The sequence below is a fragment of the Hemiscyllium ocellatum genome, chromosome 15, assembly GCF_020745735.1.
Source record: "Hemiscyllium ocellatum isolate sHemOce1 chromosome 15, sHemOce1.pat.X.cur, whole genome shotgun sequence".
NCBI lineage: Eukaryota > Metazoa > Chordata > Chondrichthyes > Orectolobiformes > Hemiscylliidae > Hemiscyllium > Hemiscyllium ocellatum.
Genome location: NC_083415.1, coordinates 61,068,327 through 61,212,505, shown reverse-complemented (window position 1 = coordinate 61,212,505; position 144,179 = coordinate 61,068,327).

The window sequence follows — 144,179 nt, the reverse complement described above, 5'->3', positions numbered from 1 at the left end:
CTCTTTCTATCGGCACATATGAAGAGGAATAGGCCAATCAGTCCCTCACAACTATTCTACCATTCAATGAAATCATGGCTGATCTGTGATCTAACTCCATATATCTGCCCTTGGGCAAAATCCCTTAACACCTTTGTTTCACACAAAAAAACTGTCTCAGATTTAAAATGAACAGCTGATTTACTGTTGTTTATTGTAGAAAGTTCCAAACCTCTCCCACCCTTTGTGTGTCGAAGAACTTTCTAACATCTGCAGTACCATGCGGCACTGTGGCTCAGTGGTTAGCACTGCTGCCTCACAGTGCCAGGGATCTGGATTCTATTCCAGCTTCGGAAAACTGTTTGTGTGGAGTGTGCACATTCTCCCCGTGTCTTGCTCTGGTTTCCAATCCAAAGGTCTGCAGGTGAGGTGAATTGGCCATGGGAAATTGCCCATAGTGTTCAGGGATGTTTAGGTTAGGTGCATTAGTCAGGGTTAAATATAGGATAGGGGAATGGGTCTACTCTTTGGAGGGTCAGTGTGGAATTGTTGGGCCAAAGGGCCTGTTTCCACAGTGTAGGGATTCTAATTTGTCCTGAACAGTCCTGTCCTAATTCTCAGACCCTTAATTCGAGAATCCCCAACCAGTGAAAAGTTTACCTACCTTGTCTTTTCCTGTTCATATTTTGAAGATTTCAATCAGATTACCCCTTAGCCTTCTGAATTCTAGAGAAAACAGTTCTAATTTATATAATCTCTCTTCATTAATGTAACCCCTGAAATCCAGTTATCATTCTTGTAAACCTGTGTTGTGCCCTCTCCAAGGCCAATATATCCTTCCTAAGGTGTGGTGCCCAGATCTGCTCAAAGTAGGAGTCTGACAAGGGTTTTATTGCATTGCAGCCTAATGTCTACATCCTTATACCCCAGTTCCCCAGGTGGAAAGGCCTGCATTCCATTAGACATTTGGATTTTTTTTTTGCACCTGTGTGTGCGGCATTTTAAAACTTTATATATCTGAACCCCTGCGGCCTTCAGGACTCAATATCGTGTTCAATAATTGTAGGGCTGAAGACACCTTCTCCCATGTCCTTAACCCAAGCAGCACACGTTAGATTTTGTCATCCCAGGGACTGTTACCACACCAAACCCATTGTCAGCCACTGACAGTCCCCATTAGCAGCTATTCCTTCTCCCAGGCTGACCTTCACCCATTCCTTTGTCTGTCCAATTTTCTTCTCTCTCTCTCTCTCTCTCTCTGTGTTCCATCTCCAGGCATTGTTTAAATTCTACCTCTAAAGCACCCCATCTTCAGCATGTACTTTCTCCCAAACTCTTCCCAGCTTCAATTAGTTCTGTAGAAGGGTCACTGGAGCCAAAACGGTAACTCTGCTTCCATTCACAGATGCTGCTAGGCCTGTTCAGTTTCTCCAACACTTCCTGTTTTTTATTAAACTGGACTGGGTGTTGGTTATGTGATAAATGTTGACTAAATGTTCAGGGAGCTTCAAGCTACCAACATGAGAACCTTTATCCTAAATGGGTAATCTACCTGTTCAGCAATGTTATTACACAGCTCTTGAACAGGTGGGACTTGAACACAGGCCTCCTGGCTCAGAGGTAAGGATACTACCACTGCACCACAGCTAACTGAGCCAATACATATCGAGCAATTCATCTGAAATCAGACAGTTTCACCAGAATAGCACACCTTCAGTATTGCACTGCTTGTAAGACCAGAGAATGTGCTTCAACCGCCAAAGTAAAGGAGCAGTACCCACAACTTCGTGACTTAAGACAAGAAGCCAAGGCAGGGTGGCACGGTGGCTCAGTGGTTAGCACTGCTGCCTCACAGCACCAGGGACCTGGGTTCAATTCCATCCTCGGGCAACTGTTCGTGTGGAGTTTGTACATTCTCCCTGTGTCTGCCTGGGTTTCCTCTGGGTGCCCCGGTTTCTTCCCACAATCTAATGTGCAGATTATGTGAATTGGCCATGCTAAATTGCCACATAGGATGTGGAGGTTTGGTGCATTAGTCAGGGGTAAATGTAGAATAATTAAGAAGTGGATGAGGGTAAAGCAGTAGATGTTGTGTATATGGATTTTAGTAAGGCGTTCGATAAGGTTCCCCATGGTAGGCTAATGCTAAAACTTCGGAGGTATGGCATTGAGGATACATTAGAGGTTTGGATTAGGAATTGGCTGGCTGGAAGGAGACAGAGGGTAGTAGTTGATGGATTATGTTCATCTTGGAGCGCAGTTACTAGCGGTGTACCACAAGGATCTGTTTTGGGACCATTGCTTTTTGTTATCTTTATAAATGATCTAGAGGAAGGACTTGAAAGCTGGGTAAGCAAGTTTGCGGATGACACAAAAGTCGGTGGAGTTGTAGATAGTGAGGAAGGAAGTGGTAGGTTACAGCGGGATATAGATAAGTTGCAGAGCTGGGCGGAAATGTGGCAAATGGAATTCAATGTAGCTAAGTGCGAAGTCGTTCACTTTGGTAGGAATAACAAGATGATGGATTACTGGGCTAATGGTAGGCTACTTGGTAGTGTGGATGAGCAGAGGGATCTTGGTGTCTATGTACACAGATCTCTGAAAGTTGCCACCCAGGTAAATAGTGCTGTGAGGAAGGCATATGGTGTACTGGGCTTTATTGGCAGAGGAATTGAGTTCCGGAGTCCTGAGGTCATGTTGCAGTTGTATAAGACTCTGGTGAGGCCTCATCTGGAGTATTGTGTGCAGTTTTGGTCGCCATACTATAGGAAGGATGTGGAAGCTTTAGAACGAGTGCAGAGGAGGTTTACCAGGATGTTGCCTGGAATGGTAGGAAAATCTTATGAGGAAAGGCTGAGGCACTTGGGGCTGTTCTCATTGGAGAAGAGAAGGTTTAGGGGAGATCTGATAGAAGTGTATAAGATGATTAGGGGTTTAGATAGCGTAGATACTAAGAACCTTTTACCGCTAATGGAGTCAGGTGTTACTAGGGGACATAGCTTTAAATTAAGGGGTGGTAGGTATAGGACAGATGTTAGGGGTAGATTCTTCACACAGCGGGTTGTGAGTTCATGGAATGCCCTGCCCGTATCAGTGGTGAACTCTCCTTCTTTATGGTCATTTAAGCGGGCATTGGATAGGCATTTGGAAGTTATTGGGCTAGTATAGGTTAGGTAGGATTCGGTCGGCGCAACATCGAGGGCCGAAGGGCCTGTACTGCGCTGTATCCTTCTATGTTCTATGTTCTATGGGGAATGGGTCTGCGTGGGCTACTCTTCAGAGGGTCAGTATGGACTTGTTGGGCCGAAGAGGTCTATGATTCAATATGCTGTGGCTATTAGAGTTTGACAAAGAAGGAGAAAGTGAAATCTACAGGCTGAAAAATAACCTATGCACAAAGTGTGATAGAAGACAGAGGGTGGTGGTAAAGGGTTGTTTTTCAGACTGGAGGCCTGTGACCAGTGGAGTGTCATGAGGATTGGTGCTGGGTCCTCTACTTTTTGTCATTTACATAAATGATTTCGATGCGAGCATAAGAGGTACAGTTAGTAAGTTTGCAGATGACACCAAAATTGGAGGTGTAGTGGACAGCGAAGAAGGTTACTTCCGATTACAACAGGATCTTGACCAGATGGGCCAATGGGCTGAGAAATGGCATATGGAGTTTAATTTAGATAAATGCAAGGTGCTGCATTTTGGGAAAGCAAATCTTAGCAAGACTTATACACTTAATGGCAAGGTCCTAGGGAGTGTTGCTGGAGTGCAGGTTCATAGCTCCTTGAAAGTGGACTCACAGGTAGATAGGATAGTGAAAAAGGCATTTGGTATGCTTTCCTTTATTGGTCAGAGTATTGAGTACAGGAGTTGGGAGGTCATGTTGTGGCTGTACAGAACATTGGTTAGGCCACTGTTGGAATATTGCTTGCAATTCTGGTCTCCTTCCTATCGGAAAGATGTTGTGAAACTTGAAAGAGTTCAGAAAGGATTTACAAGGATGTTGCCAGGGTTGGAGGATCTGAGTTACATGGAGAGGCTGAACAGGCTGGGGCTGTTTTCCCTGGAGCATTGGAGGTTGAGGGGTGACCTTATAGAGGTTTATAAAATTATGAGGGGCATGGATAGGATAAATAGATAAAGTCTTTTCCCTGGGGTCGGGGAGTCCAGAACTAGAGGGCATAGGTTTAGGGTGAGAGGGGAAAGAAATAAAAGAGACCTAAGGGACAACTTTTTCACACAGAGGATGGTACGTGTAATGAATGAGCTGCCAGAGGATGTGGTGGAGGCTGGTACAATTTAAGAGGCATTTGGATGGGTATATGAATAGGAAGGGTTTGGAGAGATATGGGCCGGGTGCTGGCAGGTGGGACTAGATTGGGTTGGGATATCTCGTTGGCATGGACGGGTTGGACCGAAGGGTCTGTTTCCATGCTGTACATCTCTATGACTCTATGACTCTATGAGTATTATCAAGGGGATGGAACAGTGTGAGCTTTGCTGTGCAGATGCTTAGATCACTGACTCATGAGGCATCAGGCTGCTGTAATAACTGCTGGCTATTCTGACCAATAAACTCAGTGTGCCTCTGTTGGCTGACACTGGTCTTGAAACCAGTATTGTGGATTCGTCTTAGTGTTTCTCAAATTTGAGTGTAGGAAGAAACACTGAGAGACTGAATCACACTCACACCTTCTCCCTGGCCCCGAACTGCTCAACCGCCATTTCTCCCCACTGTTCTCCCCCATCCCATCCTCCTGGTACACTCAATCACTAAACCATAGGCAAGCCATGGTGTCATGATCAGAATTCCTGATGTTGAGGCTCAAAATGATTTGGATGTCAAAAGGCATGAAGAGGTTCGGAATGTTATATCCTCCTTCCAAAAAGCGACCTCCACAGTCATCAATGTCAGCCACCGCACGGGGAACTGAGATGCTCATTTATTAAAAATCTAAACATCAAGAACATCACCTTCCTCTGAGTCACAGGTGAGACCTTTCAAACCCTGCTCCTATGATCTAGGCTGACACAGCTATGTGGTGCTGAGGCAGTGCTGCACTGTCAGTGGTGCTGCCTTTTCTATGAGATATTATCGTATCTGCTCTCTCGGTAAAACACCACTTGATGCTATTTCGAAGAGGAGTTAGAGTGAGTGGCATTCCTTGGTTAACCAACATCATTAAAAATGAATAATCGATGAAGATTCAAAGAATCTTTGCAAATACATTAAGGTCAAAAGGGTAACTAGGGAGAGAATAGGGCCCCTCAAAGGTGGCCTTTGTGTAGAGCTGCAAGAGATGGGGGCAGACACTAAACAAGTATTTTGCTTCAGTATTTACTATTGGAAAAGAACATGGAAGATATAGAATGTAGGGACATAGATGGTGACATCTTGAAAAATGTCCATATTACAGAGGATGAAGTGCTGGATGTCTTGAAATGCATAAAAGTGGATAGATCCCTAGGACCCTCAAACACTGTGGGAAATGAGGGAAGTGATTGCTAGGCCTCTTACTCAGATATTTGTATCATCAATAGTAACAGTTGAGGTGCTGGAGACTGGAGGTTGGCAAACGTGGTGCCACTGTTTAAGAAAGGTGGTAAGGACAAGCCAGGGAACTACAGACCAGTGAACCTGATGTCAGTGGTGGGCAAGTTGTTGGAAGGAATCCTGAGGGACAGGATGTACATGTATTTGGAAAGGCAAGGACTGATTAGGGATCATTAACATGGCTTTATGCATGGGAAATCATATCTCACAAACTTGATTGAGCTTTTTGAGGCAACAAAGAGGATTGATGAGGGCAGAGAAGTAGACGTGATCTACATGGACTTCAGTAAGGCATTTGACAAGGTTTTCCATGGGAGATTGATTAGCAAGGTTAGATCTCATGGAATATAGGGAGAACTCGCTAGTTAGATACAGAACTGGCTCAAAGGTAGAAAACAAGAAGATGGTGGTGGTGGAGGGTTGATTTTCAGACTGGAGTCCTGTGACCAGTGGAATGCCACAAGGATCGGTCCGGGGTCTACTACTTTTCATCATTTATATAAATGATTTGGATATGAGCATAAGAGGTATAGTTAGTAAGTTTGCAGATGATACCAAAATTGGAGGTGTAGTGGACAGCGAAGAAGGTTACTTCCGATTACAACAGAACCTTGATCAGATGGGCCAATGGGCTGAGAAGTGGCAGATGGAGTTTAATTCAGATAAATGCGAGATGCTGCGTTTTGGGAAAGCAAATCTTAGCAGGACTTAAACACTTAATGGTAAGGTCCTAGGGAGTGTTGCTGAACAATGAGACCTTGAAGTGCAGATTCATAGTTCCTTGAAAGTGGAGTCACAGGTAGATAGGATAGTGAAGAAGGTGTTTGGTAAGCTATCCTTTATTGGTCAGAGTATTGAGTATATGAGTTGAGAGATCATGTTGTGACTGTACAGGACATTGATTAGGCCATTTTTGGAATATTGCGTGCAATTCTGGTCTCCTTCCTATTGGAAAGACGTTGTGAAACTTGAAAGGGTTCAGAAAAGATTTACAAGGATGTTGTCAGGGTTGGAGGATCTGAGCAATAGGGAGAAGCTGAACAGGCTGGGTCTGTTTTCCTGGAGCGTCAGAGGCTGAGGGGTGACCTTATAGAGGTTTACAAAATTATGAGGGGCATGGATAGGATAAATAGACAAAGTCTTTTCCCTGGGGTCGGGGAGTCCAGAACTAGAGGGCATAGGTTTAGGGTGAGAGGAGAAACATATAAAATGGACCTAAGGGGCAACTTTTTCACTCAGAGGGTGGTGTGTGTATGAAATGAGCTGCCAGAGGGAGTGGTGGAGGCTGGTACAATTACAATATTTAAAAGGCATCTGGATGAGTATATGAATAGGAAGGGTTTGGAGGGATATGGGCCAAGTGCTTGCAGGTGGGACTAGATTGGGTTGGGATATCTGGTCGGCATGGACGGGTTGGACCGAAGGGTCTGTTTCCATGCTGTACATCTCTATGACTCTATGACTCTAAGAATGTTGCCAGGGTTGGAACATTTGGGCTGTAGGTAGAGGCTGAACAGGGTGGGGCTGTTTTCTCTGGAACGTCGGAGGCTGAGGGGTTAACCTTATGGAGGTTATAAAACCATGAGGGGCATGGATAGGGTAAATAGATAAGGTCTTTTCCCTGGGATGGGTGAGTCCAGAATTAGAGGGCATAGGTTTAGGGTGAGTAGGGAAAGATATAAAAGAGACCTAAGGGGCAACCTTTTTCACCCAGAGGATGCTACGTGTATGGAATGAGCTGCCAGAGGATGTGGTGGAGGCTGGTACAATTGCAACATTTAAAAGGCATCTGGATGGGTATATGAATATGAAGGGTTTGGAGGGATATGGGCCAAGTGCTGGCAGGTGGGACTTGATTAATTTAGGATATCTGGTTGGCATGGACAAATTGGACTGAAGGGTCTGTTTCCATGCTGTATATCTCTATGACTCTAGGACTCTATCTTACTGGTGTTTGTGTGAGCTCACTGTGAGCAAATTGGTGTGTGTGTGTGTGTGTGTGTGTGTGTGTGTGTGTGTGTGTGTGTGTGTGTGTGTGTGTGTGTGTGTGTGTGTGTGTGTGTGTGTGTATGCGCGCATGTGCATGTGCCACTTTTTGACAGTCCCACTAACTTAAACTCCTTCCACATAATGTTGATTATCGTTCCGTTCAATATTTATCTAATTCCCTTTTGAAAGTTATTACTGAGCATACATCGACTAGCCTTTCAAACAGTGTGTTCAGATCGTAAAAAAACTCATCTCTCTTCCTGTACTTATGCCAATTACTTAAACATTTTTGCTACATTACAGCAGTGACTACACTTTAGAAGGTAATTAATGAGCTGTAAAGCGCTATGGGACATCCTCAGGCTGTGAAAGGTGGTGTATAAATGCAAGCTCTTTCCTTCTAACAGAATGGCCATTTATCTGAGTGCCATGCACTTGCTGTCTGTGCCAGACGTATCGGCACATATCAGGTAAAAGAAAACCACTTACTAACAGCTGGTGCTGTGAGGCTCATGTAAGTCTGGATGCCAACTGCTGTGTAGGCAGTTCTGCAATACTGTAACTGGACCAAATTTAATACCCACCAGCAATTGAGCTAAGTTGGCACACATTCATTCAGAATCCTAGGGCTAGTGTGCAGAGGGAAACAGAGGTTGGATTGAAACCAGAATCTGCTGAAATTCAATCAGTGCCTGCCAATGTAACTTCTGACCACATCCATGTATCCCATCTGCCAACCACACCATCCAAAATATTTGTTTAAACTGCTTGAGTGTGAACATACTTTCGTTCAACTTAAGTGCAAACACAGTGCGTGATTCATCCTCGCACAGCTTATAGGAGCATTCTCTTTTTAATTGATGTGATTTTGATCAGACTGCTCTAAATTTATGAAAGGGAAATCTTGTCTGACAAATCTGTTCGGGTGTTTTTTAAAGTTTAATTAATAGGGTGAATAAGGGAGAACCAAGTGAATGTGGTGCATTTAGATTTTCAACATGTATTTGATAAGGTGCCACACAAGAGATTATTATAGAGATATAATAGCTGAAATGTGTTGCTGGAAAAGCGCAGCAGGTCAGGCAGCATCCAAGGAACAGGAAATTCGACGTTTCGGGCATAAGCTCTTCATCAGGAAGGGCTTATGCCCGAAACGTTGAATTTCCTGTTCCTTGGATGCTGGCTGACCTGCTGCGCTTTTCCAGCAACACATTTTCAGCTCTGATCTCCAGCATCTGCAGACCTCACTTTCTCCTCCATAGATATATAATAATATAGGTTATTATTTTAATAACCTTAAAACTAATGTGTTAACATGGATTGAAGATTGGTTAATGAACAGAAAACGAAGATTAGGAATAAATGGATCATTTGCAGTTAGACATGTCATAGTTAGAAGGGTTTCTGTAAGGAGCGGTGTTGGGATCACAACTAAATACAATCTCTGTCAGCAACAAAGATGAGGGGACTGTGTGTAATGTATCCATGGTTTTCAGTATATAATACAAAGTTAGGCTGCAAAATGTTAAGTGAGTGGGCAAGGACATCACAGATCAATATAATGAGGAGAAGTATGAAGCTATCCACTTTACTAGAAAAATAGAAAAGCCAAATATCTTTTAAATGTTGAGAGACTGGGGAACGTTTGCTTTCAGAGGCACCTAACTGCCTTGTGCACAAATCATGAAACTCTAAGATGCAGATACACCAAGCAAATGGAAAGTTAAGCTTTATTACAAAGAGAATGGAATATTACAGTAAAGGAGAACTTTTGTGAGACCATTTCTGGAGTATGTGTCCAATCATAGTCTCTTTACTGCAGAGAAGATATACATGGCTGAGTTTTCAGATACTGCTGTGGGTCTGGAGTCACATGTCAGTCAGAACAGGTAAGGACGACAGATTCCATTCCTAAAGGAGTTAATGAACCAGATGGGGTTTCAGTTTAGAATGGTTTTATGGCCATCATTAGACCTTTAATTCCAGATTCGTTATTGAATTCAAATTCCACCATCTGTCATAGTGGGTCCCCAGAACATGACCTGGGTTTCTACATTAATAGTCCCATGAAATTAATCACAGGACATTTTAAAACATTTGCCATTATCAGTGGATGAATAATGAAGCAGTATGCCATGAGGAAGAGATGTCCCATGAGTTTGACACCTTTATATGCTGCTGGGCGATTTGTAATCTTCCCTTATTCTCCCACATCCATTAATCGTACTATCTGTTCACTTTATTTCCCCTAACACTGTCTCAGCTCTTAAATGTTCAGTTAAGGAGTTACTATATCTTTACATATTTACTGCTGATTTTCCTACTGGAGTGGAAGTAGTCCCCATGTTTCACAGAAATTTCTTAATAACTACAGTTTTCGAATCACTGGAAGCTGCATCAGACTGTGGCTTTAGTGTCCTTTCAGTAATGGGCAAAAATAAAACTTCACTCTAATCTCAAAAATTATGAATGACCAATGACGAGACTGGTCAGAGGGAATACTGGGAATGCCACAATGCCCTCTCCTCAACGGGAAGGCATTGTGGTATCAATATAGACTAAGTTGGCATAGAAATTTACAATGGTCTCTCATGCTTTGTTCTTGGAATGAAGACAACATTAATTGACGGGGAGGGGAACATTAATTATTGGTACTGTGTTGGTCCTGCCAAACACATAGAATACAGCTAAATCACCTGCAGACCAGTCCACAGTTGGTTGCTGGCTCCTTTCAACATTAATGACCAAGAGCTTAGATTTAAGGAAAGGGGTAAGTGGTGTAGAGAGTTTGTGAGGAAAATTGGTGGTGGGAGTCTGGAGCTCATTGCTTCTAAGAATGTTTGGGGCAGAAACTGTTGTGATATTTAAGAAGTGCACTTGTGATGCCGAAATACTTGTGGGTGAAGTGGGATTAGAATAGTTAGGGGGTTGTTATTGACTGATGCAGATTCAGTGGCCAACATGAAATAACTCCAGAGGACGGTATCCCATTACCATCTCCCCCTTTATTTACATATGATCAGTCCTTGACTATAGTACTGCCTCATTCAGGGTCAGGGAGCAGAGTGTCAGAATCTCTGAAACTCACCCTTTCTATTCATCACTGGTGGCCTGGTGGTATTGTCTCTGGATAGTTAATCCAGAAACCAAGGTTATGTCCTGGAGACCCGGGATCGAAACCTGCCACAGAAATGGTGGAATTTGAATTAAATAAAAATCTGGAACTAAAAGTTTAATGATTATTAATTGTCAGGGAAAACCTATGTGGTTCACTAACGTCCTTTAGGAGTCTGTCATCTTTACCTGGTCTGGCCTATGCGTGACTCCAGTCCCACAGCGATGTGGTTGACTCTCAACTGCCCTCTGGGCAATGAGCGAAGGGCATTAAAAAGCCAAGGCTCCCAGATTGGACCAGATTAACAGCCCCAATTAGGGAACTCATATTCTATGAGGTCCACCTGGCTGACCACATTGTAAGCTCTACAGAAAGGCCCTTGTCTGTGCAGTAGACCTCTACTTCTAACATCATCACCAGAAAAGTGTGAAACCAGAAAGTAAGATTAGATATATAGATTTTACACAATAAATGAGAACTGGATAGTTTTCACTCTAAATTGCAGGAATAATGGGGCAAAAGAGCAGGATAATTGGGATGAATGATCAACACAGACACAATGGGTTGAATGGCCTCCCTGTGTGCTGTACAATTGCGTGATCCAGAGAGTGGACGAAGGAATCAGATACTCTTAAGGTCTGTAATGTTTGTTCAGTTACAACATACACTTTAAGCTGCTTTAAAGGAAGGATTTTACATGAATTCTCTGTCTGGAAGCTGTTGAACATATTTTCCACCTTCACCTGCAGACAATTGACTCAGCATCAGACTAAATGATTTCTACAGCCAACTGGTTCTGGTTCAAACTCGTGAGCCATGATTAAGAGATGTTAAAAATAACAAAATGGTTCAAAATTTATATTTTAAAAGTTTGACGTAAGGAAATGTTTTAAACTTGGGATGTGCATTTCTATATGTTTATTTGAAAAGAAGTAAAATGTAGGAAAAGACACAGCTCACGTAAATAAAGCAATATGCTTCCTTATCTTTTCAAAAAAATGTCTTACTCGATAAAAAAAAGTAACATTGAGATCTAGACTAAAGGAGAGCAGCAACTGAACTAAGGAAATTTATGCTGTTGATCCAGAGAGTTGCTGGTAACTTCAGTGAGTGTGACAGATTGGTTACTAGTTAATGAATGGGAGTTCACATCCCACTGTGGCAGCTTGTGAGTGTTCGTTCAGTCAATCAAATAAATCTAGAATAAAAATCTAAGATGGCTTGTTGCAAATAAAGTAAAGCAACTAGTTCATTCCTGCCATTTTTACCACTCTGGTAGAAATATAACTCCAGACTGACTTAAACAGCCAAGCAGGCAACTCTGACACAGATGAACACACAGTTGGAATTAGGCAGGATGGGAACTCAATGTTGACCTGCTTACTCACTTTATTGTTCCTAGCTAGAACCTAGACATGGTGAAGAGATTCCAGCTCAGGTGAAAGCCTCCTCTGCACACTTGTTCCAAAATTGCATGCAAGTGTGGGCTACTTCACTAACTGAGGACTGAAGAATGATAGATGAAAATGTCTTGCTGGGAAAGTGCAGCAGGTCAGGCAGCATCCAAGGAGCAGGAGGATTGACGTTTCGGGCATGAGCCCTTCTTCAGATTCAGATTCAGCAAAACCAATGTAGTGTACAAAATCCCATGCAAGGACTGCACAAAACACTACTTAGGACAAACAGGAAGACAGCTAACGATCTGCATCCATGAACACCAACTAGCCACGAAACAACACGACCAGCTATCCTTAGTAGCCACACACGCAGATGACAAGCAACATGAATTCGACTGGGACAACACTACTATTATAGAACAAGCCAAACAGAGAACAGACAGGGAATTCCTAGAGGCATGGCACTCATCCACAGATTCTATCAACAAACACATCGACCTGGACCCAAGATACCAACCACTGCAGCGGACAGCTGGAACTGACAACCGGAAGCGGCAGAGACAAACCACTATAAATGCCGGAGGAAACATCACAGAAGGCTTCACAGGAGGCTCCCAAGCACTGAGGATGTCACCTAGATAGGGGACGAATCATTTGCAACAAAAATTCCCAGCTCGGCGAACAGAACCACAACATTGAGCGATAAGTGGTAGGTAACATTTATGCCAGATATGTACCAAGAAAAGAAGATGTACCATCTTGCTTTGTCATTCAATGGCATTGAGAAGTCCACCGTCAACGTTCTGCAGGGCATTGTCGTTGGCCAGAAACTTAAGGACAAACTACATAACTACTGTGGCTATTAGACTGGATTAAAGATGGTGGTGTTCTGTGTCACTGGGTCAAAACACTCTGAAACAGCATTGTAGGAGACCTAACATGAGTTGCAGTGGTTCAGAAAGATAGCTCTTCATCACCTACTCAAGATTATGGAGGGTTGGCAACAAATACTGGCCTTGTTGGCAGCACTCACATCCCTTGAATGGATCAAAGAATATGAGTGATGATTTATTGACTGATATTCAAAAGGCTGAACTTTCAGTAAAAAAGAAAGAAGTTGCATTTATATTCTGCCTTTCAATCACTCAGGATGTCGCAGTTAATGACCATGGAAATGTAGTTACTGTTTTGCTGTAAGAAACATGATCTGTGCACAGCCAAGTGTAAGTAGAGAAGAGATGACCAGATACCTTTTGAAGTTTTATTTCTTTCATGGATGTGGACATCAGAAGCACGGCCAACATTTGTTGCCCTTTCCGAATTTCCCTGGAACCGAGTGACTTGCTGGGCCATTTTGGAGGGCAGTTAAGAATCAATTACCTTGCTGTGTGGGTCTGAAGTCACATGTGTAGGCCAGACCAGGTAAGGATGGCAAATCGGTTTTCTCTTACATTGGTTTTTACAGCAACAGTTTCCTGACCACTGTTCCTGAACACTGTTATTAAGAATAAATTCACAGATGTTAATTGAATTTAAATGTGGGATTTGAAACCAGGCGAGGAATTAGCTTGGACCTCTGATCACTAATTCAGGGACATTCAGTGTGCCATGTCCTTCCTAAACCATTTCTAGATGTTTGGCCACACTCTCTATACTTACACATCATCCCTGAGATGTCAGTATCGGGGCAGCTTGTGGGCTGCTGGAGATAGCTTTGCTGTTGTTTCCCATGAGACCTTGATACTTGTCCTCAGACATGCAGGAGGGGTATCTGGGTGAACTGGGCATTTCTCTGCAAAGGTCATGGCAGAACCTACAAGAGAAGTGCTGGAGGCTGGTCCAATTACAACATTCAATAGGCAGCTAGATGGTACATGAACAGGAAGGGTTTGGAGGGATATGGGCCAACTGCTGGCAAAAGGGATAGAATATATTTGGGTTGGCCAGAATGAGTTGGACCGAAGGGACTGTTTCCGTGCTGTGCAATGTCTCCATAAAGAGGGATAAGGCCTTGCAATTGATGGTTAGAAGTGTTTAATAGATGATGGTTAATATATGAGTCGCTGTGGAATGAAGAATGCTTCTTATTTGGTTCGGGTGACAGAGATATTTCTGTATCACCACTGGAGCAGTCCCAATATTCTCCTGCCAGGGCCAGGGTTCTCTCCACATAGGGGGTGAGGACATGGATACCGGGCAGCTCTCAACCCTTTTGGGAACCCTCTGCCCATTACAGTCCGTCTTCTCCAGTAATGAGAGAATGTATTGGGAATGAGAGAGGCAACAGTAGGTGACATGGCTGGGTTGGTACAGGCGGGGGAAAGCTGGTGAGGTTTACCAGGGGCTGAAGGGGCAGCACATGCACAGGGTTATCAGTGTGGGAGGGTGGTGGGAATAGGGAGCATCACAGACATAGGGGTATCAGTGTGGGAGGGTGGTGGGGATAGGGAGCAGCACACACATGGGGGTATCAGTGTGGGCGGGTGGTGGGGCTGAGGGAGCAGCACATACACAGGGGGTACCAGTGTGGGAGGGTGGACGGGTTAGGGAGCAGTACACACACGGGGATATCAGTGTGGGAGGTTGGTGGGTTGAGGGAGCAGCACACAGAGGTATCAGTGTGGGCGGGTGGTGGGGCTGAGGGAGCAGCACACACACAGAGGGGTATCAGTGTGGGAGGGTGATGGGGCTGAGGGAGCAGCACATACACAGGGGGTATCAGTGTGGGAGGGTGGTGGGGTTAGAAAGCAGCCCACACACAGGGGGTATCAGTGTGGGAGGGTGGTGGGGTTAGAAAGCAGCCCACACACTGGGGTATCAGTGTGGTAGGGTGGTGGGGCTGAGGGAGCAGCAAACACACAGGGGGTACCAGTGTGGGAGGGTGGTGGGGATAGTGAGCAGCACACACACAGGGGTATCAGTGTGGGAGGGTGGTGGGGTTAGAAAGCAGCCCACACACAGGGGGTACCAGTGTGGGAGGGTGGTGGGGATAGTGAGCAGCACACACACAGGGGTATCAGTGTGGGAGGGTGGTGGGGTTAGAAAGCAGCCCACACACTGGGGTATCAGTGTGGGAGGGTGGTGGGGCTGAGGGAGCAGCACACACAGGGGGGTATCAGTGTGGGAGGGTGGTGGGGCTGAGGGAGCAGCACACACACAGGGGTATCAGTGTGGGAGGGTGGTGGGGCTGAGGGAGCAGCACACACGGGGGGTATCAGTGTGGGAGGGTGGTGGGGCTGAGGGAGCAGCACATACACGGGGGGTATCAGTGTGGGAGGATGGTGGGGATAGAAAGCAGTCCACACACTGGGGTATCAGTGTGGGAGGATGGTGGGGTTAAGGAGCAGCACACACACGAGGGTATCAGTGTGGGAGGGTGGTGGGGCTGAGGGAGCAGCACACATACGGGGGTATCAGTGTGGGAGGGTGGTGGGGCTGAGGGAGCAGCACACATACGGGGGTATCAGTGTGGGAGGGTGGTGGGGCTGAGGGAGCAGCACACATACGGGGGTATCAGTGTGGGAGGGTGGTGGGGCTGAGGGAGCAGCACACATACGGGGGTATCAGTGTGGGAGGGTGGTGGGGCTGAGGGAGCAGCACATACACAGGGGTATCAGTGTGGGAGGGTGGTGGGGTTAAGGAGCAGCACACACACAGAGGTATCAGTATGGGAGGGTGGTGGGGCTGAGGGAGCAGCACACATATGGGGGTATCAGTGTGGGAGGGTGGTTGGCATAGGGAGCAGGTAAAAAGAATGACTGCAGATGCTGGAAACCAGATTCTGGGTCAGTGGTGCTGGAAGAGCACAGCAGTTCAGGCAGCATCTGAGGAGCAGGGAAATCGACGTTTCAGGCAAAAGCCCTTCATCAGGAATAAAGGCAGTGAGCCTGAAGCGTGGAGAGATAAGCTAGAGGAGGGTGGGGGTGGGGAGAAAGTAGCATAGAGTACAATAGATGAGTGGGGGAGGGGATGAAGGTGATAGGTCAGGGAAGAGAGGGTGGAGTGGATAGGTGGAAAAGGAGATAGGCAGGTAGGACAGGTCCGGACAAGTCATGGGGACAGTGCTGAGTTGGAACTTTGGAACTAGGGTGAGGTGGGGGAAGGGGAAATGAGGAAACTGTTGAAGTCCACATTGATGCCCTGGGGTTGAAGTGTTCCGAGGCGGAAGATGAGGCCTTCTTCCTCCAGGCATCTGGTGGTGAGGGAGCGGCGGTGAAGGAGGCCCAGGACCTCCATGTCCTCGGCAGAGTGGGAGGGGGAGTTGAAATGTTGAGCCACGGGGCGGTGTGGTTGATTGGTGCGGGTGTCCCGGAGATGTTCCCTAAAGTGCTCTGCTAGAAGGCGCCCAGTCTCCCAAATGTAGAGGAGACCGCATCGGGAGCAACGGATACAATAAATGATATTAGTGGATGTGCAGGTAAAACTTTGATGGATGTGGAAGGCTCCTTTAGGGCCTTGGATAGAGGTGAAGGAGGAAGTGTGGGCACAGGTTTTACAGTTCCTGCGGTGGCAGGGGAAAGTGCCAGGATGGGAGGGTGGGTTGTAGGGGGGCGTGGACCTGGCCAGGTAGTCACGGAGGGAACGGTCTTTGCAGAAGGTGGAAAGGGGTGGGGAGGGAAATATATCCCTGGTGGTGGGGTCTTTTTGGAAGTGGCGGAAATGTCGGCAGATGATTTGGTTTATGCCAAGGTTTGTAGGGTGGAAGGTGAGCACCAGGGGCGTTCTGTCCTTGTTACGGTGGAGGGGTGGTGTCTGAGGGCGGAGGTGCGGGATGTGGACGAGATGCATTGGAGGGCATCTTTAACCACGTGGGAAGGGAAATTGCGGTCTCTAAAGAAGGAGGCCATCTGGTGTGTTCTGCGGTGGAACTGGTCCTCCTGGGAGCAGATACGGCGGAGACGGAGGAATTGGGAATACAGGATGGCATTTTTGCAAGAGGTAGGGTGGGAAGAGGTGTAATCCAGGTAGCTTTGGGAGTCGGTGGGTTTGTAAAAAATGTCAGTATCAAGTCGGTCATCATTAATGGAGATGGAGAGGTCCAGGAAGGGGAGGGAGGTCACAGATGGTCCAGGTAAATTTAAGGTCAGGGTGGAATGCGTTGGTGAAGTTGATGAACTGCTCAACCTCCTCGCGGGAGCACGAGGTGGAGCCAATGCAGTCATCAATGTAACGGAGGAAGAGGTGGGGAGTGGTGCCGGTGTAATTACGGTAGATCAACTGTTCTACGTAGCCAACAAAGAGACAGGCATAGCTGGGGCCCGTACGTGTGCCCATGACTACCCTTTTGGTCTGGAGGAAGTGGGAGGATTCGAAGGAGAAATTGTTAAGGGTGAGGACCAGTTTGGCCAGACGAATGAGTGTGTCGGTGGAAGGGTACTGTTGGAGACGTCAGGAGAGGAAGAAACGGAGGGCTTGGAGGCCCTGGTCATGGCGGATGGAGGTGTAGAGAGATTGGATATCCATGGTGAAGATGAGGCGTTGGGGGCCGGGGAAACAGAACTCTTGGAGGAGGTGGAGGGCGTAGGTGGTGTCTCGAACGTATGTAGGGAGTTCCTGGACTAGGGGGGAATAAGACAGTGTCGAGGTAGGTAAAGATGAGTTCAATGAGGCAGGAGCATGCTGAGAGAATGGGTCGGCCAGGTGGTCAGGCTTATGGACCTTGGGAAGGAGGTAGAACCGGGCAGTGCGGGGTTCCCGGATTATGAGGTTGGAAGCTGTGGGTGGGAGATCTCCTGAGGTGATGAGGTTCTGTATGGTCTGGGAGATGATGGTTTGGTGATGGGGGGGTGGGGTCATGTCGCGGGACGGTAGGAAGAGATGTCCTTGAGTTGGCGTTTGGCTTCAGCTTTGTAGAGGTCAGTGCGCCAGACTATCACTGCACCTTCTTTATCCGTTGTCTTGATGGTGAGATTGGAATTGGAGCAGAGGGATCGGAGGGCTGCGCAATGCGAGGGTGAGAGGTTGGAGTGGGGGAGGGGGATAGACAGATTGAGGCAGTTAATGTCCCAGTGGCAGTTGGAAATGAAGAGGTCGAGGGCAGGTAATAGGCCAGCGCAGGGTGTCCAGGTGGATGGAGTGTGTTGGAGGTGGGCGAAGGGGTCCTCGGAAGGTGGGCGGGAGTCCTGATTGTGAAAGTAAGCTCGGAGGTGGAGTCAACGGAAGAATTGTTCTACGTCACGGTGTGTATTAAATTCATTGATGCATGGGCGGAGGGGGATGAAGGTGAGTCCTTTGCTGAGGACTGATCGTTCGTCCTCATTATGGGGGAGGTCTGGAGGGATGGTGAAAACTCGGCAGGGCTAGGAGCTGGGATCTGGTGTGGGTGTGGAGTTGGGAGTGGGGGCGGAACCTGTAACTGGAGGGGGTGTGGTGGTGGGGGCAATTGGGGTGGAATCATGAGCAGTGGTGGTGTTCCCCTCGGGGTTCTGGGGGATGGGGATAGTGACAGTGGGATCTGTGGGGGGCGTGTCAGCAGAATGCAGGTGAGTGGCGCTGGTGGGGGCGGAAGTGGTGGTGACCATGGCAGTAGGGGTGGCGGAAGTCACTGAGCGTGTGGCATCAGTGATGATGTGAGAGGCGGAAGTGATGTCACGTGTCATACATGAGAAATTGTGAGGGGTGGAAGTGGTTGTGGGAGTGGCCATAATGGGGGTGAAGTGACATCATCAATCAGTGTGGGGGTGGCAGCTGCATCATCCGCATGGCTAATGGCGTCTGAGTAGTTTCCGAGGCCAGGGAAAACTTCAGGAATGTTTGAGGAGTGCTGGTTATGGAGGGGGGTAGACAAAAGTTTGTTGTACTTACAGTTTTTGATGTTTGAGATGGAATTGGAACAGCACACACGCAGGGGGTATCAGTGTGGGAGGGTGGTGGGGCTGAGGGAGCAGCACACACACGGGGGTATCAGTATGGGAGGGTGGTGGGGTTAGGGAACAGCGCGCACACAGGGGTATCAGTGTGGGAGGGTGGTGGGGTTAGGGAACAGCGCGCACACAGGGGTATCAGTGTGGGAGGGTGGTGGGGTTAGGGAACAGCGCGCACACAGGGGTATCAGTGTGGGAGGGTGGTGGGGTTAGGGAACAGCGCGCACACAGGGGTATCAGTGTGGGAGGGTGGTGGGGTTAGGGAGCAGCACACACACAGGGGGTATCAGTGTGGGAGGGTGGTGGGGTTAGGGAACAGCGCGCACACAGGGGTATCAGTGTGGGAGGGTGGTGGGTTAGGGAGCAGCACACACACAGGGGGTATCAGTGTGGGAGGGTGGTGGGTTAGGGAGCAGCACACACACGGGGGTAATGCCCTTAGGGAAGGAATTTGATGATTTTTGACCCAGTCACAGTGAAGGAATGACAATATATTTCCATGATTTGGAGATGCCGGTGTTGGATTGGGGTGTACAAAGTTAAAAATCACACAACATCAGGTTATGGTCCAACAGGTTTAATTGGAAACACACTAGATTTCGGAGCGACGCTCCTTCATCAGGACTATAACCTGGTGTTGTGTGATTTTTAACTAAATATATTTCCAAGTCAGGATGGTGAGTGGCTTGGTGGGTCATTTGCAGGGGGTGGTGTTTCCAAGTTGCTCCAGAGGCTTCCCTGGTGGGAGATCGCTTTTTATCTACAGAGTCCATGAGTTAAATTGAAGTGGAATTCAGGGTCAATCGGCCCAGGAGGGTATCCCTCCCTAGGTGACACCCCAGCCCAGCCCAACACTCTCTTCCCCACCAGCAGCTGCCGAGTTAAAATCCACCCGAGGGAGTCAGGTCTGACACCCGTCCAACTTCTGTTAAACTGCACTTGGATTACTGTGCAGGCCTTGTACTCCTGTGTCACCGTTATGTGAAGGAATGAAAGAATATAAACGGAAATACTGAAAAGTAGCTTTATTTTAATAAAAAATATTGGTGTTTCCTGCTATGTGGAAACATGTAGGAAACATCAGAAAAACTTGCTGACAGAAAGGCTGATTAAACAGAGGCTATCGGAAATCATCCAATATCTTCCCAAACTGGGAACTCACATCAGAACACAGTGGAATCCTGTAGGAGATAGAGGCAATCTTTTAAATACAATACTTTGTCTTTTAAGGCATTCTTTTATGACATGGAGAATCCGACACAAAGTCAGGTTTGCCCTCAATTTGATTGCTGAAGACATTGACGCATTTTGGAGACAGTTCTACAAGTTCAGGATTTCACTGTCTGCTTCTCAGAAACGGTACCCCCACTGTGGGCAGGCTACCTGGAGGGCACTCTCACAGAGCTTAATGCCAGCTCCCTGTTAATGTCAAACACACACACACAGGCGTGCATTCACACACACACACACACACACACACGCACAGGCGTGCAATTCCCATGAAAGACACATAATTGGTTATAATCACACACGCACACACACGCGCACACAGACACACACGTGCATGCGCACGCACACACACACAGAGGCAGGCGTGCATTCACACACACAGACACATACACAGGTGTGCATTCACACAGACACATAATGGGTTATACTCACACACGCACACACGCGCACACAGACACACACGTGCACGTGCGCACACACACAGAGGCAGGTGTGCATTCTCACACACACACAGGCATGCATTCACACAGACCCATAATCAGTTATACTCACACACGCATACACACGCACACAGACACACAGACACACATATATGCAAGCGTGCACATAAACACACAAACATGCATCTACTCTCTCACACAAACACACAGGCTACCATCAAAACAAACGCATGCAAATTGATGCACATTAATGGGCTGTTAAGCCATTGTAAGGGACAGCAGTTTAACTATGGAACACGCAACAAAGCCCAGTCAATGCAGGCCTCTGACCCATGGGGAATTTCATGCACTCTGTTGTATAGCCATCTGATGCTACAGAGAGACGATCCTGCACTTTCCTTCGGAGCAGGGCAGGCCTCTGGCAGATTGTCCAATGCCTCACTACTCCCCACGAATGTTAATGAGGCTTGGGAGTTTTATTTAACTCTATCACGGAATGTGGGTGTAGCTGGTGGGGCCTGTCCCTAAATGCTCTCGAGAAGGTGGCGATAAATTGTCACCTTGAACCGCTGCAATCCAGGTGGTATCTGTAGCAGCTGAGTGGCTTGTGCAGTCATTCCAGAGGGTGGTTTAGAGTCTGCAGTAGGTCAGGAGTCACATGTAGGCTGAACCAGGTAAGAATGGTAGTTTCCTTCCCTAAAGGATATGAAGAAACCTGCTGAGATTTTATGACAAATTGATGATAGGTTAATGATTACTGTCTCTGAGATTCTTTTTCAATTCCAACTTGAATGGACGATGGAAGAGGACTTGCCATCTGAGGTAGTTTGGGCTGAGGTTAGAAATAGGAAAGGTGAGGTCACCCTGTTAGGTGTTTTCTACAGGCCTCCTAATAGTCCTAGAGAAGTAGAGGATAATATTGCGAGGATGATTCAGGAAAAGAGTGAAGGTAGCAGGGTGGTTGTTATGGGGGACTTTAACTTCCCAGATATTGACTGGGAGAGCTATAGCTCGAGTTCATTAGATGGGTCGGTGTTTGTACAATGTGTGCAGGATGGTTTCCTGACACAATATGTCGACAGGCCAACAAGAGGGGAGGCTATATTGGATTTGGTTCTAGGTAATGAACCAGGCCAGGTGTTAGACTTGGAGGTAGGTGAGCACTTCGGGGACAGTGACCACAACTCGGTGACTTTTACTTTAGTGATGGAGAGGGATAATCGTGCGCCGCAGGGCAAGAGCTATAGCTGGGGGCAGGGAAATTATGATGCAGTGAGGCATGACTTAGGATGTGTGGATTGGAAAAACAGGCTTCAAGAGAAGAACACTAATGAGATGTGGGGATTGTTCAAGGAGCAGCTACTGCGTGTCCTCGATAGGTATGTACCAGTCAGGCATGGTGTAAAGGGCCTTGTGAGGCAGCCGTGGTTTAGTAAGGAATTGGAGTCCCTTGTGAAAGGGAAGAAGGCGGCATATGTAAAGATGAGGCGTGAAGGTTCAGTTGGGGCGATTGAGAGTTATAAGGTAGCCAGGAAGGAGCTAAAGAGGGAGCTAAGAGAAGCGAGAAGGGGACATGAAAAGTCTTTAGCTGGTAGGATTAGGGAAAACCCAAAGGCTTTCTATAGGTATGTCAAGAATAAAAGGATGACTAGGGTAGGTATCGGTCCAGTCAAGGATAGTAGTGGGAAGTTGTGTGTGGAGGCGGAGGAGATTGGAGAGACATTAAATCAGTACTTTTCATCAGTATTCACTCAGGAACAGGACACTGTTGCTGATGTGAATATGGAATCACAAATAATTAGAATGGATGCCCTGGAAATATGCAGGGAAGAGGTTTTGGGAATATTGGAAAGGATGAATATAGATAAGTCTCCTGGGCCTGATGGCATTTACCCCAGGATCCTATGGGAAGCTAGGGAGGAGATAGCAGAGCCATTGGCCTGGATTTTTATGTCGTCATTGTCAACGGGAATAGTACCAGAGGACTGGAGGATAGCGAATGTGGTCCCATTGTTCAAGAAAGGGAGTAGGGATAGCCCTAGTAACTATAGGCCAGTGAGTCTGACTTCAGTGGTGGGCAAAGTCTTAGAGAGAATGGTAAGGGATAAGATTTATGAACATCTGGGTAGGAATAACGTGATCAGGGATAGCCAGCATGGTTTTGTGAAGGGCAGGTCGTGCCTCACAAACCTTATTGAGTTCTTTGAGAAGGTGACTAAGGAAGTGGATGAGGGTAAAGCAGTAGATGTTGTGTATATGGATTTTAGTAAGGCGTTCGATAAGGTTCCCCATGGTAGGCTAATGCTAAAACTTCGGAGGTATGGCATTGAGGATACATTAGAGGTTTGGATTAGGAATTGGCTGGCTGGAAGGAGACAGAGGGTAGTAGTTGATGGATTATGTTCATCTTGGAGTGCAGTTACTAGCGGTGTACCACAAGGATCTGTTTTGGGACCATTGCTTTTTGTTATCTTTATAAATGATCTAGAGGAAGGACTTGAAAGCTGGGTAAGCAAGTTTGCGGATGACACAAAAGTCGGTGGAGTTGTGGATAGTGAGGAAGGAAGTGGTAGGTTACAGCGGGATATAGATAAGTTGCAGAGCTGGGCGGAAATGTGGCAAATGGAATTCAATGTAGCTAAGTGTGAAGTCGTTCACTTTGGTAGGAATAACAAGATGATGGATTACTGGGCTAATGGTAGGCTACTTGGTAGTGTGGATGAGCAGAGGGATCTTGGTGTCTATGTACACAGATCTCTGAAAGTTGCCACCCAGGTAAATAGTGCTGTGAGGAAGGCATATGGTGTACTGGGCTTTATTGGCAGAGGAATTGAGTTCCGGAGTCCTGAGGTCATGTTGCAGTTGTATAAGACTCTGGTGAGGCCTCATCTGGAGTATTGTGTGCAGTTTTGGTCGCCATACTATAGGAAGGATGTGGAAGCTTTAGAACGAGTGCAGAGGAGGTTTACCAGGATGTTGCCTGGAATGGTAGGAAAATCTTATGAGGAAAGGCTGAGGCACTTGGGGCTGTTCTCATTGGAGAAGAGAAGGTTTAGGGGAGATCTGATAGAAGTGTATAAGATGATTAGGGGTTTAGATAGCGTAGATACTAAGAACCTTTTACCGCTAATGGAGTCAGGTGTTACTAGGGGACATAGCTTTAAATTAAGGGGTGGTAGGTATAGGACAGATGTTAGGGGTAGATTCTTCACACAGCGGGTTGTGAGTTCATGGAATGCCCTGCCCGTATCAGTGGTGAACTCTCCTTCTTTATGGTCATTTAAGCGGGCATTGGATAGGCATTTGGAAGTTATTGGGCTAGTATAGGTTAGGTAGGATTCGGTCGGCGCAACATCGAGGGCCGAAGGGCCTGTACTGCGCTGTATCCTTCTATGTTCTATGTTCTATGAATAAAGTCTGCCGGCTACAGTGGTGGGATGTGAAATTGTGTCCAGAAATCCTTAGCTTGCGCCTCTGGATTCTAGACCAGTGTCATGACAACCACATCATCACTGCTTCCATTAAAATGGCCGACACCAGCGTGAGGGATGGAGGTGGGGCAGAGGGCTGGGGTTTTGGAGCTTACATCACACCTCTCCAGCCTCTCCCCCATCAGGCATCATCCCCAATCTGAGTTACAATTAGCCCTGGATTTACCAAGACTGGGGTTGTGCAGAGCATAGTGGTGATTCGGTTTACTCATTCACCGCAAACGCTTCACTGTTCAGTGTTAAACAAACACACAAGAGATCAATAAAACATTCCCAGAAACTCGATTTGCATAAACCAGAACTGATGGCACAATTAACAACCCCACAGGGGGCAAGAATAAATTTGCCTCTGTCCGGGGATCACGAGGAATGAATTTTAATGAGGTCGCTTATTTGTGAATTTGACTGGCTGTTTTCTCTTTTAAATCAATACCTCATTAAAACCTTCTCTAATGATTTTACCAGTGAGAGTTTATATTGTAACAGTGTAATTTAATATTAGCTTGGTTGGCTGGATGGCTGGTTAGTAACACTAACAGCGTGGGTTTGATTTCCGCAATGGCTGAGTTTCCCATGAAGGACCCTCCTTCTCAACCCCTTGCTGAGGTATGGTGACCCTGAGGTTAAACTACCACCAGCTGCCTCTCTCTCTCTCTCTCTCTCTCTCTCTCTAGTGACACTGCAGCCCTATGGTCTAGGAGGGCAGGTGACCACTTTTTTTAAAACCTCATTGAAGATGAAATCACTTTTTCTTTCTGCATTGTGGGCAGCACAATGGCCCAGTGGTTAGCACTGCTGCCTCACAGTGCCAGAGACCCAGATTCAATTCCCACCTCAGGTGACTGTCTGTGTGGAGTTTGCACATTCTCCCCGTGTCTGCGTGGGTTTCCTCTGGGTGCTTCGGTTTCCTCCCAAAGTCCAAAAATGTGCAGGTTAGGTGAATTGGCCATGCTAAATTGCCTGTAGTGTTAGGGGAATGGGTCTGGGTGGGTTGCGCTTTGGCGGGTTGGTGTGGACTTGTTGGGCCGAAGGGCCTGTTTCCACACTGTAAATAATCTAATCTAATTTTTACACGGAGCAAGTGTTGGTGGGTGTAAGTTGCTTCTCATCCCTGGGTGTGGGTATTAAGGCCACAATCTCCAATTTTGGACAGAATGGGATTATCAGCTTTTCTAAGTATTCCATTGACTGTAAAATACTTTGGAATGTCTGCCATTACGAAAGGTGTGGTATCAATCTAACTCATCCTTTCTTCTGTCTGTGAAGACTGCTAACCTAGAAGCTTTTAGGGCTGGATTTGTTGTGTCCCTCAATGATTTTAGCCTTTGTGTACGCTGGCTTGGGCACATCGTCTTCAGATCCCGTCACCAGACTTTAGGAAGGATGTGAGGATTCTTGAGAAGGTCCAGCCTTGAGATTTATCAGAATGCTTTCTGGGATGAGGGATTTTAATTGGGCTTGTGTTCCTTGGAGCAAAGGAGACTGAGGGAAGTTTTGATACGGCCCACATAAGGTTATAGCAGGTTTGGATAAGAAAAACAAAGAAAATGTTGCTCCCAATAGTTGATGGTGCAAGGCCTGAGGGAGGAAGATAGAAGATTTTGTTTAAGTGATTTGAGAAAAGCACGAGAAAGAACACTTTCCTGCAACATGTGGCGATAACCTGGAAAGGTCTGCTCATGAGGGATGTGAAAAATGGAGATGATGTCAGCAGGAGATTGGATGGAGACGTTCAAGAAATGAAAGTGTAATGCTACAGAGATTGAGTGGGATTGACTTATTTGCTCTGTGGAGGGCTGCCATGGACTCAATGCACCAAATGGCCTCCCTGTGTGCTTTAGCTGACTATGACTAACAGTTGGTCAGGCAGCATCCAAGGAACAGGAGATTTGACGATTCGGGCATAAGCCCTTCTTCAGGATTCCTGAAGATTCTTTGGATTCTTTGGATTCCCGAAGAAGGGCTTATGCCTGAACCGTCGATTCTCCTGTTCCTTTGATGCTGCCTGACCTGCTGCGCTTTTCCAGCAACACATTTTCAGCTCTGATCTCCAGCATCTGCAGACCTCACTTTCTCCCCTATGACTAACAGTCAAGAATTATCCAAAAGATAATATTGATTTTCCTACTGGCTGTTGGAAGGCGGGATGCTCCAGGATAGTCCTATTGGGTAACAATGCCAGGGGGTGGAGGCAGCCTTGTCAGAGATGATGAAATTTCCACCAATGATATGGTCAGATTGAATCCAAAATTTCCAAAGCATTATCTAGGTCTCTGGATTAACATCACTAGCCATAATACCACTAGGCTGTCACTGCCCTAATGGTGACTGAAGATTGAATACGTGACAACAGGTACATGAAGCAGTGAAGTGGTGAAAACAACAGTTTCCAAACAAGGAAGAAGAGTAGGCCTCATGGTCCTTTGGGCCTGACCCACCATTCAATCATATCGTGGCTGATCTGACTTTAGCCTCAACTCTACCTTCCTGCGCATCCCCAATAATCTTTCCTCTTTTATTTTGTAATAAGTATCAGTTCCGCTTGGCGAGGTCGGTTATTGACAAACCTCCAGCCTTCCCTTCAAGGACAAAAAAAACTAACTTTGTGCAATACAAATGGAAATAATTAAAGAAAGGCAAAAAAAAGGGGGACTGTGCACACATTTCATCATCTTTATTTAACGTGTTAATTTTGTGACCTTGCCAACATTTTTCCCCAGCATGTCCCTGGATATCTTTACATTTAAAGGTGATGACAGAACCACACAACTTTTCCAAAAAAAATACATTGGATGCTGTTTAATAATATGTAGCAACAGAAAGGTCCTCATTATTGAGAGGGGGAGGGGGAAGGGAATGAGGGTGACTTTGGGGAAGAGGGAATTGGGAGAGACTGAATGATGTAGTCAGTGGCTGGGCTGGTATGTCCTCTCTAATCCCCCTCCAAACATCCTCCACCCTCGATCCTCGGTTTGTATCCAGAGCAAAGCAAAGAGGCGAAATTTACCTCAGAACGCCTCAGTCCTAATTGAAGTGTAAAGCTTGATATGGTGTGAACCCAATAATGGGAAGTACATTGATTCAGAGAAAGCTACAGTGTGTAATGAGGCCATTCAGCCCATCGTTTCAACCTGGTAGTGTTTCTCAATTAATTCCACTCCCCTCCTCTTTCCCCATATCCTTGTGATTTATTTAAATGTTTATTCAATACTCTTTAGGAAGTATTGAATTTGCTTTTGTCACTCTGTCAAGCTGCACATTCCAAAACACAACCATCCACTGTCAAAGAACAAGTTCCTTCCTGGCTCACCCTTGCTCTTTTGCCAATCATCTTCAGTCCAGAAACTTTGGCCCCCAACCCTTTGGTCACTGGAAGTTTTCCCCTTATTTAGTTGATCAAAACCATTCATACAAAAAGCTCATGAGGTGTAGTGCTAATGCCCCTCCCTCTCGGTCACAAGGTGAAGTTCCACTTGCCCTGGAGGACTGCCATGACATACCTGAACAGCAAATTCCAATATGGAACAGCTTTCACATCTCCCCTTCTCTATCCAAGAAGAATAATCCCAAATTGTTTTCCAAATTAACTGAAGTCTGCCATCCCGTGTCCCATTCTAATAAAAATTTCCTCTGTACCCTCTCCAAGGCTTTGCCATCTTTTCTACAGTTTAGAAGAAAGTGAGGACGGCAGATGCTGGAGGTCAGAATTGAAAAATGAGTTGCTGGAAAAGCACAGCCGGTCAGGCAGCATCCAAGGAACAGGAGAGTCAACGTTTCGGGCATAAGCCCTTCATCAGGAATGATCTACAATACAGTGCTTAAGAGTTGTACCTAATCATCCAACTGGAAGTTATGGGATTAACAGTGATAAAGTAATGGCAACACTGTCCCACTGGAGACATCAGATCACTTGTGATGAGGACCTGATGGAAGATGGTTTTGTTGAAGAACAACTCATGTTTCAGTACATAGAGTAAATAAGTATTAAATGTTTATTAGTTTTCCTTGGTGGCAGGTGTCCAGTCGTCATCTGGCTAAAGTAAGGAACTTGTTTGTGACATCAACACACTAACCTTTAAAGGTCTTAGCTAATTTTCTTGCTTTTTCCTCTGCATGTCAAATGATAAATGCAATTCAAAAACGCAGCACAAGTGAGTAATCAGAGTCAATGCTGACCTCACCTGGTGTAAAGCTGGTGATAGGGACCCAGCTCTTTGACTTTGTGGGAGACAGGTGAATGACCAATCCTGTCCATGCAGCCTCAGGATCAGCTCCACAGACACTGCCCCCGCAGGGACAGCTGGCAGATTGCCAAGATCTAAAGGTCCCTGCTGGGGTTGAGCTTTGGAGTTTGGGGTTGACAGACATGGAGCAGAGTCAAAGCTGCCCTCCCCGATGACTAACCCAAACTCAGAGTAATTGATGCTGAAAACTCAGTGCCAAAACAGTAAAACATTCCGTTCCAAATCGGATATTTTGAAGGGCATGGAAATTCACGTTTTCCGAATGCGCTGAGCTCACACTCTGTTTCTTAAATAAAAACAGAACTTTCTAGAAACTCGGTAGGTCTGGCAGTCTTTGCACAGAGAGGAAGGTAGGGTTAATAACTCAGATCTAGGACCTTTCATCTGTTCAATGTGACATCTTCCAATGGAACGTGTTACCTTCAGCCAGTATGAAATTCTATTAAAAGAAACAGCTGCATTTACAAAGCATGTAATAACCAATTAAGTGTCTTTTAAATGTCAGAATGTAATATTGACATAACCTATTAAGATAGCTAACTCATAGGCTAACCTTCATTTTGCGTTAATACTTGTTTTGAGGAACAGAAACATATAGCATGTCATTTAGATACCAGATGTATAAGAATTGACCATAGGTTTGATGAGATTTTGAATCGAGTGGTGAAAGCAAAAATTTCATCCACCTGTGCATGAGCCGACTAAAATAAATTCCAACAACTTGTAATTATACCACACGACCATCAAAAACAGGAACAGGAATAGACCGTTCTACCCCTTGAACCTCCACCAATTACTCCACTATTCAACAGGATCGTGGCTGATCTGACATTCCTCACATCCACTTTCCTGTCTTTGCCCTGAAACTCTTGATTCCCTAACTGATCAAGATCTATCTACCTCGGCCTTAAAAATACACAAGGACTCTGCCCTGCCGCAACCCCCAGCCCCCCACCCCCGCCCCACCTCCCAACAGCTCTCTGTGGCTAGCAGTTCCAAAGCCCCTCAACCTTCTCAGAGAAGAAATTCCTCCTCATCACAGTTTTAAATTGATGTCCCTTTGTTCTGACACTGTGCCCTCTGGTCCCAGACTCTCCCATGAGGGGAAAATTCCCCTCAACATTTACTCTTCTAACTCCCTTAGCAATCCAAACGTTTCAATGAGATCATCTCTCATTCTTCTCAACTCCAGTGAGTACAGCCCCAACCTGTTCAATCTTTGCTCATAAGCCAATCCCTCATAGAACATAGAACATAGAACAATACAGCACAGAACAGGCCCTTCGGCCCACGATGTTGTGTCGAACATCTATCCTAGATTAAGCACCCATCCATGTACCTATCCAATTGCTGCTTAAAGGTCGCCAATTATTCTGACTCTACCACTCCCACGGGCAGCGCATTCCATGCCCCCACCACTCTCTGGGTAAAGAACCCACCCCTGACATCTCCCCTATACCTTCCACCCTTCACCTTAAATTTATGTCCCCTAGTAACACTCTGTACACAAGGGGACATAAATTTAAGGTGATCCCTCAATACACAAGGGATCATCCTAACCCTTTCTGAACTGCCTCCAGTGAAAAGAGATCTCTCCTTAAATAAGGGACCAAACCTGCTCACAGTACTCCAGCTATGGTCTCCCCAGCACCTTGTACAGTTACAGTAAAACTTACCTACGCCCATACCTCAAGCCCCTTCCTGATTACCTGCTGCCTCTGTGTGTTAGCTTTCTGTGATTCGTGCAGACGTCCCCCCAAGTCCCTTTATGTTGCAGCTTTCTGTAGTTTTTCTACATTTACATAATATTCTGTTCCTTTGTTCTCCTCTCCAAAATGAACCACTTTGTACTTTTCCATATTGTACACCATTTGCCAACTTCTTGCCCACTGACTTAACCTATCAATATCTCTCTGTAAACTGTTTGTATTCCTCTTGCAATCTGCCTTTCCACCTATTCTAGTGTTGGCTGCAGTACATTCACTGCCTTCCTCCAAGTCATAAATATCACTGTTTAAACAGTTGCAGTTACAGGACAGATCCCTGTGGAACCTCACTGGTTACAGGTCCCCAGCACCTTTCCTTCATGAAACACTCCAAGCTGCTTCTTAGGGTCGTTGTCAGACAGAGGGTGACAGTGTGCCACATCAACGATATAGGCTATTCAGACAGATGGCCAACCGAGAGGTTTGTAAGAAATGTCAGATAGAAATGTAACATGAGACTTGAACATGCAGATGGCCCAAGGTCATGAAGCAGGGATTCTGCAACTATGATGGGAAATTAAGGTCAGGCCAGGGAATATTTTGATTGTTTATCGGGAATGAATCCTGTGGACTTTCTTGGGTTGAGGAATCCTTTGTCAGTCTGCTCCTTCCTATGAGCCCTTCCCACCACCTCCCTCCAAAAGACCCCACTATCTTTGAGAGGTGGTCTGTTTGACTCCTCCCCATCACCATCCGCTGCTAGAGATTCTGTTACTAAATTCCCTGTATGAGACTTGCCGACCTGTCTTTTACACCCAGCAGTTTACTAAGTAGGTGCAGGATTAACAAGTTCAACAATGGGTAGTAGGGTTGAGTCTGTACCTGTGGACTGACAGTGTCAGGTAACATTAACACAACACAAATGGCAGGCAATGACCATCTCCAATAAGAGACAATCTAACCACCACATTTAATGGCGTTACCATCACTGAATCCCCCACTATCAACATGTTTGGGGGCTGCCATTGACCAGAAACACAACTGGACTCGCTACATAAATACAGTGGCTCCAAGAGCAGGTCAGAGGCTAGGAATCCTGCAGTGAGTCCTCCTGACTTCCCCAAAGCCTATTCACCATCTATAAAGTACAAGTCAGAAGTGTGACAGAATACTCCCCACTTGCCTGGATGGGTGCAGCTCTAACAACACTCAAGAAGCTTGACATCATCCAGGACCAAGCAGCCCACTTGATTGGCACCACACCCACACACATCCACTCCCTCCACCACTTACGATCAAAGAAAGAGGTCATATGGCCCTTTGGGTCTGCACTGACCCTCCAAAGAGCATCTCACTCAGACCCATTACCCCTCATCCTAACCATATAACTCCCCATTTAGCATGGGCCATCCATTTAACCTGCACATCTTTGATCTGTGGGGAAAAAAAAACTGAAGCACCCAGAGGAAACTCATGCAGACACAGGGAGAATGTACAAACTCCACACAGACAATTACCCAAAGCTGGGATTGAACCCAGGTCCCTGGCACTGTGAGGCAGCAGTGTTAACACTGGGCCACTGTGCTGCTCAGTAGCAGCAGTGTGCACTATCTACAAGAGGCCCGGTAGAAATTCATCAAAGATCCTTAGACAGCACTTTCCAAACCCATGACCACTTCTACCCCGATGGCCAGGGAAGCAGGGAACACCACCATCTGCAAGTTCTCCTCCAACAATCTTGACTTGGAAATATATTGCTGTTCCTTCAGTATCACCGAATCCTGGAATTCCCTCTCTAATGGCATTGTGGGTCAACCCACAGCAGGTGGACTGCAGCAGCTCATGAAGGCAGCTCACCCCCCCTTCTCAAGGGTAACTAGGGACAGGCAATAAATGCTGGCCCAGTCAGTGATGCGCACATCCCACAAGGAATTGAAATAGAAAATTCTCATTTTGAATCACCAAAGTGGACAAACAGTAAAGGTGAGGGTGATAGCCAGCATTAGCTGAAGAAGACTGTCCTCAGCCTCTTGCCTGTTCTGCTACCTCCCAAAGAATCCAGGTTCTGTTGGATCACCCACGTTAGAGTCAAGGACAGTCCAGGAGTTGGATGATTGATGACTCTTGTTTTTTCAATTGCTGCATCCCAGCAGGACCTTGAGTACTTGAGGCCTAAAGGCGATGGCAATGGAGTGAAAATCTAAATAATGATTCAAGGTTTTTAAAGTTTCTGAGTGCATCACCCTTTCAGACAGTGAATTCCAGACGTCCACTATCCTTTGGTGGAAAAATAATTCTCAATTCCCCTCCTGGTCTTCTACTTCTCATTTTAAATCTGTGCCCTTGGTTATTGACCTCTCAACGAATGGAAGAAAGTGTCTTCCTATTCATCCTATCTCTGCCCCTCATCATCTTATAAACCTCGATAGGCCCCTCTGAACCTTTGCTCTCCACGGGAAACAACCCCAGCCTCTCTGATCTTCCCTCATAGCTCAAACCCTCCTGTTGGGCAATATCCCGATAAATCTTCTCTGCCCCCTCACCAGTGTCATCACATCCTTCCGATAACGTGATGACTAAAATTCTCCTCCACAAATTGTGTACTGAGGCTGCCTCCCAACTATTGGCTCCACATACAGGCTGCTTTGATGACACTGGGTGATGCAGGGCCACACACATCCTGTATCTTCTTCTAACGCCTGATATTCCAGTTTGAGATGAATACTCTTCTGTTGACTGGAAGATCTGTCGGCCTTACAATCATCCAATGCTTTTCTTCTCAGTGTTCCTCACTCGGTCCTCATGGACGCCATCTTGAATTCCAACCTATGTGATGCTTGGTTCGCTGACCTGACCATCTCCATCTGACAGTGTGGTGAGTCCAAAGGGATGCTCCACCAGAGGAACTGTGCATCAACCCAAACGTTATGACCTACTCAGGAAAATGCATTGATTCTCAAGCTCCCAGCTTAACCACAAAAGTGAACAATTGAATCGAAATGTGCAAAGCCCCTGATTTAGCTAGTCTGTTGGAATCAAGTTCACCAAGTTCCTATTACAGCCTTTTATTCTAGGGAGGACCCTTTTGACAGTTCCAGGTGCCCCCTCCACTGTCACCACCTACTATTAGAGGCTGAGTTACAGGAGGAAAGAACTGGAGAAAGGTTAAAGGAGGGAACTGCGGAATCAAAGTCATGGCTGTTATTGATGAAGCAAATAACATCAGGGATCCTCACGAATTAGACAAATTTATACCTCAGAGGTTGTAGTAATGATAAAGAGAGATATGGAGGGATGAGGCTTCTTCAAACTGTTTAACCAGAATGCAGTGTTGGGCAGTGCAGTGCAGGGCGGCAAGCGAAGGGGACTCCCTGTGAAGACACAAGGAGCAGAGTTTGCAATAATATCGAGCATAGGGTGGGGGGACGCTGATGTGGTGGAATGGTCAAGTCTAGAGAATACACCTTACCATGAATGAGGTGTTCACTGCCTTGTATTTCTGAACATCAACTATCAACACAACGTTTCAAACATTTCATCATGGGGAGTGGACGTCACTGGTAATGACCATTCCTCCTATCCCTGAGAAAGTGTGGTTCCTTTATGAACCTCTTCAGTCCGTGCCATCAGACAGCATGTGGGAGTAAGGAGTTTATCTCAGAGGATACCGTCATAAAATCAATCATCAGTTTCTGGGGACAAATCTTTTAAAAGAATTCATGGTTCCACCATTTTGAAGTCACAGAGGTGACCTGTGTCATATCTTTCAGCTTTGTGACATCACAAGACCCCTAGCATTAAGTACCAGTTGCTGGCATATAATTGGATAATATCAAGAGCTTACCTAGGATTAAAGACCTCAGACCCAGAGGACCTGCCCACCAAGAGCTTCTGGCCAATCAGAGGCTGGGAGGGCGCCCACCTGAGGCCTACTATCCCTTGACCCCAGGGCCACAGGTGAATAATAATGGGATGGGGGGGGCAGTGTTTGCTGGGGAGATGTGAGAGATTGGCAGCAAGAGCAAATGAGCTGGCCCTCAGAAAGCCCCTGTACCTTCACGACATCTGACCTTGTGCAATGTGGAAACCCTCCATTGGGTTCATGTCAATTGCCCACGTGAGGACCTCAGTTGCTGATGGAGCAGGGAAGCTGTCCATGAGCCTGTTGAGAGTGTGTTGCTGGGAAAGCACAGCAAGTCAGGCAGCATCCGAGGAGCAGGAAAACCAATGTTTTGGGCTGGAACCTTTCATCAGGAATCGAGTCTCGGGGGTGGAGAGATAGATGGGAGGGGGGTGGGGTTGGGGAGAAGGTAGCTGAGAGTGCAATAGGTGGATGGCGGTGGGGGTAAAGGTGATAGGTCGGAGAGGAGGGTGGAGCAGATAGGTGGGAAGGAAGATTGACAGGTGGGACAGGTCAAGAGGATGGTATTGAGCTGGAACGTTGGAACTGGGATAAGGTGGGGGAAGGGGAAATGAGGACCCTGGTCAAATCTACATTGATGCCCTGGGGTAGAAAGGTTCCGAGGCGGAAGATGAGGCGTTCTTCCTCCAGGCGTCAGGTGGTGAGGGAGCGGCGGTGTTGGAGGCCCAGGACCTGCATGTCCTTAGCAGATTGGGAGGGGGATTTGAAATGTTCAGTCACGTGGTGGTGGGGTTGGTTGGTGCAGGTGGCCCGGGGATGGTCTCTAACATTCTCTGTGAGAAGGCGTCGATTCTCCCCATTGTAGAGGAGACCACGTCAGGAGCAATGGATACAATATATGACATTGATGCAAGTGCAGGTGAAACTTTGATGGATGTGGAAGGCTCTTTTGGGGCCTTGGATGGAGGTGAGGGAGGAGGTGTGGGCACAGGTTTTGCAATTCCTGCGGTGGCAGGGGAAGGTACCAGGAGGGGAGGGTGGGTTGTTGGGGGGCGTGGACTTGACCTGGTGGTCACAGAGGGAACGGTCTTTGCGGAAAGTGGATAGCGGTGGGGAGGGAAATATCTCCCTGGTGGTGGGGTCTGTTTGTAGGTGGTGGAAATATCAGCGGATGGTGTGATTTATGTGGAGGTTGGTAGGGTGGACAGTGAGGACCGGGAGGGTTCTGTCCTTGTTGCGGTTGGAGGGCTGGGGTTTGAGGGCGGAAGTAGGGGACATGGATGAGATGTATTGGAGGGCATCTTCAACCACGTGGGAGGAGAAAGTTTGGTCGTTAAAGAAGGAGTATTCTGCGGTGGAACTGGTTCTCCTGGGAGCAGATGCAGTAGAGGTGGAGGAATTGGGAATAAGAGATAGCATTTTTGCAGGAGGTAGGGTGGGAGGAGGTGTAATCCAGGTAGCCGTTGGAATCGGTGGGTTTGTAAAAAATGTCAGTGTTGAGTTGGTTCTTGTGGATGGAGATGGAGAGGTCTAGGAAGGGGAGGGAAGTGTCAGAGATGGTCCAGGTGAAGTTAAGGTCAGGGTGGAATGTGTTGGTGAAGTTGATGAACAGCTCGACCACCTCGCAGGAGCACCAATGCAGTCATCAATGTAGTGGAGGAAGAGGTGGGAGTGGTGCCGGTGTAGCTATGGAAGATGGACTGTTCTATGTAGCCAACAAAGAGACAGGCATAGCTGGGGCCCAAATGGGAGCCGATGGCTACCCCTTTGGTCTGGAGGAAGTGGGAGGATTGGAAGGAGAAACTAATGAGGGTGAGGACCAGTTCAGGCAAAGGAAAGGAGTGTCAGTGGAAGGGTACTGGTGGGGACGTTGGCAGAGGAAAAAACGAGAGCTCCTGATGAAGGGTTCTGGCCCGAAATGTGAATTTTCCTGCTCCACGGATGTTGCCGGACCTACTGTGCTTTTCCAGCAACATACTCTCAACTCTGGTCTCCAGCATCTGCAGACCTCACTGTCTCCCCGTCCATGAGCCTGCCTGACATGGGGGTGAAGGTGTGGTGTAATGTACTCTCCCACCCAATTAAATACACCTACAGGCCATCAAACACAGCACAAAGGAGGCATGACATGGTTATAAGTCAGACAGGTCAATCGTGGGGTGATCCAAGAGTATATTAAGAGCCATGTCACCGGATAGCACCAGGAAGAAAATCAGAAGCAACATTAACACTGCCACTGGAACCTTACCAAAATTTGACTAGTGGGCAGCACGGTGGCACTCTGGTTTCCTCCCACAGACCAGGTTAGGTGAATTGGCCATGCTAAATTGCCCATAGTGTTAGGTGAAGGAGTAAATGTAGAAGGGTGGGTTGCTCTTCGGAGGGTCGGTGTGGACTTGTTGGGCCGAAGGACCTGTTTCCACACTGTAACTAGTCTAATCAAAAATAAGTTGAGTTTCTCTTTACTTTTCTTTGTACAGTATATTCTCAGAACTGGCTTCTGATACTAATTTCTGCTGGAATTTTTATGATCGTTATTTTTCATTGATTGTTTTATTTGGGAGGGAGGTTTTGTTTTCCTTTTGTTCTTACAGCACATAATGGTTCATGGAGCCAGTTTTCTACTGCCAAGGCCGGCCGGAATTGGAACATTTACAAGATGGTTTTCGATGGTCTGCAAGAATGTATGAAATGGGGTGACATAAGGGCAGCATGGTGGCACAGCAGTTAGCACTGCTGCCTCACAGCGCCAGAGACCTGGGTTAAATTCCCGCCTCAGGCGACTGACTGTGTGGATTTGCACATTCTCCCCGTGTCTGTGTGGGTTTCCTCCCTCATTCCAAAGATGTGCAGGTTAGGTGAATTGGCCATGCTAAATTGTCTGTAGTGTTAGGTGAAGGGGTAAATGTAGGGGAATGAATCTGGGTGGGTTGCTCTTCAGGGGGTCGGTGTGGACTTGTAAGTAATATGTAAATAAGCCAGGAGTATTGCACATGCCACTTTGTCCAGGGATTAGATTACTTACAGTGTGGAAACAGGCCCTTCGGCCCCGACAAGTCCACACTGACCCGCTGAAGCGCAACCCACCCATACCCCTGCATTTACCCCTTACCTAACACTACGGGCAATTTAGCATGGCCAATTCACCTGACCCGCACATCTTTGGACTGTGGGAGGAAACCGGAGCACCCGGAGGAAACCCACGCAGACACGGGGAGAACGTGCAAACTCCACACAGTCAGTCTCCTGAGTCGGGAAGTTCACAAGTTCAAATCAGTTTGAAATTTTTACAAATTTATTCATTGAATGCGGGCATTGCTGGCAAGATCAATATGTCTCTAAGATAGTGAAGATGAGCTACCCACCTGAACCAGTACAGTCCATGTGTTATAGTTACCCTACAGTGCTCCTTTGGAGGGAATTCCAGGATATTGACCCAGTTTCACTGCAGGAATGGTGATATATTTCTCCATTTGGATGATGAGTGACCTGGAGGGGAGTTTGCTGATGATGGTGTTCCTGTGCATCTGCGAGATGGACGTGGTTCTGGGTTTGGAAGGTGAGTGTTGCAATGCATCTTGTAGTTAGTACACACTGCTGCTACAGAGTGTTGGTGGTGGAGGGAGTGATGCCAATCAAGTGGGCTGCTTTGTTCTGGATGGTGTCAAGCTTCTTGAGTGTTGTAGGGGCTGGCCCCATCCAGGCAAGTATTATATCACACTCCTGGCTTGTGCTTTGAAGATAGTGGACAGGCTTTCAGGAGACAGCAGGTGACTTACAGAATTCCCAGTCTCTGTGCTGAATAATAATGAGATGATTTTGAAAGATCACAATCAGAGCAGCTCATGGCTGTGAGAGGGGATCGTACACAGATGGGCCAGGCAAGGACTGTCAATTGCCTCTGTTGCATGGCTATCTGGTGTTAAGGAGAGAAGCTGTTTTACATACCAGCACGGGTAGGTTTGCTGGTGGGATAACTGCAGTCACATTGCCACATATTCCAGGTTATCAGTGACATTCAGCTTTCAAGCGTCTGGCATAAAAAGGACAAACAGTAACAGTCAGGTGTAATCTCAGCCTGGGGCTGAGTGCAGACTGTTAGTGAATATAGGAACACAGACTGTTAGTAAATATAAAAACACAGACTGTTAGTGAATATAAAAACACAGACTGTTAATAAATATAAAAATATAGACTGTTAGTGAATATAAAAACACAGACTGTTAATAAATATAAAAACACAGACTGTTAGTGAATATAAAAACACAGACTGTTAATAAATATAAAAACACAGACTGTTAGTAAATATAAGAAATACACTGTTAGTGAATATAAAAACACAGACTTAATAAATATAAAAACACAGACTGTTAGTAAATATAAAAATATAGACTGTTAGTGAATATAAAAACACAGACTGTTAATAAATATAAAAACACAGACTGTTAGTAAATATAAAAACACAGACTGTTAGTAAATATAAAAATATAGACTTAGTGAATATAAAAACACAGATTGTTAATAAATATAAAAATACAGACTGTTAGTAAATATAAAAACACAGAAAGTTAGTGAATATATAAACACAGACTGTTAATAAATATGAACACAGACTGTTAGTAAATATAAAAATATAGACTGTTAGTGAATATAGAAACACAGACTGTTAGTGAATATAAAAGCACAGGCTGTTAGTAAATATAAAAACACAGAAAGTTAGTGAATATATAAACACAGACTGTTAGTGAATATAGAAACACAGACTGTTAGTAAATATAGAAATACAGATGTAGAGAATATAGAGACATAGCCTGTTGCTAAATACAGAAACACAGAATGTTAGTGGATTTAGAAACTCAGACTGTTAGTGAATATAGAAACACACACAGACAGTAAATAGAGAAACACAGAATGTTAGTGAACATAAGAACACAGAAGAGAAAATGCTGGAAAATCTCAGCAAGTCTGGCAGCATCTGTAAGGAGAGAAAAGAGCTGAAGTTTTAAGTCTAACTGACCCTTTGTCAAAGCTAAAAAAAGGGAGAAATAGGGAGGTGTTTATACGAGGCTGAGAGAAGATGAGTTATGGCTCCAGAAGCAATAAAGAGGTGATAATGACCCTTTGCTACCCTTCTCCCCTGTTTTCCATTTTGCTTCTGCTTCACCCATTCCCCCCCCCCCCCCCCCCCCATCTCCCACATATTTTGTCACATAGCACTGGCTTCAGCCTTGGTCATTCACAGCTCCTAATCTCCCTATAATCTCTCTATGCACTGTCATTATCACCTCTTTATTGCCATGACTCACCTTCTCTCTTTTTGGATTGGTGATGCTGGAAGAGCGCAGCAGTTCAGGCAGTTGTTGTGGTTCTGTTCGCCGAGCTGGAAGTTTTTGCTGCAAACGTTTCGTTCCCTGGCTAGGGAACATCATCAGTGCTATTGGAGCCTCCTGTGAAGCGCTGCTTTGATGTTTCTTCCGGTATTTATAGTGGTTTGTTCTTGCCGCTTCCGGGTGTCAGTTTCAGCTGTAGTAGTTTGTATGTGGGGTCCAGGTCGATGTGTCTGTTGATGGATGTTCTTGCCGCTTCCGTCTGTCAGTTTCAGCTGTAGTGGTTTGTATATGGGGTCCAGGTCTATGTGTCTGTTAATGGAGTTTGTGGATGAATGCCATGCCTCTAGGAATTCCCTGGTTGTTCTCTGTCTGGCTTGTCCTATGATGGTAGTGTTTTCCCAGTCAAATTCATGTTCCTGGTTGTCTGAGTGTATGGCTACTAGGGATAGCTGGTCGTGTCGTTTTGTGGCTAGCTGATGTTCATGGATGCGGATTGTTAGCTGTCTTCCTGTTTGTCCTATATAGTGTTTTGTGAAGTCCTTGCATGGTATTTTGTAAACTACGTTAGTTTGGCTCATGCTGGCTATTGGGTCCTTTGTTCTAGTGAGTTGTTGTCTGAGTGTGGAAGTTGGCTTGTGTGCTGTTATGAGTCCTAAGGGTCGCAGTAGTCTGGCTGTCAGTTCTGAGACACTCCTGACGTATGGTAGTGTGGCTAGTCCTTTTGGTTGTGGCATGTCCTCGTTCCGTGGTCTATCTCTTAGGCATCTGGTGATAAAGTTGCGTGGGTATCCGTTTTTGGCGAATACCTTGTATAGGTGTTCCTCTTCCTCTTTTCGCAGTTCTGGTGTACTGCAGTGTGTTGTGGCTCTTTTGAATAGTGTCCTGATGCAGCTTCGTTTGTGTGTGTTGGGGTGGTTACTTTCATAGTTTAGGACTTGGTCCGTGTGTGTTGGTTTCCTGTGTACCCTTGTGGTGAATTCTCCGTTGGGTGTTCTCTCTACTAACACGTCTAGGAATGGGAGTTGCCTATCCTTTTCCTCTTCTCTCGTGAATCGTATTCCTGTGAGTGTTGCGTTGATGATTCGGTGTGTTTTTTCTATTTCTGTGTTTTTGATGATTACAAAGGTGTCATCGACGTATCTGATCCAGAGTTTGGGTTGGATTTGTGGTAGGGCTGTATGTTCTAACCTTTGCATAACTGCCTCTGCTATGAGTCCCAAGATTGGTGATCCCATGGGTGTTCCGTTGATTTGTTCGTATATCTGATTGTTGAATGTAAAGTGTGTGGTGAGGCACAGGTCTAGTAGTTTAAGTATGCCGTCCTTGTTGATAGGTTCGGCCTCCTGTGTTCTGTTATGTATGTCCAGTAGGTTGGCTATTGTTTCTCTGGCTAGGGTTTTGTCAATTGATGTGAACAGTGCCGTCACGTCGAATGATACCATGGTTTCTTCTTTGTCTATGTGTGTATTCCTGATGATGTCCGAGAATTCCTGTGTTGATTGTATGGAGTGTTTGGATCCGCTGACTAGGTGTTTCAGTTTTTGTTGTAGTTCTTTGGCCAGTTTGTATGCTGGTGTCCCTGGTAGTGATACTATGGGTCTGAGTGGGAGTTCAGGCAGCATCCGAGGAGTCACCTTCTCTCAGCCTAGTATAAATACCTCCCTATTTCTCCCTTTTTTTTTAGTTTTGACAAAGGGTCAGTTAGACATGAAATATGAGCTCTTTTCTCTCCTTACAGATGCTTCCATACCTGCTGAGATTTTCCAGCATTTTCTCTTTTGGTTTCAGATTCCAGCATCCGCAGTAATTTGCTTTTATGTAGAAACACAGACTGTTAATGAAAATATAAACAGAGACAGTTAGTGAACATAGAAGCACAGACTATTAGTGAATGTAGAAACAAAGATTGTTAGTGAACATTGAAACACAATGTTAGTGAATATAGAACACAGAGTGTTAGTGAATATATAAACACAGACTGGTCATGAATGTAGAAACACAGACAGTTAGTAAATATTGAATCACAGGGTGTTAGTGAATATAGGTACATGGACTGAGGGATTCAATTAGATTCCCTACAGCGTGGAAACAAGTTCACGCTGACCCTCCGAAGAGCAACCCACCCAGACCCATTCCTCTACATTTTACCCCTGACTAATGCACCTAACACTATGGGCAATTTAGCATGGTCAATTCACCTAACCTGCACATCTTTGAACAGTGGGAGGAAACCAGAGCACCCGGAGGAAACCCACGCAGACACGGGGAGAATGTGCAAACTCCACATAGCCAGTTGCCCAGGGTGAGAATTGAACCTGGGTCCCTAGTGCTGTGAGGCAGCAGTACTATCCACTGAGTCACCATGCCGCCATTAGCGAACATAGAAACACAGATGGGTCACGAATACAGATAATAAATTGTTAGTGAATATAGAAACATAGACTGTTAGTGAATATAGAAACATAGACTGTTAGTGAATATGGAAACACAGACAGTTTTCAACTGTAGAAACTCAACTATTAGTGCATGTTAAAACACTGATAGTTAGTAAATATTGGAACAGAGGCTGTTATTGAAAATAGATACACAGATTGTTTGTGAATATATACACACAGACAGTTAGTTAATAAAGAAAAATAGACTGTTAGTGAAGATAGAAACACAGAGTGTTAGTGAATATAGAAACACAGTCAGTGAATGTAAAAACACAGACAGTCAGTGAATATAGAAACACAGGCAGTCAGTGAATATAAAAACATAGCCTGTTAGTAAATACAGAAACACAGAATGTTAGCGGATATTGAAACTCAGACTGTTAGTGAATATAGAAACACACACAGTAAACAGAGAAACACAGAATGTTAGTGAATAGAGAAACACAGGCTGTTTGTAAACATAGAAACACAGAATGTTGGTGAACATAGAAACGCAGGCTGTTAGTGAAAATATAAACACAGACAGTTAGTGAATATAGAAGCACAGACTGTTAGTGAATATCCAAAAACAGATTGTTAGTGAACATCGATACACAATGTTAATGAATATAGAAACACAGTGTGTTAGTGAGTATATAAACACAGGCTGATCATGAATTTAGAAGTACAGACAGTTAGTGAATGTTGAATCATAGAGAGATAGTGAACATAGAAACATAGACACTTAGTGAATATTGAATCACAGGCTGTTAGTGAATATAGAAACAGACAGCTTTCAACAGTAGAAACTCAACAATTAGTGCATGTAGAAAAACATGCACTTATAGTGAATATAGAAACAGAGGCTGTTGATGAATATAGAAGCACAGACTGTTAGTGAATATCCAAAAACAGATTGTTAGTGAACATCGATACACAATGTTAATGAGTATAGAAACACAGAAACTCAACTATTAGTACACGTAGAAACACAGATAGTTAGTGAAAATTGAAACAAAGGCTGTTGGTGAAAATAGATACACAGATTGTTTGTGAATATATAAACACAGACAGTTAGTGAATATAGAAACACAGACTATGATGAACACAGAAACACAGACTGTTAGTGAATATACAAACACAGAGAATGAATATAAAAACATAGAGTGTTAGTGAATAGAAATGCAGATTGTAAGTAAATATAGAAACATAGACTGTTAATGAATATAGAAACATAGACTGTTAGTGAATATGGAAAATCAGACAGAAAGTGAGTATAGAGACACAGACAGTTTTTGAAAATAGAAAAGCAGACTGTTAGTGAATATAGACTTTCAGAACTGTGAGTGAATTAAGAAATACAGAATGTTAGTGAATAGAGAAACCCAGACTGTGAGTGAGTATAGAAACACAAAATATTCGTGAAGACAAAACACAGACTCTGAGTGAGCACAGAAACACAGATTGTCACTGAATATAGAAGCACACAGAGTCCGTGAATACAAAAACACTGACATTTAGTGTCTGTTAGTGAAGATAGAAAAGTGGACTGTTAGTGAATACAGAAGCATAAACTGTTAATGAATATAGGAACGTAGACTGTTAGTGAATATAAAAACACAGACTGTTAATGAATATAGAAACGCAGCATTTTAGTGAATATAGAAACATACAGTGTTAGTGAATACTGAAACACAGTCAGTGAAAACAGAAACACAGAAAATAAAGACTGTTAGTGAATATACAAACCCAGACTGTTAGTGAGTATAGAAACACAGGTTACTAGTGAAAATAGATACAGAGACCAATTGTGAATATACAAACACAATTAGTGAATATAGAAACACAGACTGTTTGTGAATATACAAACACAGATAGTTAGTGAACATAGAAACACAGAGTGTTAGTGAATTTAGACACCGAGTGTTAGTGAACGTTCAAACACAGACAGATAGTGAATATAGAAACAAAGATTGTTAGTGAACATAGAAACACAATGTTAGTGAATATAGAACCACAGAGTGTTAGTGAATATAGAAACCCAGACTGGTCATGAATTTAGACTGCTAGTGAACATATAAACACTGACAGTTAGTGAGTATAGAAAAAAAGAATATTAGTGAATATACTAACACAGACTGTTAGTGAGTATAGACACACAGGCTGTTAGTGAAAATAGAAACACTGTTAGTGAATATAGAAACACAAATTGTTAGTGAATATACAAACACAGGCAGTGAGTATAGGAACACACTCTGTTCGTGAATATAGAAATATACACTGTTAGTGAATATAGAAACACAGACACTTAGTGAATAGAGAAACATAGACCGTTAGCTATTATAGAAACAAGGACAATTAGTGAAAATAGAAACAGAGGCTGTTGATGAATATAGAAACACAGACTGTTAGTCAATATCCAAAAACCGATTGTTAGTGAACATCGATACACAGTGTTAATGAATATAGAAACACAGAGTGTTAGTGAATATATAAACACAGGCTGATCATGAATTTAGAAGCACAGACAGTTAGTGAATGTTGAATCATAGAGAGATAGTGAACATAGAAACGTAGACACTTAGTGAATATTGAATTACAGGGTGTTAGTGAATATAGATACATGGACTGATGGATTCAATTAGATTCCCTACAGCGTGGAAACAAGTTCACGCTGACCCTCCGAAGAGCAACCCACCCAGACCCATTCCTCTACATTTTACCCCTGACTAATGCACCTAACACTATGGGCAATTTAGCATGGTCAATTCACCTAACCTGCACATCTTTGAACAGTGGGAGGAAACCAGAGCACCCGGAGGAAACCCACGCAGACACGGGGAGAATGTGCAAACTCCACATAGCCAGTTGCCCAGGGTGAGAATTGAACCTGGGTCCCTAGTGCTGTGAGGCAGCAGTACTATCCACTGAGTCACCATGCCGCCATTAGCGAACATAGAAACACAGACGGGTCATGAATACAGATAATAAATTGTTAGTGAATATAGAAACATAGACTGTTAGTGAATATAGAAACATAGACTGTTAGTGAATATGGAAACACAGACAGTTTTCAACTGTAGAAACTCAACTATTAGTGCATGTTAAAACACTGATAGTTAGTAAATATTGGAACAGAGGCTGTTATTGAAAATAGATACACAGATTGTTTGTGAATATATACACACAGACAGTTAGTTAATAAAGAAAAATAGACTGTTAGTGAATATAGAAACACAGAGTGTTAGCCAATATAGAAACACAGACTGTTAGTGAAGATAGAAACACAGCTGCAAATGTGTTGCTGGTCAAAGCACAGCAGGCCAGGCAGCATCTCAGGAATAGAGAATTCGACGTTTCGAGCATAAGCCCTGCTCGAAACGTCGAATTCTCTATTCCTGAGATGCTGCCTGGCCTGCTGTGCTTTGACCAGCAACACATTTGCAGCTGTGATCTCCAGCATCTGCAGACCTCAGTTTTTACTCGAAGATAGAAACACAGTCAGTGAATGTAAAAACACAGACAGTCAGTGAATATAGAAACACAGGCAGTCAGTGAATATAAAAACATAGCCTGTTAGTAAATACAGAAACACAGAATGTTAGCGGATATTGAAACTCAGACTGTTAGTAAATATAGAAACACACACAGTAAACAGAGAAACACAGAATGTTAGTGAATAGAGAAACACAGGCTGTTTGTAAACATAGAAACACAGAATGTTGGTGAACATAGAAACGCAGGCTGTTAGTGAAAATATAAACACAGACAGTTAGTGAATATAGAAGCACAGACTGTTAGTGAATATCCAAAAACAGATTGTTAGTGAACATCGATACACAATGTTAATGAATATAGAAACACAGTGTGTTAGTGAGTATATAAACACAGGCTGATCATGAATTTAGAAGTACAGACAGTTAGTGAATGTTGAATCATAGAGAGATAGTGAGCATAGAAACATAGACACTTAGTGAATATTGAATCACAGGCTGTTAGTGAATATAGAAACAGACAGCTTTCAACAGTAGAAACTCAACAATTAGTGCATGTAGAAAAACATGCACTTATAGTGAATATAGAAACAGAGGCTGTTGATGAATATAGAAGCACAGACTGTTAGTGAATATCCAAAAACAGATTGTTAGTGAACATCGATACACAATGTTAATGAGTATAGAAACACAGAAACTCAACTATTAGTACACGTAGAAACACAGATAGTTAGTGAAAATTGAAACAAAGGCTGTTGGTGAAAATAGATACACAGATTGTTTGTGAATATATAAACACAGACAGTTAGTGAATATAGAAACACAGACTATGATGAACACAGAAACACAGACTGTTAGTGAATATACAAACACAGAGAATGAATATAAAAACATAGAGTGTTAGTGAATAGAAATGCAGATTGTAAGTAAATATAGAAACATAGACTGTTAATGAATATAGAAACATAGACTGTTAGTGAATATGGAAAATCAGACAGAAAGTGAGTATAGAGACACAGACAGTTTTTGAAAATAGAAAAGCAGACTGTTAGTGAATATAGACTTTCAGAACTGTGAGTGAATTAAGAAATACAGAATGTTAGTGAATAGAGAAACCCAGACTGTGAGTGAGTATAGAAACACAAAATATTCGTGAAGACAAAACACAGACTCTGAGTGAGCACAGAAACACAGATTGTCACTGAATATAGAAGCACACAGAGTCCGTGAATACAAAAACACTGACATTTAGTGTCTGTTAGTGAAGATAGAAAAGTGGACTGTTAGTGAATACAGAAGCATAAACTGTTAATGAATATAGGAACGTAGACTGTTAGTGAATATAAAAACACAGACTGTTAATGAATATAGAAACGCAGCATTTTAGTGAATATAGAAACATACAGTGTTAGTGAATACTGAAACACAGTCAGTGAAAACAGAAACACAGAAAATAAAGACTGTTAGTGAATATACAAACCCAGACTGTTAGTGAGTATAGAAACACAGGTTACTAGTGAAAATAGATACAGAGACCAATTGTGAATATACAAACACAGTTAGTGAATATAGAAACACAGACTGTTTGTGAATATACAAACACAGATAGTTAGTGAATTTAGAAACACAGAGTGTTAGTGAATTTAGACACCGAGTGTTAGTGAACGTTCAAACACAGACAGATAGTGAATATAGAAACAAAGATTGTTAGTGAACATAGAAACACAATGTTAGTGAATATAGAACCACAGAGTGTTAGTGAATATAGAAACCCAGACTGGTCATGAATTTAGAAACACTGACTGCTAGTGAACATATAAACACCGACAGTTAGTGAATATCGAATAAAAGAATATTAGTGAATATACTAACACAGACTGTTAGTGAGTATAGGAACACAGGCTGTTAGTGAAAATAGAAACACTGTTAGTGAATATAGAAACACAAATTGTTAGTGAATATACAAACACAGGCAGTGAGCATAGAAACACACTGTTCGTGAATATAGAAATATACACTGTTAGTGAATATAGAAACACAGACACTTAGTGAATAGAGAAACATAGAGTGTAGTTAATATAGAAACACGGATAATTAGTTAAGATAGAAACAGAGGCTGTTGTTGAATATAGAAACAGTGCATATGGAAACAGAGACAGTGAATATAGAAACAAGGACAGTTAGTGAATATAGAAACAGACTGTTAGTGAATATAGAAACATAGACAGTTAAAGGTTATAGGAACGACTGACAGTGAATATAGGAATGCAGATGTTTAGTAAATATACAAACACAGACAGTTAGTGAACATAGAAACACAGACTGTTAGTGAACACAGAAATAAAGACTGTCAGAGAATGTAGAAATACAGACTGTTAGTGAATACACAAACACAGACAGTTCATGAACATAAAAAGACAGATAGTTAGTGAATATAGAAACACCGACTGTTAGTGAACATAGAAAGACAGAGTGTTAGTGAATACACAAACAGAGATTGTCAGTGAATATAGAATCACAGAATAGTGAACATAGAAACACAGACTGTTAGTGAATATATAATCACAGATTGTCAGTGAATATACAAATACAGAATGTTACTGGATACAGAAACATAGAATGTTCATGAATATATAGACACAGACTGTCAGTGAATATAGAAACACAGACTATTAGTGAATATAGGAATAGAGACTGCTGGTGAATAAAGAAACATAGACTGTAAGTGTAGATACAAACATAGACTGTTCATTAATATTGAAACAGAGACTGTAAATAAAAATAGAAACATGGACTATTAGAGAATATAAAAACACACACTGTTAGTGAATATATAAACACAGTCTGTTAGTGAATACAGAAACACAGACGGTCAGTGAACATAGAAACACAGACTGTTAGAGAATATAGAAACACAGACTGTTATTGAACATAGAAACACAGACTGTTAGTGAATACACAAACACAGACTATTGTTGAATATTGAAACACAGACTGTTAGTGAGTGAATATACAAGCACAGAAATTAAGTGAACATACAAATGCTGAATGTTACTGAATATAGAAACAGTGAATGTTTGCAAATATAGAAACACAGATTGTTAGTCAATTTAGAAACACAGACTGTTAATGAATATAGAAACACAGACTGTTAGTGAATATGGAAACTCAAACTGTTAGTGAATATAGAAACATAGACTGTTAGTGAATATAGAAACACAGACTGTTAGTGAATATAGAAACATAGACTGTTAGTGAATATAGAAACACAAACTGTTAGTGAATATAGAAACATAGACTGTTAGTGAATATAGAAACATAGACTGTTAGTGAATATAGAAATATAGACTGTTAGTGAATATAGAACCAGAGACTGTTAGTGAATATTGAAGCATAGAATGTAAGTGAAAATAGAAACACAGAGTGTAAGTGAATATAGAAACACAGACTGTTAGAGAATCTACAAACACAGACAGTTTTTGAATATAGAAACATAGACTGTGCATGTAGAAACAGACTGTTCATGAATGTAGAAAGAGATTGTTAGTGAATATAAAAACAGAGTTTGTCGGTGGATATAGAAGCACGAACAGTGTGTGAACATAGAAACACAGACTGGTCACGCATATACAAATGCAAACTGTTAGTGAATATAGAAACACAGACAGTTAGTGAACATAGAAACATAGACTGTCAATGAACATAGAAATGCAGAATGTTGGTGAATATAGAAGCAGAGAATGGTAGTAAATATACAAACACAGACTATTAGTGACTATAGAAACACAGATTGTTAGTGAATGTAGAATCATGGACTGTTAGTGACTATACAATCACAGAACTGTTAGTGAATGTAGAAACACAGAATATTAGTGAATAAAGAAAACAGAATTTTCGTGAATATTGAAACGCAGAATATTAAAAAATCACACAACACAGGTTATGGTACAACAGGTTTAATTGGAAGCACACTAGCTTTTGGAGGAACGCTCCTTTATCAGGTGATAGTGGAGGGCTCGATCGTAACACAGAATTTATAGCAAAAATTTGCAGTGTGATGTAACTGAAATTAGACCTCCTACCTTGTACATGGCAGGTACTCATGCGACTCGGCCAACATTGTCTATCTTATAGGTTGCAGGCAAGGATGCCAGGAGGCATGGTACATTGGGGAAACCGAGCAAAGGCTACGACAACAGATGAATGGGCACCGCACAACAATCAACAGACAATCAACACAAACCGTTAGTGTTCATAGAAACATGGATTGTCAGTGAACATACAAATGCAGAATGTTAGTGGATATTGAAACACAGACTGTCAATGAACATAGAAACACAGACTGTTAGTGTATATACAAACACAGAGTGTTAGTGAATATACAAACAGATTGTCAGTGCATATAGAAGCACAGACAGTTAGTGAACCTAGAAACACAGACTGTTAGTGTATATACAAACAGAGAGTGTTAGTGAATATACAAACAGAGATTGTCAGTGAATGTAGAAACACAGACAGTTAGTGAACATAGAAACACAGATTGTCAGTGAGCACACAAATGCAGAATGTTAGGGAATATAGAAACACAGAATATTCATGACTATAGCAATATAGATTGTCAGTGAATAAAGAAACACAAACTGTTCGTGAATATAGAAACACAGACTGTTACTGAATATAGCAACACAGGTTGTCAGTGAACTTCAAAGGACAGGCATTTAGTGAACATAGAAACACACATTGTTTTAAAATATATAGAAACACAGATTGGTAGTGCATATACAAACACGGACTGTTAGCAAATATAGAAACACAAAAAGTTAGTGAACATAGAAACACAGACTGTTAGTGTATATACAAACACAGAGTGTTAGTGAAAAAAACAGAGATTGTCAGTGAATGTAGAAGCACAGACAGTTAGTGAACATAGAAACACAGATTGTCAGTGTGCACACAAATGCAGAATGTTAGGGAATATAGAAACACAGAATATTCGTGAATATAGAAACGCAGATTGTCAGTAAATATAGAAACACAAACTGTTAGTGAACATACAAACACAGACTGTTAGTGAGTATAGAAAATCGGAGTGTTAGTGAATATACAAACAGAGATTGTCAGTGAATATAGAAGCACAGGCAGTTAGTGAACATAGAAACACAGACTGGTAGTGTATATTCAATACAGACTGTTAGCGAATATAGAAACACAGTTAGTGAACATAGAAACACAGATTGTCAGTGAACATACAAATGTAGAATGTTAGTGAATATAGAAACACAGATAGTTAGTGAATATAGAAACATCGACTGTCAGTGAAAATGGAAATGCAGACTGTAGTGAATATAAGAACACAGACTGTTAAGTGAATATATAAAACAGACGCCAGTGAATATAAAAACATGGTCTGTTAGTGAATATAGAAATGCAACTGTAAGTGAATATAGAAATACAGTCTTTCAGTGAATATAGAAACACAGACAGCTTCTGAGTAAAGAATCACAGACTGTGAGTGAATAGAGAAATACATACAGTTAGTGAATATAGAGGCACAGATTGTTGGTGCATATAGAAACACAGACCGTGAGTGGATATAGAAACATAGACTGTTAGCGAATGTAGAATTGCCAAACCGTTAGTTAAAGTAGAAACACAGGCTGTTAGTGAATATAGAAACACAGACTGTTCGTGAATATACAAACACAGAATATTATTGAATATAGAAAGACAGACTGCTGATAAATACAGAAATACAGACAGTTAGTGAATGTAGAAACATAAATCGTTAGTGAATATACAATCACAGAACTGTTATTGGATGTAGAAACAATGAATTGTTGTGAATATACAAACACAGACAGTTAGTGAACATAGAAACACAGAACGTTAGTGAACATAGAAACACAGAATGTTAGTGAATATGGAAACACAGACTGTTAGTGAATATGGAAACACAGACTGTTAGTGAACATAGAAACACCAGTCTGCTGGAGAATATAGAATCATACACTGTTTGTGAAAATAGAAACGCAGACTGTAAGTGAATATATAAACATAGACTGTTAGCGAATATGGAAACACAGACTGTTAGTGAACATAGAAACACAGAATGGTTGCGCAAATAGAAATGCAGACTGTTAGTGAATCTCAAAACACAGACAGTTAGTGAACATAGAAACACATATTGTCAATGAACCGACAAATGCAGAATGTGAGTGAATATAAAAACACAGACCGTTACTGACTAAAAAAAACATTGTTAGTGAACACAGAAACACAGGCAGTAAGTGAAAATAAAAACACAGACATTTAGTGAATATATAAACACAGACAGTAAGTGAATGCAGAAACATACAGTGTTAGTGAATACCGAAACACAGTCAATGAAAACAGAAACAGGGACTGTTAGTGCATATATAAACACAAACAGTGTGTGACTATAGAATCACAGAATGTTTGTGAATATAGACACACAGACTCTTAGTGAGTGTGGAAACACAGAATGTCACTGTATATAGAATCACAGTGTCACTGAATACAGAAATACAAACAGTTAATGAATATAGGAACACAGACTGTTCATGAATATTGAAACACAGTTTGTTAATGAATATAGAAAAATTGATGGTTAGTGAATACAGAAACACACACTGTTAGTAAATATAGAAAGACAAAATGTTAGTGAACAGAGAAACACAGATTGTCAGTGAACATACAAATGCAGAATGTTAGTGAATATGGAAACACAGACTGTCAGTGAATATAGGAACACAAACAGTTTCTGAGTAAAGAAACACAGACTGTGGGTGAATATTGAAACACATACAGTTAGTGATTATGGAAACATAGATTGTTGGTGCATATAGAAACACAGACCATTAGTGAATATTGAAACATGGACGGTTAGTGAATGTTGAATTACTGAACCAGTAGAAACACAGGTTGTTAGTAAATACAGAAAAACAGACTGTCAGTGAATATTTTTTAAAATAGAAAAACAGACTGTTTCTGCCTATAGAAACACAGACCATTGGTGAATATAGAAACTTGGACTGTGAGTGAATATCAAATTGCAAACCTGGTAGTGAATGTAGGCACACAGATTGTAAGTGAATAAAGAAATACAGATTGTAAGTGAAAATAGAAACACAGGCTCTTAGTGAACATGGAAACACAGACGGTTACTGAATATAGAAACACACACAGTTCATGAATACAGAAACACAGACTGTCAGTGAATGTATAAACAAGAACAATTAGTGAATATAGAAAAGCAGTCCGTTAGTGAATATAGAAACATGCACTGTTAGTGAATACAGAACCACCAGCAGTCAGTGAATACAGAAACAGAGACAGTTAGTGAATATATAAATGCAGACAGTTAGTGAATTTACAAACACAGTTGTTGAATATAGAAACACAGGCTGTTAGTGAAAAATAGATACACAGAGAGTTAGTGAATGTAGAAACACAGACTGTTAGTGAATATAGAAACACTGACTGTTAGTGAACATAAAAAGATAGAGTGTTAGTGAATATTCATCACCACAGACTGCTGGTGAATATAGATACATAAACAGTAAATACAAAAACATAGACAGTTAGTCAATATACAATCACAGAACTGTTAGTGAATGTTGAAACACAGAATTTTAGTGAATGTACAAACACAGACTTTTAATGGATATAGAAATGCAGAACATTAGAGAAAATAGAAACACAGAGTGTTATTGACGATCCAAAAACAAACTGTTACGGAATGTCGAAACACACATGGTTAGTGAACACAGAAACACAGACAGTTAGTGACTATATAAACACAGATAGTAAATGAATATGGAAACACACAATGTTAGTGAATACTGAAATACATCAGTGAAAACAGAAAGAGGGACTGTTAGTGAATATATTAAACACAAACAGCTTGTGAATATAGAATGTTAGTGAATATAGACACACAGACTCTTAGTGAACGTAGAACCACAGAATATTGCTCAATATAGAAACACAGTCTATTAGTGAATACAAAAAAATGACTGTTAGTGAATACAGAAACACAGACAGTTAATTAATATAGAAACATAGACTGTTCATGAATATAGAAACATTGACCGTTAGTGAATACAGAAATACAGACTGTTAGTGAATATGGAAAGGGACAGTAAGTGAACAAGGAAACACAGACTGGTAGTGCATATTCAAATGCATACTGTTAGCAAATATAGAAACACAGAATATTCATGAATATACAAACAGCAATTGCCAGTGAATATAGAAATATAGACTGCTGATAATATAGAAACTCAGACTGTTAGTGAAATATAGGTACACAGACTGTTAGTGGGTATGTTGTGGTTCTGTTCGCCAAGCTGGGAATTTGTGTTGCAGACGTTTCGTCCCCTGTCTAGGTGACATCCTCAGTGCTTGGGAGCCTCCTGTTAAACGAGGGACAGTTAGTGAATATATAAACACAAACTGTTTGTGAATGTAGAATTACAGAATGTTAGTGAATATAGACACACAGACTCTTTTTTTTAGATTAGATTACTTACAGTGTGGAAACAGGCCCTTCAGCCCAACAAGTCCACACCGACCCGCCGAAGCGCAACCCACCCATACCCCTACATATACCCCTTACCTAACACTACGGGCAATTTAGCATGGCCAATTCACCTGACCCGCACATCTTTGGACTGTGGGAGGAAACCGGAGCACCCGGAGGAAACCCACGCAGACACAGGGAGAACGTGCAAACTCCACACAGTCAGTCGCCTGAGGCGGGAATCGGGAATCGAACCCAGGTCCCTGGCGCTGTGAGGCAGCAGTGCTAACCACTGTGCCACCGTGCCGCCCTAAATGAACATAGAAACACAGAATGTTACTAAATGTAGCAACACACAGTGTCACTGAATACAGAAACACAAACAGTTAATGAATATAGAAAAACAGACAGTGAATATAGAAACACAGTCTGTTAGTGATTATTGAAAGACAGAGCATAAGTTAATATACAAACACAGATTGTCAGTGAATATACAAATGCAGAACGTTAGCGAATACAGAAACAGAATGTTCGTGAATATAGAAACACGGACTGTTAGTGAATATACGAACACAGACTGTTAGTGAATATAGAAACACAGACTGTTAAGTGAATATATAAAGATAGACTGTTAGTGAATATAGAAACACAGACTGCTGGTGAATATACAAACTTCGACTGTCAGTGAATATAGAAACACTGTTTGGTCGTGAATATGGAAGCAAAGGCTGTTAGTGATTATAGACATGTAGACTGTAAGTGAATATAGAAACACAGTCTGTCTGTGAATATGGAAACAGACAGCTTCTGAGTAAAGAAACACAGACTTTGAGTGAATATAGAAACAAAGACTGTCAGTGCATATACAAACACAGACTGTTTACGATTATAGAAAGACAGACTGTTCATGAATATAGAATCACAGACTGTTAGCGAAGGTAGAAAGACAGACATTTTGTGAATATAGAAACACAGTCAGTGAATATAGAAACACAGATGGTTAGTGAATATACAAACACAGATTGTCAGAGAATGTAGAAACACAGGCTCTTAATGAATATGCAAACACACAGTTCATGAACATGGAAACACAGAATTTTATTGTACATAGAAAAATAGACTGCTAGTGAATATTGAAACACAGGCAATTAGTGAACATTGAAAGACAGCCTTTTAGTGAATATAAAAACACAGACAGCCAGTGAACATAGAAACACAGACTGTTAGTGAATATAGAAACACAGACAGTTAGTGAACATAGAAACACAGATTGTCAGTAAACATACAAATGCAGAATGTAACTGAATATAGAAACGCAGTTTGTTTATGAATATAGAAACACAGACTGTAAGTGAATATATAAACACAGACAGTTTTCAAAGGTAGTAACACAGACTTTAGTGCATATAGATAAACAAATTGTTAGTGAATACAGAAGCAGGGAGTATGAGAGAATATAGAAACACAGACTTTTAGTGAATAAACAAACACAGAATGTTAGTGAATAAAGAAACACAGACAGTCAGTGAATATAGAAACACAGACGGTTCGTGAATGTAGAAACACAGACAGTTAGTGAATATAGAAATGCAGACTGTTAGTGAATATAAAAACACAGACTGTCAGTGAATATAGAAACAGAGACTGTCAGTGAATAATGAAACACAGACAGTGAGCATAGGAACACAGGCTGTTAGTGAATATCGAAACACAGGCTGTTAGTGAATATAGAAACACAGACTGCTGGTGAATATAGAAACACAGACTGTTACTGACTACAGAAACACACACTGTTGTGAATACAGAAACACAGACAGTCAGTGAATATCAAAACACAGACAGTTCGTTAATATATAAAGACAGAGTAGGTGAATATAGAAACACACACTGTTAGTGAATATCGAAACACAGTCAGTGAATACAGAAAGAGGGACAGTTAGTGAATATATAAACACAAACTGTTTGTGAATGTAGAATTACAGAATGTTAGTGAATATAGACACACAGACTCTTAGTGAATATAGAAACACAGAATGTTACTGAATGTAGCAACACACAGTGTCACTGAATACAGAACCACAAACAGTTAATGAATATAGAAAAAACAGAGTGAATATAGAAACACAGTCTGTTAGTGATTATTGAAAGACAGAGCATAAGTGAACATGCAAACACAGATTGTCAGTGAATATACAAATGCAGAACATTAGTGAATAAAGAAACAGAATGTTCGTGAATATAGAAACACGGACTGTTAGTGAATATACGAACGCAGACTGTTAGTGAATATATAAACACAGATTGTTGATGAATATAGAAACATAGACTCTTAGTGAACATAGAAACACAAACTGTTAGTGAATATAGAAACACAGACTGTTAAGTGAATATATAAAGATAGACTGTTAATGAATATAGAAACACAGACTGCTGGTGAATATACAAACTTCGACTGTCAGTGAATATAGAAACACTGTTTGGTCGTGAATATGGAAGCAAAGGCTGTTAGTGAATATAGACAAGTAGACTGTAAGTGAATATAGAAACACAGTCTGTCTGTGAATATGGAAACAGACAGCTTCTGAGTAAAGAAACACAGACTTTGAGTGAATATAGAAACACATACAGTTAGTGATTATGGAAACACAGACCATTTGTGAATATAGAAACAAAGACTGTCAGTGAATATACAAACACAGACTGTTCACAATTATAGAAAGACAGACTGTTCATGAATATAGAATCACTGACTGTTAGCGAAGGTAGAAAGCCAGACATTTTGTGAATATAGAAACACAGTCAGTGAATATAGAAACACAGTCAGTGAATATAGAAACACAGACCATTGGTGAATATACACAGAATTTTAGTGAACATAGAAAGACAGCCTTTTAGTGAATATAAAAACACAGACAGCCAGTGAACACAGACTGTTAGTGAATATCGAAGCACAGATTGTCAGAGAATATTGAAACACACTCTCAGTGAATATACAAATAAACTGTTAGTCAATATAGAAACACAGATCTTTAGTGAATATACAAACGCAGGCTATTAGTGAACACAGAAATATAGACTGTTAGTGAATATAGAAACACAGAATGTTAGTGCATTAAGAAGTATGGACTGTTAGTGAATATAGAAAGACAGATAGTTAGTGAATATAGAAACATAGACAGATATTGAATATAGAAACATAGATTGCTGATAAACACACAAACACAGAGTTTTAGTGAAGAGAGAAACACAGGCTGTAGTGAATGTGCAAACACAGACAGTTAGTGAACATAGAATCACAGACCATGAATACAAAGACACAGACAATTAGTGAATATAGATACACAGAGAGTCAGTGAATATGGAAACACAGGCAGTTAGGGAAGGTAGAAACACAGACAGTTAGTGAATATAGAAACACAGGCTATTAGTGAATATAGAAACACAGACAATTAGTGAACCCAGAAACAGAGAATGTTAGTGAATATAGAAACACAGATTGTTAGTGAACATAGAAACACAGATTGTTAGTGAATATAGGAATATAGACTGGGAGTGAATATGCAATCACAGACAGTCAGTGAATATACAAATACAGACATTTATTGAATATAGAAACAAAGATTGTTTGTGAATATAGAAACACAGACTGTTCGTGGATTTGGAAACACAGATTATTCATGAATCTAGAAAGACAGGTTATTATTGAAAATACAAACGCAGATTATTAGTGAATTTGGAAACGCAGGGTATTAGTGAACATACAAATAAATGCAGAATATTAGTGAATATAGAAACACAGAGTGTTAGTGAAAATAGATACACCAACTGTTAGTGAATATACAAACACAGACAGTTAGGGAATATAGAAACACAGACAGTGAATATAAAAACATGGACAGTTAATGAATATAGAAACGCAAACTGTTAGTGAAAATGGAAAGGCAGAATGTTAGAGAGCATAGAAAAACAGACTGATACTGAATGTAGAAACACAGACTTAATGAAAATCGATACATAGACTGTTGGTGAATATGCAGACACAGACAGCTAGTGAATAGAGAAACATAGGCAGTGAATATAGAAACACAGACAGTTAGTGAATGTAGAAACACAGACAGGTAGTGAGCGTAGAAACACAGACTGTTCGTGAATGTAGAAACGCAGGCTGCAAGTGAATATAGAAACACGGTCTGTCAATGAATATAGAAACACAGACAGCTAGTTTAAAAAGAAATACAGACTGTTTGTGAATATAGAAACACTGGCTGTTCATGAATATAGAAGCACAGGCTGTTAGTAAATATAGAAACATAGACTGGTTGTGGAAATGGAAACATAGACCGTTTTCAAAGGTCAAAACACAAACTTTTAGGGCACATAGAAACAAAGACCATTAGTGAATATAGAATCATGGACTCTTAGTGGCTATAGATATAGACAGTTGCTGAATACACATGCATAGACTGTTAACAAATCTAGATATACACACTGTCAGTAAATATAGAAACTCAGACTGTTCATGACTATAGAAACATAGACTGTTAGTGATTATAGAAACACAGGCCATTAATGAATATACAAACACAGACATTTAGTGATTATAGGAACATAGACTGGTAGTGAATATACAATCACAGGCTGTTAGTGAACATTGAAATGCAGACTATTAGTGAATATTAAAACATAGACTGGTAGTGGACATAGAAACACAGACTGTTCGTGAATGTAGAAACACAGATTGATAATGAACATAGAAATACACACAGTCAGGGAATACAGAAAAAACAGACACTGAGTGAACATATAAACACACAGTTAGTGATTATAGAAATGCAGACTGTTAGTGAATATAGAAACACAGACTGCTGATGAACATAGAAGCACAGACTGTTAATGACTATAGAAATCCAGACTGTTAGTCAATATAGAAACACAGACTGTTAATGAATATAGAAACACAGACTGCTAGTCAATATAGAAACACAGACTGTTAATGAATATAAAAACACAGACTGTTAGAGAATATAGAAACATAGACAGATAGTGATTATAGAAACACAGGCTATTAGTGAATGTAGACACACAGACTGTTAGTGAATAACGAAACACAGGCTGTTAGTGATTATAGAAACACAGACTGTTAGTGAAAGTAGAAGTATGGGCTGTTGGTGAATATGGATACACAGGCTGTTAGTGAATATACAAACACAGACATTTCGTGAATATAGAAACATAGACTGTTAGTGAATATACAAATGCAGACTGTTTGTAAATATAGCAACACAGAGTGTTAGTGAATATACAAACAGACATTTATTGAACAGAGAAACACAGATTGTTAGTGAATATAGAAACACAAACTGTTAGTGGATTTAGAAACACAGATTCTTCATGAATATAGTAAGATAGGCTGTTAGTGAATATACAAACAAATTATTCGTGAATATGGAAACACAGGCTGTTGGTGAACATACAGATTATTACTGAATATGGAAACACAGGCTGTTAGTGAACATACAAACAGATTATTAGTGAATATGGAAACACAGGCTGTTAGTGAACATAGAAACATAGACTGTGAATATAGAAACACAGACAGTTAGTGAATGTAGAAACAGAGACTGTTCATGAATATAGATAGGCAGACTGCAAGTGAATATAGATACAAGGTCTATCAATGAATATGGAAACACAAACAATTAGTCAAAAAAGTAACACAGAATGTTTGTGAGTATAGAAACACAGACAGTGAATATGGAAACACACATTGTTAGTGAATTTAGAAATATAGACTGGTAGTGAAAATAAAAACATAGACTGTTAGTGAATGTAGAAACACAGAAAGTTTTCAAAGGTAGAAATACAGTATTTTAATGCACATAGAAACAAAGACCATTTTTGAATATAGAATCATGGACTCTTAGTGAATATAGATATACATACAATCAGTGAATATAGAAACACAGACTGCTGATGAATATAGAAACACAGACAATTAGTGAATATAGATACACAGAGATTCAGTGAATATAGAAACATAGACTGCTGATGAATATAGAAACACAGACTGTTAGTGAATATAGAAACATAGACTGGTAGTGAAAGTAGAAACATAGACTGTTAGTGAATATAGAAACACAGTTTTCAAAGGTAGAAATACAGTCTTTTAGTGCACAAAGTAACAAACACCATTAATGAATACAGATTCATGGACACTTAGTGCGTATAGATACACAGACAATCTGTGAATATTGAAACATAGATTGTTAATGAATATAGAAAGACAGACTGTTAGTGATTATCGAAACACAGACTGTTAGTGTTTATAGAAACACAGACTGTGAGTGAATATAGAAATATGGGCTGTTAGTGAATATGGGTACACAGGCTGTTAATGAATATACAAACACAGACATTTCGTGAGTATAGAAACACAGACTGGCAGTGAATATACAATCATAGGCTGTTAGTGAATATTGAAGCCCAGACTATTAGTGAATATTGAAACGCAGACTGTTTATGAACATAGAAATGCAAACTACATAGAAACACAATTAGTGAATATAGAAATGCAGACTGTTAGCCAATATAGAAACATACACAGTCAGGGAATATAGAAAAAACAGACACTGAGCGAATATGTAAACACAGACAGTTAGTGAATATAAAAATGCAGACTTAGTGAATATAGAAACACAGACTGTTAGTGAATACAGAAACATAAACAGTCTGTGAATATAGAAACACGGACTGTTAGTGAATATAGAAACATAGACTGATAGTGAATATACTGATGTAGACAGTCTGTGGATTTAGAAATACAGACTGTTAGTGAATATAGAAACACAGACTATTAATGAATATAGCAACACAGACTGTTAGTTAATATAGAGGCACAGGCTGTTAGTGTGTATTGATCGCAGACCATGAGTGAATATATAAATGCAGACTGTTAGTGAACATAGAAACACAACTGTTCATGAATATAAAAACAGATAGTTCGTCAATATAGAAACACAGACTATTAATGAATTTTAAAACATAGACTATTAGTGAATATAGAAACACAGCCTGTTAATGAATATAGTAACACAGACAGTTAGTAAATATAGAAAGGCATACTGTTAGTGAATAGAAAAAGGCAGTCTGTTAGCGAATATAGAAAGACAGAATTTTAGTGAATATAAAAACACAGACAGTCAGTGAATATAGAAATATAGAATGTTCGTGAATGTAGAAACACAGGCAGTTCATGAACACAGAAACACAGAATGATAGTGAATCTAGAAAGACAGGCTGTTATTGAACATACAACTGCGGATTATTAGTGAATATGGAAATACAGGCTATTAGTGAACATAAAAACGCAGAATGCTAATGAATGTAGAAACACAGAGTCTTTGTGAATATGGAAACACAGGCTGTTAGTGAAAATAGATATACCGACTGTTAGTGAATATACAAACACAGACAGTTAGTGAACATAGAAACACAGACAGTGAATATAAAAACATGGACAGTTAATGAATATCGAAATGCAGAATGTTAATGAAAATAGAAAGACAGAATGTTAGTGAGCATAGAAACACAGCCTGTTAGTGAATGCAGAAACACAGACAGTTTTCAAAGATAGAAACAGATTTTTGGTGCACTTAGAAACAAAGACTGTTCGCGAATATAGAATCATGGACTCTTAGTGAATATAGATACACAGACAGTTAGTGAATATAGAAACACAGACTGCTCATGAATATACAGATGCAGACTGCTAGTGAATATAGAAACAGGGTCTGTCGGTGAACATAGAAACACAGGCTGTTAGTGAATATAGAAACACAGACTGTTAGTGAATGTAGAAACACAGACAGTTTTCAAAGATAGAAACAGATTTTTAGTGCACTTAGAAACAAAAACCATTCACAAATATAGTATCATGGACTCTTAGTGAATATAGATACATAGACTGTCAGTGAATTTAGAAACACAGACTGCTCATGAAAATACAGATGCAGAATGCAAGTGAATATAGAAATAGGGTCTGTCAGTGAACATAGAAACACAGACTGTTAGTGAATATAGAAACACAGAGTGTTAATGAATATAGAAACATAGACTGTTAATGAATATAGAAACTCAGGCTGTTAGTAACTATTGAAACGTAGATTGGTAGTGAAGATAGAAACATAAATTGTTAGTGCATTTGGAAACACAGACAGTTTTCAAAGATAGAAACACAGATTTTTCATGCACTTATTAGCAAAGACTGTTCAGGAATATAGAATCATGGACTCTTTGTAAATATAGATACACAGACAGTTAGTGAATATAGAAACACAGACTGCTCATGAATATACAGATGCAGACTGCTAGTGAATATAGAAACAGGGTCTGTCGGTGAACATAGAAACACAGGCTGTTAGTGAATATAGAAACACAGACTGTTAGTGAATGTAGAAACACAGACAGTTTTCAAAGATAGAAACAGATTTTTAGTGCACTTAGAAACAAAATCCATTCACAAATATAGTATCATGGACTCTTAGTGAATATAGATACATAGACTGTCAGTGAATTTAGAAACACAGACTGCTCATGAAAATACAGATGCAGAATGCAAGTGAATATAGAAATAGGGTCTGTCAGTGAACATAGAAACACAGACTGTTAGTGAATATAGAAACACAGAGTGTTAATGAATATAGAAACATAGACTGTTAATGAATATAGAAACTCAGGCTGTTAGTAACTATTGAAACGTAGATTGGTAGTGAAGATAGAAACATAAATTGTTAGTGCATTTGGAAACACAGACAGTTTTCAAAGATAGAAACACAGATTTTTCATGCACTTATTAGCAAAGACTGTTCAGGAATATAGAATCATGGACTCTTTGTAAATATAGATACACAGACAGTTAGTGAATATGGAAAAACAGACCGTTAGTGAATATAGAAGCACAGAATGTTTGTGAATATAGAATTACAGAACTGTTAGTGAATGTAGAAACACAGGATGTTAGTGAATACAGAAGACAGATTGTAAGTAAAAAAAGAAATGCAGAATGTCTGCGAAAATAGAAACACAGACTGTTACTGATTATAGAAACATACACAGTTAGTGAATACAGAAACACGGACAGTCAGTGAACACAGAAATACAGACAGTTAGTGCATGTATACACAGACAGTTAGTAAATACAAAAAAACAGCCAGTTAGTGAATATATTAACACAGAGAGTTAGTGAATATAGAAACACAGACTGCTGGTTAATGCAGAAACACAGAATGTTAGTGAATACAGAAAAAACAGACTGTTAGTGAACATAGAAACACAATCTGTGAGTGAATATAGAAACACAGAAAGTTAGTGAATTTGAAACACAGACAGTTAGCAAACATAGAAACACAGATTGTTAGTGAATATGGAAACACAAATTGTCAATGAATATACAAACACAGACAGTTTTTGAGAATAGAAAAACAGACTGTTTCTGCATATAGAAACACAGACCATTAGTGAATATAGAAACATGGACTGTCAGTGAATATAGAAACACAGTCTATTAATCATTATAGTAACACACACTGTTAGTGAATCCTGAATCACAGATAGTCAGTGAACACAGACACAGACAGTTAGTGAACATAGAAACACAATCGCTGAGTGAAGATAGAAACACAGACAGTTGGTGAATTTGGAACACAGAGAGTTAGCAAACATAGAATCACAGGTGGTTAGTGAAAATCGAAACACAGACTGTTAGTGAGTATAGTTACACAGAAAGTTAGTGAATATAGAAACAAAGACTGTTTGTGAAAATCAAAACACTGTTCATGAATATAGAAACTCACTGTTTGTGAAGAGAGACATAGTCTGTTCGTAAATATAGAAATACAGGTAGCTAGTGAATATGGAAAAGATGACTATTAGTGAATATATAAACATAGACTGCGAATGAATGTAGAAACGCACATTTTTAATGAACATAAAAATATAGACTGTTCGTGAATATCAAAACACAGAATGTTAATGAATATAGAAATACAAACTGTTAGTGAATATAAAAATGCAGACTGTTCATGAATTTAGAAATGCAGACTGTTAGTAAATAAAGAAAAACAGACAGTTAGTGAATATATTAACGCAGAGAGTTAGTTAATATAGAAACACAGACTGTCACTGAATATAGAAACAGAGTAAAAAGTGAGGTCTGCAGATGCTGGAGATCAGAGCTGAAAATGTGTTGCTGGTTAAAGCACAGCAGGTCAGGCAGCATCCAAGGAACAGGAAATTCGACGTTTCGGGCCAGAGCCCTTCATCAGAAACAGAGACTGTTAGTGAATTTGGAATACAGAGAGTTAGCAAACATAGAAACACAGATAGTCAGTAAACACAGAGACACAGACAGTTAGTGAACATAGAAACAGAGACTGTTAGTGAACATCGAAACACAATCGGTGAGTGAATATAAAAACATAAACAGTTGGTGAATTTGGAACACAGACAGTTTGCAAATATAGAATCGCAGACAGTTAGTGAAAATCGAAACACAGACTGTTAGTGAATATAGGTACGCAGACAGTTAGTGAATATAGGAACATAGACTGTTAGTGAAAATCAAACACAGTGTTCGTGAAAATAGAAATTCACTGTTTGTGAGTACAGAGACATAGTCTGTTCATGAATATAGTAAAACGAATAGTTTGTGAATATGGAAACGCAGACTGTTAGCGAACATAGAAAAGCAGACTATCAGTGAATATAGCAAAGGATATAGTTAAGGATAGCAAAGATGATTCACGATAGGAGTGAGAGGGGCAGGGTAGTTGTCATGGGGGACTTCAGCTATCCAAATATTGACTGGGATCACTACAGTACGAGTACTATAGATGGGTCAGTTTTTGTCCAGTGTGTGCAGGAGGGCTTTCTGACACAGTATGTAGACAGGCCTACAAGGGGCGAAGCCACTTTAGATTTAGTACTGGGTAACGAGCCTGGTCAGGTGTTAGATTTGGAAGTAGATGAGCACTTTGGAGACAGCGATCACAATTCTGTCAGGTTTACTTTAGTGATGGAAAGGGATAGGTGTACTCCACCGAGCAAGAGTTACAGCTGGGGGAAGGGAAATTACGATGCAATTAGGAAAGATTTAGGAAGTGTAGGATGGGGAAGGAAACTGCAGGGGATGAGCACATTAAAAATGTGGAGCTTATTCAAGGAAAAGCTCCTGTGTGTCCTAGATAATATGTACCTGTCAGGTAGGGAGGAAGATATAGAACGCGTGAGCCGTGGTTTACTAAGGAAGTGGAATCCCTGGTCAAGAAGAAGAAGGTTTATGTTAGGACAAAATGTGAAAACTCAGTTAGGGCATTTGAGAGTTACAAGGAAGTCAGGAAAGACCTAAAAAGAGAGCTCAGAAGAGCCAGGAGGAGACATGAGAAGTTATTGGCGGATAGCATCAGGGTTAACCCTAAGGTTTTTCATAGGTATGTCAGGAATAAAAGAATGACAAGAGTTAAATTAGGGCCAATCAAGGATAATAGTGGAAAGTTGTGTGTGGAGTCAGAGGAGATAGGGGAAGCACTAAATAAATTTTTTTGACAGTGTTCACTGTAGGAAATGAAAATGTTGACGAGGATGATACAGAGATACTTGCACCTAGATCAGACGAGATTGAGGTTCACAAGGAAGAGGTATTAGAAATACTGCAGAGTGTGAAAATAGACAAGCCCCCTGGGCCGGATGGGATCTATCCTAGGATCCTCTGGGAAGCAAGGGAAGAGATTGCCGAGCCTTTGGCATTGATCTTCAAATCATCATTGTCTACAGGAACAGTGCCTGAGGACTGGAGGATAGCAAATGTGGTTCCCTTGTTCAAAAAGGGTAATAGAGACAACCCTGGTAATTACAGACCAGTGAGTCTCATTTCAGTTGTTGGTAAAGTGTTGGAAAAGGTTATAAGAGATAGGATTTATAACCATCTAGAAAAGAATAATCTGATCAGGGACAGTCAGCATGGTTTTATGAAGGGTAGGTCGTGCCTAACGAATCTTATTGAGCTTTTTGACAAAGTAACCAAACAGGTAGATGAGAGTAAACCGGTTGATGTGGTGTAGTTATATTTCAGCAAGGCATTTGATAAGGTTCCCCACAGTAAGCTATTATACAAAATGCGGAGGAATGGGATTGTGGGAGACACATCAGTTTGGATCAGTAATTGGCTTGCTGAAAGAAAACAGAGGGTTGTAGTTGATGGAACATATTCATCTTGGTGTCTAGTTATTAGCAGCGTACAGCAAGGGTCGGTGTTGGGTCCACTGCTGTTCGTCATTTTTATAAATGACTGAATGAGGGCTTAGAAGGGTAGGTTAGTAAATTTGCGGACGACACTAAGGTTGGTGGAGCTGTGGATAGTGACAAAGGATATAGTAGGTTGCAGAGAGACATAGATAAGATGCAGAGCTGGGCTGAGAGGTGGCAAATGGAGTTTAATGTGGACAAGTGTGAGGTGATTCACTTTGGATGGAGTAATCGGAATGCAAAGTACTGGACTAATGGTAAGATTCTTGGGAGTGCAGATGAGCAGAGAGATCTCAGTGTCAAGGTACACAGGTCCTTGAAAGTTGCCACCCAGATTGACAGGGTTGTTGAGAAGGCTTACAGTGTTTTGGCCTTTATTAATAGAGGGATTGAGTTCCAGAACCAGGAGGTTATGCTGCAGCTGTACAAAACTCTGGTACGGCCACACTTGGAGTATTGTGTACAGTTCTGGTCACCGCATTATAAGAAGGATGTGGAAGCTTTGGAAAGGGTGCAGAGGAGATTTACTAGGATGTTGCCTGGTACGGAAGGAATGTCTTACGAGGAAAGACTGAGGGCCTTGAGGCTGTTCCCGTTAGAGAGAAGGTTGAGGGGTGACTTAATAGAGACATCCAAGATAATCAGAGGGTTAGATAGGGTGGACAGGGAGAGACTTTTTCCAAGTATGGGGATGACAAACATGAGGGGACACAACTTTAGAGTGACGGGAGATAGGTATAAGACAGATGTTAGAGGTAGTTTCTTTACTCAGTGAGTAGTAAGGGTATGGCATGCTTTGCCTGCAATGGTAGTAGATTCACCAAGTTTAAGTGCATTTAAGTCATCATTGGACAGGCATATGGACGTACATGGAATATTGTAGGCGGGATGGGATTCAGATTAGTATGACAGGGCAGCGCAACATCGAGGGCCGAAGGGCCTGTACTGCGCTCTAATGTTCTATATTCTATGTTCTATGTTCTATATAAATACAGACTGTAAATGAATATAGAAACATAGACTCTTAGTGAGTATAGAAATGCACATTTTTAATGAGCATAGAATCATAGACTGTTCGCGAATATCGAAACACAGAATGTTAATGAATATGGAAACACAAACTGTTAGTGAACATAAAAATGCAGACTGTTCCTGAATTTAGAAACACAGACTGTTAATGAATATAGAAACACAGACAATTAGTGAATCTTGAAACACAGACTATTAGTGAATGGAGATACATATACAGTGAATTTCGAATCACTGAGAGTCAGTCGATATACAAACACAGACAGTTCGTGAATATATTAACGCAGAGAGTTAGTTAATATAGAAACACGGACTGTCACTGAATATAGAAACATAGACTGTTCGTGAATATCGAAACACAGAATGTTAATGAATATGGAAACACAAACTGTTAGTGAACATAAAAATGCAGACTGTTCATGAATTTAGAAACACAGACTGTTAGTGAATATAGAAACACAGACAATTAGTGAATCTCGAAACACAGACTATTAGTGAATGGAGACACGTATACAGTGAATTTCGAATCACTGAGTCAGTCAATATACAAACACAGATTGTTAGTGAATGTAGAAACACAGACAGTTAGTGAATCCTAAACACAGGCAGTCAGTTAATATAAAAACACAGACTGTTAGTGAATATTGAAACACAGACTGTTCATGAATATAGAAACAGACCGTTCGTGAACATAGAAACACCCATTATTAACGAATTTCGAAAGACAGACACTCAGTGAATATGGATACACAAACAGATATAAATATATAGGAACACAGACTGGTAGCGAATTTACAGTCACAGACAATTAGTGAATATTGAAATGCAGAGTATGAGTGAATATATAAATGCAGACTGTTAGTGAACATGGAAACACAGACAGTTAGAGAATATAGAAACAGAGACTGTTAGTGAATATTGAAACACCGACTATTAGTGAATATTGAAACACAGACTGCTGATGAACATAGAAACACAGTCTGTTAGTGAATATTAGATTAGATTAGATAGATTATTTGGGCGGCACGGTGACACAGTGGTTAGCACTGCTGCCTCACAGCGCCAGAGACCCAGGTTCAATTCCTGCCTCAGGCGACTGACTGTGTGGAGTTTGCACGTTCTCCCCGTGTCTGTGTGGGTTTCCTCCGGGTGCTCCGGTTTCCTCCCACAGTCCAAAGATGTGCGGATCAGGTGAATTGGCCATGCTAAATTACCCGTAGTGTTAGGTAAGGGGTAAATGTAGGGGTCTGGGTGGGTTGCGCTTCGGCGGGTCGGTGTGGACTTGTTGGGCCGAAGGGCCTGTTTCCACCCTGTAAGTAATCTAATCTAATTTATAGTGTGAAAACAGGCCCTTTGGCACAACATGTCCACACCGACCCGCTGAAGCACAACCCAGACTCATTTCCTGTATTTATCCATTCACCTAATACTATGAGCAATTTAGCATGGCCAATTCACCTAACCTGCACATTTTTGGACTGTGGGAGGAAACCGGAGTACCTGAAGGAAACCCACGCAGACACGGGGAGAATGTGCAAACTCCAAACAGTCAGTCGCCTGAGGCGGGAATTGAACCCGGGTCTCTTGCGCTGTGAGGCTAGAAGCAGAGACTGTTTGTGAACACAGAAACACACTGTTAGAGAATTTTGAAAGACAGACACTCAGTGAATATGGATAAATAGACAGATACAAATGTGTAGAAACACAGACTGTTAATGAGTATAGAAATATAGACTGTTAGCGAAAATAGAAACACGGAGTGTTCGTGAGTACAGAAAATCACTGTTAGTGAATACAGAAAGATAGTCTGCTTGTGAAAATAGATACACAGACTATTAGTGAATATTGAAACACAGACTGGTAGTGAATTTACAGTCACAGACTATTAGTGAATGTTGAAATGCCGAGTATTAGTGAATAAATAAATGCAGACTATTAGTGAACATGGAAACACAGACAGTTGGAGAATATAGAAACAGAGACTTAATGAATATAGAAACACAGAATGTTAATGAATACAGAAACACAGTTCACTGGTAGTGAATATAGAAACTCAGACTATTAGTGAATACAGAAACGCAGACAGTTAGTGAATATAGAAAAACAGACTGTTCATGAATATAGAAACACAGGCTGTTAGCGAATTATGAAAGACAGTCAGTGAATATGGATGCACAGAAAGCTCGTGAATATAGAAACACAGACTGTAAGCGAATTACAAAACATAGACAGTGGACATGGATACACAGGCAGTTAGTGAATATAGAAACACAGACAGTTTTTGAAAATCGAAACAGAGATTGTTAGCAAACAAAGAAACACAGACTACCAGGGAATATAGAAGCACAGACTGTTAGTGAATATGGATACACAGACTGTTAGTGAATATAGAAACATAGCCAGTTAGTGAATGTAGAAAGACAGATAGTTAGTCATAAAAGAAACACAGACTGTTCATGAATATGGAAATACAGACTGTTAGCGAATATAGAAACACAGACTGTTAGTGAATATGGAAACACAGACTGTTAGTGAATATAGAAACACAGACTGTTAATGAATATAGAAACATAGTCTGTCAGTGAATATAGAAATGCAGACAGTTAGTCATAAAAGAAATACACACTAATATTTCTATATTAGTGAATATAGAAATATGTGCTGTTAGTGAATATGGATTCACAGGCTGTTAGTGATTCTACAAACACAGACATTTAGTGGGGATAGAAACACAGACTCGCAGTGAATTTACAATGGCAGGCTATTAGTGAATATTGAAACACAGAGTATTAGTGAATATAGAAACACAGACTGTTACTGAATATAGAAACACTCACTGTTAGCAAATGCAGAAACACAGATAGTCAGTGAATGCAGAAACACAGACAGTAAACACATAAACACACACAGTTAGTGAATATAGAAACACAGATGTTAGTAAATATAGAAACACAAATTGTTAGTGAATATAAAAACACAGACTGTTAGTGCATACAGGAACCGAGAATGTTAGTGAATAAAGAAACATAGACTGTTAATGAAATAGAAATGCAGACTGTTCCTGAATATAGAAACATGAACTGTTTGTGAATATAGAAACACAGACTGCTGATGAATATAGAAACATAGACTTAGTGAATTTAGAAACACAGACTGTTAGTGAAAATAGAAACACAGTCTGTTATTGAATATAGAAATGCAATCAGTTAGTGAACAAAGAAACACTGTTAGCGAACATAGAAACACAGACAGTCAGTGAATATAGAAATGCAGACTGTTAGTGAATAGAGAAGCACAGACTGTTAGTGAACATAGAAACACAGACAGTTAGTGAATTTAGAAACATAGGCTGTCAGTGAATATAGAAACACAGACTCTTAATCAATATAAAAACATTGAATGTCTATAAATATCGAAGCACAGATTGTTCGTGAATATAGAAGCACAGACTATTGATGAATGTAGAAACACAGAGAGATACTTAATATACAAACTCAGTCTGTTCATGCATATAGAAACAAAAACTGTTACTGAATATAGAAACATGGACTGTTGGTGAAACTTGAATTACAGAAGTCTTAGTGAATGCAGAAACACAGAATGTTCATGAATCTCGAAAGACAGAGTGTTAGTGAACATACTTTCACAGACTGTTACTGAATATGGAAACACGCACTGTTAGTGAATACATAAACTCAGACTGTCAGTGAATACATAAACGCAGAGAGTTAGTGAATATATTAACGCAGACAGTTAGTGAATATAGAAACACACACTACTGGTGAATACAGAAACATGGGCATTCAGTGAATGTGGAAAAACAGACAGTGAATATATCAACATATATCAACACAGATCGTTAGTGAATATAGAAACCTAGTCCGTTTGTAGATATAGAAACACAGGCTGTTAGTGATATATAAACACAGACAGTAAGTGAATATAGAAACACAAACTGTTAATGAACATAGAAACACAGAATGATAGTGAATATTAGAAACACAGACTGTCAGTGAGTATAGAAAAACAGAATGTTAGTTAATATAGAAGCACAGACTGTTAGTGAATATGGAAGCATAGTCTGTTATTGAAATAGAAATGCAGACTGTTCCTGAACTTAGAAACATGTTACTAATGAACACAGAAACACGGGCTGTTAGTGAAAATGGAAACATAGACTGAGTGAATATCAAGACACAAACTGTGAGTGAATATAGAAACACAGAATGTTAGTGAACTTAGCAACATAGACTGTGATGAATATTGAAGCATAGACTGTTAGTGAATATAGAAACATAGACTGCTAGTGAATACAGAAACACTGACAATTAGTGAATATAGAAACACTGACAGTTAGTGAATATAGAAATATATGCTGTCATTGAATATAGAAACACAGACTGTTAGTGAATATAGAAACATAGACTGTCAGTGAATATGGAAACATAGAGTGTTAGTGAATATAGAAACATAGACTGTCAGTGTATACAGAAACATAGACTGTTCATGAATATGGATACATAGGCTGTTAGTAAATATAGAAACACAGACTGTTAGTGAATATAGAAACACAGAATGTGAGTGAATATAGAAACACCGAGTGTTTGTGAACATAGAAATACAGAGCACTGGTGAATATAGAAAATAGATTGCCAGTGAATTTAGAAACACAGACCGTCAGTGAATATAGAAACACAAGCTATTAATGAACATAGAAACACAGATGGTTTGTGAGTACAGAAACATATACTATTTCTGCACATAGAACGATGAAATGTTAGCGAATATAGAATTACAGATCTTGTAGTGAATATATAAACACAGAATGTTAGTGAATACAGAAACACAGACAGTTATTGAATATAGAAACATAGACTGTTAGTGAATATAGAAACATAGACTGTTAGTGAGTATAGAAACACAGAATGTTAGTGAATACAGAAACACAGACTGTTAGTGAGTATAGAAACACAGAATGTTAGTGAATACAGAAACACAGCCTGTTAGTGAGTATGGAAATGCAGTCTGTTAGTGAATATAGAAACACGCAATGTTAGCGAATGCAGAAACACAGATAATGAATGCAGAAACAGAGACAGTTAGTGAATATATAAACATACACAGTGAATATAGAAAAACAGACTGTTATTGAATATAGAAACATAGACTGTCAGTGAATATGGAAACACAGACTGTTAGTGAATATGGAAACATAGATTGTTACTGAATATAGAAACATAGAGTGCTACTGAATATAGAAACACAATGTTAGCGAATATGGAAACACAGACTGTTAGTGAATATGGAAACATAGACTGCTACTGAATACAGAAACATAGACTGTTACTGAATATAGAAACACAGAATGTTTGTGAATATGGATGCACAGACTGTTCATGAATATAGAAGCATAGACTGTTAGTGAAATGAAAATGCAGACTATTAGCGAATATAGAAACACTCCATGTTAGCAAATGAAGAAACACAGATAGTCAGTGAATGCAGAAACACAGACAGTGAACACATATACATACACAGTTAATGAATAAAGAAAAACAGTTATTGCAGATAGAAATACAGAGTGTTAGCAAATATAGAAACACAGACTGTTAGTGACTACAGAAGCACAGCCTGTTAGTGAGTATGGAAATGCAGACTGTTAGTGAATATAGAAACACGCAATGTTAGCGAATGCAGAAACACAGATAGTCAGTGAATGCAGAAACACAGACAGTTAGTGAACATATAAACATACACAGTTAGTGAATATAGAAAAACAGACTGTTATTGAATGTAGAAATACAGAGTGTTAGCGAATATAGAAACACAGAATGTTAGTGAACATAGCAACATAGACTGTGAGTGAATATAGAAGCATAGACCATTCGTGAAATAGAAATACAGATTGTTCCTGAACGTAGAAACATGCTACTAATGAACACAGACACACGGACTGTTCATTAATATGGAAATACAGACTGTGTGTGAACAGAGAAACACAGACTGTTAGTGAACATACAAATACAGAATGTCAGTGAATATTGAAACAGATAATGTTAGTGAACATTGAAACACAGACTGTAAGTGAATATAGAAATAAAAATTAGATTGTTAGTGAATTTAGAAACACAGACTGTTAGTGAATATAGAAGCACAGAATGATAGTGACTATAGAAACACAAAATGTTATTTAATACAGAAATACCGACAGTTAGTGAATATAGAAACACAGACAAAGTGTGAATATAGATGCTTAGATTGTTAGTTAATATAGAAACACAGACTGTTCGTGAATATCGAAACACAGACTGTTAGTGAATATAGGAAGACACACTGTTAATGAATATAGAAACACAGGCCATTAGTCAGCATAGAAACACAGATCATTAATGAATATAGAAACACAGATTATTAGTGAATACAGAAACAGAGATTATTAGTGAATATAGACAAGCAGACAATTAGTGGATATACAAACACAGAGAGTCAGCGAATATAGAAACACAGACAGTTAGTGAATCTCGAAACACAGGGTGTTCGTGAATATGGAAACACAGACTGTTAATGAATATAGAAATACATGCTGTTAGTGAATATGGATTCACAGGATGTTAGTGAATATACAAACACAGACATTTAGTGAGTATAGAAACAGTTTCGTAGTGAATATACAATCACAATAACTCTCTGAACACAGAGAGCTAGTGAATATATAAACTCAGACAGTTAGTGAATGTAAGATCACACACTGTTAGTGAATATAGAAACGCAGACTGTTACTGAATATAGAAACTCACATTGTTAGTGAATACAGAAACACAGTCAGAGAATGCATAAACACAGACAGTTAGTGAATATATAAACACTCACAGTTAGTGAATATATAACACTCACAGTTAGTGAATGTAGAAACACAGAGTGTTAATGCATATAGAAACACAGATTTTTAGTGAATATAGAAACACAGAATGTTAGTGAATATATAAACACAGACTGTTACTGAATATTGAAAGATAGACTGTTAGTGAATAGAGAAACACAGACTGTTAGTGAGTATAGAAATGCAGACTGTTAGTGAATGTACAAACACAGACTCTTCATGAAAATGGAAGCATAGACTATTAGTGAAATAGAAATGCAGACTGTTCCTGAACATAGAAACATGGACACTTTGTGAATATGGAAACACAGACTGTGAGTGAACAGAGAAACACAGACTGTGAGAGAACGTACAAATGCAGAATGATGGTGAAAATAGAAACACAGACTGTTAGTGAAACTAGAAACACAGACAGCTAGTGAATAAAGAAACACAGACTGTTAGTGAATATAGAAACATAGACTGTTAGTGAATATAGAAACATAGACTGTTAGTGAATTTAGAAATGCAGACTTTTAGTGAAAATAGGAATACAGTATTATTGAATATAGAAACGTGGACTGTCAGAGAACATAGAAACACAGACAGTTAATGATTATAGAAACACAGACTGTTAGTGAATAGAGAAAAACAGACTGTTAGTGAACATAGAAACATTGACTGTTAGCGAACATAGAAACACAAACTGTTCATGAGCATAGAAACACAGGCTGTCAGTGAATATAGAAACACAGACTGTCAGTGAATATAGAAACACAGACTCTTAATCAATATAGAAATGCCAAATGTTCATGAATATGGAAGCACAGAATGTTCATGAATATAGAAATGGAGACTGTTAGTGAATATAAAAACACAGACTGTTAGTGAATATAGAAACACAGACAGTTTTTGAATATACAAACTCAGTCTGTTTGTGCATATAGAAACACAGACTGTTATTGAATATAGAAACATGGACTGTTGGTGAATCTTGAATTACAGAACTGTTAGTGAATGCAGAAACACAGAATGTTCGTGAAACTTGAAAGACAGAGTGTTAGTGAACATACTTTCACAGACTGTTACTGAATATGGAAGCATGCATTGTTAGTGAATACATAAACTCAGACTGTCAGTGAATACATAAACACCGAGAGTTAGTGAATATGTAAATACTGTTGTGGTTCTGCTCGCCGAGCTGGAAGTTTTTGCTGCAAACGTTTCGTTCTCTGGCTAGGGAACATCATCAGTGCTGTTGGAGCCTCGTGTGAAGCGCTGCTTTGATGTTTCTTCCGGTATATAAATACCGGAAGAAACATCAAAGCAGCGCTTCACACGAGGCTCCAACAGCACTGATGATGTTCCCTAGCCAGGGAACGAAACGTTTGCAGCAAAAACTTCCAGCTCGGCGAGCAGAACCACAACAACGGATACCCGAGCTACAAATCTTCAATCAGATTTTAAATATGTAAATACAGACAGTTCGTGAATGTAGAAATACACACTGTTGGTGAATACAGAAACACAGGCATTCAGTGAATACAGAAAAACAGACAGTTTAAATATAAATGCAGATGGTTGGTAAATATAGAAATGCAGACTGTTAGTGAATATAGAAACGTAGGCTTTTAGTGAATATAGAATCACAAAGTGTTAATGAATGTAGAAAGATGGACTGTTAGTTAAGATGGAAACACAGAATGTTAATGAATATATAAGTGCAGAGTGTTAGTGTATATGGAAACACAGGCTGTTGGTGAATATAGAAGCACACACTGTTATTGGACATACACCCGCAGAACGGTCGTGAATATGGAAACACAGAGTGTTCGTGAATACAGAAACACAGACATTCAGTGAATATGGTATATAAACACAGACAGTTAGTGAATATAGAAACACAGACAGTGTGTGAATATAGATGCTTAGATTGTTAGTTAATATAGAAACACAGACTGTTAGATAATATATAAACATATACAGTTAGCGAATATAGAATTGCAGACTGTTACTTAATATAGAAACACAGACTGTCAGTGAATATAGAAACACAGGTTGTTAGTGAATATAGAAATATCGAAAGGTAGGAGTTGGCCATTTGATCCTTTCTTCAGTTTGATAATGAACATCTAACCATTGTCATAAAAATGCCATCGTATTCACTGATATCCTTTATGCAAGGAAACTGCCGTCCTTCCTTGGTCTGGCCTACATGTGACTCCAGACCCACAGCAATGTGGTTGATTCTTAACTGGTCTCTGGGTAATTAGGGATGGCCAATAAATGTGGGTCTCGCCAGCGATGCCCTCATCCTATGAATAGATTTTTTCAACAAAAGCATAGCTTCTGGAGGATTTGAGCAGGATGGTGTGTGAGAAGAAGCACCTCAGTTTCGTTAAACCTGGTTGTGTTCCTGCATTAGGAAGACATTCCAAATAAAAAGTTTAGACTTTAAAAACTGAACTGAAATTGTACAGGATAATAAGTTAAATGACACAGCTGTTGGACTGTTTAAAATTTAGTGAGAAATCAATAGTTTGTAAAAGGACACTTCTGAATCAAAGGCATGATGATGATGATCAGACTCTTAATTCCAGATTTCTATTGAACACAAATGCTATGGTGGGATTTGCACCCAGTTCCACAGAGCATTACTTCGCTCTCTGGACTGGGAGTGTAGTGATAATACCACTTGCCCGTCACCTCCTTTATGGCAGGTCCCTATGTAAACTCAGTTGGAGCTCACTTTACCCTTGCAAAAGGTAATAAAGGCAGTGAGCTGGAAGCATGGAGAGATAAGCTAGAGGAGGGTGGGGTGAGGAGACAGTAGCATACCCTGGCGATCTCCCTTCAGATGTTTCATTTTCTTGGAACGTATTGTTATGTGAAAGGTTCTACATAAATGCAAATTGATGTTGAAGCTTGGTAAATGCAGGACAGGATATCTCTTTGCAACTCAAATGTGACGTCTACTTTTCCCAGCCATTCAACAGGCCAATAGGGACAGATCCTGTTTCTCAACACCATTATCAGTATCACCGTGTCAGTCATTATGTAACCCCCGCCTTCCATAGCCCTTTGAAGATCAGCAGCTGCTTTACCTCCTAACCCTCAATTCCGCTGAATGGCCATTTCTTTGCAATTAGGGTAATTACTTTTTGTACTTGCTGACAAGAAGTCATCACAAGTACGGAATGAACAGATCTTGGCAGGAAATTGTAGGTTATAGATTCCAGAAAGGCAGAATCAGAACATGTATTGTAATATTTCTTCGCAGGCCTGTCTCTCTCAACCTTGGTCTGAAAGTTAGATTCTAAGCATATCTTTAAAAAAGGCTTTAACATTTGGTTCAACTCCAAGGATGCTGGGCCTCCATTTATGGTGCATTACACAGTGGGTCCTACCATTTTCAATGTACAAATGGGAATAAGAATTGCCATTATCAGTGAGAGAGCTTTATTCGAGGATGTGGAGGAGTTAAGGATGCAGAAACCAAGAAGAATGGTCACATAGCAAAGGGAAGCAAACTCTAAGAGTCTATGTGTAGACAGCTCCAGGCGAGAGATATAAAGGCAAACTATCCAGCCATGCTAGCAAGAGAGTTTGCAGAAAGAAAGCATTTAGTGGCAGCAAGGGAACCTTCAAGAGCTAGGATTTGAGGTCAGATCACTGTCGATGAGGTATGGCAGAGGAAGTCCAAAGGTCAGAGAAGAACATTGGAAGATTTTGGACACAAAGCAGGAAAAGTGGGCAGGCTCTGACAGACCCCAGAAAATTTCAAACAGGACACAGAAAATGTGGGAAATTGCTGATGTGCAGGACGCAACATTGAAGCCAAAGCACCGATGTCAGGAAGGGTCCATAGAATACAGCATGGTCATAGAGTTTTAAAGATGTGCATCACAGAAACACACCTTTTGTCCAACTTATCCATGCTAACCAGATATCCTAAACTAATCTTGCTTCATTTGCCAGCACTTGGCGCATATCCCTCTAAATTCCTCCTATTCATATACCCATTCAGATGCCTTTTAAATGTTGCAATTGTACCAGCCTCTACCACTTCCTCTGACAGCTCATTCCATACACGTACCACCCTCTGTGTAAAAGAGTTGCCCCTTAGGTCCCTCTCTCACCTTAAACGTATGTCCTCTAGTTTTGGACTCTCCTGTCCTGGGATAAACACCTTGGTTATTTACAGCTGCAAATGTGTTGCTGGTCAAAGCACAGCAGGCCAGGCAGCATCTCAGGAATAGAGAATTCGACGTTTCGAGCATAAGCCCTTCATCAGGAATAAGAGAGAGAGAGCCAAGCAGGCTAAGATAAAAGGTAGGGAGGAGGGACTAGGGGGAGGGGCGATGGAGGTGGGATTTACCCTATCCATACCCTTCTATAAGGTCACCCCTCAGCCTCTGATGCTCCAGGGAAAATATGGTCTGAGATTGCATTGCAGCAGGTATCAGGGATGATAAATTCTCAGTTTCCTTCAATTTAAAGAAGAGTTCCCTTTAATGTTTTTGTGAAGATCTGTAGCTTGGGAGCTGGTTGGATTTGTTGTTGGTCTGTTCGCTGAGCTGGTAGGTTTATTGGCAGACATTTTGTCCCCTTTCTAGATGACATCATCTGTGCTGTGACACCTCCTGTGAAGCGCTACTGTACTGTCCCACTTTGAATGGATGTGGTTCTGTTTGAGCTGTATCTGGTTGGTGTCGGCTCCAGATTTTTTCATTGCAGTGGTTCATGTATCGGATTCAGGTCAATGTGTTTGTTGATTGAATCCGAGGATGAGTACCATGCTTCCGGGAATTCCCTTGCTGTTCTTTGTTTTACCAGGTGGGGCGCAGTGAAGACATAGATGGCACACAAGCTGAGATTAGCTTGTGTCCAGATGTTAGCTCACCCTGTGCAGTGCTGCATTTGCAACTGGTGGGTGAGAGGGTTTTCTTGAAGGAGAAGCATTTGTGCGACGTTGATGATGCTAGCCTGGAATGTATCAAATTCTGTCAACTCAGCACAGTCAACCCAACAGTTAATTCATTCAGAATCCTGCAGACTACACAATGCCTTAGTGATTTGTCGTCTCTGTCCTAGTCAAGATCCATTGTCTCCCTGATTGTTGTGTTTTCTGTTTTGTGTAAACATATGATTAAATACCAAGGATTGGTTGGAATGTACTGTGGCTTCTTCATTTGAAGACAGGATCATATGCAACCAGTGGTAACTAGGAGGCTGTGCAGACAGATCAGAGCTCCTGTATTCTGTCCATGGCATATACATTAAAGTACATTATGTTGGTCTCATGGTGGCTAGTGGTGGAGTGCTTTATACTCTCTGAGATCTCCCTTTTCGTTCTCTTGCTCAACCAACCCCCACTCTCACTTACTTCAGCAGTAGTAAAGCTATAATAGACGGCTTCAATTTGCATATGGAGGGCTTGAAATTGGGTCAGCGATAAGATTGTGGGATGAATTCCTGGAGTGATTGCGAATAGTGTGTTAAGCAGTTACATAAGGAGGTGGCCATGTTGGATTTAGAGAAAGGGCTAATTAATCACCATTCTGTAAAGGAGCCTTTGGGAAATGGTGAGCGTAACACAACAAACTTTATATCACATTTGAATGGGGTTTATTCTGGAACTAGTTCCTAAGTTTGAACAAAGGAAACAAATTGCTTTTTTCCAGGGAACTTTAGTTTTGTCTATTGCAGTAAAAAGTGAGGTCTGCAGATGCTGGAGGTCAGAGCTGAAAATGTGTTGCTGGTTAAAGCGCAGCAGGTCAGGCAGCATCCAAGGAACAGGAAATTCGACGTTTCAGGCACATTCCTGATGAAGGGCTTGTGCCCGAAACATCGAATTTCCTGTTCCTTGGATGCTGCCTGACCTGCTGCGCTTTAACCAGCAACACATTTTCAACTTTTGTCTATTGCACTCTGTCCATTTGCTGGGTGAATTTGGACTCAGGACCACTGCTGCATACCACCTGGAACTCTGCCATGGAGTTGCAGATTTCTTCTGCTCCAGCATGTCTCTTGCTAGGCCTGAAATATTATCTTTTGAAGTTTACTTCAGTATCGATTGTTGCCTCAAGGTATTTTTTTTTGTCCTCAGCAATCTGCTTTCCTTGAAGTCTTGTGGGCTACCAGCTTTTTTAGAACCTTCATTCGCAGGATGTGAGCATCACTGGTTAGGGGCCAGCATTTATTGCCCAGAAGGCAGTAAAGAATCAACCACTTTGCTGTGCGTCTGGAGTCACATGGAGGCAGACCAGGTAAGGACAGCAGAGTTCCTTCCCTAAAAGGCATTGATGAAGCGAATAGGTTTTTATTTTCAGTGACATGGTTGCCATTAGGCTAACATTTTATTCCAAATTTTTAATGGAATTCATACTTCACCCTTGTCCTCAGAATATTAACCTGGGACTCACTGTTCAATTAATTTGTCAGATCCCACACAGATATATATACTGTCAACTGTTCCTTCCAAATGTTAGTCATCTTGGCTCCAGGACATCTCTGCAGGAGTTCCTCAGGGTAGTCTCCTCGGCCTAATCATCTTCAGCTGCTTCAACGATAACTTCCCTCCATCATAAGGTCAGAAGTGGGGATGCCTGCCCATGATTGCACAATGTTCAGCACCATTCACAACTCCTCAGATACTGAAGCAGTCTATGTTCAAATGCACCAAGATCTGGACAATGTCCAGCTTGGAATGATAAGTCGCAAGCAAGGTTAACTGTAAACAAGTCCTTAGTAATGACCATTTCTGACAAGAGAGAATCTAACTTTTGCCCATTGATATTCAATGATGTTACCATCACTGAATCCCCCCACTATCCCAGGAGTTATCATTAACCAGAAACTGAATTTGACTAACCACATGAATACAGTGACTACAAGAGGTAGGAATCCTGCAGTCTCTAACTCAGCTCCTGACTTCCCAAAGTCTGTCTCTCATCCACAAGGAGAAAGTGAGGTCTGCAGATGCTGGAGATCAGAGCTGAAAATTTGTTGCTGGAAAAGCGCAGCAGGTCAGGCAGCATCCAAGGAACAGGAGATTCAACATTTCGGCATAAGCCCTTCTTCCTGAAGAAGGGCTTATGCCCGAAACGTCGAATCTCCTGTTCCTTGGATGCTGCCTGACCTGCTGTGCTTTTCCAGCAACACATTTTCAGCTCTCATCTACAAGGCCCAAGCCATGAGGGGTTTGGATAGGATAAATAGACAAAGTCTTCCCTGGGGTGGGGGAGTCCACAACTAGAGGACATAGGTTTAGGGTGAGAGGGGAAAGATATAAAGGTGACCTAAGGGACAACTTTTTCACGCAGAAGGTGGTACATGTACCGAATGAGCTGCCAGAGGAAGTGGTGGAGGCTGGTACAATTGCGACATTTAAAAGGCATTGGGATGGGAATATGAATAGGAAGGGTTTGGAGGTATATGGGCCGGGTGCTGGCAGGTGGGATTAGATTAGGTTGGGATATCTGATCAGCATGGATGAGTTGGACCGAAGGGTCTGTTTCTGTGCTGTACATCTCTATGACTCTAAGTCAGGAGTGTGATGGACTACACCCCAATTGCCTGGGTGAGTGCAGTTCCAGCAACGCGTGAAGTTCAATACCAGGGCACAGGAACCCACAGATCCATTAACTTCAAATTTCAAACTCTTCACTAAGAATGCTCAATAGCAGTTGTGTTCACTATCTACAATATGCACTGTAATTAATCACACTGCTCTCTCAACAGTATCTTCCAAACCCATGTCCTCTATGGTGTTCAATGTAAGTAAGAGTGAGGTTATCTATTTTGGACTGAAAAAGAACAAATTAGGATACGTTCTAGATTATATAAAGTTAAACACAATGGATGCCTAAAGAGCCTTAGGCGTTTAGTTGCAAATATCTTTAAAATGCCATGAACGGGTGCAGAAAATAATCAAGGTATCTAATGGAATACTGACCTTTATATCCAGAGCATTGGAGTAGGAACAGGCAGAGATTGTGTTACATCAATACAAAGCCCTGGTTAGACCCTACCTGAAGTACTGTGAGCAGATTGGGCACCAAACCTTGAGAAGGATTGAGAAGGACTGGAACGAGTATAATGTAGGTTTAAATGGACTTCAGGGTGGTTAAGTTATGAGGAGAAATTATATAAATTAGGCCAGTTTTCTCTAGAATTTAGCAGTTTGACAGGAGATTTGATCAAAGTCTTCAAGATGCTAACAGGAAATGACAGGGTAGATAAAGGTAAACTATTCCTCTGGTTGGCCATTCTAGAACTAGGGGCACAGTCTGAGAATTAGGGCCAGACCGTTTGGGAGAGACGTTAGGAAGCACTTCCACATGCACACAGGCTGGGAGAGGTTTGGAACTCTCTTCCACAAATGGCAGTGGATGCTGGATCAGTTGTTAATTTTAAACCTGAGTTGGATAAATTTTTGTTAAGTGAAGGTATTTAGGGATAAGGCCAAAGCCTGGTTTGTCGCATTAGGCCACAGATCAGCCTTGACATAATTGAATGGTGGAGCAGGGTCAAAGGGCTGAATGAAGGGCTTTTGCCCGAAACATCAATTCTCTTGCTCCTCGGATACTGCCTGACCTGCTGTGCTTTTCCAGCCCCACACTGTCAACTCTAATCTCCCAGCATCTGCAGTGCTCACTTTCACCTCAAAGGGCTGAATGGCCAACTCCTGTTCCTATGTTCCTATCTAGAAGGACAAGGGCAGTAGAATACACGGGAATACCATCACCTGCAAGTTTCCATAAAGCCACTCACCACCCTGACCTGGAAATATGCTCTTTCTTTCCCTTTATTCAGTAATTTGGGTATGGGCATTGCTGGTTAGGCCACCATGTATTGCCCATTCCTAATTCTCCTTTAGAAGGTCGTGCTGAGCTAAACTCGTGAACTATTGCTGTCCTTGAGGTGTGGGTAGACCCACAATGCCATTAAGGAGGGAGTTTCCAGGTTTTCAAACAGTAATGGTGATGGAACAGTGATATAGTTTCAAATCAGGAAGGTGTGCGGCTTGGGAAAGGCAGGATCTTTGTATGTGGTGGTGGCCTCAGGTACCTTCTTCCTATTTTCCTTCCTTCCTTTTCATCATTCGTCACTGTCATTGTGTCAAAATCATGTAATCTCTGCCTAATAATACACAGTGTCCCTGAACTACAACAGCTACAGCAGTGTACGTATGTCACTCAGCATCTCAAAGCCATATAGGGGCTGGGCAATAAATACTGGCCCAGCCAATGACATCCATATCCTGTGAATTAATAAACAGATAGTGTTTAGGTTCTTTCAGGACCTTACAATGTCTAGTGTATATAAGGGGAGCACCACTGGATCTGAAGGTTTATAAAATATTGAGGAGCATAAATAGAGTGGATATCCGAAGTCTTTTTCCACGTTATGGGAGTCCAAAACTAGAGGGCATAGGTTTAAAGTGGAATAGGAAAGATTTAAAAGGGATCTAAGGGGCAATTTTTTCACCGAGAGAATGGTGTGTGTATGGAGTGAGCTGCCAGAGGAAATGGTGGAGGCTGGTACAATGACAACATTTAACAGGCATCTGGATGAGTTTATGAATAGGATGGGTTTGGTGGGATATGGGCCGGGTGCTGGCAGGTGGGACTAGAATAATTTAGGATGTCTGGTCAGCGTGGACAAGTTTCCGTGCTGCACATCTCTGATGTAGTTTCTTGCATTTTTTTCAATTGTTAACAGGTTACCAGAACAGGCTACATGTGACCACAAAATCTTATCACAAGGACACAGCATTCAGTCTGTCTCCCACAGAATTGTACTTTACTCTCTTATTAATTCTTCATGAGACCTTCACAATGGGTGATGTTTTTCTCACTCCATTAATTATTAACCCTTTCAGACCTTCCCAGCTCCATATATAAAACGGTTGGTTTGATCGCTGAATCAACAGTTTGCCACCTCTTTATGGGAGCTTCCTGTGCACAATCAGGCTGCTGCATTTCCCTACAGGCCAATGGTGACACCGCCTCCAAAATTAATTCCTTTACCAACAAGTATTTTGGGAAATAGTGGCTTTGTTAAAATGCTGCAGAGATGTCCGTGTGTTGCACTCTGTGCCCAGTTAGTTGACCCTGAGGTAATATCTACGCTCCTGTGAGTGTCCAATGACAATGGTTTATCTTTCAGCCCACTGCCCGCTCATCCAATCCTTGACAAAGATACTCATTCTGCACCCTTTGCCCTCTGAAGAAAAGTTGAAGAGCTCAGGCCAATATTCATCAGAGACTGAAAGAATGCGAGAGAGAGCTTATTGAGACGTATGAGATTCTGAGGGGGCTTGACAGGGTAACTGCTGACAGGATGTGTTGGAGTTATCCATGGGTGAAGAGACTTGTTACTTGAGGCAGCAGTATGCACAGTCAGAATGATGGCCTTCATGCTCATTGCAACAAGATAAGATAATGAAATGCTGCATAGAACTCTTAGTGGGAAAGAGAAAACCTGTAAATTAGTAAAATGTAGAAGGGAAAGTCTGGTCCCACCATAGACAAAGGCTTTTTGAGAACTTGCCATTACATTATTATACATGTCGATATACTGAAATTATAAGTGCAACTCACAAACTACCGGTACGGAATTTATTTGAATTCCTTTAGTCAAATAGTGTAAACTTGATATGTATCAAAGAGTAAAAGTCACCTGAAAACAGATAGCATTGTAAAGGGGCAATTACAACACATTACTTCATAGAATCCCTCCGGTGCAGAAGCAAGTCATTCAGTCAAGTGAGTCCACACCGCCACTCTGGATTGCTTCCAACCCAGACCCACCCCCTAGGTACCCCAGTACATTGGGGAGACTGGACGCCTCCTAGCAGAGCGTTTTAGGGAACATCTCGGGGACACCCGCACCAATCAACCACACCGCCCTGTGGCCCAACATTTCAACTCCCCCCTCCCATTCTGCCGAGGACATGGAGGTCCTGGGCCTCCTTCACTGCCGCTCCCTTACCACCAGACGCCTGAAGGAAGAATGCCTCATCTTCCGCCTCGGAACACTTCAACGCCAGGGCATCTATGTGGGCTTCAACAGTTTCCTCATTTCCCATTCCCCCACCTCACCCTAGTTCCAAACTTCCAGCTCAGCACTATCCCCATGACTTGTCCGGACTTGTCCGACCTGCCTAGCTCCTTTTCCACCTATCCACTCCACCCTCTCCTCCCTGACCTATCACCTTCATCTCCTCCCCCACTCACCCATTGTACTCTATGCTACTCTCTCCCCACCCCCACCCTCCTCTAGCTTATCTCTCCACGCTTCAGGCTCTCTGCCTTTATTCCTGATGAAGGGCTTTTGCCCGAAAGGTCGATTTCGCTGCTCCTTGGATGCTGCCTGAACTGCTGTGCTCTTCCAGCACCACTGATCCAGAATCTGGTTTCCAGCATCTGCAGTCATTGTTTTTACCTAGGTGACTAACCCACCTATCTTGCACATCCCTTGACACTATGGGCTGTTCAGCATGGCCAATCCACCTAACCTGCACTTCTCTGAGCAATGAGAAGAATCCCGAGTACCCAGAGGAAATCCACAGGGAGACACGGGGAGAACATGCGAACTTCACACAGACCATCGTCCAACAGCGGAATCAAACCTGGTGCTATGAGGCAGCAGTGCTAACCTTCATGCTGCCAAAGTCATCGTTATTATGACCTCAGGGAGAAAATAAATAGTCACAGCTTAACGAGGTGCTAAACACAACCAATCAATATGGTACAGTTGTCAGGTGTTCGAGGAGGAGCATAATGTGCAGAGGGGAAGTGGCAAGCACTGATGTCACTATTACATATAATCATTGGAAGATGGATTGTACAATATCTTGTACTTTATTGAGAGGGGATGAGTGTCTTGGAGTCTGTCTCCAGTGACCTTTGGTAAAAACAATGACTGCAGATGCTGGAAACCAGATTCTGGATTAGTGGTGCTGGAAGAGCACAGCAGTTCAGGCAGCATCCAAAGTGCAGCGAAATCGATGTTTCGGGCAAAAGCCCTTCATCAGGAATAAAAGCGACCTCCAGTGACCTCTTCCAGGTTGCATGTTGAGGAGCTCCGAACAAAAATCAATTTATGCTGTTAAACACTGGATTAAAACTCCAATTTTGTTTAGAATAACGTCAACCTGGTGGATCTCATGGAATTTGAGTTCCCTGATTAGGGCTGTTAACCTGGTCCAATCAAGGATCCCTGGCTGATAGATATTAACAGGAGTGTCAGGGATTCTGCTCACTCTAGGAGACAGCTCTGTGCTAGCTGGGTCAGTGTCATGGACTATGCACGTGTAAATAAAGGGTAACTTTGTGGAGTTATTTCAAATCCTCTTTAAAATCTGTCTCCAAAGGGACATTGTCCCCATGTTGGGGAGTTGGGAGTTAAGAGGCCGTAGTTTCAGAACTAATACAGAGATGAGGCGCAATGTCTTCTCTCAGACAGTAGTAAATCCGTGGAATTCTTTACTGCAGAGTGTTGTAGGAACTGGGCTGTTAAGTCAATTCAAGGCTTGTATAGAGAAATGTTTAGTCAGTAAGGGAATCGGAAATAATAGTGCAAATAAGGGCAGTGGAGGATAGGTTATTGAATATACTGAAGCCTGAGTTAGATAGATTATTGATCTTCACCAGGTAGGCAACAAGAATGATGAAGGGCTTATGCCTGAGACGTTGATTCTTCTGCTCCTCAGATGCTGCCTGACCTGCTGTGCTTTTTCAGCAACACACTCTTGACTATATGTGACTCCAGGCCCACAGCATTGTGGTTGATTCTTAACTGCCCTTAACTGGCCTAGCTAGAGATGCCCACATCCTGTGAATGAATTTTAAACAAAGAATCTCGAGCTGTGGAGCTGAGGCCTGGAACCGGTCAGACATGATCTTACTGAGTGGTGGAACAGGATTGATGGGCTGAATGGTCAAGTCCTAATCCTCATCTTAACCCTCTCATACCATCACCCTATTAATTTTAACCAGAATAGAAGACAGGGAGAATTTCTGGGTTCACCAGCAGAGCTGTAACAACTACAAGCACATTTTTGTCTGTCGTCTTTAAAGCTTTCTCCCTGCTGAAAACAAAATCTCTATGAAACTTTCAGCTCCAGTTTGGAGCCAGGAAAGATCTTCAGCTGCCATCTGCAGTGGCCCCCTCAATTGGTAATGGGCACTAGCCCAAGGTTGTAGCAGGGATCATAGCCCCTTGATGTGCAAGTCCTACTGGAACAAGAAGCCTCTGTTCTTCATTCTCCTGTACAGGTAACTGTATAGTCAGTACATGGACCTGAAGCCTTGTATTGGCACGGCTTTCTGCTGCACTGCCAAGTATCCAGCCCCTCCAGCTCTGTTTGTTCAGTTGTGCACTGAGACACTGTACTTCTCAGTGTCTCCACACATCAATTTCCAGCCGCCCTTGTGTCGGTGCACTGGGATTCTGTTGAGGATGTAATGAGCTTGCACAGCACATATGGGTGACTGGCTAAGGGCCAGTGTGTAGAGTGTGTTTACACTGGCTAAATACATTTCATGTTGGACACTTTCAGCAGCTCGTACACAGCCGACCTTCCCCTCATCAGTCAAACACATTGTTCAGAGTGGGAGAGGATGTCCCTGCTGGGTCACAACTATTGGTGCTGAAAATGTGTTGCTGGAAAAGCGCAGCAGGTCAGGCAGCATCCAAGGAACAGGAAATTCGACGTTTCGGGCATAAGCCCTTCATGCCCAAAACGTCGAATCTCCTGTTCCTTGGATGCTGCCTGACCTGCTGCGCTTTTCCAGCAACACATTTTCAGCTCTGATCTCCAGCATCTGCAAACCTCACTTTCTCCTCACAACTATTGGTGTCTGGGTTAGACCCATGGATGTGCTTTGATCTGGCCTACAATGTAAGATTCTCTCTTTCTCCCCTGAGGTAATTAACCCTCACTATTTGTATCTTTTGAGTTCCACACACACTCTCCCTGGCCAAAAAAATGTGGACAATCTTTCCAAAGGTGTTGAGGGCTTTGCTGAAGGTAATCCCCTCCCCAAGGACTTGGCATTCCTTTGATTGCTTCATTTGGTGACATCATGAAAACATCAGTGAAGATTTCCTGTGTAGTCATACTGACTCAGTCATCAATTCATTCTATTTCAGCATGTTTCCCTTTTATTTTCCCTGCCAAACTCCCTCACCTCTGGCACTTTTGAATTACTGTCCACTTTGCAAATCATAGAAAAGAAATTTAGCGTTGCCCAGAAGGAGGCCATTCAACCCATTGAATCTGTTCTGCCTCTCTGCTTGAATGCCTCACTCAGTACCACTCCCCTGAAAATCTTTCCTTTTCAGATAATGGTGCAATGCTCTTTTGAAAATCACATGTGCATCTGGCTCCACCATCCTCTGAGACAGTGCATCCCAATTCACAAGCACTTGCTTCTTCAAACAAATTGCCCTCAAATTGCCTGTGAGTCTTTTGCTGGGCACCTTTACATCAGCGCCCCGCTGTGGCCCTAAAATGTTCTACAAATGGGAAGAGTTTCTTGACATGCCTACTCCGTCCAGACCCTTCCTGCAGTGGGTGCAATGGCCACTTTGTGTGCAGGGAGCTCAGGGAAATAGCGAGGATTAAAGGAACAGCAGCTCTGGTACCATCTCTTCCTCTCTGGTGATGTTTCTCTCGGATAAATATTGAGCAGGAGTTGGCACTTGCGATGTGCGCAGGGCTCTTGGAAGCATGTTGGTTTTACAGCGTGTCAGGCCATCGAAAATCTTTCAAGATGAAGAGGGAGGATTTGGAAATCAATGTGTTGGTGCAGTCAGAGAGTCTGTTCGTAATGAAGACATTCTATTGTACAGTCATGGATGAGGTCATCATCTTTCTCCTTATTCTAACAGAGTGGTTCACTGGTTATCACCCACTTGGGAACTCTGATCCTTCTGCTGCTCTTGTAAATCTCAGCCTTTTTTCGCTAATTAACTTTTATAGATTTTTTTATATGTTTAAACACCATTTTTGACACCTACTACCTCATTCTCCCGCCGTTCCCCCTTATCCCCCACTGAGATGGCGTAACCACAATCGGCCTTGGAGAGGTCAACTCTTGTTCAACCTTTCAAAAGTAAGCAAGGATTAGTGGAAAGAAAATAAATGAGCAACGCGACCATAAGCCAAGGCTGAAATCGGAATTGTTTTCTGTAAATCTGGCTACGCTTTTTTTTGCTAAACGGCGAACTGGCTTTATGAGAGATTCCCGCAATGTTGAGGAATCACTCTGCACTCATTGATCACTGACATTTCTCTGTCAGACCTTAGCCCCTGGTGGCCACAGAAAGATTAATGTGTCTTTCACCGTGTGAATGTTCAAGTTTTGATTATTTGTCGTGTATTCCTGGGAAAGTCTGGAGTGAAGGCAATGTGCTCCCCAGGATTGTCCAGACTTTAATTGGACTGAGAATGAATGATAAAAGCAGTTAGGTCCAGCAACCTGGGAGCAGGAGCAGACTGTTCTTACTCTCATCAAAACAATACTGCCATCCAGCAGATTCCTGGCTGATCTCTGACTAACTCTCTCTACAGAGAAAAGTTGTCTGATCCAACTTTAACTTGCTTCATTCCCACACCTGCTGGGATTCAGATGTGGTAGTTGGAGGTTGAGGATTGTTTGATTAGATTAGATTCCCTACAGTGTGGAAACAGCCCTTCGGCCCAACCAGTCCACACCAACTCTCTGAAGAGTAACCCCCCCCCAGACCCATTTCCCTCTGACTAATAAACCTAACTCTCCAGGCGATTTAGAATGGCCAATTCACCTGACCTGCACATCTTTGGACTGTGGGAGGAAACCACACAGACACAGGGAGAATCTGCCAACTCCACACAGAAGGTTGCCTGAGGCTGGAATTGAACCTGGGAACCTGGTGCTGTGAGGCAGCAGTGCTAACCGCTGAGCCATCATGCCACCCTAAACATTTAGATTAGATTCTCTACAGTTTGGAAACAGGCCTTCTGGCCTAACAAGTCCACACCGACCCTCCAAAGAGTAATCCACCCTGACCCATTTCCCCCTGACGAATGCACCTAACACAATGGGCAATTTAACATGGCCAATTCACCTAACCTGCATATCATTTGGAATGTGGGAGGAAACCAGAACACCTGAAGGAAATCCACACAGATGTAGTGAGAATAAGGAACTCCACACTGACAGTCACCTGAGGTGGGAATCGAACCCTGGTGCTGTAAGGCAGCAGTGCTAACCACTGAGCCACGTGTTCGATTGGGATCTTGTTCACTGCTTAATCCTCGTGCAAAGAGGAACATCTCCACATGAACCAGTCCATACTGCAGTGCTCATACTGGAAGATTCCGCAACATGTCCTCATGTTAACATTAAACAACCTGGCTTCACTCCAAAGACTGTGTTAATCAATTTTCATATTATAAATCGGTGTTCATATTCACAGTTCCACAGGCAGACATACTCCCTGTAGCCTAAGGACAAAGTTCAGTTTCCAGTACAGGGAACATGAATGGGCCTTTTCACTATGTTGTTTGTTCATTATTGAATCCTGCGATGAATATTTCCTCTTCGTCCCAGTTGTAAAGAAATGGTTCTGTTCAGAATCTTTGTATGCCCGTGCTAACGACATCACTTACGCAACTTTCTTTCCTGCCAAGATAACATTTTCTTCAAATAAAATGTATTTATTTTAAAGATTTCTCTCTCCCTTTCCCAAATTCAGCAAGACATGGCAATGTCCCAGTGAATGAAAGCTGGGCTCTGTTATAGCAGCCTTGCAACAATTTTGGGTGAAAAGACGAGGATTCTGGACAATGTAAAGTGAATCAAAGGGTTATAGGGAAAAGGCAGGAAAGTGATGTTGAGGATTATCAGAACATCCATGACCTTATTGAATGGCAGAGATGACCTGATGGATCAAATGGTCTACTTTCACTCCTTTGTCTTACACGAAGTCATGGTTAATGTTTTCCACAAGGGTCTAGAACACTTTGGAATTTTGGAAGGGTGCTTATGAACCTCAAATACGATCTTGTTACTGCTTAGAATATCCAACATGATTTACAAATCTCCTTTCGTAGTGTAAAGATTGTGTTGCTTTATCTTTCCGTATTTTTGATTTTTGACTGAAATGGGAACTGGACTATTTTAAAAAACAAGGTTTGCGGAAGTGGCTGCTACACTTTTTAAAAAGTAAGCTACCAGCATTTATTATAGGGGGAAGCGAGGACTGCAGAGATTAGAGTCAAGAGTGTGGTGCTGGAAAAGCACAGCAGGTCAGGCAGCATCCGAGGAGCAAGTAAATCGACGTTTCAGGCACAAATGATCCTGATGAAGGGCTCCAGCCCAAAATGTTGATTCTCCTGCTCCTTGGATGCTGCCTGGCCTGCTGTGCTTTTCCAGCACCACACTTTCAACTCAGCATTTATTATATGTGTGTGTGCAGTTTTTTTGTTCAATCAGTGGGGATGGGGTTTGGTTGCAGATGAACTGGCGTCAGAGTGTTTATGCACAAAATAAGATTCAGCAGCGACAAGCAGCACCTGGATAGATTCATTGCTTTCGGGTGATTCAAAGATGATGCTACATTGTAATGGACGCTCCCAGAGTGTGCCGCATTCATATACAAGTAAAGTTTAAGCATTAGTTGGATGATGGAGAATGTAACGGCATCATTTGGTGTATGGATCATCACACAGACTGGTATAGTTCAAATACACGTGTGTAAAGGATGACAAACACAACCAGGATATGTCTAGATTCAGGATGTCTAAACCTCTCCTTAAAGAGGTGGGTATACAAGATTCTAGTATTGCAGGAGGTGCCACACAAGTTCACAGGAGCCAAATTCTTCCTCAGTCTGGACTCCAAACCTGGATTTTGGCTGATTCATTCAGCCAAGCATCCTCAGAAAATCAAAATAAAATAAAGATCTGCAGATGCTGGAGATCTGAAACAATAAACAGAAATTGTTGGAGAAACTCAGCAGGTCAGGCAGCATATGTTAGCATGGATTGAGAATTTGTTAAGAAACAGAAAACACAGAAAGAATAGTTCTTTTTAAGTTAAGGAGCGTATTGTGAGGATCGGTATTAGGGTTCTGCCTGCAATCAATGTCACTAACTTGGAAAGATTATTCATTATAAGATACCTGAAGGTCCCAAAAACAGCTCAGATATTTGGGAAAGTAGGTCATTAGGAGGATGTGATGTTGCGAAATGATGTGAGGGGTGACCTTATACATGGTTATAAAATCATGAGGGGCATGGGTAGGTTAACTAGGCAAGGTCTTTTCCCCTGGGTAGGGGAGTCCAAAACTAGAGGGCATAGGTTTAAGATGGGAGGGGAAAGATTTAAAAGGGACCCAAGGGGTTACCTTTTCATGCAGGGGGTGGTGCGTGTGTGTAATGAGCTGCCAAAGGAAGTGATGGATGCTGGTACAATTACAACATTTAAAAGGCATCTGGATGGATATATGAATAGAAAGGGTTTAGAGAGATATGGGCCAGGTGCTGGCAAATGGGACTAGATTAAATTAGGATATCTGGTCAGCATGGACAAGTTAGGTGATGCGTTTGTTACGATGCTGTACAGCTCTATGACTCTATGAGTATAAAGTGGGAATCATCCACTTTGTTAGGAATCACACAGAAGCAGAATATTTTCAATATGGCTAACACCTGGAAAGTGATGGTTTTCCGTGACCTCTGTGAATCATATGTGGAAGAACTGCTAGTGGAGGTGCTAGATGCAAGTGCAGTTACAACATTTAAAAGACATTTAGACAGACACATGAAGAGGAAAGTTTTAGAGGGATATGAGCCAAACACACAGGGGATTAGTTTAGTTTGGGAGACTTCATCGGTATGGACGAGTTGGTCCGAAGGGTCTGTTTCTGAGACATATAGCTCTATGACTCTGTGGCTGTATCAGCAAGAAGAAAGCAGGAATATCATTTTGATTCTAGTGACCTTCATAATGCCTGAAGAAGTCACCACAGAACATCATTTGCAGGATTCTGCTCCAAGAGATTCCCTTTGGTGTACTTGCCACTCGAGATCTGTCCCAGCAATGTATGGATAGAATTACAGAAACTGTGCGTGAATGCTTTTGCCCTGCTGGTGATATCACTGTCAAGGAAAAAGTTCAAAAACAACACAGTCAGAATGTTCACTCACTGATAGCAGAAGCGCACTGTGAAGGACATGATTTCAACAGCAAGGTAAATGTAAGTTAGATTAAATTTTTTGGCTCAATATATTCCGGTTCTGGAAAGTGTCCCAAACCATGTAAACTTGAAGGTGTAAAACAAATGCTTACACCACAAGACAAAGCAAATCTGACAGAGAGGGCTTGGATTCTTCAACTTCTTCACACCATACCTTTTCCACACAGTATCATTGTCCAGAGAGCTCCTAAACAAAAACATATCATATATTGGGCAGGAGACACCATCAACTTATGTTCCAGTCTCAGAAACAAACAGGTATCGTCAACAGGAAACTGTTCTCTGTAATACAAGGAGGGATGTGATTCTGGAAGCCAATGGTTCATAGACGATGTGAGGAGTATGAATCACATTAAGATGGTAAACCAATTGTCGTCAGATGTAAAGCTATCAATCTATTGCAAGTACAATCAAAATATACCAACATACAGCATGAAACATTTGTTCTGGTATTCAAGCATCACAATATTGCATCATACATAGAGTCACAGGGGTCTACAGCATGGAAGCTGAAAATGTGTTGCTGGAAAAGCGCAGCAGGTCAGGCAGCATCCAAGGAACAGAAAATTCGGCGTTTCAGGCATAAGCCCGTCATCAGGAATGGCTCACTCCTGAAGAAGGGCTTATGCCCGAAACGTCGAATTTCCTGTTCCTTGGATGCTGCCTGACCTGCTGCGCTTTTCCAGCAACACATTTTCAGCTCTGATCTCCAGCATCTGCAGACCTCACTTTCTCCTCTACAGCATGGAAACAGGCCCTTCAGCCCAACTTACCCATGCTGTCCAGTTTTCACAATTAAACCAGTATCATTCATATGCGTTTGTTCCATAAGTAAATTACTGACGTGTAAAGGATGACGTCCAGGATATGTCTAGATTTGGAAGGTCTAAACCTTTTCTTAAAGAAGTGATCACACAAGTTTCCAGCTGTTTGAGGATGTGACTCCCATGTTCACAGGAGCCAGGTTCCTCCCCTAGTGGAAACACCAACAAATGAACCACCCAGACTGCAACAACCTCGTAAACGTGCAGCAACATGAATTTGGCATTGACCACAATGCTGGTACCAAAACGGTCACCTCAAATACCCTAAGGAGATATCCAATCCTGAATCGTATTTCATTAGGTCAACTCGCTTACCGACCAGACATCATAGGGGAAGTCATCATCCTCCTCACACCCAGAGTCAGCTCACCCACATCAACACCCTTTCCACTCTACCCACGCACAACCCCCCCCCCCTCCCATCTCTGACCTGATTTTCCAGAATCTCAGTCTCCATTGCAGCCCCACTCGCTCCAGACCGTCCAGCTCCACCACATCGTGGCCAAGCTGTCCTTCCGTCTGGATCCTGAGTGTTAGGCAGACTCACAAAGTACCTGAGAGCTGCAATGGTGCCATTCATCCCATCTAGTCTATGCTGATGTTGGAACCAAGATCAACAGTTGCTGTCAGGAGGCAACCTTTACAAAATGAGGGGTGGGCTATGGATATTTGTGGGGTTACGGAGCTGGGTCTGGGTGGGATGCTTTTTTTGGAGGGTTGGTGTGGATTAGATGGTTGAATGGTCTCCTTCCGCACTGTGGAGTTCCATAATAATTTCATGATGACTAAAGGTAGGCCGCAGAGTTGCAGTTCCCTCAGTACAGTATGTACTCAGACCCTGGTGTACATCGAGTGAACGTGTATCACAGTGTACAAGTGCTGATCCTCAGAGTTCTCACCTACACCTTACATTCAGCATCCATTCCCCGCCTCCCTCCAACCCCGCTGTCCCCATCTCCTTGCCTCACAACCCCCCATTCCTTCACCTTGCCCATCTACTTGCCTCGAAATGCCTTCTTCCCCCATCTCGCCCACCTGCCTGGTCATCGATGGCCTTGTAAGGGGTGAGAAGGGGGTAAAATTCTTGCCAAAATGAGGCCATTCCAGGTTAGAATTTGGGGTTACAGAGGCCTGACCAGATTCAGGCAAGTGTTGCCCATGATTCAGGTCTGTATTGAGTTGGTCTCCCATACATTGACCTCACCCGAGTGTGATTGAACACTTGACCAAGTTGCTGTTACCTGTTGAACCTTCCCCTGAAGAAGAGAAAGTGGAAGCAGTGGGAAATAACTCTTTCTGTCCCTTGAAAATACCAAGCAAGTTATTTTTTTCCTTTTAAAAATATAAATTCTTCCCCTAAATCCCAATTGACTTGAACTTGTGAAACTCAATTCCTGGGATATGCTGACATTACTCAGTGTTCCGGTCTGTCTTCAACTTTCTCTCTCTGTCTCTTTCCCCAATGTTCGTTTTCCTTCTTTTCTCCTTTCTCCTCACCCACGAGCCCACCCCATCAGGGGGTTACTTTGTCCCCAAGAAAACGCAGACTCAGTTCTTCATGAACTTCATATTCTTTGTTGCAACACTCGGCTCCACATTCCAAAACTTTGTTTTAAATGAGAAACAAATGTGAACGGAGGCGTGTTTCAGCAATGTGGATCTGGAATAGTCGGAATGTTTGGAATAGTTGTCGGACAGATAGTGTCCACCTGCAGCATGAGCTGATTTCAGAGCAACTCTGCTCCACCAGCGCTCACAATTAAACCATGCTGACAGTTTACTGTGAGTCCAAACCCACAGGCTCTGTGACTCACCCACAGTCATTGCTCAAATATCCAGCTGCTCCTTTAAAAGGAAACTTCACTACCTCCCCAAGTCTATCACAGGCTCCCATCCTTCCCCAAACACCCGACCCTCCCCAATAACACCCACACTCCCCCAAACCCCCACACTCCCCTAAAGCCCCACCCTCCCCCATAACCGCCAACCTCCCTCAAACACCCGACACTCCCCCATAATCCCGACACTCCCCAAACCCCCACACTCCCCCAAACCCCCACCCTCACCCAAGCCCCCACTCTCTCCCAAACCCCCGCACTCCACCAAACCCCCACAGTCCACCAAACCCCAACTCTCTCCTAAACTCCCACCCTCTCCCATAACCCCCACCCTCACCGATAACCCCCACCCTCAGTCAAACCCCCACACTACCCCAAACCCCCACTCTCCCCATAATCCCACACTCCCCCAAACCCCCACCTTCCCACAACCCCCCAATCTCTCTCAAACCCCCACCTTCTCACAACCCCCTCCCAAACCCCCACCTTCTCACAAACCCCCACTCTCCCCCAATACCCCCACTCTCCCCCAAACCTCCACCTTCCCACAAACCCCCACTCACCCCCAAACCCCCACCTTCCTGCAAACCCCCACTCTCTCCCAAACCCCCACTCTCCCCATAGCCCCCACACTCCTCCATAATCCCCACACTCACCCAAACCCCCACCCAAACCCCCACCCTCCACAAACCCCCACCCTCCCCATAACCCCATCACTCACCCATAACCTCCACACTCCCCGTAACACCCCCCCTCCCCATTACCCCCACTCTCCCCAAATCCCTACATACACCCAAACCCCACCCTCCCCCAAAAATCTCCCCCTCCCCCAAACCTCCACCCTCCCCTAAATTCCCACACTGCCCCAAACAACCACATTCCCCAAATCTCCACACTCCCACAAACCTCCACCCTCCCCCAAACTCCCACACTCCCCAAACCCCCACACTCCCCCATAACCCCTACACTCACCCATAACCCCCACCGTCCCCCATAACCTCCTCTCTCACCCATAACTCCCACTCTCCCCCATAACCCCCACCCTCACCCATAACCCCCACTCTCCCCTAAACCCCCACTCTCCAAACACGCACACTCCCCTAAATCCCCACACTCCCCAAAGTCCCACACTCCTTCAAACCCCCACCCTTCCCATAACCCCCACACTCTCCCAATACTCCACATTCCCACACCCCTACCCTCCCCCATACACACAGCCTCTCTGATAACCCCACACCCTCTCCAAAACCCACACTCTCCCCCACACCCTCACCCTTCCCCATAACCCCACTCACCCCCATACACCCACCCACTCCCTTTCCCCACCCTCCCCCAATTTGCCCCATAGAATAGACCCACCCTCCCCAATACCCCACTGTCTGTCACAATCCCAGCCTGACCAGCACCCCACCCTCTTCCTCTGAGGCCCCATCCCAAATGCCCTCCCATTCCATCCCCCAAACCCACTCCACCCACATGTCCCATGACCAGCCAATGATCTAATTGAATGCTAGAATAGGTTTGAAGTGGCTGAAGGGTCTCCTCCTGATCCTGTGAAACAAACAGAACATTGTAAGTGTGTGGTGGGCATTTCGTCTGTATCCTGACCTGGGGTCAATTGTGCTGTCAGCTGGGTACTTCAAGCAGCAGCAGTGCACCAACTCAGCAGCACCTTACTGATATAAGACGGGACAAGAAAACACTATGGAAAATGGTTTTGGGAATAGTGACAGAGAGAGAGAGAGAGAGAGAGAGAGAGAACAAGCTGGATTGGGCATGAAACAATCAGCCCTTGTTCAATGAAGCAACGAAATATATCCAAGATTACAAGAAGAAATCCCAGCTGAGATTGTAAATAGCAACATTATTGAGGGTAGAATGTAGCCTAGCCTTTCGGATGCTGTGTAGCTTTGTTAGAGCATCGATATCAGCCAATTGTGTCGTGTGCTGGTCAGCAGGTGACACACACAGTGCCGAGAATCCCTTCAGGACTGTGGTCTGGCCCCATCTGCAAACACCCACACCCAGAAGAATGCAATTTAAATGTCCATCTGTTCCAGGCACAGGGCAAGAAAGGAACAAGGGAAATATGGAATTGTTTTGTGCTGACTCTTGTCTGATTCCATTCCTCTTCTCCATAAATTTAGATAAGCTACCTTACTGTTTTCATGGCTGAACTCGGTGGATTGATTTGCCCAGAATACTCTCAGAGGTGGAGAAGTATTTATTTTGCAATGGTTCTTTATTTGTGAGGACAGAGTTTTGGCTTGTTTGCCTAAATAGCTGAGATTTGAGTTGATCTCCAATAGCTCTCATCCCCAGCGTATTTGGCACTTCCCTTCAAAATAATTTTCAAAAGTGACAAATAGAAATATATCCTGAATTATGTTTTGAGTGTGAGAGCCATGTTAGCACACCTGTCGTGGAATTATACTCAGCAAACTAACTGTGTTAGCTCCTCATTAACAAAAACAATGTGGACGTGGAGTTCAGGGGGCATTCCCGTGCTGACTGAAGCCTCAGTAGGGAGCCCGAGAGTGTGTGAAGTTAGAAAGTGTTCCAACTAATGTCCAGATCTTAAAGGCAGCCTGCCTCTTGAAAGTGAGCTGCCCTGGATATTGACATTGATGCAAATATGAACAAGGAATTGGAACATCTGCTCAAGCACAGGGCTTCAAGTCTCAGAGATGCAGTCATAGGGGCATTTGTGATCATACTGAAAGACAGAGGGGTTCCATGCACTATATTAGGTTAGGGGTCATCGAAACATAGAAAATAGGTGTCGGAGGAGGCCATTTGGCCCTTCGAGCTTGCACTACCATTCAATATGATCATGGCCAATCATGCAATGCCAGTATCGCATTCCCGCTTTCTCTCCATACCTCTTGATCTCTTTATTCGCAAGGACCACATCCAGCTCCATTTTGATTATATCTAACAAACTGACCCCAACAGCTTCCTGTGGGAGAGAATTCCACAGGTTCACAACTCTCTGAGTGAAGACATTCTTCCTCATCTCAGTCCTGAATGGTTCACCCCTTATTCTGAGACTGTGTCCTCAAGGCAGACTGCCCAGTAGGCATGTGAGCGTGTGGTAAGGGAGGTCAATGCCCAGACCCTGGCTCTGAGACTCTGGCACTGCTGAAAGGGCTTTAATGACATCACAGAGAATGTTAGTGGATGCACCTTCATGTCACACCTCAACAAACCTCCAGCCCCTTCCGATGCTCAAAGTAGCACATCCCCGGCACTTCCCCAGATTCACACAGGGCTCAGATCCTGCAGCCAGCCACTGTAATTCATCCACATCAACACAGCGCGAGGGACCCAGGTTTGATTCCACCGTCGGGTGACTGTCTGCACATCCTCCCTTATGGCCGTGTGGGTTTCCTCCGAGTGCTCCAGTTTCCTCCCACAGTTCAATTAGGAAAACCTCTATCAAATCTCCTGTCAGCCTTCTTCACTCCAGAGAAAAACCATGCCAACTTCTTCAGTCTACCCTCAACACTGAAATTGGAACTATTCTTGTACATCTCTTCTGTACTCTACAAGTGTTACTTTGGCCAATTAGATGTCTTTATCAAGACTAACAGGAGCCAGACATGACACATCTGACTCCATTGGCATCCAGAGCCAGACTCTCCAATTCTCCACCCATGGGAGGAGGAGACTAATGTTGTATCCAACATTAACCCCTTCAGAACCAATACTTTATACTACAGTTGTCAGTGAGAGTCCAGTTCAGAATATCTTGAGCTTCAAAATGCTCAGTCTCCCTCTGATACCAAGTTGTAGATTCACTGAAATGATAGCAAGACTAAAAGAGTTAATTTATGATTAGGCTAGGAGATGAAGAATAGCAGACACATGGAGAATACCACCACTTGCAAGTTTCTCTCCAAATCAGGCAATGTAACAAATGTTGGTCTAGTTCGTGACACCACTTCCCATGAACAAATAAATTAAAAAAGACAACTTGTATTTCCCTAAGCATAGAAAATTAAGGGATGATCACATTTTTTGGGGAAATGGGCATCATTGCGCTAGGCCAGAATTTATTGTCCATCCCTAAATGCCCTGTAGAGGGTGGTACTGAGCTGCCTTCTTGAACCACTGCAGGTTGAGGTAGATCCACCATGCTGTTAGGGAGTGAATTTCATGATTTTGACTCAGCAACATGGAGGGAACAGCAATATATTTCCAACTCAGGGTAGTATTTTGCAGGGGGTGGTGTTCCCATGTATCTGCAGCCCTTGTCTTTCCAGATGGAAGTGATCATGGGTTTGGAACACTACTGGGGAGTTGTTTATTTGAGGTGTCCTATAAGATGGTTAATGGATTTGATGGATGTAGATGGAAAGAAGGCATATCCTCTGGTGCAGCAGAGCGGAGTGCTGACATCCAGAACAGGGAACGTAACCTTAAAATTAAAGTTGGGAGAATATTTCTGCACCCAATAGGAAATGGAAGTCTGGAACTCTACAGTATTCCCCAAAACATTTGAGGCTGGGAGAGGAAGTGAGACTGAAAATTTCAAAACTCAGATTGAAGGGTTCTTGCTTGGGAAGGGTATAATAGGATATGGAGTAAACATAAATAGTTAAAGTACAGGTCAACCAGAATTTAATTGAATAGCAGAAGTATCTCCAGGACAGAATGGCCTCCCGCCAGTTTCTCTTCTCTTAGACTGATATTTTCAGCAAGTTGAAGCCTTTATCCATCTTTGACTCCATTTAACAGCTAGAACAAACAAGTGCATCGTCAATCTGTTTATCGCTACGAGGTTCTGTAACCTATTCAGTGTAAAGCAGAAACCCAGCTGTTTTATAAAAAGCATGCCTGTAAAAAATGATGGGCACTGAACTGCAATCACACACGGAATATTTTTCAGTCCACACCAAGGCAGTGCACTAAAACATAAACCACTTCAGTAATGGAGTGAAATCAGTCGGTATTGTGGCCCTCCCAAACATTTAAATTCAGAGAAAGATTAACAGCTGACATTATGAGAGACCTGGTTGAGCTCTTTATCCAAATGTTACTTAGATCTTTTAGAATCCCTATAGTGAAGATAGGAGCCATTCAGCCCATTGAGTCTGCACTCCGAAGGGTATCCCACCTAGACTTACCCTATCCCTGTAACCCTCCATTTCCCATGGCTAACCCACCCAGACTTCACATCCTTCAACACTATGGACAATTTAACATGGTCACCCCACCTCACCTGTATTGGTTTGGACTGTGGGAGGAAACTGGAGCACCTGACGGAAACGCACACAGACAGAAAGGATATGCAAACTCCACACAGACAGTCGCCCCAGGCTGGAATTCGACCCTGGGTCCCTGGTGCTGTGAGCAGCAGTGCTAACCACTGTGTCATCCTTTTAGATCAGCATCTTTGAACAAAATCCTTTGATATAATTAAATAGAAAGCCCTACACAGCTTAGTATTAAAATGCAGTCTAAGATAAAACTAAATCATGCTGAACAGAGTGACATCTTGCTGTCATTTTCCACCTTCCACCCATCAGGATAAATAAAGGAATGACCAAAGGTCGATTGTTTGCCCCTTGAGTGTGGCATAGCTGTCTTTCCAGCAACTAAAATGAACTCTCTGTAACAAGCCAATACTTCTTGTTGCCACTTTGCGGAAGGTCAGGGATTAACCAGGATGAGTCAGACTCAGGAATGTGCCTATGTAGACCTTTTGGTCCAATTAGAAACAGGGGCCACAATTTCCAGCTCAGTAAAAGCTAGAACCACTTTTTCAGAGGCAGGAGGTAGGTATTTTCCCATAAAGCCAATGAACTTGAGGATCAGGGTGCTGGCCTGATTGAATTCAGCAAATCAGTGTGCACATTCAGCCAGGAGCATTGACCTGTTTCTGTCTGGCCTAGAGTTCACCCTGTCCATGTTAGATACTGGACTACATGGAACACAGCCAGAAAGACCTCCAGGATCAGGTTTGACCACATAAAGCAACTCCCCACATTCTATTCCCAAAATTGGCCCAAGATTTGTTCACATATCCACCTTCCTCAGCAGATCATGTAGATTTTGGAAGTGATCAAAATGTGACCAATATTTGCAGTTATCTAAGAATAGTCTACACTAACCAAAGGGTCTTTCCTTGTGCTTTATTGCTCTTAACCATTGTTTCCAAACCAGGCCATACTTAGTGATAATTGGGAGGTTACCCATTTTGGTCAGAGAAAGATAAAGGCAGTTTATTGTCTGAATGGAGAGAAACGTCAGAGTTCTTCAGTGCAGAGGGATCTGGGTGTCCTTGTGTATGAATCTCAAAAAGCTAGTCTGCCTTCCTTATTGTCATGTATAGGTTGTTACAGCATGAGGTAAACCCCCTCTGTTAATTTTAAAGCAGCACAGAAAAATTTATTCCTTGCAATAATCTGTGAAAAATTTGAGTCAAGAACTATTTAAAGTAAAAATTAACTTTATTTCTTAAAATACAACTGAGAATACATAACTAACTATTTACAACTCCTTTTTCTAACCTATAATTTACTTTTCCTTTGATAATACCTGTCCAATAAAATCCCCAAGTAAGATTTACCAAAGATTCAAATTTCAAAACCAGCTAGCTTTCCTTCATATCTTCCTCTGTAGATTTGCTCTCTAGTTGATGTTGATGTTTTTCTCTATGCAAACTCCTTCTCTAGACAGGTGCTCTCAAAGAGTTCTCACAACCAGCCCACATCTGTTGGCATTTTGACAGTTCTCCTCTCAAATATTCAACTTTCCCTGGTTTTACACCTCCAAAGCATCAGATTATATCATTGGTTTTTAAGCTTGTCAATATACTAAATTCAAACTTGATTGGAGTTTGGTATTTTTGAGGTATAATTTAAACTGATTGGCTGAATTTGAATTTGTTTAATTGTCTCCAGGCAACTGAGCTAATCTCGTTGTTTGACCAAATGTTATATTGTTACCTTATTTAGAACACTTAGTGCTGTGTCAGATAGTTCTGCTAGCTTTTAACCCTCTTAAAGGGACAGTGCCCCTTATACCTTCATAACACCTCCCCTCTTAAGAAAAAAATGAACCATCACAATGAAAAGATAGCATTGTTTTCTATTCTTTAAACACGTTACCCTAACATACAGAAAACTTTAATCTAAGTTCACCTTAACTTCTTCCCATATACCTATACATATATAACATTAAATAAATACAAATCACATCTAAACTTTATCAGTTAAATCTGAGATAGCGCAATTACATTCTTATGACCACAACATGTACAATTTTTAAATTAAAAGTTTGTAACATAAGATTCCAACGAAATACAACTATATTCTTGTCTTTTAAGCAGTCTAAGAATGTAAAAGGGTTGTGATCCGTGTACACAAGCATCTCCGATACATTATTCGTGACATAGAGATTAAGGCCAATACCAAATCAATAGGTTTTTATTGATCGTAGAGTATTTCCTCTGGTGGATGTTGAGTTTTTTCAAAAAATAACCAACTGGCAGTTCAATCCCATCCTCACCTTCCTGTAGGAATACAGCTCCAACTCCTATGTCACAAGCATTGATTGTGACTTTAAAAGGTTTTGAAAAGTTTTGTGTAGCTAAACTGGTTTGGTGGTTAATATTGCTTTCAAATGGTCAAATGCCTCCTGGCATTGTCTTGTCCACCGAAACTTTGTGTTCTTCTTCAGTAAATCAGTTAACGGTGCTACTGTGCTGCTGAAGTTTGGAATAAACTTCCGAAAGAATCCGCCGAGTCCGAAAAATCGAAGCACCTCTTTTTGTTGAGGTCAGTAATGGAAATTCCTCGATGGCCTTCGTCTTTGCGTTCTGTTGGGTCAACCTCCCATTACTGATGTTATGTCCCGAGAACGTCACCTATGCTTTTGCAAATTCCATTTTATTTAAGTTTATCACCAGTTTTGCTTCTCATAGTTATTCAAAGAGTTCTGCCAACTGTACCATGTGATCTTTCCAGGACTTACTAAAGATCACTACATTGTCCTAATAGACTGCACAGTTTGTGGGGAGAAAGTGACGACTGCAGATGCTGGGGATCAGAGTTGAGAGCGTGGTGCTGGAAAAACGCAGCAGGTCCGGCAGCATCAGAGAAACAGGACAATTGACATTTCAGACATAAGCCCTTCATCAGGAATGAGACTTGTGAACTGAGGGGGTGGAGAGATAAATGGGATGGGGTGGGGCTAGGGGGAAAATGGCTGAAGGTGCGATAGGTAGACGGAGTTGGAGGGTAATGGTGATAATGGAGGTCGGAGAAGAGGGTGGAGCGGATAGGTGGTAAGGAAGATTGACAGGTAGGAGAGGTCATGAGGGCGATGCTGAGTTGGAAGGTTGGAGATAAGGAAGCTCGTGAAATCTGCATCGATGCTGTGGGATTGGCGGGTCCCAAGCTGGAAGATGAGGCATTCCTCCAGGCGTTGAGTGGTAAGAGAGTGGCAATGGAGGAAACCCAGCACCTGCATGTCCTGGGGGGAGTGGGATGGGGGAGTTAAAGTATTTGGCCATGGGGCGGTGTGGTTGGTTGGTGCGGGTGTCCCAGAGATGTTCTCCAAAGTGTTCTGCAAGTAGGCATCCTGTCTCCCCACTGTAGAGAAGACCGCATCGGGAATAACGGATACAGTAAATGATGTGGAAGTGCAGGTAAAACTCTGATGAATGTGGAAGGATCCTTTGTTGTCTTGGATAGAGGTGAGAGGGGGAGGTGGTGGGCACAGGTTTTGCAGTTCCTGTTGTGGCAGGGGAAGGTGCCGGGAGGGAAGGGTAGGTTGGTGGCAGGCGTGGACCTAACAAAAGAGTCGTAGAGGGAATGGTCTTTACGGAAAGCAGATGGGGAGAGGAGGGCAATATTTCTCTGGTGCTGGGGTCTGTTTGTAGGTGGCAGAAATGTCAGTGGATGATGCAATTTATACAGAGGTTGGTGGGGTGGAAGGTGAGGACCTATGGGATCTGTCCTTGTTGTGGATGGAAGGGTGGGGTTCAAGGCCGGAGGTGCAGAACATGGATGAGATGTGCTGGAGGACATCATTGACCACATGAGAGGGGAAATTGCGGTCTTAAAGAACATGGCCACCTGTACCCCTCCACTGACACTCTCATTCATTTGGCTGAACTGGTCCTCATCCTCAATAATTTCTCCTTCGAATCCTCCCTTCAGACCAAATGGGTAGCCATGGGCACCCACATGGGCCCCAGCTATGTCTATCTCTTCATTGGGTATGTGGAACAATCCATCTTTCGCCGATACACTGGCACCATTCCCCACCTGGTCCTCCGCTGCATTGATGACTGTATTGGTGTCACCCTGTGCTCCCATGAGGAGGTTGAACAGTTCATCAACTTCACCAATACATTCCACCCTGACCGTAAGTTCACCTGGACCATCTTGGGCAACTCCCTCTTCTTCCTGGACCTCTACATCTGCATCAACGGTGACCGACTCAACATGGACATCTTCTGCAAACCCACCAGTGTTCTGTGCTGGTCCTCCTGAGAACGGATGCGGCGGACGCAGAGGAATTGGGAATATGGGATAGCATTTTTGCAGGAGGCAGGGTGGGAGGAGGTGTAATCCAGGTAGCTGTGGGACCTGGTGGGTTTGCAGAAGATGTCCATGTTGAGTCGGTCACCGTTGATGCAGATGTAGAGGTCCAGGAAGAAGAGGGAGTTGCCCAAGATGGTCCAGGTGAACTTACGGTCAGGGTGGAATGTATTGGTGAAGTTGATGAACTGTTCAACCTCCTCATGGGAGCACAGGGTGACACCAATACAGTCATCAATGCAGCGGAGGACCAGGTGGGGAATGGTGCCAGTGTATCGGCGAAAGATGGATTGTTCCACATACCCAATGAAGAGATAGACATAGCTGGGGCCCATGTGGGTGCCCATGGCTACCCATTTGGTCTGAAGGGAGGATTCGAAGGAGAAATTATTGAGGATGAGGACCAGTTCAGCCAAATGAATGAGAGTGTCAGTGGAGGGGTACAGATAGGAATGTCTGGTTCGAAAGAAATGGAGGGCTTGGAGGCCCTGGTCATGGTGGATTGAGGTGTATATGGAGTAGATCTGCATGGTGAAGATGAGGTGTTGGGGGCCAGGGAAACAAATGTCTTGAAGGAGGTGGAGAGCATGGGTGGTGTCCCGAATGTACGTGGGGAGTTCGTGGACCAGGGAAATAGAACAGTATCAAGGTATGTGGAGATGGTTCAGTGGGGCAGGAGCAGGCTGAGATGAGAGGTTGGCTGGCAGAGTCAGACTTATGGATCTTGGGGAGGAGATAGAACCAGGTGGTGCAGGATTCATGGACTATGAGCTTGGAAGGTGTGGGCAGGAAATCCCCTAAGATGATGAGCTGGTGTACGGTCTGGGAGATGATGGCTTGGTGATGGGAGGTGAGGTCGTGGTCAAGGGGGTAGTAGGAGGAAGTGTCTTCCAGTTGGCGTCTGCCTCCACTGTGATTCCCCCCCCCCCCCCCCCCCCCGTCAGCTGGTTTGATGGTGAGTTTGGAGTTGGAGCAGAGGGAGTGGAGGGCTGCGCATTGTGAGGGTGAGAGGTTGGAGTGTGGGAGGGGGTGGAAAGGTTTAGGCTGTCAATGTCCTGGCGGCAGTTGAAAATAAAGAAGTCAAGGGCGGGGAGCAGACCAGCACGGGGTGTCCAGGTGGATGGGGTGTGTTGGAGGTGGGCAAAAGGGTCCTTGGAGGGTGGGCAGGAAGCTTGATAGAAAAAGCGGGCCTGGAGGCGGAGGCGGCGAAAGAAATGTTCAATGTCAAAACACGCATTGAATTTGTTGATCCGTGAATGGAAGGGGATGAAGGTAAGGCCTTTGCTGAGGACTGATCATTCACCCTCAATGAGGGGGAGGTCTGGGGTGATGGTGAAAACCTGACAGGGCTGGGAGCTAGGCCTGGTATAGGGTTGGAGCTGGGAGTTGGGGAGGAGACTGTCACTGGGGTGGGAGTGAGAGTAGAGGGACCAGGGGTGATGTCATTTATGGAAATGGGGGGAGAGGAGGTGAGGGGGCAGAGGTGATGACCCAATTTGTTAACTCAGCCACAACTCTGTTCAAGAGTCTTTGGAATGTGGTGGGCGCGTTCTTCATTTCAAAGGGCATCACTTTAAATCGATATCGCCCAATTGGGGTTTCAAACTCAGACATTTCTTTCACCGTCTCTGATAAAGGTATCTGCCAGTAACTTTGCATTAAGTCCAACTTGGTGATGTAACTGGCTTGTCCGACTTTCTCAATACTGTCCTCCAATCTCAGAGTTTGATATGAGTCCAATTTTGTAACAACATTGACCTTCCAATAATCCACACAAAATCGCTGAGTCCCATCTGGTTTGGGAACTAAGATGATTGGCGAACTTCACTGGCCCTGGCTTGGTTCGATGATGTCCCCATTGAGCATGCTCTCCACCTCCATCTGGACCTTTCTGGCTTTGAGAAGATTAAGCCAATAGGGGTGTTGTTTTATCGGAGCAGTATTCCCTATGTCTCCTTCATGCACAATAGCATTAGTCCTCCCCATCCGATTCTTACATATGTCCTTATACTGCAGTAACAAATCTTTCAACCACATTCTATGCTCTTGAGACAGATCGCTTACTAACCTATCCCACTCCTCAAGGACTTCTTAATTTTTAAATCTATTTTGAGGCACATTAAAATCCTCATCATCTGGATTTGATTCCTCACCCTGTGGGGCAGTAACTAACACCTGTTTCTCCAGTTCTTTCTCTCTCATATAATAAGTTTCAGCATGTTTACATGGCATATCCAACACCTTTTGTTCTGTCTGGCATCTTTACAAGATAGTTCACCTGACTCAACTTTTTCTCAATTTGATCGGGACCACTAAACCTGGCTTTAAAGGGATCTCCTGTCACTGGTAACAGTCCTAACATGTCATCCCCTTGGGAAAACATCCAAGTTTCAGAGCTTTTATCTGCCACACACTTTATTCTACACTGTGTCCTCTATAGGTGCTGTTTAGCTAACTCACCTACTCGACTTAATCTCTCCCTCAGCTCCAATACATAATCTAAATGTGAGATCTCTGCCTTTGGTTCAGTCAATTTTTCCTTAATTAATTTCAAAGGGCCTCTCACTTCATGCTCAAATATTAGCTCAAAGGAAGTGAACTAAGGAGATTCATTTGGGGCATCCCTAATGGCAAACAAGACAAATGGGATACCTTTATCGCAATCATTCAGATAATCCTGACAGTATGCTCTCAACATGGTCTTCAACGTCTAATGCCACCTTTCTAAAGTTCCCTGGGATTCAGGATGATACACACTCGCTTTAAAGTGCTGTATACCTAAGTTATCCATAACCTCCTTAAACAGCCTTGCGGTAAAATTTGACCCTTGATCTGAGTAGCCCATACCGTGTGAAGAAAGCTACTCACTCCTTTACTACCCTTTTTGCCTTGATACTCCATAATGGAATTGTCTCCAAAAATCTGCTAGATCCATCCATTCTGGTTAACAAGTACTGGTTCCCACTTTTAATTTTGAGGAGGGGACCTACACTCAATTATAACCCACGTGAAAGGTTCTTCAAACACGGGAATTGGCAACAAAGGTGCTGGTTTTATTACCGCCTGTGGTTTACCTACCATTTGGCATTTATGACACATACGGCAAAAGTTAACTACATCCTTGTGCACTCCAGGCCGACGAAAATGTTTTTGTACCTTAGCCTAAATCTTTCATACCCCTAGGTGACACCTTCAGGTAGTTCACGTGCTACCCATAACACTTCCTGTATGTATGGTAGCTTTTAATTCTCTTAAAGTACAGTAGCCCTTATATCTTCATAACAGGGTCATAAGGAAGGCAAATGAAATTTTGACATTTATTGCTAAAGTAATAGAATACAAAAGCCACGAGGTATTGCTGCAACTCTGCCAGGCATTAATGAGATTACTCTGGGAGTGCTGGGCACAACTCTGGTCCTCTTACTTGAGGAGGGTTGTAGTTGCATTGGAGGCAGTTCAGAGACGGTTCACTAGATTGATTCCAAAATGATAGGCTTGTGTTATGAAGCAAGGTTGTTAGATTAGATTACTTACTGTGTGGAAACAGGCCCTTTGGCCCAACAAGTCCACGCCGACCCGCCGAAGCGCAACCCACCCATGCCCCTACATTTACCCCTTACCTAACACTACATGCAATTTAGCATGGCCAATTCACCAGACCCGCACATCTTTGTGACTGTGGGAGGAAACCGGAGCACCCGGAGGAAACCCACGTAGACATGGGGAGAACATGCAAACTCCACACAGTCAGTCACCTGAGTCAGGAATTGAACCCAGGTCCCTGGCGCTGTGAGGCAGCAGTGCTAACCACTGTGCCACCGTGCTGCCCATTTTTAAAAGTTGCTGGTTGTGTGGTTTAGACTGATACTCTCTGGAGATTTGAAGAGTGAGAGGAAATCAAATTTAGGTAATGAGATGATAAAGGGGATTAACGAAGTTAAAATAGAAAGGATGTTTCCTTTTGTGGGGAAATCTAGAATGAGTGGTCATAGCTTTAGGGTAAGGGATAGCAGACTTAAAACAGAGGCGAGGAGATATTACTTCTCTCAAAAGGTCGTGAATCTGTGAAATTCACTATCCCAGAGTGCAGTGGATGCTGGAACATTGAGTACATTTAACAAGAAGACAGACTTTTAATTAGTAATGGTTTGAAGGTTATGTGGAACAGGCAGAAAAGTGGGCAAGATGAGATTAGCTATGCTCATATTAAATGGTGGGGCAGGATTGACGGGCTGAATGGCCTACTCTTTCACTCCAAGTTTCAGAAAGCTTGATTGTTGAAAATATTTTGCAGCAAAGTCCAAGTTCATTTATAATCAATTCAGAAAAAATGATTCTACCTCAGTGAGTTTAATGAACAGAAAGGCCTTTGAACTCATTATCTGATAATAGGGCAGGGCATGCATTTGAACAAAGATTTAAGAATTGGCAAAAGATTCAGGTTGAATGACAATATTTGCGATTGCAATATTTTTCCAAGTAGTGTAGTATCAGAAACGTTATTAAACATCCTTTTCCTGCATATGCCTTTCTTAAGAATAACCACAAGGAATGAACTCAGATTTCTCCAGTTTCCTCATTTCCCCTCCCCCCACCTTGTCTCAGTCGGTTCCCTCAACTCAGCACCGCCCTCCTAACCTGCAATCTTCTTCCTGACCTCTCCGCCCCCATCCCACTCCAGCCTATCACCCTCACCTTGACCTCCTTCCACCTATCACATTTCCATCGCCCCTCCCCCAAGTCCCTCCTCCCTACCTTTTATCTTAGCCTGCCTGGCACACTCTCCTCATTCCTGATGAAGGGCTCTGGCCCGAAACTTTGAATTTCCTGTTCCTTGGATGCTACCTGACCTGCTGTGCTTTAACCAGCAACACGTTTTCAGCTCTGATCTCCAGCATCTGCAGACCTCACTTTTTACTTAAGAATGTCACACTTCAGATAATGTTTTCTCTCAGTAAAACAGTCGGTCCATGATAAATGTTGCTGATGGGAACTAGTTGTGCTGTAATTACATGCTCTCATCAGTAATGGGATGATAGTGCCTTCATTTTACACCTTCCACTTCTCCTAATCTCCTCTAATTACAGCGACTCATCCACTTCCCAAATGCATGAACTAATTGGTGCTGTCAGCTGTGGTGACATCCACCCAGGGTATAACACTTTAAGTGCTGGGTATTCAAGTGACTGAACATATGTACCAATTGTCGATCTGCAGACCTTTGGGTCAGTGGTGTAGCTTTGTCTCACGAGGTAGCACAGATTTGCTTCCATTTCTTTCCTTCCCCGCTGTTGTTCTTCCTCATTGTTAAGGTATTTGGACACAAAGCGTAATGGGACTTGATTAGTTCAGTAATAGTGCCAGACCAGAAGTGTTTGGGTAAGACCATGAAGAGGTTATTTGAAGCTGAGTATGTTTCAACTCAGGTGTAATGAAGGCTCCAGGTAGAGGTTATCAAATACTTTAGGCTGGGAATTAAGTCACAGTTGAATTAAGCCTTTAGAGGTGATGGAGAAGTGGTCCCTCTGGTGTGAAAATTATATAAGGATTGGACTGGGGATCTGTAAAGGGGTCTTTTGGGAATAATAGGTTTATATTTTTACTGTGTGTTTCAAAGTCTTTAAATTAGTGATCTGTGTAAACAGTTTGCTTTGTTTGTTTTATCTTCATTTTATTTGGTTAATAAAGTTCCATTTTATTGTTAAAAACAGACCTGCAACAATGTAAGCTTATGTTTCCATGAGAGACCACCTTATTAAAAATAAAGAATAAACAAAATACGCTCCATCTGGGATCTTACTTGTCCAAAAATAACATCAGTTGGGACCATAACACTATCCATTCACTAACAAAAGGGAACACAACTGAAATCCAATAATTTCTCAGTAAATATAGGATTTCCATTGAACAATTCCCATAAACATTGCAGATTGATGAATTATGAGGCACATTTATAATGACTGAGAGATACTTTAACTGCTGCATCACTTTGCTAGTACTTTGCACTGATTAATGACATTTCATTATTGGAAGTGCATAGTTTAAAAAAAATTGCAGGTTTTTGAAATTTTTTGAATTATTTACAAATTACAGAGCAATGAGAAGCATTGTCCTATTTTGGCAAAAAAATCGATCCAGTTCCTTTGTTATGTCTGAGATTCAACAGCTTCCAGTAAGAGTTGTTGTCTCTTCAGCATTTACGGAAAAAAAAGTCTTGTTGTCTCAGACTTTAAGATATTGAGCCAAATTCTGCTGGAAAAAGCATCAGCCTGTTAATAATACACACTTCAATTAATGTGCAAATCCGTCAGCAAGCCAGGGAAGTGAAGAGATACATCAGAGGTTGCAAGAAATTATTCAACATTTTGCACTGCTTTGCTTTTTGTTTTGCACATTTTTAATTCATTCGATCTTAATTGTTTGGTTATGCACATTGATTGCTAGTTAAGAGCACAGCTCGAACACATTATTATCAAAACGTTATCAAAGTAATTAGTCTCTCTGGTCCAAAAAAAGAAATAATTTACAAACTGTTCAGCCTCATCCCTAACATAGCAAATCATTGTTACAGAATTCAACGTACAATTTATTTTGAGAATATCTAGTCATAGAGTCAAAGAGCTGTACAGCACAGAAACAGACCCATTGGTCCAACTCGTCCAAATATCCGAACCTAATCTTGTCCCATTTGCCAGCAATTGGCCCTGATCCCTCTAAACCCTTCTTATTCATAAACTCATCCAGATGCTGTTTAAATGTAATTGTACCAACCTCCACCACTTCCTCTGGCAGCCCATTACATACACGCACCACCAACATGTTCACTTTTAATTTGTGTTTCTTTTTTCTCCCACTTTAAATCAAATCCTTCTTTTCCCTCTATTTATTTCCATTTTGCAACCTTTAGACTCTAATCCATCTTCTTTCTGTTTTCTGTACTGTGATACAGCCACTGCTTGGGATAGTGCTGTCATCAATCATCCTGTCTACATTTGGTTGATTGGCCTATTTTATCAAGGCTGGATGAACCATGAATGAGCCTTAACAAAGAGAGGCACTTTCCCTAACAACAAGCTATAGTTTAGTTGTTGCATCGCCATAGTCTTACCAGACCAGAGGGGCTGCTGTCCTATCAAAAAGCGACTGGTGGTGATTTAACTTGAGGGCCAGCAGACCTCAAGCAAGGGAAGAGATTGAGAAGGAGAGTCCTTCATGGTAACCTCAAACTGATGATGGGAATTGAACCCACACTGTTGGTGTGTTGATGTACCACAACATGTTCCTCAAATCTGGACAACACAAGTTTCAGAACAATGGTAAATGTTTTATTATTGGACAGCCGGCGAGAGATTCTCAATGCCCCCAGTTGTGTGTCTACTTATGATGACACTTCTCCATGAATCTCTCCCCTACACACAAAGACAGTTTTTTTTTAATAAAGATTAAATAAAAGATTTATCAGTCACATGGCCAATTGTCATTACATAGTTAAGGTAGGTAATTATGAATTTACAAAGCCCGATGAATGTCATTGTCCTGTGATAATTAGTGGATGGATTACAGGGACTGATTATCGTATTCTTCATGATTATATATTGATGGGAAGAGATTAAGACAGAAGGGTTTTGCCTGCTGTAAATGGGGGATTCACATACCTATGCTAATATGGAGGGGAATTAAGACAATGGGAGCAGGAGGCAGTTTAACAGGGTTATGGCCAAAGCTATCAGTCTTCTCTGGGAAGGACAAATAGCTCTGTCTGAGGCTACAGAGAAATCCACATGTGTGGCTCCACTAGGGTCCTCTTCTGGGATACAGTCAGCCTCCTCCCTGCTGAGATGTTCTGTCTATATTGTCAGAGGACAGGCTTCCAATTGATACTGCTGTGGGTCTCTTTGGTAGTGGAATGTTTAACCCTTGAGTCCCCAGTATGCCTTGAAAGAGAAGTAAAACATGGAACTGATCCCTTTGTGGCTTTCTAACTTCCTCAGGCGTCACACTGCTCTGCAAACCAACCATCTAGCCAATTGAGCTAAACTGATCCCCAGGCTATAGCTTAATGCCTGGTAACAATAGGTACAAGTTATATTGGCTAGTTAGATATAATTACTGAGGCCAGGAGCCAGTAATGACCTGTCTAACATCATCTGGACCCTGGGATAGCTTGTCATTATCAGATATGGTGAAGACTAATGTCATCTCCAGTATTAACCTTTCCTGAACTACTACCTGATAACAACATCTCCCACCTCCAAATTTTTTTCCTTATGATGACCATTTATATATTCAAGAATAACTGCTTTTACATTTACCACTACTCCTTCCCCCCAACATCTCTGACATCACAGATTGAAACAGTCTGCAAGTTTCACAATTCTTCCTGAAACTGTCATCTTCAGCCTTGGAAGATTGGTGAGTCTTTGGATTGAAGAGGGTTGACCTTGATTCTGATCTTTCTCTACTGGAGGATCTTTTTAGCTCTTGGATAAGCTCAGTGCATGACAGTACTCTTTCTAATCTGGTCCCTTGGTCCATTACATTATCTGAAGGAGCTTTAACCTCCTAGTATCCCTTCACTGTTTCCTGTTAACTCAGGTCATTGCCTCATAGTATATTCTGGGAATCTTTAATCTTGGAAATGTCCATCGTGGAAGATGGCTGCTCTGTTGAAATAAATGCTTTATTAATCCAATCCCCTCGATTTTCATACCAGGCAATTCACACTTTTTGACTGTGTCTTGAATCTGAGGATGTTTGTCTGGCTTTCATGAATTTATAGAAAGCTCACCTCCACTCTTTCCAAGCAAGTCTTTATGAATACAGTCTTAGAGTCATAAAGATGTATAACATGGAAACAGACCCTTTGGTTCAACCAGTCCATGCTGACCAGATATCCTAAATGAATCTAGTCCAATTTTCCAGCACTTGACCCATACCCCTTTAAACCCTTCCTATTCATATACCCATCCAGATGCCTTTTAAATGCTATAATTGTACCAGCCTCCAACACTTCCTCTGGCAGCTCATTCCATACACGCACCATCCTTTGCATGAAAAAATTGCCCCTTAGGTCCCTTTTGAATCTTTCTCCTCTCACCCTGAATCTATGCCCTCTAGTTCTGGACTTCCTTCACCCTTTGAATGAATGAAAGATTTTATTGTCACATGTATTTCAAGTGAGAAAAACAGTAAAGTCCAGTGAAGAGCTTTTCCACTGTCGCCATAATCTGGTGCCGTTTTGAATAATTTAAGAAAAAGGAAAAAAAGAGAAAGATAGAGCTGAAGGGGAGTCCATCCATGCTGAGACAGCTCATCATCAACGATGCCTGTACCACCGTCCCTCCCCGACTGCCTCACCGTCGTCTACACCGGATCCAACCAACGGTGCAGTCCACTCTTCAGGCATCATCTTTTACCACCAGGCCGATTCTCCTCCTCCACCGCTGTGCCACTACCTGTGCCACACCCACCTACATCAGAGTCACATCTTTTGCTGCTCGTCGATGTTTATCTGATGCCCTCCTGCCCCTGCTTCGCTGCCACCAGCTCTGGACCCTATCAACAACCAAATCGGTGACTCTCAGGCGGCATCTTGCTTGGCTGGGCCTACCTCGCTAACGTAGCAGCTGCCAATTCCGAAGCTGGATCTGGGGACATGGGTTCAAATCCCACCCTGGCAGCTGGACGAATGTGAATTCCAGGACAATCTATAACTAAAAACAGCTGACCATATAACCACCACTGAATGTTGAAAAAAATCCAACCGGTTCACTTGGCCTTTCAGAAATGAAATCTATCATCCTTACCTGGTCTGATCTACATGTGACTGTAGATGCACAGCAATGTAATAATTGACTCTTAACTGTCCTCTTAACAATTACAGTAATAAATGCTGGCCTAGCCATTGAAACCCACATCTCACGAAAAAAAGTAAGAAAGTACCATGATCAGTGCTGACTCTGTAAGATCTGGGCTGCTTTAGAAAGCTTTGCTGGTTTTGTGCTGGATTTCTGTCTTCCCAGTGAACAGCTGTAGAACCTCTCCACTCTATCTGCTCCCTCATCATTTGCATTTCGGACTTCTCTACCTTTGAAGAAAAATGACCAGTGTCTTGGAAAGGATGAGGCTATTAGTTGCGAGCTAAGGTCATTCACACTTGTCTTCTCAGCATCAGTTGTGATTGGAGGAGATAATCCTTTTTCCATCAGCGCTGAATGAAATTTCAGCAATGCTACAATCTTGTTTTGTCTCTCAACATTGAAGACCACCGATTTGACAACAGGTAACACACATTTTGCTCAACCAATTCAGTGAGAACAGTGGACATCGCTATCTGACGCCACAATTTTATGCCCATCCCTAATTGTCTTTGAACTGGCCCTTTGCTGGCCAGGTCATTTTAAAGGGCAGTTCAGAGACATTGCTTTGGGTCTGGTGTCACATGAAGCCCAGACCAGGTATGTAAAGTAGATTTCTTTCTCTAAAGAATCTGTACTCATCCAGATAAGTGGGAAACATTCCATCACACTCCTGACTTGTGCATTCTAGACTGTGGACAGATTTCAGAGAGTTAGGAGGTGAGTTACTTACTGCAGAATCCCCAGCCTCTAACTTGTTCTTGAAGCCTGATATTTATATGGCCAGTCCAGTTCACTTTCTAGTAAATGGTAACCCTCCCAGGATGTTGATAGTGGGAGATTCAATGAGAGTAATGCCATTGAGTATCAAGAAGAGATGGTTAGATTCTCTTCTGTTGGAGATTGTCATTATCTATAGAGGAGATGGTGCTGGATGTCTTAAAATGCATGAAAGTGGATAAATCCCCAAGACCTGATCAGGTGTACCCAAGAACTCTGTAGGAAGTTAGGAAATGATTGCTGGACCCGTTGCTAAGATATTTTGAATCATCGATAGTCATAGGTGAGGTGCCGGAACTATAGACCAGTGAGGGAATCCTGTGGGACAGGATGTACATGTATTTGGAAAGGTAAGGACTGATTAGGGATAGTCAGCATGGCTTTGTGCGTGGGAAATTATGTCTCACAAACTTGGCTTACTTTGAAAAATGAGCAAAGAGGATTGATGAGGGCAGAGCCGGGGATGTGATACATATGGACTTCAGTAAAGCATTCGACAAGGTTCCTCATTGGAGACTGGTTAGCAAGATTAGATCTCATTGAATACAGGAGAACCATTTGGATACAGAACTGACTTGAAGGTAGAAGACAGAGAGTTGCCTTTCAGACTGGAGGCCTATGACCAATGGAGTGCCACAAGGATCGATGTTGGGACCACTGCTTGTTGTCATTTCTATAAATGATTTAGATGTGAACATAGGAGGTACAGTTAGTACGTTTGCAGATGACACCAAATTTGGAGGTGAAGTGGACAGCAAAGAAGGTTACCTTGGATTACAATGGGGTCTTGATCAGATGGGCCAATAGGCTGAGGAGTGGCAGATGGAGTTTAATTTAGATAAATGTGAGGTGCTGCATTTTGGAAAGCAAATCTTAGCAGGACTTATACACTTAATGGTAAGGTCCTAGGGAGTGTTGCTGAACAAAGAGGTCTTGAAAGTGGAGTCACAGGTAGATAGGATAGTGAAGAAAGCGCTTGGTGAGCTATCCTTTATTGGTCAGAGTATTGAGTATAGGGATTGGGAGATCATGTTGTGACTGTACAGGACATTGATTAGGCCATTTTTGGAATATTGCATGCAATTCTAGTCTCCTTCCTATCAGAAAGATGTTATGAAATTTGTAAAGGTTCAGAAAAGATTTTCAAGGATGTTGCCAGGGTTGGAGGATTTGAGCTACAGGGAGACGCTGAATTGGCTGGGGCTATTTTCCCTGGAGCAACAGAGGCTGAGGGGTGACCTTATAGAGGTTTATAAAATCATGAGGGGCATGGATAGAATAAATAGACAAAGTCTCTTCCCTGGGGTCGGGGATTCCAGAACTAGAGGGGAAAGATATAAAAGAGACCTAAGGGGCAACTTTTTCACTCAGAGGGTGGTGAGTGTATGGAATGAGCTGCTAGAAGAAGTGGTGGAGGCTGGTACAATTGCAACATTAAAGGGCATCTGGATAGATATATGAATAGGAAGGGTTTAGAGGGATATGGGCCAAGTGCTGGCAAACGGGACTAGCTTTAGTTGAGATATCTGGTCGGCATGGACGGGTTGGACTGAAAGGTTTGTTTCCATGCTGTACATCTCTATGACTCTGTGACATAAATGTTACTTGCCACTTGTCAGCCCAAATTTGGATATGGTCCAGATCTTGCTGCATTCGGAAATGAACTACTTTTACAGCACTATGCTGTTTGAACAGACCCCTGAGCAAATAGGCTTTGTCAGGTTTGAACTAATCCTATTTGCAAGTCCTGAGACCCCACCCTACCTCCAACTCATTGACACAGCCAACAGCTGATTGGCAGAATTAGACCAACTCAAAGCAGAATAAATTGCTTAAAACACTGTCTCCCCTGAAAGATCTCCCCATTGACCCAGTCCTCAGCCCTAAGCAGTTGATTGAAAGTCACAAGAGGTTGTGTTCTGGGAGGTGGTCAATTAGAGGTTACCACAACGTTGCAGAATAGACCCATTGTTCTCCAATGTAATATCGAAGCAGGATCCAGGTTAATAAAATGATTCCAAAAATAATGTGAGGCATGACTTTGGAAAAGCATGTCACCAATTTTAAATCAACATGTGAAAAACTTAGAATGTACTCAGAAAGACTGTACTCAAACTCTGATTTTTGTATTGCTACCCCCTTCTGGAATTCTCCAAAGTGTCACGTACTTATGTTGTTTAATGCCAGGTCCTTTGACATACTCTCTAATTGATCCCTCTACCTCAAAGAAGCCAGGCTAGCAATGCAGGGGCAGACTGTCCCCTTGATTGTTCAACACGGAGATCAGTAGAAGGATTCCAGGTGGTAACCATTAACCAAATTACTTAGTTAGTAGCAAACTTCTGTGCCATTAGGTTATAAAAGGGAGAAGTGTGCAGCAGCCAAGTGCTCTGGCCAATATCTGCCACCTGGACTCTGCTGATACACAACTGCTACAATCAAGCAGAAATAGCTCAATAATTCTTACCAGTCAATTAGTGAGGCAAGGTTGTGAAACAAGCCAAGGAAATCAGCAAATGTCTCTCTTCTGAGCTGAGGTTTGCACAATCCCTATCCCAAGGAGGGCAGTTCCGAAGCTCAACACATGTTCTTGCTCATTCTGAAACTGTTGTGAGCTCATAGAATCCCTACAATGTAGAAGCAGGCCATTCAGCCCAGCAAGCCCACTCCAACCCTCTGAAGAGCATCCCAACCCAACTGACCTCCCGCTGCCCTGTATTTCCCATGGCTAACAAACCTAACCAATGCATCCCTGAACACTATGGGCAACATAGCGTAGCCAATCTACCTAACCTACACATCCTTGTGACTGTAGGAGGAAACCAGAATACATGGAGAAAACCCACGCAGACATGGGGAGAATGTGCAAACTTCATGCAGACCGTCACCTGAGCATGGACTCGAACCCAGGTACTGACACCATGAGGCAGCAGTGAAGCACTGAGCCAACATGCTTCTAACCCAGTTGAGTTCATGTAACTGAGCAGAACCCTCAGCTATTGAGACGGGGGTGAATGTTGGTTAGCTCTCTGGGAAACCTCCCCCACTCTTTGAAATAACAGTTGCTCTTGTTAGATGATGACAGACAGGGTTTCAGGGCTTTTGCCTGAAACGTCGATTTTCCTACTCCTCAGATGCTGCCTGACCTGCTGTGCTTTTCCAGCATCACTCTGATCTAAACTCTGGTTTCCAGCATCTGCAGTCCTCACTTTTGCCTAGGGTTTCAGTTTAACAGCACTTCCACAGGTAGCCTTTCCAAGCGTTCTCTTGGTATTGTGTTTGGAAAGCTGATATATGGCAGGAGTGGGACATGAACCCACAACTTCCTGAAACAGAACTGAAGGAGTCAGCACTGAGCTGCAACTGATGCCTAAAGAAAGGGGCGAATGAATTCTGGTATGTTTTGGTCAAGGGAAAAATCAAAATGATTGTAGGATTGTGAAGGTAATAACTATTAATGGAACATTTTGGCTGAACTTCAACTATCATACAGCCGTCCTTGTCTTTATAGAGTCATAGTGATGTACAGCACAGAAGCAGTCCCTTCAGTCCAACATGTCCATGTCGACCAGATATCCCAATCCAAGCTAGTCCCACCTGCCAGTACCTGGCCAATATCCCTCCAAACCCTTCCTAATCATATACCCATCCAGATGCCTTTTAAATGTTGCATTTGTACCAGCCCCCACCGCTTCCTTTGGCAGCTCAGTACACACACGCACCACCCCCTGCTTGAAAGGGTTGCCTCTTAGGTCTTTTTTATATCTTTCCCCTCTTCACCCAAAACCTATGCCCTCTAGTTTTGGACTTCCCTATCCCATGGAAAAGACCTTGCCTATTCACCCTAATCATGCCGTCCCAAGGATTTTATAAACCTCAGCTTCCGACGCTCCAGGAAAAACAGCCCCAGCCTATTCAGTCCCTCCAACCCTGGCAACATCCTTGTAATCTTTTTCTGAACCCTTTCAAGTTCACATGTTTCTTTAACTTTTCCATGAGTTGTGAGCATTGCTATCAAATCCAGAACGATCTGCTCATCTCCACTCGCTGATGAGAAGGTGGTGCTGAGCTGCCAAGCACTACAGTCCAAGCACTGTAGATAGACCCATAGTGCTGTTAGGGAGGGAGGATGTTGACCCAATAATAATGAAGGAACAGCAAATGGCTTGGAGGGGATTTTGTGCATCTGCTGCCAGTATCCTTTGAAGAGGTAATGGCCACAACTTTGGAAGTTGCTATTGAAGGAGCCTTGGTGATGTTCTGCAGTGCATTTTGATGGTATACACTGACGGTGTCATGGGAGAGTGTGAGCCTCCAATCTTCACCTGGAATATTTAAGTGAGCTGCTTTGTCCTGGATGGTGTCAAGCTTTGAGTTTTATTGGCATTACACTCATCCAGTCAAATAGAGAATATTCTATCACACTCCTGTATTGTAGAGGATGACAGGCTTTGGGGAGACAGGAAGTGAGTTACCTACCATAGAATTCATAGCCTTTGACCAGCCCTTGTAGCCACAGTATGACTATTCAGCTGTCTATGGTCAATGGAATCAAATGGTTTCAAGTCAATGGAATTCATTGCCACAGAAGGCTGAGGGTATACTTAAGACTGGGATAGATTGGTTCTTGAATATCAAAGTGATGAAGGGTTACTAGGAGAAAGTGGGAGAATGGGATTGAAAAAGTTATCAGCCATGACTGAATGATGGAACAGACTCGATGGGCTGATTGGCCTAATTTGTGCTCCTACATCTTACGATCTAATGATAATTCTGGGATGTTAATAGTGGGAGATTCAATGGTGATTATGTCACTGAAAACATAGAAAATAGGAAGAAGAGTAGGCCATTCGACCCTTCAAGTCTGCTCTGTCATTTAATGTGATTATGGTTGATCATACCAGACCCTGTCTCCACATTCTCCCCATACCCTTTAATCCCTTTAGCCCCAAAAACTACATCTATCTCTTTCATGAAAGCATTCAATATTTTTGCCCCACTACTTTCTGTAGTAAAGCAAACTACAAGATCATCCCTCTGTGGGTGAAGGATCTGTTCCTCATCTCAGATCTAAACACACTACGCCACACCCTGACACTGTGAGACCAGCTTCTGCACCCCCTGGTCATCAGGAACATCCTTAACACAACAAGAGGAAAACGAGAATCAGCAGTTGTTGGAGATGGTCACTGACTGTGTTGTAATCTCAGACAACATCCTCAATAAGCTCACAGCCATTAACTTTTCAAAGAATTCAAACATTCATGTATTTACAAAAAGAATGAAGCCACAAAATTTGTTGTTTAAATCAAAGGGATTTTACTGCGGAAAAATCAAAGAAACATGAATTCTAATAAGTACACTTCATTTTATGGAGTCTAAGTACAATGTGTTCCTTTACTTATAATCGAAATCCAGCTCTTTAAATCATATTTCCATTCATTGGAATTATATCCCAAATAAACTCAAGTCACATATTTATCATAAATTAGAAGATTAACTGCTTAGTCTGAGTACTTTTTTGGAGAATCACACAAGTATTATGACTTCTGGAATCTTCCATTTGCATGTGGCAAATTCTTCTATTCACCTCACCTCCCACTAAACCTACAATATAACAGAGGGATATCTAGCATGTTCAACAGAAGTCACTTCAACTCACAAGTGTCTTCGTTCTAACTAAAACCAAAAGAACTGTGGATGCTGCAAATTAGAAAGAAAAACAGAGGTTGTTGGAAAAAGCTCATCAGGTCTGGCAGCATCTGTGAAGAGAAATCAGAGTTAACATGTAAGGTCCGGTGACACTTCCTCAGAACTGATAGCATCCTTACACCCTGTTTCCTGCAAAGACCCCATTCCATTCTCCCAGTTCCCCCATCTCTGTTGTATGTGTTCTAATGAGGCCAACTTTGACAAGGGAGCCTCCAAAATGTCCACCTCCTTCCTCAACCGTGTATTCCCCAGCACTGTTGTCGATGGGCCCTCAACCAAATCTGACCCATCTCCCGCTCTTCTGCTCTCACCCCCTCTCTCTGCTCTCACAACAGCAGTAGGGTTCCCTTGTCCTTACCGACCATCCCCCCAACTTCCACATCCAAAAGACCACCAGCTGCCATTTCCGCCACCTTCAGTGAGATGCCACCAGCAGACATATATTCCCCTCCCCACCCTTGTCTGCTTTCCTCAGGGACCGTTCCTGGAGGGTCCACTCTTCTTTCACTTCCAACACCCCACAAAGCCCAATGGTACCTGCTCCTGCAACTGCCGAAGATGTAAAACACCTGCCCACTTACCTCCTCAGTTTCCAAGGGCCCCGAACACACTTTCCAGGTGAAGCAGTACTTTACCTGCATTTCCTACAATCTAGTCGACAGCATTCACTGCTCACAAAGTGGTCTCCTCTACATTGGGGAAATGAAGCATCGACTGGGCGACCACTTCACTGGACATCTATGTTCTCCCCGCAACAAAGACCTTTCAGTTACCTACCACTTTAACACACCCACACTGCTCCCTGGCCAACATCTCTGTCTCAGGCTTGCTGCAGTGCTCCAGTGAGCTCAACGTTAAGTTAGAAAAACATCTCATCTTACTTGGGGATCCTGCAACCCTCAATATCGGGTTAATTTTAGGGCCTGAACTCCCCCATATCCCCCACCCCAAACACTAGGCCTTGTTAGCACAAAGTCTGCCATTACACACTAACAGTTGTTGTTCGCCACTCCCAGTCCCCATTAGTTTATTTGCCCCCCCAGCCAGATTGTTACCTACTCCTGTGTCTCTCCAACTGCTCTTCTCTCTCTTTGGGCTCTACCTTCACCTATTGTTTACTCCTTCCCCCTTCCCCGCACCCCCCACCGTCCTATCTCCTGCATAAAAACCAGCATTTTCCTCACTACCATCAGCTCTGAGGAAGGGTCACCAGACCCGAAATGTTAACTCTGATTTCTCCTCACAGATGCTGCCAGACCTGCTGAGCTTTTCCAGCAACTTCTGTTTTAGTCTCTTGCTTCTAAAACGCTTTTTCTCTGGAGTTTTGTATCTGACACCTTTTCTCTCTCCTTGCCTCATCAAAAAGTTCTGAAAATGTGTTGCTGGAAAAGCGCAGCAGGTCAGACAGCATCCAAGGAACAGGAGAATCGATGTTTCGGGCATAAGCCCTTCTTCATCAAAAAGTTCAACTCATTGTTCAGACCTCTTTAGTTAAAAGGATTTTAAGCACTTCTAGTTGGCACATGTAATTTGTTTGTTTTTGATTGACCTAATGTTTTTTGTAATGTAGACGGAGTCAATGATTCACAGCCTACACAGAGGATAATGGGCTCCTTGGAGTTATTCAGGACAACAATCCTTTACACAGATTAAAACGATTTATATGCAAAATAATTTACATTACGTTAGTGAGCTGTTGACTGTAGCTTGATTGCTAGCTCTTTCACCTCTGAACCACAAGGTCACAGCTTCAAGTCCCACCACAGGATTTGAGATGATAAAAACTGAGACAGGGGATACTGCGCAGACAATGGTGCTACCTTTTATATAAAACATTTCAGATTGAATCTTTTGAGGTGAATGTAAGAGATTCCATTGGTACTTTAATGCAGAAGAGTGCAGGAATATGTTCTGGTGTCGTGGCAAATGCTTACATGACACCCAGATTACTCAGTGGTTAGCACTGCTGCCTCACAGCTCCAGGGACCCGGGTTTGATTCCACCCCTGGGTGACTCTCTGTGGGGAGTTTGCACATTCTCTCTGGGTTGCGTGAATTTCCTCCAGGTGCTCTGGTTTCTTCCCACAATCTGAAGATGTGCAAGTTAGGGTTGATTGGCCATGGGAAATGCAGTGTTACAGGGATGGGGTAAGTGGGGAGGAGTGGGGAGATGTTTGGGTGGAATGCTCTTTGGAGGGTCAGTATGGGCTCGATTGGCTGAGTGGCCTGCTTCCACACTGTAGGGAGCCTATGATCTCATGATTTTCACATCAGTAACTACATGCTCAGGAAAAATTGTTGGCAGAATATAGATGTTAATCTCTATTGCTAACACAACTGAAGTAGATTGTCATCTAATTAAAGACTTGATTGACCTTTATATACTCAAAACCCAGGATCCCCTTCCTCAGGGATCTGTGGTTGTCGCTACACCCCAAGGACTTCAAGAAGGCAAATCACCACCACAGGGCAATTAGGAATGGGCTAATGAATGCTGATCCAGCCAGTGATGATGATGTTTTGTGAAAGAACAGAGAAAATGCAGAGAATGAACTACAGGCAATGTACAGGGATGTGATAGTGATAAATATAGGCAGCTAGAAATAATGGCAAGGGGCAGCCTAACCAAATCAAACGTGTTTTAGGCAACAGTTAAAAATGTTTTTATAGAGTTATAATCCAAGAGAAAAGCAGCAGAAAAGAATATTTTGATTAGATTTTCAAATCATGTACAATGGAATCAGATTTTCAAATGTTCACTGTGCTCAAAGAGCATCTAGTCAGGAATATTAAATATGATGCATCTGAATGCCGTCACACCCCGTCAATCCTTACTGAAAGCAGTTCACCTTAGGGAATATAACTAACAGAGTGAATACTGCCTTTGTCACTCACCCACTCACGATCTCTAAAACCTCCTCCAGCCCTATAGCCTTCAGACACCTCCACACTCCTGAATTCTAGATTTCCAACCATACCTCAATTGCCAATGCTCCAAACTTGGCGGTTATGTGTTCACCTCGTCAGCCTTCAGCCCTGATATGTTCAAGGCTGTGGGAAAAAACCGAGCAGTGAGACCAGTTAGAAATCACTTTATCCATTGGGCCCTCTGTGTTGTCCCAGTCTGAAAATTCCAATATTGTCTTCAGTTCAGATTAGTTTTATTGCTGTAATATGAGTCACTCATTGACAGGAAATGTAACTGACAAGGAGTTTTAGCAAAGGAAAGGTGGTCATTAAACTATTGCCAAGTGTTGTAAAACCCATCTGGTTCACTAATATCCTTTAGGGAGGGAAGCTGCCATCTTTCTCTGGTCTTGCCTACATGAGACTCCAGACCCACAGCAATGTGGTTGACTGTTTATTGGCCTCTGAAATGACCAAGGAAGCCGTTGACTTTAAGGGCAGTTAGGGACGAGCAACAAATGCTGGTCTTGCCGGTGACACCTACATCCCATAAAAGAACAAGCACAAGCTTATTAATCATCTCAGGGGATAAGATTCTTTCTGTCATCCATTCCCAGATCTTCATCATAATTAACTCTCCTTTTCTCTTCCTTGTAAGGCCTCATCATAGCCAGAGATCCACAAGCCCAATCTATATTTCCTTACTTCTTGGAAAATCTTTCTGTTTGCTTTTTTCAGTTGTTAGGTTTCGGTGAACCAGTGAAAGGAGACCTGACCTTATCAATAAAACCTCTATCCGCTTCCTTGAGTGACAATCAAATCTCTATGTTGAAAGCTCTGGCGTGGGACCCTTTCTGTACATTTGCAGGTGGTATTTCTCCATTGTCCTCACAGTATTGTAAAGCTGAGGGTTTAATGGGATAACTCTGACTAACGTTCATTTAAAGAGACATGGAGCTCTGAACCCAGACTCAGATCATTCAATCCATCAAGTTTGCACCAAAGTTTATACTTGCCATGAAATTCCTCCAATCTCACTTCACAGTGGGAACCTGTCACGGTGTCTTTTCTCCCTCATCTAGGTTCCCCTTAAATGCACCAATCTATTCACTTCAACCATTTGATGTGATAGTATGTTCCACATTGTCACCACTCACAGAGTACAGAAGTGTCCCCTGAATTCCCCGTTTGATTAATTAGCAGTTGCCTTATATTTAGGCATGAAAAATGTGTTGCTGGAAAAGCGCAGCAGGTCAGATAGCATCAAAGGAGCAGGAGAATTGACGTTTCGGGCATAAGCCCTTCTTCAGCCCTTTCCTAAAGAAGGGCTTATGCCCGAAACATCGAATCTCCTGCTCCTTTGATGCTGCCTGACCTGCTGCGCTTTTCCAGCAACACATTTTTCAGCTCTGATCTCCAGCACCTGCAGTCCTCGCTTTCTCCTAGTTATATTTAGGCATGCTAACTTTTGACTTCTCCACAAGAGGAATCATCCTCTCAATGTCCATTCTATCAAACTTACTCAGAAAAGTTTAAAACCTCAATCAGTTCACCCCCTGTCTTCCCTGTTCCAGAGAAAATGGTTCAATTTTGCCTGATTAGATATAACCTCTCAATTTTGGTCTCATTTTTGAAAATTCATTGGCCCTTTCACCAGTGTTTTGTATTTTATTAAAGTAATATGATTACTAGAACTGTGTCCATTACCCTGAGTGTGGTCTAACCAAGATGGGATATAAATGTTTAACACGGCGTGTCTGCTATTCATTTCTACTTCTTTCGCCTTGTTAACCAGAGGCTTTGAATGATTTATGATTCAATGTCTCTAGATCAATATCCCTTCAATCCTCCATCTCAGTTGGAAATAAATATTAGAGGCAGAAAAATCATCAGGAGTCCATCATCAAGTGACCACTAAGAGATAAGTAATGAATAAAGTAAAGCAAAGAACTGAAACTTTTTGCTCTGATGATTATGTTATGGTGACTTCATATTTAATACACATTTTGGACTTGATTTTGAAGGATTGTGGAGCTACCTGGTTTTATTTTAAGGTCAATAAAAATACACATTGGAACATTTTATTTTTAACAAGGCATTTCTTGGGAACTGCATGGTTCCAAATATTTGTTGGTCCTAGTTCCTTGAACTCACTTCAGGAAAGACATCCGACTGATTTAATGATTGGGTTTTATGACTGCTCTGTTTGATCAGTGTTTTGCAGGCGTGGAGATGGCTTTGGGTTTTCAGCTGAGGAAGCATGAAGGAACTGCTCAGCTCGTGTCTCCTGTTTTTAAAGCATCTTTACGATAAGCCGTTGTTAAACCCAATTCTCATTTCGAAGTGTGGTAGAATGATTTCTGTGTTTTCTGAGAATACTGTATCTGCCAGGACTCCAGATCACCTGGGTCTTTGTGGGGTAGGTGGCACATTCCTTGCTCCATTTCTACTCTGGCCCCCATCCACAACTCTTTCTCTGCTATATCGATTACATCATCAGCACCGCTTCCCTCTCTTGTCTGGAATTGGAAAAGTTTATCTATTTGACTTTCAATTTTCACCCCACTGTTACCTTCACCTGATCTATCTCTGACTCTTCCCCTCCCTTCCTCAAAAGCTCTCTTTCCATTTCTGGGGATAGACTGGTCACCAATATCCACTACAACTGCAAATGTGTTGCTGGTCAAAGCACAGCAGGCCAGGCAGCATCTCAGGAATAGAGAATTCGACGTTTCGAGTATCCACTACAAGTCTACCGACTCCCACAGTTGCCTTCATTAGGCATCCTCCCACCTTGCTTCTTGTAAAGGCCCTAGTCCATTCTCCCAGTTCCTCCACCTCTATTACATCTGTTCCAATGATGCCACCTTTGACTCGGGTTCCTGAAATGTCCACCTTCTTCCTCAACCGAGGGTTCCCCAAAACCATGGTTGACAGGGCCTTCACTCGAAAGCTTCTCCTTTTTGCCATCAAGGATGAAAACACCTTGGGTGAAAGTATTCTTTTTTTTCCTCACAGTGAGACTCTGAAGAAAGAAATCTGTTTTCTTATCGTTTTGTGTGTGTGTCTGTCTGTGTGCCTGAGTGTGTGTGTGTCTGTGTCTGTGTGTGTCTGTTTGTGTTTGTGTGTGTCTGAGTGTGCATGTGTATGTGTGTCTGTGTGTGTGTCTGTTTGTGTTTGTGTGTGTCTGAGTGTGCATGTGTATGTGTGTCTTTGTGTGTGTCTGAGTATGTGTCTGTCTGTCTGTGTGTGTGTCTCTGTGCATGTCTGTGTGTGTGTGCCTGTCTGTGTTGTGTATCTGTGTGTGTGTGTGTGTATGTGTTTGTGTATGTATTGGGTTATTTAGAGCAGCCAACATCTATATTTCCACATACAACTTGTGTTTTAACCAATTCTGCACCTTTGTGGAATAAAGTTCTTTTCCTAATAAATCAATAATGTGTTTATTAGAGAATTTACCGGCATGGTGGCACAGTGGTTAGCACTGCTGCCTCACAGCGCCTGTAGACCCGGGTTCAATTCCCGACTCAGGCGACTGACTGTGTGGAGTTTGCACGTTCTCCCCGTGTCTGCGTGGGTTTCCTCCGGGTGCTCCGGTTTCCTCCCACAGTCACAAAGATGTGCGGGTCAGGTGAATTGGTCAAGCTAAAATTGCCCGTAGTGTTAGGTAAGGGGTAAATGTAGGGGTATGGGTGGGTTGCGCTTCGGCGGGTCGGTGTGGGCTTGTTGGGCCAAAGGGCCTGTTTCCACACTGTAAGTCTAATCTAATAGTGTAAATGAAGAATAATGGTCCTCGATCTATTTTTACTTTAAGTCTGATCTAAGGAGAGAATATTGAAATAACTCCCCTGAGGCTGCTATCCCATCACCAAGTCACCCTTTATTTACAGATGCACTGACCAGCCAGCTCACAGCCAGTCCCTGGAGTGAGGAGCATCCCTGAGATCTCCTGCTCCCCGGATACTGCCTGACCTGCTGTGCTTTTCTAGCACCACACTCTCGACTCTGATCTCCAATATCTGCAATCCCCACTTTCTCCTAGTTGACCCCTCCCACTCTGTCAAGGACATGCAGGTCCTGGGCCTCCTTCACTGCCAAATCATCACTACCCGACATCTGGGGGAGGAACGCCTCATATTCTGTCTTGGGACCCTGCAATCACATGGGATGAATATGGATTTCAACAGCTTCCTCATTTCTCCTCCCCTCACATACCCCAGTCCCAAGTCTCCAACTCGGCACCGCCCTCCGGACCTGTCCATCACTCCCTCCTCTGACCAATGAGCTTATCCTTCACCTTCATCCACCTATCATTTTTCCAGCTACCTCCCTGCAACCCCAACCCCCTCCCATTTGTCTCTCAGCCCTGACCCATAAGCGTCATTCCTGATGAAGGGCTTAGCCCCAAAACTTTAATTCTCCTGCTCCTTGGATGCTGCCTGACCTGCTTTTCCAGCACCATGCTCTCAACTCTGATCTTCTGCATCTGCAGTCCTCACTTTCTCCTGTTTATGTCTGTCAGCCAGGGCTCCCTGATTGGCCCCTGGTTAACAGCCCCAATCAGGGAACTCATACTCAATGAGATGCATCTAACCAACCATGTTCCAATCACTACAAATGCAATTGCTCACATCAGGAACTGAGTAAAATAAAATCAATTGATGTTCTAACCTATACTGTGTTGATGACAGAGAAGATGCATCCTCCATCTCAGTCACAACAATTAAAACCAAACAAAACATTTGTTAATCACTTTTGGGAGTCCTTTGAAACAATCCTCACATTCATCGAAATCAAGGGCATGTTTCGTTGCTTGTGTTCTCCAATTAGAATAATGCCTGTGCCACCTTTGTGAAATGTCAGATCAGAAGGATGTCACTTAAAAGGAACAAAGGCTAGACTGACCATCAGTGTAATACTGAGGGAGTGCTGTGCTGCCAGAAGTATAGTCCTTGGGTGAAGTTGCCTCACCTCCTAGGTGGATGTGAACAATCCCATGGCGACATGGGAGAAGGAATAGGAAAGTGTTCCCCTGCGTCCTGATCAATATTTACCTGACAGGATCAAAGTCACCACAACATGATGGCATTGGTGTAGGCAGGTCCTTGCTGTGCTCAAATCTGTGAGAATCAGTATCTGGATGAAGGGAGGCTGCAGGTGAGAATTGCCGCCAGTGTCTGTCTGAAAGCTGAGGTCAACAAACCAACAAAGAGTAGGTGGGGTCATTGTGGCGAATGCTGATTGGACATGATCCCCGGTATTTAGAAAATGAGTAATGTCTGAAGAAAGGCTGCTTTGTTGAGAACTTGCTAAGTTTGTAAGAGTACATGTGTTTTAAAAGAAAACGTATTACCTGAACATTTGATCAATCTCTCATTCCTGTCAAAAAAAAACACTAAGAACATTCCCAGAAAAGTGTGAAAGCAGTGGCTGGTGCCAAATGGCATTTTGCAGTAGGCCTTGTTACTCAGTTGAGCCGATGTCAAGTTGTACCTCAAGGGGAGAAGGCTGGCCAGGAAATTAACCTTGGTACTAAAGCCTGGCAGTGCCAGTGCTCCAGTCTACTTGAACGTTCCGATTATGATGAAAAGATTACTTTTATAAACAAAGTTTGACTGAAGTGTTGGCCACTGGAAGTGGTCATGGTGGGGTGGGAGTGTAGGGGATTGAAGGGAAGTGGGGCAGCTGTGAAATTCTTTAACGTTTCCAGTTGCTTCCATCCACCTGCAAAATATTGAGGTGGTAGCCAATTTCTTTCTGGCTTTCCATCACCCCACCTTGCCCAAACTACCGTCCAAATATTGACATGGCCAAGCTTCCAATCATGGCTTTGGGAAAAAGGGAGCCTCCCTCAGAGTTGATTACAAGTTCCTGGAAAGAAGGGTGTGCAGAATATTCCAGAAATTATATTCATAATGCATGGGCAGTAATATAGAATATGATATATATATTCAGCAATCTCGGTAAGATCTCTTGGAAAGCAACTTGTTGTTTTATACATAGCTTTAAATACACTTGTCTTAGACTGTGGGATTGAAAACCCATTGGAGATATTTACTTGAGGTGACCACAAGAGTTGAGTATGTCATTCCCAAAAGGTTTCCTTGTTTATACAGTTATACTGAAGGATGGCTATAGAGACAGAACCCCCCATGAATTTAAGAAGGATTTAGATTTGCATTTCTCATTCCAAGGCTTACAAAGCTATGGACCAAGGGTTGGGAAATGTGATTAGACTATTTAGGTGGTTGCTTTTGACTGGTGTGGATATGATGGGCTGAAGGGCCTTTTTGTGTGCTAGAGACCTCGATGATTCAATAAAGAAGAACTGAAGGGAAGGAAAAAGAAGAGCAAGGCAGCGATTGAGGCAGATGTGTCCATTAGATCCTAATTCCATCCTGACTTAAAAAGAGTTACAAGTGCATCGCCAGAACAAAGTGATTGTAACTGTCAGGAAGCGAGCAGACTGAGGCTCTTGCTCTCTAGAAAACAGAAGGTTAACAGATGTCCCTATGATGCAAATTGATAAGATAGACATAGAGGAGAAACAAAAATGGAGGTTGCTGGAAAAGCTCAGCAAGTCTGGCAGTGTCTGTGGAGAGAGATCAGAGTTAATGTTTCGGGTCCAACAACCCTTCCCCTGAAACGTCATCAGTTCTGACGTAGATGATTATTATTATTATGATTATTATTATCATTATTCATTCTCTCCATAGTTGCTGCCAGACCTGCTGAGTTTTTCCAGCAACTTCTATTTTTGTTTCTGATTTACGGCATCCACAGTTCTTTCAGTTTTTAGTAGACATAGAGGAGATGTCCACACGTAAGATGAAGAACAAAACCCGAGGTAATCGATATAAAACAGCCACAAATAAATTCAGTTGGATATTTAGGAGAAATGTCTTTATTCAGAGAGTGATGCAATTGTGAATTTGTTTTTACAGGGAGTGGTTCAGGTGAATAATATAGCTGTATTTCAGAGGAAGCCAAATAATCACATGAGGAATAAAGGATTAGAAGGATATGTGGAGAGGGTGAGATGAAGTATGGAAGCGAGAAGGTACATATGGAGGATAAACATTAGTTGGCATAGACTAGTTGGTTCACATGCTTATTTCTGTGCTGCATAGATCTGTAATTCTATGCTACAGAGAATAAGAGCATAGCTGTAACATTGTGCTCCATTGAATTGCTTTGTATTTCAACCTTATTTATACGATGTCCAAACCTAATGGAAATTTTGCGGAAGCTTTCAGAAAACGAAGATAAAACAGCTAAATCTCCAACAAAAAAACGCCATTCCCAGTGGCACCAGCGGTGAAAAGCAGAAGAACTTCATATATAAAGAACATTCTTCAGATGTGGGTGTCATTTGTAAACTCAACACTTATCATCCATCCAGCCCTGCCCTCCCCTTGGTGTGGGGGTTCAGCTGTTCTGTGCGCGACTGCATGAGTCTGATCTTTGGTCATAGTTCAGCGTGGGTATGAAGTCGGGGTATGAGAAAGCAGAGGTTCTGCTAGACGAAGCCAGAGCCCAGGTAAAAAATGAGTACAAACATTTTGTGATTGTGGACATAATGTCAACCTCTTGTAAATAACCTGCTTCATGCTTACAAATTAATGACATTTCTGCATTACTCTGAGATAAAATATACAACAGAACAGTGAAAATCACACCCAAAAGATAATAATAAAGTTGCCATAATCCAAATCTTTTCCTGGAGAGACACATGACTGGCAGTGAGGGTCACCAGGCCTCAGATGAGTTTGAGAAGGAGAGTCCTTCATGGTAACTTCAACTAGAGTGGGAATTGAACCCTCACTGTTGGCATCACTCTGCATTGTAAATCGGCCAAATGAGCTAACCAATCCCCACTGAAGGTAGTAAAAGAACTGAATGGTTTGTACAGCATTTCTGATGGTTGTTACAAGGTCAATTGTGTTGGTGACGGGTTCAGTGTCAGATATAGACCTAACGTGGAGGTGCCAGTGTTGGACTGGGGTGGACAAAGTCAGAAGTCACATAAAACCAGGTTATAGTCCAGTAGGTTCATTTAAAATCATAGATGATTTCAAATAAACCTGTTGGACAACAACCTGGTATTGTGTGACTTCTGACTCAGATTAGACTTGGACTGGGTGAAGGCTCCAGAATTTCATTTCCAAAAGAACAACAGTAAAATAGTTATCTTTTTCCTAACAATCTGTGTTCAGTTTACCTAATATTCCAGAATGTGCAAACTGATTTCAAATTTCCACAGTGATCTGGGAGCTCCCGTTCTTGGGAATATCTGTCAGTAATTGAACCACTCCCCCAATTTACCTGTACCGACACACTTAGGAAATGCGTAAAATTCTCTCAATGTGTTCCAATGCCCCAACACAGCTGTCCCCGTTGAAATGATGCGTTTTCGAAACTCCACAAAGGAACCCCAGAAATAATAATACTTTTCCAGATGAAAAGTAACACTGAGAAACGTTGCGCAGAAAAACAAAACAGATGGAGGTGATCTATGGATAATTACTTAGCTGTAATAATGCTTTCCCACTGTGCTCCTGCAGTCACAATCTGTGCTTCCCTCACAAGCTCTCTCATAGAAATGAGGCTGCCTGCAGAAGATGCCCCAAGGGTTAATAAGGAAGAAAATCTGAATAAAATGTAAGAAAAGTAAGGAAGAGGAAATACAGAACGTTTTTCAATTACTCAGAAGGTCAAATACTTCTGACAAGAGGTTGAGGCCTAAATGACTTTCTCAACCGAATTTTCAAGAGTTCATACTCACAAAGTTGCACTGTACAAGATGATTACACAGTACACTTGGCAGGAGAATGTTGGAATGTTTTGGTTTCTTTTCCCCACTCAGCACTGGTTAAAGTTGGGATGGGTTTCATGTTCTTGGCCTCCACTGAAGTCACGAATGGTAAAGGTCAGAAGTCAGGGTGCTTGGTGACTGTCAACAGTCAGACCAGTTTACTGGGTGAGACCGAGTTGGGAGAAGATGGTGGAACAAGTCAACAGAAACAGCCCCAAATCTAATTGCAAAGTATTGTGGGAAATTGGATGGGTTAGATTTGTTCAGCAGATCTAGCAACATCTGTGGAGAAAGAAACTGAGTTAATATTTCAGATCACAGATTCTGTACAGGATGGAAATGAGGCTGCCTGCAGAAGATGCCCCAAGGGTTAATAAGGAAGAAAATCTGAATAAAATGTAAGAAAAGTAAGGAAGAGGAAATACAGAACATACTGACCCTCGGAAGAGCATTCCACCCAGACCCAGCCCAACATTGTAACGCTGCACTTCTTATGGTTAACCCAGCTAACCTACACATCCCTGGACACCATGGACAATTTCCCATGGCCAATCCTCCTAACCCGCATACCTTCAGAGTGTGGGAGGAAACTGAAGCACCCAGAGGAAGCCAATGCAGGCATAGGGAGAATGTGCAAACTCCACACAAACAGTAGCCCGAGGCTGGAATCAAATCCAAGTCCCTGGTGCTGTGAGGCAGTTGTGCTAAGCACTGAGCCACCACACCTTCTATCAGAAATGGACAATATTAAAAGATGTAACAGGTACCATGGGGTCTTTCTCCATGTCAGCCAACCCTAATTGCCCTTATATGGTTTTCTGAATCTCTTGAGAGGGCAGTTAAGATTCAATCCTGGGGATATGAGACTAGAGTCACATATAGCCTCTGATGAAGTAAACCAAGTAAGTTTGCTTTCAGGACATGAGTGAATCTGTTGGAATTTTGCAAAAATCAATAGCTCCATCATCACTTTCACTGAAACTAGCTTTTTAATGCCAGGTCCAAATTAGGATTTGATCTTGTGTTGATTTAATTATTCCCACTGCACATCTATATCTTTAAGGCGGACAGCGGATATCACATGTTCTGTCTGGCCTGATCAGTTGTTTATTGAAAAACAAAAATCTTTAAATTACTGTCAGAGTAATAAAAGTGATATTGCCAAGAGTGGTTTGTTGCAAACAATAAAGTGCATTTTTATAGTGTCATTAACAAAAAATCTCCCATGATGCTTCACAGAAACAATGATCAAACAAAATGTGAAAACAACTTTCTCACACAGCTGGTAGTTAGGGTGTGGAATGCACTGGCTGGAAATGTAGTGAAGGCAACTTCAATTGAGGCATTCAGGAAGGGCATTGGATGGTTATTTGGATACAAATACTGTGCAGGGATATATGGAAAAGGCAGGAGACTGGCACCTGGGATTGGAGCCAGCACAATCCGATGGACCAAATGGCCGCCTTCTGTGCTGTAACAATTGTGTGAACCTGAAAGTTTGACACAAAGCTGATGAAGCAGATGTCAGTGATCGGTGATAGTGATCACAACTCCCTGACCTTTACTATAGACATGGAAAGGGATGGAGGCACATGGTATTTAATTGGAGGAGGGGGAAATACTGTGCTATTAGGCAAGAAATGTGGACCATATATTGGGACCAGGTATTCTCAGGGAAGTGCATAACAGAAATGTGGAGGTAGGCACAGTGGTTAGCACTGCTGCCTCACAGCGCCAGGGTCCCAGGTTCAATTCCAGCCTTGGGCGACCGCCTGTGTGGAGTTTGCACATTCTCCCCATGTCTGTGTGGGTTTCCTCTGGGTACTCCAGTTTCCTCCCACCTTCCAAAGATGTGCAGGTCAAGTGAACTGGCCATGTTAAATTGTCCATAGTTGTTTGGTGCGTTAGTCAGAGGGGGGTGGGTTACTCTTTGGAGGGTCGGTGTGGACTTGTTGGGCCGAAGAGCCACACTGTAGGTCACTACAGTGTGGGCGGCACGGTGGCACAGTGGTTAGCACTGCTGCCTCACAGCGCCGGGTTCATTTCCCGCCTCAGGCTACTGACTGTGTGGAGTTTGCACATTCTCCCCGTGTCTGCGTGGGTTTCCTCCGGGTGCTCCGGTTTCCTCCCACAGTCCAAAGATGTGCAGGTCAGGTGAATTGGCCATGATAAATTGCCCGTAGTGTTAGGTAAGGGGTAAATGTAGGGGAATGGGTGGGTTGCGCTTCGGCGGGTCGGTGTGGACTTGTTGGGCCGAAGGGCCACACTGTAGGTAATCTAATCCTGTTTAGGGAGCATTGCTGCGAGTGCTAGACAGGTTTGCCCCACTGAGGCAAAGAACGGATGATAAGGTGAAAGAATCTTGGATGGCAAGCGATGTGGAACATCTAGTTCAAGAGGAAAAAGCAAACCTACTCAAGGTTGAGAAAGCAAAGATCAGACAGGGATCTAGAGGGATACAAGGTAGCCAGAAAGGATCTGTAGAATGGACTTAGGAGAGCTAGAAGGAGGCATGAAAAAGCCTTAGCCTGTAGGATTAAAGAAAACTCGAAGGTGTTCTACACTATTGTGAGGAACAAGTGGATGACCAGAATGAGGGTAGGGCTGATCAGGGATAGTGGAGGGAACTTGTGCCTGGAGTCGGAGGAAGTAGGGCAGGTCTTTAACGAATACTTTGCTTCAAAATTCACTACTGAGAGGAAACTTGATGTATGTGAGGACAGCGTGAAACAGGCTGACACGCTCGAACATGCTAATATTAAGAAGGAGGATGTGTTGGAATTTTTTTTTAAATGAGGAAAGTTACTTCCTCTGGGCCAATCGGGATGTACCCAGGGTTACTACAGGAAGTGAGGGAAGAGATTGCTGCACCTTTGGTGATGATCTTTGCATCCTCACTGTCCACTGGAGTAGTACCAGATGATTGGACGGTGGCAAATGTTATTCTCTTGTTCACGGAAGGGAATAGGGATAATCCTGGGAATTACAGACTAATCAGTCTTACATCGGTGGTGGGGAAATTATAGGAAAGGATTCTGAGAGACGAGATTATTTGGAAAAACATAGTTAGATTAAAAAAAACCAAATGGCTTTGTGAGGGGCAGGTTATGCCTCACTAGCCTTATTAAATTCTTTGAGGGTGTGACAAAACACATTGATGAAGGTAGAGCAGTGGATGTGGTGTATATGGATTTTAACAAGGCATTTGATAAGGTTGCCCATGGAACGCTCATTCAGAAAGTAAGGAGACATGGAATAAAGGGAAATTTGGCTGTCTGGAATCAGAACTGGCCTGGCTCATAAAAGACAGAGGGTGGTATTAGATGGAAAGAATTCATCCTGGAGCTCGGTGACCGGTGGTGTTCTGAAGGGATCTGTTCTGGGATCTCTGCTCTTTGTGATTTCAGTAAATGGCTTGGATGAGGAAGTGGAAGTGGTGGGTTAGTAAGTTTGCTGGTGGTGTTGTGGATAGTGTGGAGGGCTATTGTAGGTTGCAACGGGACATTTACAGGATGCAGAGCTGGGCTGAGAAGTGGCAGATGGAGTTCTGGAAAAATGTGAAGTGATTCACTTTGGAAGGTCAAACTTGAATGCAGAGTATAGGGTTAAAGGTAGGATTCTTGACAGTGTGGAGAAACAGAGAAATCTTGGGTCCATGTCCATGGATTCCTCAAAGTTGCCACCCAAGTTGATAGAACTGTTAAGAAGGCATATGGTGTGTTGGTTTTCATTAGCAGGGGATTGAGTTTAAGAACTGCAAGGTTATGCTGCAGCTCTGTAGAGCCCTGGAATATTGTGTTCAGTTCTAGCCGCCTCATTAGAGGAAAGATGTGGAAGCTTTAGAAAGGGTGCAGAGGGGATTTACCAGGATGCTGCCTGGACTGGAGAACATGTCTTATGAAGAAAGGTTGAGGGAGCTTGGGCTGTTCTCATGGAACGAGGAAAAATGAGAGGTGACTTGATAGAGGTGTGCAGGATGATGAGAGGCATGGATGGAGTGGACAGCCAGAGACTTTTACACATGGCAGAAATGTCTATCCTGAGGGAGCATCATTTTAAGGTGATTGGAGGAAGGTTTAATGGAGATGTCAGAGGTAGATCCTTTACACAGAGAGTGGTGGGTGTGTGGAATGCACTGTCAGGAGTGATAGTAGAGTCAGATATGTTTGGGACATTTAAGCGACTCTTGGATAGGCACATGGAAAATAGTACAATGAAGGGTATGTAGGTTAGTCTGATCTTAGAGTAGGAGAAAGGGTCGGTACAACATTGTGGGCTGAAGGGCCTGAACTATGCTGTACTGTTCTATGTTCTAAGTAGAACAAGTGACCAAAACTTTGGTGAAAAATGGACCTAATGAATGGGAGAGAGAGAATTCTTTCTTTGACTTTGATTTATACAACACCTTTCACAACATTAAATACTGATAGACAGTACATGTTGTAATGTAGGAAACATGCAGCCAAATTACACACTGCAAACTCCCATAAGCACCAATATTGCCCAGGACACCAGGAATGGTCTCACTGCTTTCTATTGAAAGAGTGTGGCATGATTCATTTTTTTAACTGCCCACTGAAACAGGAAACTGGGCTTCATTTACATATCATCTGAATATGGTACTGTGAAAATGCTGCTCCTTTAACAAGGTCTTTTTTCAAAAGGGGTTGTAAAAGGCAGAGGTTCTGATTTGTCTGAGTTAGGCCACTTTGGTTATGGCAAACAGACACTGCCTAAGACAACAATCAGGGAAAAGGCTTTTAGGGTTTTTTTTTAAAAAAACATTTGTACAATGAGAGGAGAGTGGCCATTTCTTCCTGTTCAGGGATTTTTCTAATTTGATTTAGTTTTTAGCTGGGGACACAAACAAACAGCTACCATGAAAATAGGTTCCATGCTGATTCTCTCTCTGACATCTCTCTTGTAAAAACCTGTGTTTGAATTTGTCTTTTTGCCAAGAGGTGCGTTCATGGAGAAGTTGCAGGAAATTGGAACAGCATAATTAAATTGCGATAGAGACGGTTGGGTTTTCAGATAGGCTAAGTTATTCTATATTCTGCTCTCTGTTGTACATATTTCATTCAGTAATCTGTAAATAAATTCTGTTTTGTTAATCACTCCTGGAATATCCACTTTACACCTGCTTAAAACAATGAGAAATGGCAGGGTCCAGGATACCTTCTTGAAATGTTTTGAGGGGGAGCTGGCCTGGTGCATAACACGTACCATGGTGTCAGCCTGGATTTTTGTGTTCATCCTTTAGGAGGAAACTGAAACCTTTTTAGTAAAGAGCCAGTGATGCTACAATTGAGTCAATATGGGAGCGAATATGAAGAGGAACAATGCTACTTACATCAACTGTACTGTCTGACAATGCTTCTCCTTTAATAAAGTTATGGCGTCCTTGGTTTTATTTTTCAGACATGTTGTAAACAACACAAACTCTGAAAAGTCTGGGTTTGGATGGGTCTTAGGGCCAGTTTGATTATAGCTAACAGATACTGCCTCAGGCAGAAGGCTTTCAACTTGTTTAAAAAAAACTTGTACAATGAAAGGGGAGTGGCCAGTGCTCCCAGCTCAGCTTTGCTCTGTTTTAGCTTGGTAGTGCTTTTGAAGCTGCTACACCCAAAGAAGTAGGCCTAGGTTGGTACACCTTTTCTGACATCTCTCCTGTAAGACCCTATGTTTAATTTTACCTTCTGTGCCAAGGCATGTTTATGGGGATTGTTGCAGGTATTTGGAACAGCATCATTTAGTTGGGATGATCTGTTGAGTTTTCTGAGAGGTTAAGTTATTCGGTTTTCTTTTCTCATTTGTTTGTGTTTCACTCAGTAATCTTGTAAATAAATTCTGTTTTGTTTAGAGCTAATTGGTTTAACCAGCAGCATCCCTGCTGGAATATCCACATTACACCTGCTTAAAACAACTAGCAAAGTTATGGTCTGGGCTACTTTCTTGAAATGTTTTGAGGGAGTCTGGCCTGGTCCATAACAACTCTGTTGAAGGACAGATGTTCAAATGCTCTCATTGTAACGCTGCTCCTTTTCACACTGTTGACTCCGAACCAGAAAAGAAACAGAATGATATTATCGGTATATACCGCTTCTGATACCATCTTCAATTGCTCCGGTAATCAGGAAGTCAGCAGACAGATACTTTTCCTGATGGCAGCCTTTGCTCGGGGGGAGTGGGCAGGTTTAAAAACGATGGGTCTTCCATTCAAGATGGTGATGACCCTGAATCTTAGAGGTTCTGTTCCCCAGCAAACCATGGAGGCTGTACATTGGTAAACCTGCGGGTTGACTCACAGGCGGGAGGGAAGGTTAGATTAGATTAGATTAGATTACTTACAGTGTGGAAACAGGCCCTTCGGCCCAACAAGTCCACACCGACCCGCCGAAGCGCAACCCACCCATACCCCTACATATACCCCTTACCTAACACTACGGGCAATTTAGCATGGCCAATTCACCTGACCCGCACATCTTTTGGACTGTGGGAGGAAACCGGAGCACCCGGAGGAAACCCACGCAGACACGGGGAGAACGTGCAAACTCCACACAGTCAGTCGCCTGAGGTGGGAATTGAACCCAGGTCCCTGTAATCCAACCAGCCATGATTCCATTGTACAGAGACAAAAAAAACTGCAGATGCTGAATTCCAAAGCAGACAGCCAGGAGGCTGGAAGAACACAGCAAGCCAGGCAGCATCAGGAGGTGGAGAAGTCAACGTTTTGGGTCTAGACCTTCTAGCAGAGCAGGTCTGAAGGGCTGGATGACCTCCTCCTGCTTCGGTTTCTAACATTTTCGATATTTCTCCAGCCTTCCAGGTTGAGATGGCGCTGTGGATTTCAGAGTTTCGGGAGGGAGGAAGGTACTGCCAACTTGGGGATTAATCAGAACTTTAGTAACTGGGAAGAACAAATAGTTTCCAAATTATCCAACTCAGCCAGGACAATGGAAGCGGTGTGTAGCTGAGATCAGTTAAGACGTTCGCTTCCATATTTTTCTGTGTTTGATGTTTGTGCATAATCAGGTCTGTGTTGAACAAGTTCTATAAAAAATTCTAATAAATGTGAGGCAACAATAAAAACCTGTTATGTTTCCAGCTCCTGAAGCAACATTCTTTGCCTTGATGTGATTTCATTGTTCTCAGGACCATCTGCATTCGATTTGCCGGGTTTGAGGAGAGCAGCATGTGATGCTGGCACCAGGCCAGCCTCCACAACCATCTTCAAACACGACTCGAGTTTCACATCTGTGAATGTTCAGTGAGCAGAAACCACACCCCCACCCCACTGCCTCCTGTACCCACTCCCACCAACACCCCTACCCCTGCCACACTGCCAGTGGCACAGGCACGGAGAAGCTATTACCCAGTGAGGAGTTGGCGTGGAGGTAGGGGTGAAAGATGGGATAAGAGAGAAGGGAATGTGGGAATGGGTAGCAATATTGGTACAGCCAAGATTCCCTTCAACTCTGCAAAGCCTAAGCTGTAGGAGACTCAAACATACTCTCCCCATAATTCTTAAATCTCTTTAAAGTGTCTGTACTGTGATGTGTCTCAGTACGAGGGGTCTGGCAGGGTTGGGTTTGGGGTGTTTTGAAATGAAGGGCAAAGATAGAAATAGCTCCAGTCAGATATAAAGAAAGCTATTCCAATATCTGTCAGCTAGGTTCTTCAGGAACACAGGTATACATGCCTCAGCATTACATTACCAATGGCCCATTGCCACACTACAGCTGGAAGACGTTTTGTATAGATGTTGTGTGATTTGTAAAGGAGTCTTCCACTTTACTTTTTTACAAGACACATTTGTACAGCTGTCATCCAGACATTACACATGAGACAAATGTTTCCCACCTCCCTCATCACCAGCACAGCGCGCCTGTGCCCAGCTATCAGAAGTTTGCAACCTACAGGAGTTCACTTCAGAACTGCTCAAAAACCAGATGTGAGCACCTCTTCCAACTATCACCTGCTGACTGCTCTACTGGCTGAATCTTGACTTATTTTCCCAATTGGGATTGTCAGTGATAATCTTTGAGTGGGTTACATTTTTCTTTGAACACTCTCTTGGTGGTGACATGTGAAAGGATTACTGCCTCAGCCAACCTCTCTATTTCTGCAGCTTAACTTATTTTCCAACTTGGGCTTAACATGGAACAAGCGTTCTTGTGTCCTGGAACATAGAGCATTGAACAATACTGGATCAGGCCTTTCAGCCCATCATGCCTGTGCTAACCATGATGTCATTCTAAACAAATCCTACATGCCTGCACATGGTCCATATATCCCCCTATTCCCTGCCTGTTCATGTCTCCGTCTAAATGCCTCTGAAACTTTGTTATCATATCTGCTTCTATTACCTCCCCGGCAGTGCATTCCAGGCACTTACCACCCTCTGCGTAAAAATCTTCCATGGACATCTCTGTTACACTTGCCCCCCGCCTCACCTTAAACCTATAACTTCTCGTACTTGACCTTTCCACCCTAGGAAAAGGACTCTGACTAGCCGCCCTATCCATGCCTCTCAGAATTTTATTGACTTCTGTCAGGTTGCCTCTCGGTCTGTGTCACTCTCGCAAAACCAAACTAAGTTTGTCTAATTTCTCCTGACAGTTAATACCACTCTAATCCTGGCAGCACGGTGGCTCAGTGGTTAGCACTGTTACCTCACAGCGCAGAGACCCGGGTTCAATTCCTGCCTCAGGTGACTGTCTGTGTGGAATTTGCACATTCTCCCCGTGTCTGCGTAGGTTTGCTCCGGTTTCCTCCCCCAATCCCAAAAGAAAATGTGTAGATTAGGTGAATTGGCCATGCTAAATTGCCTGTAGTGTTAGGTGTAGGGGAATGGGTCTGGATGGGTTGCCCTTTGGCGGGTCGGTGTGGACTTGTTGGGCCAAAGGGCCTGTTTCCACACTGTAAGTAATCTAATCTAAAAACATACTGGTAACCTTCCTTTGCACCCTCTGACATCCTTCCTTTAGTACAGCAACCAGCACTGCACATAGTATTTCAAATGTGGCCAAGTGATGTCTTATACAACTGTGACATCACTTGCAAACCTTAATACACAATATCCCGACCAATGAAGGTAAGCATGCTGTATGCCTTCTTTGCTACCTTATCCACTCGCGTTGCCGATTTCAGGGAGCTATGGACTTGCACCCCAAGATCCTTCTGTATCTCAATGCTCCTAATGGTCCTGCCATTTACAGTATACTTTCCTCTTGCATTTGACCTCCCAAAATGCATCACCTCACATGTGTCCAGACTAAACTCCATCTGCCATTTCTCCACCTAGCTTTCCAGTTGGTCCGTGTCCTGCTGTAACCTTTGACAACTTCTTCACTATCTACAACTGCACCGGTATTCACCTTGTCTGCAAGCGGCCTAATCAGGCCACCTATTTTCATCCTAATCACTTATATATGTTACAAATAACAGTGGTTCCAGCACTGATGGAACACCACTGGTCACAGACCTCCAGCCAGAGAAACACCCCTCCACAAGTACCTTCTGTCTTCTATGACCAATCCAATTTTGTATTTAAAATGATGCACAAAAGGAGAAAGAAAAATTTTGTGCACAGCAAATAAGTTAGGGTTTGAAATGCATTGCCTGGAAATATGGTGGAGGCAGATTTGATGAAGCCATTCAAGAGGATATTCAATGATTATTTGGATAGGAATGGTGTACAGGGATATGGAAAAAAAGCAGGAGATTGGCACTTGGGAATAGAACCAGGCACGATGGGCTGAGTAGTCTCTTTCTGTGCCATCACAGTTCTGTGATCCTGTTATATAAAAGATAGCTCCACTTTCCATCTCTATCATTCTGCTTCACAGAGATAAAATATGTTGGAATAGGGATGATGTAGACAGCTCTAAGGGAAAGGAATTAGTGTGAGAGCACTTTCCAAGAGTTGGCACAGGTACAATGGGTTAAGTGGATTGAAACAATTTGCAGTGATGTGGCAACTTTAACATTGAGAAACATCCCAACACGTTTTTATGCATGTTATAATGTAGAAGCCATTTATACATAGTCATAAAATCAGACAGCACAGAAACAGACTGCTCAGCCCAACTCATCCATGCCAACTAAGTTTCCCAAATTAAACTAGTCCCATGTGCCTGCATTTTGACCATATCCCCCCCGAGAGCTTTCCTGTTCATGTACCTGTCCAAATGACTTCTTAATGTTGTCACTGTACCTGCATTCACCACTCCCTCTGGCAGCTTGTGCCATACTCGTACCACCCTCTGGGAGAAACAAGTGCCCCTCAGGTCCTTTTTAAATATTTTCCTCTCACCTTAATCTCTGAAAGTTGCCACCCAGGTAAATAGTGCTGTGAAGAAGGCATATGGCGTACTGGGCTTTATTGGTAGAGGAATTGAGTTCCGGAGTCCTGAGGTCATGTTGCAGTTGTATAAGACTCTGGTGCGGCCGCATCTGGAGTACTGTTTGCAGTTTTGGTCACCATACTGTAGGAAGGATGTGGAGGCACTGGAACGGGTGCAAAGGAGGTTTACCAGGATGTTGCCTGGTATGGTAGGAAGATCGTATGAGGAAAGGCTGAGGCACTTGGGGCTGTTTTCATTGGAGAAAAGAAGGTTTAGGGGTGACTTGATAGAGGTGTACAAGATGATTAGGGGTTTAGATAGGGTTGACCATGAGAACCTTTTTCCACGTATGGAGTCAGATATTACGAGGGGGCATAGCTTTAAGTTAAGGGGTGATAGGTATAGGATAGGTATAGGTTAGGGGTAGATTCTTTACTCAGCGAGTTGTGAGTTCA